Raw genomic sequence first — 118,273 nt, 5'->3', positions numbered from 1 at the left:
CTCTGTCAGTTATATAGGGCACTTCATCTTCCAAAGTGAAAATTAACATTCACCACTTGTTTTTCCGCAGCTGCCCGCAACTTGTTTACATGACGCGTGCAAAGTCATTCAACCAAATCTTTCTGACGCACTTGTGTTGCTTTAACACACAAAGCCTCGTATAGTTTTACGCAAGAAGGTGTGTCAGTTGCACACCACATTATGAATTGGTTCATGTGATTGTGACATCATTAAAGATATTTACAGATCGCGCAACTATTTTGACCAATGGCACGAAAAATGGGTCGGCGAAAACAACAACAAGTACGGACTACTAAACACTGTTGAAACTAAATTTATAAAAAGACGTTTAAAAACGACACTAAAGAATACTATAATTGACAACTCCTTCAAAGGTGTGAGTTCGTGAAAATTTGTACTTTATTCAATGTGTCAGCGATATCTTGTTGGAGAGAAAGGCAATGAGTCAACCGCCGCATTTCAATCGACCGGATCATACCCAACGCAGGGGCAATCATGCGTACAGAGCTGTCTTTACTTTTTTTGCAAGGTTGATCGAGTGCTGAAATTTTGCTTGTGTTAGTCACCAACTCACCAGTCACTTTCCGCGGTGGTCTGCCTTCCGTCAGGAAATAGCTAGGATAGTGCACTCCAACAACCTAATGCAACGCGTTGAAGTTGTGGTGCAAGGCCTGTTCGTGGTGAAGGATTATGATATTTACTCAGTTCGGTTCAAGAACAGAGTAAAGACTATGCTTGTTTTTCAATCATTAGTCTGCAAGTGCAAACCTTGCTCCACAAACTTCATGGGTTGTATAACGAGTGAACAGATTTTGAGTGTCAAGTAAGTCTATGAACGTCAGCAGTATGCATCAACGCAAATAATCAGAGTCTGTTTGTTCAGTTGTTACGTTTCGTTAAGCAGAGGTGTTTAAAACCTAATTCTTTGTGGAACCACACAGCTATGAAGCTTTATAGGTGCTGGGCTATCAATAAAGAACAAGCAAGGTGCTGTGCCTCGTTAACCCTCTATGTTTGTGTTTGAAACAAGATAACGCCTGGTGTGTTTTTGTGGTGAAGTTGTTGATTGATTGATCGCTGGCGGCGTCTACAGAACTTCCTTTGATATGTACACTGACCGAAATGGCGATCAGTAAGTTTTAGGAGACATAATATGATTTTAACAACAAGGCAATCTAGGTATTGTATTTGGTTATGCCCTTTTATACTCGTAAACGCATTCAAGTAACGGAAATGTGCCCAGTCGAGCTGTATAGTTGTAGCTATGAAGATGAAGGATTCGGCTCTGTCACTTATACAAAGGACACCACCGTGTTTTTGTAGTGACAACAATGCCCCTTCGTGAGGTAACAACACTGAACTTAAACTGGTCGTTTGTTCACACAAGTTCGCAAGCAACGCGATGGTCACTAGATATGGTTAAAAGGCGGTCTTCCAGTAAGCGTAAATCACCTAGTTATACAGGGTATATAACTTCCCTCCCGTAACGAGAAAGTATAATCGGGCATTTCCCAGCAAGCTAAACTAGTCGGGCTCAACAGCTTTACGTCTATAGGCTAATATAGTTCTGTCAAATATATGAAAAGTGGCTTTGTCGAAGCGTTTGGTCATGTATGGTTGAACGCAAAAGCTTTTTACTGATTTTAGTGTTTAAATTTGTGGTTATTTTGCTCAACTTTATTCGAACCACCAAATGTATCATTTACAGTTGACAGTGCGTGTTGATATGACCAGAGTAGCATTGGGCAGTTTTTGCGCAGTTCGGACAAATGTGGATCTTTCTGTATTTCAAAAGTGCCGGAAAAGGTGGGCATTGTGCACTTCGTAGTGTTGTTTGTTGGAGGAAATTGAATTGATCGATTGGGCCGCATAAAATTGCTTAAGGCATTGGAACATTTTAAGGGAAACCGTTCGCTACTCAGTTTGCGTGTTAACATTTTCGAAAGCGCTTGCTCAGGTCTAGCATATTTCTTCAAACAGCCGAAAAGCCACAACTGCATTCAAGTATGAGATGTAATGCCAAAAAAATAAAAAAACGAAAAAAAAAATATCTCTGTATACGGAGATTCTATCAATTAGTGCGTGTCCCGTGTAAATGATATGCTGTAACGCTTTTTGAAAAGGTGCGATCTGTAATTTTTGGAAGAATTGGTGAAGTATAGCGCGCTTCCATTTCAAACATGCTATATACTGTATGAACAATCCCTGCGTCATTGGCTTGTGGATAAAGTACTGTAGGGAAAAAACATAATGAAGTTTAAAACTTACTGAAACCGCCAAAAGTTTCAAGCGAATAATCTTGAGCAATAAATGGATCCAATGAGCAATAAATGGCGGATGTAAATAAAAACGTATTAAGATTGTTCTATCATGTTGGCGGTTTGATCAACTTGCCTCGTGTCCCCTATGAACGCGTGTCAATCTAATTAACATGGGACGTGCCCCCTTGTGAACGTATGTCAATCGTCAGCTTTTGTTTTATTGATTAGCTGGGCTTGGATCAGCCATGTTCCTCAACAACCAAGATTTCAATATCGGACATTGGAGAAACGACTGGAAAAAGCAATTAGTTGCCTTTTCTGCGTTACAAACAGCTGTTGAGCGTGAAATGGATTTTTAAGAGCGTAGTTACGGTTTGTTCTTCTCGTCTGTGATTAGGTTTGTATTAGATCAGACAACTTTTTGACCATTATGTAGCGCAATTGTGTGATAACAGTTAACGGTGAAATGAATTCGCGCCGTCCCCATCAAGTATATTCTGCTGCTATACTTTCTATTGCAACCACCTTGCTGACCTGAAACCCTTGCTTACAACAACTTTCATATATTTGTTCGGCAGATTCTGCGCATAGGAAATTAAAAAAAATGCTGTCAGTAGTTCTGATGTTGTTGGCTGTGTTCAGTGACTCGGCATTATCCGTAGTTTCTTACACACAAGTTCCCTGCAACAAGTCGGAGACCAAAGACACCGGTTGTTCGTTCTGCATCGCCGTAACATACAAGCGACGGCCGAGAAGGAGTAAGTAGAATCTAGAAATCATATGCCGACGAATCCGGTTAATGCAGTAACAGATCAACATACAATACTGTGATATTGCCAAAAAGAGTATAATGTAGTTAAATTTGCATTAATTATACAAAAGATGGGCTAACTGACCTGATTGTTTCATGGTTTAATTAACTTTTTTATCATGTTCCCAGTTTTTAATTCAATCTGTGAAAATAATTTAGCAAAATTGTTACCTCAATTCTTCAACATCATTATAGTTTCGCGCGTGTCCAGCAGTCGCGCTTCAAAATCCTTTGTTTGATTTTAGCTCGTCCCTTAAAAACCTACATGGACTCCCTTGAAACGCTGATTAGTGGTGGATCGTACGGTAATTTTTCCTGGACTCTCCCCCCGAAGAGTGGAATGGATCCAAAGAATGTCACGATTACGTTTTTCACCTGGTCGGGAAGTGAATCGTATAAGTATGGCATTTGTTTCTTATTCAACATTATTTGATAAAAATCGCCAGTTTGTCCCTGCGCAATGCATTTGTTGTAATAAAATGTGGCACTTTTTTGTTCTAAATATATTTTCTTCCATCATGTAACGCACTTTTGAATGCAAAATATGAATATGTACAAAAATAATTTCGAACAATTCACCTTTTAATCTAAACGTAATTAAAACATGTTTAAAGTGTCGCCATCAGTTTACACAATAATCCGCATTAGTCTTTTCACACTATACTGCATTTTTCTGGTATAGACACTATTGTCATTACAGAAATCAATAAAATACTGAGCAAAGCTTTCCAAAAACCAAGATTCAGAAAATCTTTTAAATTTTGACTATAGAGGTCCTCCGATCAAGGGATGTTGCGGGATACCCCTTAACAAAGGCAGTTGCCAGGCAACGGAATGCGGCGATGGTGAGGTGTATTTTGGACTTTCTAGTGGGAACACTCAGGATGCAAACAGTTATCCTCTGCTTGATAATAAGAAACCAATAAAACCAACCAAGTGTAAGTTTCGGACAAGGTTTATCTATCACTAAAGTATCGGTTTGCCCTAATTGTGCGGGTATAAATAAGAGAACCGTAATCCTATTTTGTTAGTTTTGTGTTGGTTTACAATACCACTGACGCGGCGATTTTGCAAGCAAGTGAAATAACGGCCATTGAGGATGTCAAATGACAGGCGATTGTACATCCTATCTTGTTAAAAACGAGTCTGGTATACTTGATACTGACAGCTTCCTATTTGGATATCCTGGTCTGGCCAAAAGTTTCTATTACTGCTTCGTCATGGGTATTTTCCAGGTGCTGGCACTACTCCACCGAAAGGAAGATTTGTGTACTCTTGTCCGTCTCACCTTCCACAGTGGATGAGCTCCGCCAACGTCACTTGCTTGCGTTACAACCTCGACACAGGGGCGATCGAGCCCGCCGACAAGACCAAGTTCGAATCTGTGAGTCGGGATCACTATCTGGAAGACAGACGAATTATGATGGCTCAAGAGTTCACGTCCATGTGTTCATTCCTCCTTCCGAAAGGTAAGCTTATTGTCGCGTGTTACACCCGCTGGGTACACATCTATACAATTTACCTGAAGAAATGTAATTGAATAAAACACCTAAACCATGCTAGGTCCATAAAGAAGGCGGGGTGTCGAAGATGACATTTGCAGAACTAAAAAACGGTTTTGCGGTGCCCTGTTGCTTGTTTTACCCTATATGGCGTTTGAATAGCCCAAATAAAAGTTGGCATTTTTTGTTCAAAGATGATTAATAAAATCCAAGCCCCCGGGAAATTTTTACATTTTTTTAGTTTGCCGTTGATTTGTTCGCCAAGGAGAGATCAAACTAAATTAATTAGAAAAACTTTTGAAAGCCAGAGATATTGAACCGAGCATAATGCTGTGTTTATCCATCAGTCGTTGCCAAAGCCAAATGGTTTTTTTTATTCATGACACAAAATCAAATTTTGCGGCCAACACGTACCAGCGGATATAAGGCCAAGCGCACTAAAGTGGCGCCTGTTATATTGTTTTCATTCACCTATTTCGTTCCCCCACGTACATGGTGATTGACAGGTGGTGGTCTTTGCGGGTTATATTTGACATGTCAAAGGCTGATCATGTTGCAGGAACTGACAATAACGTGCAAACCGATGCCGCTGCCATGTTTGCGTGCAACCCACCCCAAAGGGCTTCCTGTTCTGCTGTGGGATCAGGAGATTAAACCTGCCAAACCTACACCTTTGGCTATGACATGCATATTTTTACAACGCTCATATTACATATAACGGGCAAATTTAAGCTGGTCAAATAAATGTGATTTAAACAAAACAAAACAGCAACTGTATTGTGTGGCATACAAAGGACTATAATTATTTCTATAAGACGGCTCTTCTGGCAAAAAAAATAGTTATGGTAAATGGACTTATTAGATTTAACCTTTAAAATTGGCCCAAGAAGCATTTTTTGTAAACTATTGTCACAATATGCAAGAATAACCAACCCATTAATTGGCGCAGATCGTGTGTATCAAGAGAAGAAGCGAACTGTGATGAGTAAAACGTTCAACGACGAAGTTCTCTTTAATCGAGAGGTCCAACAGATGACGTCACTCCAATGGAACGGTCGCCTGGTGTTCGATAGTCAACGAAACCACTCAATCCAATGTTCGATGAAGTTGATAGTGAACTACACAGAAGTGATGAAAATTCGGCACGTCAATCATGACAGGAAGATGTACTTGTGCGTAGTGTTGCTGCCCGTCAGTGCGAACCAACAATCGGGGAATGGCGCCAACTATGTGAAATGCATGCCACAGAACGGTAAGCAAACCTTGCATTAAGCAAGTGTATGGTAGTAAAACGGTGGTTCTCCATTTCAATTCACAACTGATGCTGCCAGGTGTATTATCGACACAAAAAGGCTCTTTTGGCAAAAATATTTATAAATATCAACATTTCTGAAGCTATTTGCCGCAGCCAAGATGTACACTGTACAGTGGCTCTCAAGCTTTTTGCATAATTATTGGCCCTTGCTATTTTTCGGGAAGACTGTTTGCGAACAATTGCCCTAATTGTGACTGAATAAAGGGCATTGTTCGATGACGTTAATACAGTGTCATGATCTGGCATTAATTAAATATAACTGCAGGCACTTTGCGGCCCCGCCGAAAGCTTTTAGGGCACCCTCAGTGACAGCAGATCCACACTTCGAGAACCGCCGTTCTGGATGTTACTACGGTTTTCTGTTACAATCATTTAAAACAAATCCGCTTTCGCATTAAAGACGCGGCCGAAAATTTTTTTTTCCATTTTTAATAATATCTTGACTATAATTAAGCCACATAAATAATCAAACTTACTTCAAACATTCACCATAATGCGCTTCATTTTCAGAAACCACAGCAGATAAAACACCAAAACCACCAGTTACTCCAAACAAAAACTACCTCGTGGTAATCTTGGTCGTCAGCTGTATTGGTGGAATCATACTGGTTTTCCTGGGTGTTTTGTTATGTTTGACGGTAAAACGTAATGTGGGGAAATTTGCGATCAAAACAGAGGTTGTCCCCAAACACTTGGTAAGTTTTATTAGTCTGTTCTGGATTGTTCAGCGTTGTTTTTTACTGCAGAGCAGACTGTAAGGAGCAAAATCTTAATGAATTTTCAGTTAATTTAAAATCCTGTCGGACACATTTTGACAAAAATCGATTAAATTCATTTGGCTTTGTGTATTTAATCACCACGTCCATAAACAAGGCATATGAGCTGTAAAATAGGTAAAATCATTAAGGTTAGCAAGTCAGACGCTTTTGACAGCCCCAAAATGAAATTATTTTACTCACAATTGGTAAGTTTGGTCAAATCGAAAGTTCGAATAGGACAGGCTTTTTCTGTAATCCCAAGTATAACCTTAGATCGGAAGTGGTTTGGGTGTACGATGGGGTTTCAAGAACTTCTATAATGGGTTTACTGGGCAATTGTGCACTGACAAATTATGCATGATTAGCCTACAGTTGCTAAACCACAAAATTTTCCGCAGAATCATTTGATGAAAGATGACGTCGAAGTTTTTGGATCGAAGGAAATGGAGGCCGAAGTGTTTGACGCTTTGTCGCCCGAACCTCCCAGCAGGAGGGCCTCACTGGAAATTTAGTCGCTATGTTGGACTTGGGCGACCTTTTATCTTGTGACACACGCCCTACTTTGCAAGCAAGCATCTCTCAACCCAGATATGTTGATCAGTGTCGAGAGGGATCACCAACAAAACGATTTGTACATAGCATATTGAAACTAAATGTATTGCAGAATAGGAAACAAATCTATGTCTGTTGAAACCAAGATATAGCCTGGAAGACTGTCGATCGCGCACCGTATCTCAAAATTTGCATAGGAATGTTTTTGTCCCACTGTTGCTATGGTGGGGGTCGCTTGCGGGTGTTCGTGCATGTAGTTTTCGAGCGCGGAAGGAAAGAAAGAATTTTTAACGGTACAAAAATACAGCAGGTTTCTCAAAATGTGATCGATTGTCGCGAAAACTTGTGCGGAATCAACATTTGCCCTTTCTGTTTTTTAGGATCTCTTGGTTGATTGGTTTTATTTATTTACATTTGTTTTGTGATTTTTTATGCTTGTAAGACAATGCTTTCTTGTCATTCACGCCATAAAGTTCACTTATTGTTCGGGGATGAAACAAATGCATGAGTCGCAAATAAAGTTTTTTGTAACCTCACAAAGAATAAATTCATCTCAAGTCACAACTGACACAAGGCACAACTCATGCAAGGTCCAAGCGAAACACGTTTTGGAATATCACATCTTCACATAGATCTGCAAGATAAACGTTACCTTGTGTGGTAACATAACATGTATCTCACATACCGCATCATTGGCAAATTGGTCGCATATAGCTCACGACTAATACCTCGACATATAGAATATACACATTCCTGACTTCTACTGTGCCGAAAAATATTTCGTGGAAAATCTGCGTGATGTTTTTTTTTCATGTGGATTTTGCGCAATTTCTTGCCTTTTGTTGACAATTTTATTAAAGGTTTTCCACACATTTTAATGTCGTAAATCAGTGGTTTTCGATCTTTTTAGCGTGCGACGCACTTGGAAAGTTTCCCCGCACTTGCAACTCCCCAGTTATTAATATATCAGCAGGACGATGCTTTTCTATGTTAGCAATTTTCAGTCGCACAAAGCACTCCAATATTTTTGTTTAAATTATTACCCGACACGCAAACTCAAAACGACGCACGGTTTGAGAGCCACGCTTGTAAGAAGAAGGCACTTCAAAATACCGTGTAACATTTTGTCGTCCGAAAGACACTTAAATGTTGTTTTTGCTTCTACTTCAACCTCGTTGCTTTCAACTGCCGATGCATGACGTCATTGTGTCGTTGCACATGTCTTACAAATGATTTCGGTACGATAATAATAAAATTTGGACATGACCAAAGGTTGAATTTAACTGCAACTTAAGGTGGTTGACTGAACAATAATCATTGCGAAGAGACAGGGACAAACGCTTTTACTGTTTGCATGTAATAAAAATGATAAGTGAAAGGAGTGAGTCTTAAAAAAAATGCCAGCATACACATACCCACAAAAATAGTTCGGCCAAACTTATCTTTATAATAATCATAAGTGATAGCATTTCTTTTATAAAAGCTCGTGAACTTTTTTTGTAAGGTTTGAGGTTTTTTCTTCGAGATTTAAGCAAATTCATCATCATGTTATAGGGAAATCCCCACGTACCTGTCAATCATGGGATAAACTTTGTGACGAAAGAAGATCGAAATTGCGTTGCCGTTCGAGTTGCAGAAGGCCACGTATTCTGTTCAGATACTCACATGACGCTTTACTAATGAAAAATAAATGAAAGGAGACCCTATAAAAGCTAGTGTGGTGTATTCCTGTGAAATTCTTCTTGGTTTTCTGGCAGCAAGGCAAAATTAAGTTGTTTATTTTTGAACAGTGTATTTGATGATTTTTAGGTTCTGCAAAACTACATGCAAATGCAATGTTGTGGCGATTTTTATTTTTGTAAAATGAAGCATTTTTATTGTAAAGGTGTTATAAGGAAAAGTAGAAGTAACTTAAATGTATTTGAACATCCGGTCATTTTTGAAAAAAATGTTATTGTTTTAATATTCCTTATGACCAATTTTTTTGCCTTTTGCAGTATCTTAAAATTGTTAAAGTGTGAGAAAGGAAACTTGTACCTTACCTGTTTTTGTCCTATTATCGTCGAACCTCACTCAATATAATGAGTTTGCAGTGGAATTTTGTTGCCGGATTCCTATATGCGGAAATTTTATGCTGCTTGATGCTGTGTGTTCCTTTCATTAGTGCCAAAAGGTAATCCACGTAGGCTACAACTTTAAGATTTTTTAAAAGCATGAATTTAGTTCATTATGTAAAGCTTGAAATAAAGCCAGAAGGTTAATTGATTTGTGAAACATTACTTTTTGCACTTGCAGATGGAACTACATTTACACATCGCGACTCTTTGCTCTGTTCGTTTCTTATGGGAACATGGCTTTTATTATCACAGTGTCCATTTTGGTGTTGCTTTTTGCTGGTAACTTCATGTTTATAGTACACCACACCACATATATACGTTGAAAAATTGTTCAAAACTGCTATTTAGAGTCATTTATGTGATTTATCTTCCAAGACTCATGTAAATTAAGCATGTTTGTGTGCAATGAATGCCAGGTAAAGGTCACTGATATTATGATGGTCTGGTGACATTTTGTTGTCTGTCGGTTGCTTCTCTTGCAAATGTCAAGTGAATAAAGGAGTTTTCATTTAATGAAAAATATGGACCCTGGCTTAAATATACATGTACATATACTGTTTTATTCAATTGAAATGTATGAACAAAATGATGATGTGCCAAACTTTTAGTAATGCGGTGTGTTTAACTATGACTGTGAATAATGAATGTTACATTCAATCATGTTACAGCTTGTGCATACATGTCAAGTTGAATGCAAACATTGATTCATTCACAACATTTAAAATGCTCATGCACATGCACTGACATCTGTGATTCATAATAAGTTATGTTTACAGTCTGAATCCTCCAATGGTTATAGTGTTTTGGTAAAATTAATTGTTTTCTAGATGCGGTGAGAGAGGTTCGAAAATATTCTCTTCCTGATCCCCAACAGGTTAACCTGGCAAATAACCCGAATGCCCAAGATCATATTCTGATGCTGCTATTCAGAGCTCAGAGAAACCTTTACATTTCTGGCTTTGCTCTCTTCTTGTTCATGTAAGTTACATAGTAATGTGTAGTTAGGTAACATAGTTTGTCCTGATAGCTTTATTGAAATAGGTGTTTTCTGTGACAGTTGTATGTATCCAAAAAATTTTTGTGAAAGTATCTTGTCTGCCATTATCAGGTAGGAACAAACAAATTTGCTAAACTGTACACAAAGAACTATGTCTTGTGTTTCACAAAATATTAAAATCTGTGTGTATTATTATCTAATATATATATTCATTTATTTGTCTTTACACAATATTGATATTATATAGCCTGGCCTATCTATGTATACATGTTCAAAGGGTACTTCGCCGATTGATCTTACTTATCTCCGGAACAGCCCGTCTTGAAGCTCAGTCAGATGCTGCACTACGTCAAGCTGAAAGTGCATCTAGAGCAGCACAGGTTTGTCATGTGTTAAACATTAATTACATCTAGCAGATCTTTTCAACATGAAAGTTGCTTGGGTGTGCAATTAAAATGTTTTTTGTACTTAGTCACTCATGGATACTGAGGATAAAGATGACACACAGGCTGTGAAGGATATGAAAGCTGAGATTGAAAAGATGAAGGACAAATTGTCTGAAGCCAGAAAAGGTATTTGACATGTTTGTCTTGGATACTAGCAGCTTTCGGTTTATTTATTTCAATGGGTGCAATTAAGGGCTTTAAGTTGTATCTAATTTATGCCATGTATTTTTATCCCAAAAGTGCTGTTCAATCTTTATTGATAATGTAGGTGTCATTTTTTTTTTATGAAAGGAGTGGGTGGCTGCATTCAAAACAGATGTTATTAATTGCTAAGTGTCAAGGTGGCACTGAAGCATAATAACTTTACCACTGTGAATCATCATGTACCACTTCACTGCTAATTTTGTGGTTGTGAGTTGGATAGTAATGACGCTTATGCTTACAGAAGCAAAAACTGCACAAGCAGATCTCGAGACTATGAAGTCCCAAGCTGTGGCAACCAACAAGGAATACGATCGCTTAATGGGCGAGCACGAGGAACTGCAGAAGCAGCTGTCAGATGAGTCAAGCAAGAAAGATCAATAAAGTAACCACCTGCTTTTACAAGCGCTATAATGCTTTGCAGCCTATTTGTGTGTGAATTTGTGTACTTACTTACTTAGTGTGGACACTGTTCTATGTAATTTCGTATCAATGAGCACCCATTTGGCCAGGTAGCTCCTGACATTAAGAAGGTGGATGTATGGCATTGGTGATATTGCTAAGTGCAGAACTTACATGTATTGGGTATAACCACAGCACGAAGTAGCCCTTTAATTCAATACTTATATTGTAGTGTATATTATCATGTGAAATACGTAGCATAGAGAAACTGTTCTTCTGACCAAGTATTTACGTTGTTTTGTAGAATTAAAAGCCACATACTTAGCTTCATCCCCAAGCTGTTGTGTAAAACCAGTGATTTTGTGTGGTTCGGGTGAATAAATAAGGATACAAATATTTTCTGCTTTTCAGCAAAAGAAATGCAACCTGACTGAAACAGTTGCTGTATATATTTTTCGCTTGCAGTTTTAGTGCCATGTATTGTATATACATCAAAGAGTTGCACGGGTTTGTTTAAAGCTTTAATGGTGTTTTTTGTTCACTGGATCCCAATTGAGAAATCAGCATAATGCCTCTGGTAGCCATAGCGTTTACAGACGGAAAATTCACTTCACAAAGTACCCAGAAACTTGGAAGCGGTTGTGAAAACTATATTTTAATTGTTGCATCGTTGTTGCTTTGTGTAATTTGCAATAAAATAATGGACTTCGTCTATCTTGGGTGTATTTCTCTGTAATATTTTATGTTGGTGCACAGAATTTTTTTTATGTTTCGACTCACTGGGCAAATAATTGACAAGCGTGCCAATGGGTCACGTGATGAAAAGTGAAGAAAAGGTGTTTACACTACAGTTTATAACAAATAAACGTATTTACAACAACTACTCCTCTAAAAAGCGGTAATAGGAAAGCAAGACAAGTACACTAAAACTGCAGTATGAATTGTTTTTTTCCTGCGACACCACAACGTTCAGTGGGCCAGATTAAATCAGCTGGGGTATACACTCTAGAAATTAGTAAATCACTACAAAAGCAAAATTAGTTTTTTTTTAGGCAACTAAAGTTGCAATCAGAAGATTCCTTGGTGCCCTATTTCTGTCATACCACCTATTTGTTACTTTTGACACATCTGGTTTACTCCGATGTTTGTCATGTCAGTAAATACAAATAGCTCGATCTTCTGATGACGCGATTTTTAATCGGATTGCGTGGAACTATTTCACATCACAAGATAACTCAAACACTACGTTGTGCTTGTTTAGAATAATGGCGCGCAGTGTGTATGACCCTGTCGATCCATTTTTAACGGAGAAGATCTCGTCGCGCGTATCACAACACCGCGATTCGAATCCCGGTAGTTCGTCGTGCGAACATCAAACAAACTCCAAAAATTGGAAAGTTACAAAACTTTAAACCGAAACATAACATATCTAGAATGAATTTTGAAATCTCATGAAATCTTGTAAATGATAATATCGGAAATACGTTGCTCGAGGTAGAACATAGGCCTACACATACAGTTGTTAACAAACGGTTCGCTTAGAGATTATTAAATTCCAAGAACATATGTTCGCGCGAACCTACTGGATCCTGCCACTGGTTCTTTCCACCAAGGGGCCGCGCGGCCGCGAAATATGTCATAACTTGGATAGGTCAGTTGGGGGACACAGTTTGCGGAAACGCATCTGTCAAAGTCAAATCTTAGCGATACATCCCAGGGTCGGGTAAAGTTGAATAATTTACATTAAAACAAAGCTCATTGTGGTAAAAATGTCATTACCGGCGAAAAACTGAAAATGATTTGGAACCACTGCTCCAATAACTTATATTTGAACATGCGGTCAGCTATTAAACAACTCAGTGGTTTTGATGCACAAGTTGCACCCCACTACAATGGACTGTCCTTATATTTTTGTTGTCTATGTTCTTCCTGGCCTCGCCGCAAAAAAACACGAAGTTGTCATGGGAAATTATAATTGCACATAGAAAATTTACAAACAAATCTGATGAACAAAGACACACACGAACGCAAGCCGGTAAAAAATCAAAACGAAACCAAGCGGAAGAGAAAAAAACTTTGCAACAAATGTTCCGCTCAAGCCAAGGAATTTTTTGCAAACGCAGCTAAAAAAACCGGCTCTGTGTTATTGACAAGCACCAATTGTACCTTTGTCTAGAAATTTATTACAACAGAAAAGGACAAGTAGAAACAGTGCCCTCAGCCAAAGTGTTTTAAAATAATCCAAGAGTTGTCCTGAATTATTAGTCCGCGAAGAGGGATAAAAACAAACGACCAATGGTAAAAAGACACGTCCGCGTTTTGAAACAGCTGTATGGTGACCACCTTATGAAGTACAACTGAGCAAGCTGTGTTTTTTCCAAACATTTTTCCTCGAGACGGAATTTACATCGACTTTCTCGAGCAAGTGCGGATGTCCGTGGTTGTTTTTCGTGCATTGTTTCAAAAGAAAAGACAGAGTTTAATTTCGTCACATAGCTCGAATTTGACTCTAAAGGCATCAGGTGCCACAGCAGCTCGGCTACAATTGGCATAAACCCCCCAGTTTACCCGATTTCCGCATTTACAACTAGAGGTCAAGACCCACACAAAACACATTCACAAAATTAAATTTTCTCTGCTGACCCCTGTAGTGCATGTATTGAATTCTTCTTTAACCAACGGCAGCAACACTATGCCTTTTGTGTGCGACCAAATCAAGGTCGCACATATTTTTACGTAAGTAGTTGCCGAAAACCACGCACTAAATACAATTTGTACACATGCCAGGTGGGCAGCTGCTGCACACGTCCGAGGAGCGTCGCATACTCCGCTTACATCCTGTGTGGCTTTCCACCACATTTTAAACAGTAAAAAAAAACAAGAAAAGGACAAGTTGCAAGCCATTTAGTTAAAAAAATGGAGAATACTGATTGATGAAAGAAAAAATACTGCTTGAAGACAGTAGTAGACACTGGAAGTGAGATTAGAGAGACTTGCTGGTAGCACAGAATTGTACTAATAGTTTGCAAGCCACTGTTTGAGTGGATCAGGTTGCATCCAAGCAGTTTTGTTTCTCTTTGATAACACATTGTATGACAAACCCCTTTTCCAATTTGCACTGCTCAATGCGAAGTGGGTCGGTGAGCATTTTGCCAGCAAACAACCACATCTGCTGTGGTACAGGGATGTCCTCCTAGAATGAAAAGTAACTGTGACTAGGGTTGCTATTTTGTTTGGTGTTTACAGTTAAACTATGATATGTTGCACATGGTACTGAATTGAATCTTCAATGCCATAAATACACACACATACATTTTTTGCAATAGGATTATTACTTGTGATTTACATGGGAAGGATAAGTCAATTTGTACTCTATGCAGGACAAAATTATTATGATGCAGTTAGCAAAAACACAGAACTAGTTTGAGTCAAAGATTCATCACAACCAAAAGCATTTTTGTTGTACTGTGAATTTTTAGTTGATGAAAATGATAAGTGTTAAATTCTGTCACAATATTTTGTTTCAAATATTACAACAGGGCAGAAAATGCAAATATTTCACAGAAGGTTGGCAGATATTATTGATTTTGGGGAAAGAAAATAGTCTAAATATATCTAGGGACAGCACTCAGCCATCATGTCCCAGGAGACTTTGGTAAATTTAATTCAACGTAATGCCATAAGCGGCTCTTGCCTGCACTGCCAAGCGCCTCTTGGCAACTGATATGTAGTCTTCCCGAAGTACTTTCAATCGAACTTCTCTTTCCGTGCTCAGACGAACTCGAATTGGCAACGCAGACCTGAAATTAAAAATTAAACATGTCCAGCTTACAAAACTGTGTTTAGTTTGTTTAGGTTTGTAAATATTTTATATAACATTGAACTTGTATGGGGGGAGGTTATTTTGTCGTTTTAACTTCCAATGACGCAAATTGAACGCGCTGCTTCAAAAGATCATCAGCATGTGACCTTTTAGTCATTGAATTTAGCACTGCACACAAAGCAAACTCAGACTACTAATCCAAGTGATTAATTGACTGAAAAGATTACCCTAAGCTAATCACATCTTAACCCATAGTTTATTGTATTTGGATGTATACAACATTATGAAACATTACATTTGCTTTCTCCTGCTATTTACTGGACAAACTTAATTTCAAATGTTATAATTCATATTTATATAATACACGTACAGAATAATATATATGCTTGAAAATGATACAGTATTGTGAATATGATAACTTTCATATTTTCACAAAAGGTATCACCATGAATCGCTATTCTCTTGCTAGACATGTCATGAATAATTAATTTTCATGAATATTAGGATTGTGGCTACTTAAAACCATTGGCTGGTTACTGCAAGATTTCTTTAAATTGTTCTGTGACTCACTGTGAAGCAGACAACCACCAACCATAGTATGCCATAAAACTGCATGAAAGGACGTCTATGTTTGTCTGCTACTTCTCTGTAAACTCTACCAACCTGTGCAACATCACTGATCAAGATTTTAGTGACCAAACACAGAGTGTCCATTAACTCTTTAGGTTTGAAGAGTGGAAAGCCATTTGGGTGTGAATGAATAAAATATACAAAAGCGAAAGCAGACACGTGAAATCCTCCCAAATAACAATAAAAATTTTTAAAACAAGTACAGTTACCAGAAAGCTAAGCAATTTTTTAAATTGGAAATTTTGTTTTCTTCACAAAGCATGAATTTAAAGTGACATGAGCGTAACAATCACTGCTTCCATGCATGTCTTAAACAACAATTAAAAAAGAATCAACATTTAATTTACATCACCCAATATTGTCTTTCTGTTACGCTGAGCTGGAAAATACATTGACAAAAAGGACATGGGCCATATTCAATTTTCGTCCCATTGTGTAATGGTGGTATTGTTTTTACTTTTATCAACTTGTATTTAATGTTTGTTAAGGAAGTGAAACTGAAAGGAAAATGTTCATTTTTTACCCTTTGCATGGTGTAATATATCGCACTTCCTAGGCAACAAAAACGACAGAGTACATTGGGATGAACAAGAAGTCGACAACCATTGACATGCAAAGAACTAGCTGCATTATGTTTGCACTAAGCTAAAACATGTTTAGAGCTGCAAAACATAAGTTGGTAGGAATTTTGTTGACCCTTCGATGCACACAAACCATTAGAAAGGTCACTAGATGTTTTTGATTAACTTTGAAAACCTACAGGAACATCAAAGTGACCTTTGAGCTAAACTATTACAAGCCAACTATGAAAGTTTAAAGCCAACTATGAAAGTTTAAAGCCTAAACATATTATTAGCAGATTTGGATACTAAGCAACATGCAGCAAAAACAAGCACTTTTATGGGCACTGTATTTATTTAAGAATAAATTAACAATTTTCTGCAATTTCAACACTCTGTAAGATATGCCTATGGTCAATATTTGAGCCCATGCTGAATTACAAATCTCACTTACGTATCTCCATCTTTTATTTCCTTCATGTCGTCGTCGCTTATCACTGGAAAGGATGTGGGATCTTTCACTAAGTTCAACGGAGAGGACAAGCAGTACACTGGAAGCTGGTAGTGGGCCCCAAGTTCATCATAACAATCCATAAGCGTCCCTGCCAAAAAAACTACCTTAACTTTGCGTGAAAATTGCATATGCTTCACTTTCACTTCATATACTTAGAGTGATATGCACAAAGATTGAACAAAATGAATATAAAAATGAAAATAATTAAATAATGTACCGATCATATTGGCATGTTTGTTACAGAAAACTGTGATATTTGCAGTCTTACCATGGGGTAAAGTAATGTTGGCACCATCAATAATAGCCTGCGCCAAACCAGTGTCACCACCTTCTAAAGCTGATGCCGCAGCTTTCAAGGCATCCCATATTTCCTTGCGACCTGATGATAAAGGTGTTACCACAATCAGATGTGCAAGATTGAAACAATCTCTCCCAAAACAGCTCAATAAAATGGATAGAAGCCATCCACAAAGCTGGTTTGAAATACTTATAACAACAAAAAATTTCAAATTGGAAGGTGTTTTATTTTCAGGGCTAGTTGGCTTCGGTTAGAATCCATAATACTAAAGTTATATTTGCATGTGATTAACATGTGTTCAATTATCTCCCCAAAAAATACCTTCAAAAACAGGTGCTGTGTCCCAAAACTCATCTCGTTTACTTAAAAGCTGGCCTTCTGTCAATGGAATGTCACTTTTCCATTTTGGATGTTCCTTCTTTAATGGCTGGTTTTTGCCCATGGCTAAAAAACAGTTATGAAAACAATTACACCTATGAATAATTAACAAAAAACAGCAAACCTCAGTGCAAAACACCGCATAAGTATTGCAAACAGTAGGCATTCAAATTATTCATTGTGCCATTGTTTCAGGTCAAAAAAGCAATTCAAGTTGGGTGATTTGACATGAAATCACTTGATTCCTAAGTTCTACAAAGTCACAGCTTAGTTTTACTAAATAAAGTTTAGGTAAAAAGTAACGCTTTCAAAAACAATCCTGTATATACAAAGAGTTTGTTCAGGTGCAGTACTACTTGGAAAATTCATAATTTGGGTGAAAAAACATTTGCATTATTCTTTTTAGCCTAATCAGGCAGTGTTTGACCACCAAAGCACATACAAACAACAACAACAACAACAAGTTTAGGGACCTATATTTAACAAAACGTTTAAAAACACCTGGATATCGAGAAGATCCATATCTTGGTTCATCTCTTGATCTTTGACTGCCCAAACAGGAACCCATGCTGAGTAAAAGCAAAGAACTTAATCGTTGAACTGATCATTTAACAGAATAACACCAGTACAGTGAATGCCCATCATGGCCTCATAATGTGCTAAAAACCTGTCAGCAAGAAACTATTATTTAAACACAAAATTACTTCAAAGTAATAGTAGAGCCTAGAAGGTACTAAACGGTTTAATACAAAAAGTTAGACTTAGAAAAGGCCCCAAAAGACAAGACAATCTTCAACTGTAGCCTAAACGACTAAAAACAATAGAAACATTTACAGTGAATTGCAACGGCTAGCTTTTGTAGTATGCGTAACGTGTCTGGTGTTTTTACAGCCATAAACGCCACGTTTCTTTTTGTTCAACAGATAATAGTAAAACGATCCACTGTTTCGGAAAACACACTTCCCGACTTACCCGAAAGAAACAAAAAAACTGTCGTGGTTTTGGCACTTTAACCTAACGTAGAGAGGTTCGTTTTCGTTTTATTCCTCCCTGCAAATTTAGCAGGAGGAAGGCAATCCACTGAATCATATTTTTTTGTGAGGGGTAATCAATATTTCATTCAAATCAATTTTCTGCAAACATAAACACTTTTCAATTCTTTTTAAATTGTAAAATTACTTTCTGTCGCGACAGTGGATTTAATCTTGGTCCCAGATGTCCGTTAATTATTCTCACCGAGCTTTTCTACCAAACAAATGAATTATTGACATAAGTTCTTGCCGAAACGTTTTTCGTACATGAAGCATATACATGAAACTGGTCCATAACGTTAAAAACAGTATGGGCAAGTCTTTTTTTTCTTAATGAGCAAATCTGTTAATAGTGTTTCTAAATCAATTATAATTATTACCAAGCCGCCAGTAATTAAAATATAATGTATGTATCACAAACTTTGCAATCGTAAAAATGTTTCACAGCTTTCTTAAGGTAAAAGAATATTAACACAACTAAATTAGCGCAGTTTAGGTTATAAAATGGTGTTATAAAACCGGTTTTGTTTAAAGTGTGAAACCTATTATCTATACACACCGTCAATTGAATTTCCACCGGAACGGCGTACTGGAAAGAATTATTTAACCGGAACAGCGTTCTACCATACTTTGCTTTCAGCACTATATATTTTACAGACGCATTGAACCTAAATCGGATTATACTAGTAACAATTCTATAGCTCACTCGCGTACCTTCTATTTTTGTGGCGGATGTTCAAAAATCACCAGGTAGTTTCCCAGATTTTTTTGTTGTTTAGAGGAAAGATGTCACAAAGCATTGTGGCGAAACAATTACCTGTACATATTGCTAGTAACCCCACACATACTGGCAGCAATACTACCCAATAGTTTGATGCAGAAAACTATTAGCAACCACAACAATTTGTTCTTTGATTGCATTTCTTTGTTTTTGCTTAGTTGCGAAATCTTGGATAGTGAATAATTGCATTTTTTTTATCAATGCAGAAATATGAAAGTTGCCACCTGAACAAAAATGCCATGGAGTCATCTGGAAGAAGCAAAATCAACAAACATGCTGCAAGCAAGATTGTTATGAATGCTGAACTTGACAATCGTATGAAAGAGGAGCAGCAAATGTGGAAGCAGCACAAGAAGATGCAGCAGAAGGCAGAGAAGAAAAAACGAAAGCCAAGAAAGCGCAAACATTCCCCATCAACTTCTAGTTCTTCTGATCAGTCAAGCAGTGATCATGAAGTGGTGCAAGTCACCACTGTCTCAAACTCCAATCCAGTTAAGCCATGTGAAAGGTGGGGACATTCCGGTTTCATAGAACTTTACCCAGAAGATGCCATATCTGGAAAAATGTTCGAAGAGTCATCACCAGAAAGAAAGAGTGCCAAGAAAACAAAAAAGAAAAAGAAGCACAAACAATCTAAGCATAAGAAAAAGAAGGATAGATAGCTATCAAGCGAATAGCTGTATGTTTTGTTAACCAATAATATTAAACATTGCACTAGCTGTCAATCATTCTCCTAATCTCTGTTTTTTTGCAAACATGAAATATAACACAGTGTTGAACACGTACAGAACAAGGTTCTGTTTTACATTGTCACATGTTTTTATCATTTTTTTTTTTAAATGTGGTAAAACATTTTTTTCTTCATGTGAAAACATTTCTTGAAAACGTTTTGGCTGTTGCGCTTTGTGTCTTAGTTTTTGTGTCATAGTTATATCAATTTAGTCCGGTTCACTAAATAAAAGGACAATAATTTTTAATTTAACTAACCTTCTGAGAAATTCACCTTTGGTATGAGACTGAAAGCAGTTTTCATGAGTATATGATAAAATAAAATGCCACATATGACATACTCCAAGACAACTGGCATCCTTGAAATTTACCAGAATCATTAAAACACAAGTTTTTTTTTCACAATTTTAAAAATATAAAAGTTCCATATATGTCCAAGCACAAAATTTGTGAAAAACATACAATGGGTTATATGATGTGGCAAAGTGAACATAATGCCAATAATAGTTTGTTCCTTGGCTAAAGTCATGTTCCCAAACCCAAACTATGGCAATATACTTTAACAAAGACATTTTACATTTTCCTTAAATAAACTGGTATTACTCGAATTTTGCACTCACACCGAAGTTATTGTTATTTTTTGAATGTGTCTTGAGCTTTTGAGTGTGGTGACAAGAGGTTTGATGATTGGAAAGTGCTGTGTTATTTTAAAATTTAAATTGAATCATCACGCGATTTGTTGTAAACTCATTTGTGTAGATTTTTAAAGCGATTACCGCGGCCACCCTATAGAATCAGTGGCATTATTTGCTAAACTTTGTGTTCTTAGGTGGAAACGGGTGGTATTATACTTTCTGACGATCATAAATTCATGTTCATAATACCTAAAGATGAAAATCAAGGCGTAAAGTAACTGTTAGTAAAATGTTGCTGCACTAAGGAAGGATCTTGACAGTTGGCGCTTCTCACGCATTCCTTAACAGTTCATTGACCACGTGTACGAAGAATCTTACGCCACTACTCATGTTTGGTCCTGAAAGATCGAAAAAAAAAGATTGGTTGTTTGAGGCTAAATGTTCAGTCTCTGTAACCAGTTGAAGCCAGTGGCATTCGACACCGGAAAGTTGCGTTTGCCAAAGGAAGAGATCATATGCGTTTTTCTATCGACGTATAATTCATAAACGTTGTTCTGCTGCTACTGATAGTAAATGAGCTAATCCAAGGGATCTAATTTTGTGGTTGGTCGACGTAGAATGGCTGTTAACATCTTAGAAAAATATACAGCTGGTGTAAATGAACTCTTCTGTGCCGATGGAGTGAAATTGTGTGTTTTGAATAACTTAATTGTGTATTTCGCAGCAAGTTGAAACGTCTAAGATGTTTAGATTTTCCTTACGTTAATAGAACATGCCTAATGTTAACACCTTATTATTAATTTTAGCTGAGATTCCTTAGAATTCCAATTCAATTGTTGGCCGATTAATCCAGGTTGAACACTTGTACTGTTGGTATTATGAATCCAAATCCAAGGGATCAACGCGACGAGGATCCCGACAAAACGTGCGGCGTACAATGTTGTGGTTCTTCAAGGTAGGATAAACACCTATAGTCATACAGAAATTCACATATGCTGTGTCAGACTGTGGACTGTGGTCACCCTAAACAGACTACATTTTTCTAGACACCCGATATCGTTTCTGCAAAGGTTTGCTACACCCACTGGAGCTTTGCTGACGATGGGACTTGGAGTTTTCGCCGGTAGTTTTATCGTGAACGGCCATACTAACTCTGTGATTAGCACCGTCGAAAAAAGGTTTCGCGTTAGTTTTTTTACCGTTTCCACAAAAGTTGTTTTGTCGTCTTATTTTTCCGAAACTTTCAGTCGCGTTCAGACCGTTTCAGAAGGGTTTTTCTTGAGCGATATGCATGGTTTTGCCTTGACGGATATCATTTTTATCAATCTGTTCGTTCTGTTTATTGCGTTTTAGTTTAAAATTCTAACAAGGTTAAAATTCCTGATCATTTTTCACTGCAAAAGCGGCGCAGAAAAACATGTTAAAATTTGTCCCGTTGAAAACAAAAACTTTTTCGGACATATAGACGACTTACAAATGGCACAAAAACCCCGAATAGGTAGTGTTTATAAAACAAAAAGGTACATTTTATCTCCCCCTTTTTCTTGTGTTTTCTTACGTTTTTCTTGCGATTTTGATGTTTATAGACGTGATAACTTGTTGGCAAATAACCCTGGAGAAGTTTCACCGGATGGTAGATGAACCGCCAGTTTTAATATAAATCTCGTAACCTTATGCCAGAATAACAGTTCTTTAAAATTACAATACCTGGCAGCAAAAATAGCATTATAAAAAGGTACATTTTTTATAAAAACCCAATGAGGTTTCTATTCTTTTGTCTCCAGGTTCAAACTGAGCAGCACGGAGTCCGGATTTATTTCCTCCTGTTACGACATAGCGAGTTGCGCCGCGGTCCTCTTTGTGACGTATTTGGGGGGCAGAAGTCACAAACCCCAGTGGTTGGGGTGGGGCACTTTTCTCATGGGGATTGGAAGTGTGACATTCTCACTGCCCCATTTCTTTGCCCCAGCGTACACCTTTACCAACGATTTAAACATCTGTGATTCTTTTCCCGTTGAGACTTCTTGCACCTTCTCCTCAATCAAAAACTTCAGGTAAATTAAACAAAGCTGTTCCTCACCCAACACATACACTAACTGGCAACGTTGTTGAAATCCACAACTAGGGCGGTTTTCTTGTAGTTGCAAGATAAGTTGATAGGAAAAGTGTTAAGAATGTTACTTAGTTCTTTACACCAAAAATTTGGTTGTGCTTGTAGTCAAAAATTAACATTTTTAAATTTTCGTAATGAACAATGATATAATTCAGCCATTGTGCAGTGAATTTGTGCGAAATTCAATCACCCCCAAAAACTTATACTTGATTGCGTTGCATTCGATTTCAAACTTTAACTACAACTCTGTGTATTTTGTAGGTGGATTTTTTATTTTGCTCTTTTTCTGGTCGGGATTGGTGCCACACCATTGTACACGTTGGGGGTCACGTATCTGGACGAAAATGTTGAACAGCGGTTGTCTGCATTTTACAACGGTGAGGAATGCTTACGGGTCTGTGGCGGCCTATATGCGTTCGATATATATTCGATGTGTTTCTCTAAACTTTTAACCACGGCACTTCTAATTATTTACTTTTGGCTTTAGAATTTATGCTCCGAAATTGAGTTGTACTAAGCAAACATCAGCGAATTTAGAGCAAAAATAACGATTAGATTTAAATAACAAAATAATGCAATCGGTAGGTGTGATTTTTTCGAGCAATAAATCAATTTATAACGCCATTAAAATCGTTTTAGATTCAACCTAATATTGGATGCAGGTATTAAGACCCGTCCGAATCCGAACCTTTCCTGTGTTGGCACATTCATAGTTTATCATAAAACAATGTAACTGTACACAAAAAAACGAGTATTGTAAAAACTGGATTAAACTAACCCCGGAAAGACGTTTTTATGGGCGACAAAAAAATTTAATACATAAATTTACACTGCATTTGGCGTTTGTCCCAATCTGCGGTAAGGAGCTTGAATCAGTCACTGACAGATGAAATCTGCATTGGAATTAAAAACTAGTGTTGCGATGTATTCAAAAAGGAACTTAAGGTGTGCAAAAAGGGGTTATGGGAATAAAAATTTGGTCCCAACCGTTTAAACATATTGCAACAGGTTGTTTCATATCATTTTCAATAATCGGTCCCGGAGTTGGATTTCTTGTGGGCTCTGCACTGCTACGGATCTACACCAATCCAACAGAAGAGTAAGTCCAAATGATAGAAATGTATTAAGTCCGGTCTTAAAATTGCGGCGTAAACAATGCCAGAAAGGCGCTATGTTTTTTTAGGGTAGTGGAAAAAATATAAAAACGACGGATTAAGGGCTTTTATTCCTTTACCCTCTTGTCGTAGATTATGGCCAACACAGTCTTGTACTCTGTGTGTATTTAAACTAGCACACCTTATCGCATGATTGCGTTACTGCCCTTGCCTCCCCCTCTTTTTGTTGTTGGCCACTAACACCTTGAGTGCAGTCTCTTTTTTCCCCGACCCTTAAGCGTAATACCACAGCACTTTGGATGTATTTGCGGTTGTCAATGTGCTCTTTGCAGCAGAAAATTTTTTTTTATTGTTTTTGTCGCTTCTGTTACTAAATTTAGGTAACTTTCGGGACTCACCAGACCGCCCGGGCTTACTTTCAGTGCTGATTGCACCCCTTCGCTCAGGGTCTCCATCACGAAATCCGATGACCAGTGGGTAGGAGCGTGGTGGATCGGAGCACTTAGTGTCGGAATCTTCACACTTTTTGTTGCTCTTCCTATTCTATTTCTTCCGAAACAGCTTCCTGGAACAGATGAGCATCGGGAACAAAGAAACTGCTCCATGGATCATCGTGCTGAACAGGATGAGGAGTTTGGGACACGGTATGTAAACAGTAAACAATATGATTAGTGCAAATGCTGAACGGTCAATCCTTCATTTGAATTGTTTATTTATACAAGTAGTTCTCAACCATGTTAACCTGGCGAACTCCTTTTGATGACGTCGGGGTAAACGCAAATTTAGTCAAAACCTGCTTACGCTGCTGTTGAAGTATGGGGTTTCATGACACAATGAATTTTGGTCTTATATCAAGACTATGAAGCTGTAATTAATTGTGTTTTCATCGCAACTCAGAAAATATTTCGATAATGGAGATTAAAAAACGCTTAACAGACATGTTCATGAGTTGCCGAGGAACCCCTAACAACGCCCTAGGTCCCAGGTGTGGTCCGGTGAATCCCCGGTTGAGAACCTCCGACTTGAAATTCACCCAGGCAAAACATGCTCTGAATATACAAAACCATATGCGTTTTTTGTCTCCCAGTGTAACGAAAATATCTTTGTTGGTAGCTTTCGGGACTTTCCCCGTTGCGTCATGACCCTCGTACGTAACTCAACTTTCCTAACAATGGGGATTGGACGTTCGGTCGACGCCTTGTTTATCAACGGACTCGTTACTTTCGCTCCCAAGTACATGGAAACAATCTATGGCCTTGATCCTAGTGAATCTGGGACTTATTTCGGTAAAATACAAAATTAATTTAGAGAAAATGTCACGAAATGACAACAGGAATCAACCTTTGCAGGTCGTTGTGCAGGACGAACCTGCCTTTGTACGTATCAGTATATTCCAGAAACTAAAAATCGAGTAACAAAACGAACAGCATCAGTGTATAGCAATGATTCCCAACCTTTTGTACTTGCGTACCACTAGAGGGTAAAACAATTTCGACGCGAACCACCTGGTTGAGTGTTACAAAGTAACCTAGAGGATGAAGTAACAAACATTTTGAAGTTGGGAATCACTGGTGTAGAGTATGATCACATACAGTATGACCAACATGTACTGACGCTGATTGTTTTGTTTACTTTCTTTTGAGTTCCGGAACTATCAAAAATTCGATATATTTCTTTGTGAAATGTTTCTTCTTTTTTTGTAGGACTTGTTGCCATTTTAGGTGGAGCTGGAGGTCAGTTCGTTGGAGGGGCGTTTCTGAGTAGGTTCGACGTTGCCGTAAAGTCTATGCTTCATATCAGTTACATCACTCCACTTCTTGCCATGTTATTCTCGTTGGCCTTTCTTATTCATTGCGAAGACCCTGGTAAGCGTGGGCCGCACGATGGCGTTGTTGCACCGATGTGTTTGAATACATTTTTATACTGGCAGCATTGGTCAAGCGCCCGACCCGTATACCAAGAAGAAAACCTGATCGGGATTCGTGCCCTAACCTGTATTCAAATCCCGTTTTGTGAAAAAAATACTCACCAACCTGTCTGTGGGACTAATAGTTGTATCGGCATTGGCAACGCTTGACTCAACTTATTTTACGGACAACGAACTTTTGAAATATTCAGACGCATTAGCAAAAATAGTTTAGTTAAAAATAAGTAAAATAGTGTTCATGTTATATAGTTGATGTACGTGAAATTATGTTTTATTACGTAGCCTTCGCTGGAGTAAACGTTCCCTACAACATGACCGCCGACCCTACACTACAATTAAATGATGTCTGTAACTTGAACTGCACCTGTAATAGTGATGTGTACAGTCCCGTGTGTGGTTCGGATAAAGTAACCTACTACTCACCGTGTTTCGCTGGTTGCTTGGACAAAATTGTGAGTTGCTTCTATTGATTTGTCTTTAATGAATCCAACTGTGTTTAAGAACCCTAAACCTAGTGACTTTTTTGCTGTAATTACATCAATTATGTATACTGAGATATTTATTGTTCTCATAAGAGCTGCTTACACCAACACATTGAACACATATTTTGCACATTATCATTTACTTTCGGTTATTTACAATGCTGTGAAGAAAGTTTACAATTTAGCCCCAAATCGTCAAAAAGTCCTGCAGAATGAAAGAAACTCATTGTCGTCTTCCCAACCTCCCAACATTTTGGGAGAAAATAATTACGAACGTCACAGTTTCTGAAATAACATTTTTAGAAATAAAGCGCATACAATGTGACAATTATCTTCTTCATTTTCCTCTAGGATGTCTTATTCTCAAATTGTTCCTGCATCCCCGGAGGTGGCGAAGCAACAACGGGAAAGTGCACGGAAACGGGATGCGGGAGCGGAGGACTCTTCATCCTGTTCTGCATTCTGATCTTCCTATATTTCTTCTTTACCTTCGTCAACGAAGCATCCACTTTGCAGATAACCCTACGCTGCGTCGCATTTAACCAAAGAAGCTTCGCAATCGGGCTCCAGGTTCGTGAACTTTAAAATTCAAGAACTTTACAGGACTAAGGAAATATGTCATTTATGCGTAAAAAAAACATTGTTCAAAAACAGCATTGGCAGCCTATACAGATACTATGATCTCAGTTCCGCAATATATTATTGGAAAAAACTGGATTTTGAGCGCATACGCCAAACTATTTTCAAAAGAAATGTGTATGAAGTAATTAAAGATTGACCAGATCTGTTAAAATACAAAATAAAAACACAAAAAAGATTAAAATTCCATTCTAGGCTAACGTTTATCCTAGACTAAAGACTAAACAACTGCCTATTTTCTATCAGCAATATGTAGTGTCTATTCTTCGTCATATAAACTGTTACCTGTTTGGAAAGCAAAGCAACCAAAACTAACAGGTTTGTTCTAACTTGTTGCAACCATTTTTACAGTGGTTCATTATTCGTATAGTTGGAATGATACCGGGACCAATTGCAGTGGGTGCAATCATCGACAGGGCCTGTACACATTGGAGCATGGAATGTGGAGAAAGGGGTTCTTGTTTGTCGTACAACAACAAAAATTTGTCACTTTACTTCGTTCTGTTTGCCGCTATCAATAAGGTATAAACGAAAACGCCGCGACTGACAAAAATGCGCCAAGGAACGTAACGTTTTATAATTGGGAAAATTTATTTGAGAGGTACAACATATTGAGTAACTTTCCATTCTATTAAACCAGGTCTAATGTTCGCATATCAATAATATTTTGTTGTCATGATCATTTGATCACTATACAATGTTCAAACTATCGGTAGCACTGCATTGGTGTGGCAGTTGCATTCAACACTTTTCTATCAGACCTCATCCTATACACTGTAACATAAGTTTTTGCTTTGCTCTGATCTACGCGACAACAATATCTTTAAAAAAAATCATCAGTCATAGGAACATCACTTTAATCGTGATTTTTTGCCGCTCTGACTGGTGACGAAACTGTGTTTTTACCTACAAATGTTTGTAGGTAATCGATTCTGGGATATTCTTCGTGGGAATGATGTTGTACAAACCGAAAGAACAAAACCAAGCCGGGTCACCAACCAACGTCAATAACGGGACAGGATACGAAGTCACTCCCGACGAAAGTTCCTCGACGAAAATAACCCGCAATAGCCAAATAAGCAACCAAGAAACCGAATTCGGAAGAAAAGTTGCCGCAAAAAGTGTACCCGGTGAGAATGCACCGGGCGGTGGTTTTGACAACCAAGGGTTCGAAAACCACGTGGAGTGAATCAAAGTTTCAGCACTACCTGTAATAATGAACATAGTTGTGATATATTCAGGCTACCCGTGGTCAGTTTGATGACCGGCTGTATAGTAAGCAAGGATTGGTGTGCCGCTAAAGTTCAACCGTTGTGGTCGCTGTAGAGAGTGTTATTGGCGCAATAAAAGAGCAAAATGTTGTTTGTCACCACTTGAGAAGTTTGGATTGCGCACATGTGCTTCAGGTTACTGCAACGAATTCATAAAAACTCATTTTCTACCAATTGTTATCTTTTCTCATTTGTTGCATTGAGCAAGGTAGAAAATTGTGACAGATTGTTCTGATGTATTTTTATTGCAGTTTTCTTTACGAACGCCCGAAGTCATAGATTTGAAACACGAAAATTTATACTTGATTTGTTTAAGAAAAAAACCAAAGGTCATGTATAAACAAACAATACAAAACGATTTAAATAAGAAACTGGTGATGTCAACAATACGCAAGCGAAATCGATATTTCTAGACCAGTAAATCAGCAGACATCAATCAGAGGCTCTTAGCCTGGCTCTTGGTCAACCATCAAAAACTGACCAATTATGTTTGTCAATAAGACAACAATTTAACAAAATTTTTATCAGTTTTCCATTGGCAGGTATTGTAAATTTAAAAAAATAAATTGTTTTTTATCTATTTAATATATAGCAAAGCTTTTAAAGCGCGATTTTCGATTGCTGATTCATACATTATATGAACGAAGTTATACCAATTACCACGAAAAGCAAACAAAACGGTTTAATAATTTTTTGAAGTAAGGTATTTTTTATCACTTATTATTTGGCTTCAAGTATGACTTCGCATTTTATCGGTTCGACGGTAATCGAAAAAATTTCCTTTTCTGTTGGCGGTGGAAGATTTTCCGCAGAACGAATGTGAAAATTCTGAATCAACTTGACGAAAAACACAAAAATCTCGACCCTAGCTAGACTTTCTCCGAGGCAAAAACGACTTCCGACGCCGAAAAGAATGCTCTTCTTGGATTGAACGAACTTGCCGGTTTCATCAATGTGGCGTCTTGGATTAAACAATTCAGGTTGTGGCCAATCCACAGGGTCCATATGGACTCCGTCCAAGTTGGGCATTATCTGTGAAATCCAATCTTAAGAAATGCAATATACTTTGTTCAATAAATTGTAGAGCTTATATTTTCTCCCAGCAAAAGAAAGATGGAATTGATACAATGGCATTTTCGTATCTTTAAAATTCTCAGCTACTATATGTTTTGCTTTACATAAACGCACATTTTTTTAACGTAATCTTTACAATCGTCACTGTAATTCGGTCAATATGAGCGTCCCATCCATGGGCCATGTAGGTAATCACAGCATAAATGGGCCATGTCAAAGTTATGCTGTACCTTTGTTCCTTTCGGTATGATATATCCCATCAATTCAGTTGTTTCTGAAGTCATGTGGGGAACGGCAAATGGGGCAACGGTTCTAATTCTCATAACCTCGTGTATGAAAGCGCAAGTTACCGGCATTATCTCTCTGTGGGACATCATTGGCACACCCGCTGTTCCTGTTTAAAAGTACATGGAAAGTTTCTATCACTAAGCTGAACCAAAAAACTTAATGTCGCAAAATTATTTCGGAAGAAATCTGTTTTAAAGCTATTTTGTTTCAATCAAAATATAGTACAGCAAACCCACCAATACAGTCTTCAATTTCTTTCTCCACCATCTTGTGATATTCGGGGTAGTTGAGAAGAAAGACAAAAAACCATGACAATGTTGAGCTCGTCGTTTCCGCACCCGCAAGAAAAATGTTTTGACAATAAATTCGAAGCTGTGTGTCCTATAAAGAGGAAGTTTTGTTGGGCTTTTTTAAAGCTTTAGCTGTGCAGCAACGTTTACGTTATACCGTAACCCATGGATTAAATATTTTTTTGGCTGGGATCTTAGTAGCCAAAAACAATAACTATAAAATGTCTGTACTGTAAAAGATTCCTTTTGAATTTTTCTGAACTTCTGCTCGTAAATGAAAGCGTCGATGAAATCGTTGATGTTGTTTGGATCAAAATATCGTTTGTGTTCGTCCACGTATTTCTGCATAGTTTCTGGAATAAATTGCATACATATAAATCTTTTGACACTCACAAGTACAATTGAGGCAATCAATAGATTTATCACATTAACCAATCACAAAAATAAGCAACTTTTTAATCGCATAATTATCAACCATTACCAAATTTATTCTTATGTTCATGTTTCTTGAAACACACTTTTAATCATCATGATGGTTTCAGAGCGCTCTATTTTCACACAAAAACTGGACACGTTATAATGAGATACATTCGCATAGGAATCGTGGACGGGAATATTCGCCACGTCGTTTTAAAAAAGTTTCGGTAAATATTTTTTGCCAGACATATAAATAGTTATAAGAAAAGCAAAGTGGAGCCAATAATATGAATTTTTGTGACACGGGGCCTGACGGCACTACTGGTTGAGCTTTGCTTGGCCGTAGTGTTTCCACCTTGTTTTCTCCGTAAGGTTGCACCTATAGTTTGGTGCCCAACGGATGACGGTGATTGTATAGTCACCACAAAGTGGAAGTCTTTGCTTGGCCGTTTGGTCAGCAAAGTCGTCTGAAAATCACACCAGCTGCACTGATGAGACCTTTTAGGTCAAAACAGTGGCCATCTGTCTGCAGCTTACACAATATAAATAGTTGCTGTTCAAACAGTATTTGCCATCTACATGGCAGGTAAAATTACTGTAGGCACAAGTAACTCACCTAGTATGTTGGTGAGACGACCTTCCAAACGATGTACTGCATCGGAGAACACTGGAAAGTGTGAAAGAAAGGGGAACAGATTAATTAAAGCGATCTTCTTTGCATCTCGAGGATTGAAGCTGGAACGAAAAATTAGTTGATAAAGGAGTGTCTTCACTTTTGTTTATTTTATATCTTTTATTTATGAACTAAGTTGCAGTTAAACTGTTACAAATGGCAAGGAGGGTATGCAGAACCGTGTTTGCGTAGTTTTATCAGCCTTTTGTACACATTACAAACAGTTTTATAACTCACAAGCTATTAACGATGTTGAAAAGTTCCAGAAAATCTGGATCCCCATAATCGTGACGTTTCCCCAGCGCAACTTGAGATATGACATTCAACGTCAGCCAGTAGAAGTAATTCTGGAAATGCAATCTTTAATCGAATGCTTCATAACATTTTCAGAGAAAGTAGTTACATCTCCTTTCGGGACGTGGAGTGGATAAATAATGATATCCAATATGCGCCTCTATGTTTGTTTATAGAACAACTAAGCAAACGTTTGGATAAAAAACTTTTACATAACATGCAAAAGTTCACGCCTGAATGGAACGCACGGCAATGGTTTTAGGTTGTAAGATATTGACGATGAAATACGAATATGTGTTCACACGCCACGCTATTATATACTACACCTTTAAATTAACTGGTTTGCCTTTAAACTGACGAAGGAACTTCACGAAGTTGTCCCCTTCCTCATTTACAACTTCTTCTATACGTTTGCCTTTTCTAAAAAAAAAACTGATGTTCAACAACACATTAACAAGGTAGATGCAGTAACGCCACATCTGCTATTCGTTGGTCGTTACCTTTTCACTTGCTGTTCTGTTTAACATAAAAACATAACTGAAAGTTGAGAAACAGCTTTTCAAATTATTAGGCTTTTTAATATATATCATTATGTTAAGATTGGAAAAAATGCTACCTTGCCCAACGCTTCGCTGACTGAGCTACGGGAACTCAGCGGTATTGATGGTCTATTGTGGTTAAGATACGCTGGTGCGCAAGCACACAACTTTACCAGGCAACCCGTGTTTGCATAAAACATTGCTGCGCTGTCATTTTATATATGTGAACAATTGGGGTTTTGTGAAGTCCTGTTATCAATGTGAATATTTTTGCAACTGCGTACAGTTTGTATTGATTGCCAAAAATCCCTATTTGCATACTAATCTCAACAAAATTTTAGGCGATTTCTAAAAAATTTTGTATTACATATAGAGAATAGCTCAGACTGTGCAACCATGCACACACCTTACATTTTGTCCATTTTATGTGTAAAGCGCAAGTTTGTTTTCAATAAAATTCAACTTACTCCCGAAAAAATTTAAGCCCAAAATACTTCTGGACTTTGTAAGAGTCGTCGTATCGCCTGGGCACGATTCCGTGATTTCCATTCATGCGAAACAACCTAATTGGCGGTCGATCCGAATACAAAGCATTCTGTTTGACTAAAGCCTGCAAGCAGCACCGATAAACAAAGTATTTGAATTATGTTGCTGCGAGATTGTTAAACGTTATACAAATTACCGAATTAACTGCATCAAATGTGTTCAAGAAAACCAAATCACTTCTTCCCATTCTCACAGACATCACTGGGCCGTATTTCTCTAAACTCCATTTCTTGATTGTTTTACTTGGATTTGGACCGAGAAAGGGTATGTTGCCAAGCAACGGAATACCTCTAGGCCCCGGTGGAAATCTACTGTGCGGTTTGCGCCACCAGTAAATGCACAGAAGCGTAACAAAAACGCACAAAATATTCCAGAACGTGAAACTGGACAGCAGTTTGCTAAGTACAAATGCTAAGGCCTCTTTAATCATGGTTACTACTTATTTGGGCTGTCAAAAATTTCCTCTCAACATAAGTTTGCGATTGCGTACAGAAGTTTAAAACTCAAACATTAAAATAACACTGCACGACCAAACTGTTCAGGTCACTGAAGTTTTTTGCCTGCGTCAGCTGCTTTTGACTTTGCTTGCATCGCTTCAGTTGGTAGCATTTCAGTTGAAGCCACGCAGCGAACTGAGGATTGCGGTCAGAAAAGTTGAAGCAGCTCGTGTTAATCCCCAAACTGCTTTGAATGTAAAGTGGGAAATAACAAATCCATTTATCCAAAAGGCACTGAATATAATTCTGACTGAAACGTACCACAAAAAATGTACAGATATTGTAAATTGAACTTTTCCGTGAAGCAGTTAACTGACACGCTTCAGTAATCAAGCAAGAGTTGATCAGATAGTTTAACGACGAAAAATTACATTGTATTTACAGGTAATTAATGACAATAGATGTAAGTTGCAAAGCATGTAAGTCGCGAGTTGGTCGTTTTGTTCAGCACAATCAAATAAAACTAACATTTAGGTTGAGTAAGTTTTAAATAAATTATTGTTTGGCTTCAAGTATTACTACGCACTTTGTAGGTTGGACAGTAATTGTAACAATTTCCTGGTCTATTGGAGGTGGAAGACTTTCCGCAGAACGAATGTGAAAATTCTGGATCAACTTGACGAAAAACACAAAAATCTCGACCCTAGCTAGACTTTCTCCAAGGCAGAAACGACTTCCAACACTGAAAGGAATAATCTTCTTGGATTGAACGAACTTGCCGGTTTCATCAATGTGGCGTCTTGGATTAAACACTTCAGGTTGTGGCCAATCCACAGGGTCCATATGGACTCCAGTCAAGTTTGGCATTATCTGTGAAACGTAACCAAGATACAATACATTTTTTTGATATATTTACATTTTATACCAGCACATATCCTCAACTTTACACAATCGCGATTTTTTCCTGCATAACTATTACAATCTCTGAAAAATTATTATTTTAATTTCATTACACAAATAGTTTTGAGCGTTACTCATAACCCCATTGCTACATGGATCTCTGTTTAAAGGACAGACATATATTCTGGATTTACCTTAATTTTTATCCTACACGTCCTCGCAACGTAAATATATGATGCCATAACACCTCAATACCTCTGTTCCTTTAGGTATGATGTATCCCATCAATTCAGTTGTTTCTGAAGTCATATGGGCAAGGCTCAGTGGGGCAAGGGTTCTAATTCTCATTACCTCTTGTATGAAAGCGCAAGTTAAAGGCATTTTCTCTCTGTGGGACATCATTGGCACACCTCCAGCTCCTTTTAAAACGCAAGTGGAAAGTTTGTGACACTTTCATGTACTTCTATTAAGCAAGGTAAGATTTTGATTAAATAAAGTACCGCCCAAACATTATACGTTGATGTTTGCAAAACTTTCGTGCAAAAGTCAATTGTTCTGATACCTACCAATACAGTCTTCAATTTCTTCCTCCACCATCTTGTGATATTCGGGGTAGTTGAGGAGAAAGACAAAAAACCATGACAATGTTGAGCTCGTCGTCTCCGAACCAGCAAAGAAAAAGTTTTGGCAATAAGTCCGAAGCTGTTCGTCCTAAAAAATTCTAAACCTTAATTATGGGATCATTTACTCGAAAGTTCATTTTGATTCAACGCCAACTTCAAAAAATTTTAACTCAATCTATTGTGGGATTGCGACAGTTCTGTGGTAATAAAAACAAATTTTTGGAATCAAATTCGTGGTTGCTCGTTCGAAAAATCTTCTACTGAAATGACAGAAACAATATGTGTTGAACAACAGAAAGGTTGGTTTTTGAGTTTTTAAACAACTTATATAGAGGAATTTAAGCAGTTTTGAAATCAAAACAAAAATATCCCGCGTAAAGTTCGTCACAGAAAGTTCACAACGATTCATGTTTGAAAGTTTCAGGATGATTCTATGTTTTTTATTACATTCAAAGCTGCATCGTTTTGTTCAGAGTGAGGCGGGAGGTGAAACAATCGTCGTGTTTACGGGTTGATAATTTGCACCCTACATGCTAACAAATCGCAGAACTCGGTTTCCTTATTATCCTGTCATTTGGCTGCTAAAGTTCTTTATCATGAATGGTTTAGTATTCAAACAACTACTATACCGTAACCTTTTTTCATTTAGTAAAATGTGTATGTAGTTTCAAACAGCGTTACATTAGTATTCGTGGTAGTCTCTTTCGTAAACAACGGTCTCATTTTTTCGTACTGTAAAAGATTCCTTTTGAATTTTTCTGAACTTCTGCTCGTAAATGAAAGCATCGATAAAATCGTTGATGTTGTTTGGATCAAAATTCCGTTTGTGTTCGTCCACGTATTTCTGCATGGTGTCTGCAATACATATAATCTACTTATATCTGTTGACGCCCAAAATACAATTAAAGAACGAAAGTTCAATCAATTGATCCGACAAAAAAATTGTTGTCAACAAAATTCGAAACTTCGTTCTGAAGCAAATTGTTTGCAATTTTTTTTTTATCGTCAGGTTTTAAATTGATTTCCTTTGTTGATTATGTAGTTATTTTTATTTGTCTAAAAAACAAATAAATTTCACTGAGCTGCACACAGTGCCACTGTTCCTCTCTGCCTATCTGGTGTCAACTGTGCAGGTAGAGAGAGCGGGCAAAAGTGTCGCTAGTCAACGTTTACAGCCCTGATCAGACTTATCCGATGAAAAATAACGGTGTGAAAGCGTTTTAGTTTGACAAAAGCTGGGTGCAATGATATAAAAACAAAGGTATTTTTGCTGAAGATAGCGTGTCGGAAGAATTTACCATTTGGTTTTAAACTTTTTTTAATCCTTTATTTTGCTATTTTCTTTACACAAACCAGGAACTACCAAAATGTTTCACAGCAAACTGAGCAGTTGGGAATAACACGCGATACAACCTATCATGGCCATCCATAAACTTGCTGGCAAAGAACAAGCTTAAAAAAATTTTACCTAGAATTTTGGACAGACGGCCTTCCAAACGACGAATGGCAGCGGAAAACACTGGAAAGTGTGACAGAAAGGGGAACAGACTTATCAGACTGATCTGTTTTGCATCTTGAGGATTGAAGCTGGAACGAATAATAGACTATGGCTCATTGATATCATAGTGTTCATTTCTTGTTTGTTGATGAAATAAATTATAAAGTGGCAGCTTTCTACTTGCAGGGCTATACTTTTTGCACATTTCGACAAACTCTTTTCTAACTTACAAACTGGCCATAACGTTGAAAAGTTCCAGAAAATCGGGATCCCCATAATCGTGACGTTTCCCCAGTGCAACTTGAGATATGACGTTCAATGTGAGCCAATGGAAGTATTTCTGAAAATACAATCTTTTATCGGACGCTATACAGCATTTTGCTAGTGTGAAAACTAAAACAATGGTGTTTGCAAACATTTGCAACCAATTTACAAGGATGAACTTTCCCTAAGGTTTTACTTCGCGTAAGTGGAAAATCGCCGTTTATAATTCACCCGGGTAGATATGTTTAAATACATTATAACAACATGTCTTTAAATACTTTAAATATGGGAAATTGAATACGAATACAATTTTACCATTTTAAATCAATGTACCTTTAAATTAACTGGTTTGCCTTCAAACTGACGAAGGAACTTCACAAAGTTGTCGCCTTCCTCATTTACAACTTCTTCCATTCGTTTTCCACCCATTCCTTTTCTAAAAAAAGTAACGACGGTCTATAAGCAGATAAAGCAGGTAGGTTATTTGATGCAACAACGGCATATTTGTTTATCCTAAGTCTCTAAATATATGCCAAGTTGTTGCTTTTTAACCAGTAGTGTTGTTTCATTGTGAAAATGTATCTTACTGTAAATTTGATTTAACTTTGTAAAAAACAATACTGAACCTTCGATTTCTTTCTTTTTTATAAATGAATAAATAAATACCAATAATTTCAAGGCGAAACTGTGTTGGACATGGGTGATTATGTGTTATGTATTTGCATATTGTTGCTGCATTGTCCTTTTGTTAAGCTATTAAGAAACTATTGTAGTTATTTCTTCATGATAACCAATTCGAACAGGAAGTTTCGAATTAAGCTTAGCCATACAGAGAACGCAAAAAGCAGCAACTGTCATTTACAAATGCAGAAAAAGATAATGTTTGAAACCAGTGACTCACGTGTATTTTGTCTTTGCATACAGAAATTCTATGGAATAAGGCCATGGAGACTTATTCAACAAAACCCTGTTAGGGCAGCATTTAAACAAAAAACAAAGGCTTGTTACTCAACTTACTCCCGTAAAAACCTTAGCCCAAATTGCTTCTGAATTTTGAAAGACTCGTCGTATCGACTTCGCGGGATGCCGTGACTTCCATTCATGCGAAACAACCTATTTGGCGGTCGGTCCGAGTACAAGGCATTCTGTTTGACTAAAGCCTGCAAGCAGCATCGTTAAACAAAGTATTTGAATTATGTTGCTGTGAGATTGTTAAACGTTATACAAATTACCGAATTAACTGCATCAAATGTGTTCAAGAAAACCAAGTCACTTCTTCCCATTCTCACAGACATCACTGGGCCGTATCTCTCTAAACTCCATTTCTTGATTGTTTTACTTGGATTTGGACCGAGAAAGGGTATGTTGCCAAGCAACGGAATGCCTCTAGGCCCCGGTGGAAATCTACTGTGCGGTTTGCGCCACCAGTAAATGCACAGAAGCGTAACAAAAACGCACAAGATATTCCAGAACGTGAAAACAGACAGCAGTTTGTTCAGTACAAATGCTAAGGCCTCTTCAATCATGCTTACTTTTAATTTAGGTTATTGAAATCTCTCCACTATTCTCTGAAGCAAAGCTTGCAGAAGTTGAAAGTCTAAACAATATAAATACTTACGTTAAAAAGCAATAGCACTTCTGCAGCTCACTCTCTTGACAAAGACTCTTGTAAAACGAATATAAACACAGTTTTTCTCAATTAAAAGTAGATCTAAGCGTATTACTTTTGCAGGTCAAGTTGCTTTTGCAATAAAGATCATAAACCTCTATATATTATATTGATCGCCCTTTTTTTGGTCCAACCGCTTCATTATGTTTTGCCTACAGCATCTGCAGCCTATCTTGTATTACTTCCTTAGTTTATAATTTGCCACTTGTCAAACATTATATGGTGATTTGCAAACTGAACCAATTGCAAAATATGGTACAGCTAATTCATATTTCCATTTAGCATTAAACTGTGGGCTGCTTGAATATAAATAAGTGTACCACAGAAAATACACAACCGGTGTAAGCGACTTATAGGTTAACCGCAATACACTTATAGGTTAACCGCAGCCAGCAGACGTGACATGATAACTTGTGTAGGTCGAGTCGTAACACATGAGACGAATGTGCACTGTCCGCAGATTTCGTCAAAACAAATATTTGTCAATTGGTTGGCATTTGCAGACGTCCTCCCTTGCCATGGTAGACCATTTTGCTCTTTAGGCCTTGTGCAAATCGTGCGTTCCCATTACGGTCAGTGAAGAGAATTTGGACTGATATGGGGTTTAAAACTTGTTTTTAAGGTTATCGTCCTATATTACTCATGTAGAGATTGATACACAAACATTAGGCCATCCTGGAAATTAAAGACCGCCATTTATAACCTGTAAACAAAAATATGGTGTATTTCGCTACTCTGGTTTATTCTACCAGTTCTTCTTAATGCAGCTGGTGACTAATGAAAGTCTTGTAAGTCAACAAACGCATTTTACAAGAAGATACACCCTGTTTTTAGTGTTCAAATTTATAGTGGTTCAGTTTCAATTTATCACGTATGATTCTTGATTCTCCGCATTATTTTAAGTCGATTAAGAGGTCAAGCGAAGCATGCAAAACATCCCGCTAATAGTCAACAGCCAGTTCTTAAACGCAAAAAAAACTTAAACATCATAAAACAACTTTTTTCATATTAATCAAGAAAATCTTGTACTGCAACGCACACATTTTTACAGTAATTTACGCAAAGTCTGATAACTGTTAACTTTTTGCCATTTGCGTGAATAAGCATATTTGTATCCTACTATCGTCGTACCAAAGTCACTAACGTTTTTGTGACGCAGACTACACCGACCAGCAAAATTACAATCGAATCGACAGAGGACGTGTTATAAAAATTACATTGTTAATTTGTTGGTTATTGTTTGTCTTCAAGCATTACTTCACACTTTCTAGGTTGGACAATGGTGGCAACAATTTCCTGGTCCATTGGAGGTGGAAGACTTTCCGCAGAACGAATGTGAAAGTTTTGGATCAACTTGACGAAAAATACAAAGATCTCGACCCTAGCCAGACTTTCTCCGAGGCAGAAACGACTTCCAACACTGAAAGGAATAATCTTCTTGGTTGGAACAAACTTGCCGGTTTCATCAATGTGGCGTCTTGGATTAAACACTTCAGGTTGTGGCCAATCCACAGGGTCCATATGGACTCCGGCCAAGTTTGGCATTATCTGCAAAATGTAACCAAAGTTAGACATACAATTCTTTTTATTTTACATCTTGCTTCGTCCACTATCAAATGTAGGTGGAGTTACCACCATGACATTTCTTCAGCTCTACAGCATCGTCCAAATTTGTTTCGTGTTTATTTTATTTAATTACTCCACATGATCGTCGCAGGTTTACAGATGAAAACGATTTTAGGGCTATTATATCCCTCCACTCAGAAATAAGTTTCTGGTTATATAAGTTTTCACAAGTTAACCTTCAATTCAATTTTAAATGTTACTAGAACAACTTTGTGTCCACGCTTCTAGTTTTAGAATGCATGTTTCGCTTTTTATTAAAGCATCAAGAACTGAAGATGCTTCAATAAAAAGCGAAGTATGTATTCTAAAACTAGAAGCGTGGACACAAAGTTTTACGTCAATGCTACATGGACTTACGTTAAAATATAAGGTTGCGGATATACGATTTTTCTTATCCTGCACGTCCTCACAACGTAAATATATGATGCCAAAACACTTTTATACCTTCGTTCCTTTCGGTATGATATATCCCATCAATTCAGTTGTTTCTGAAGTCATGTGGGGAACGGCCATTGGGGCCAGGGTTCTAATTCTCATAACCTCTTGTATGAAAGCACAGGTTACCGGCATTCTTTCCCTGTGTGACATCATTGGCATCCCTGCTGTTCCTGTTAAAAATAGGTGCAAAGTTTTTGCTGCGCTCACGGAGCTCTGTTCAGTTATTTTAGGAAAAACTGTTCCAAATCCTATTTTGTAAAATTTTTCTGTAGTCTTATTATCGCAAAACAAACCTACCAATGCAGTCTTCAATTTCTTCCTCCACAATCTTGTGATATTCGGGGTAGTTGAGGAGAAAGACAAATAACCAAGACAGTGTTGAGCTCGTCGTCTCCGAACCAGCAAAGAAAAAGTTTTGGCAATAAGTCCGAAGCTGTTCGTCCTAAAAATGGAGTCATTATTTCTGAAGTACGTTTTGATGTAACGGGAAATTTAGTATTTTCAATCAAACATCGTTGAGGGTTTGTTGCAGTTTGGAAAAGCTATCAAAAATTGTTTGTAGCCTTCATTGTAGCGTTTATATTTCTTGGGCAAGCAACGGTTTCAAATTTTTCGTACTGTAAAAGATTCCTTTTGAATTTTTCTGAACTTCTGCTCGTAAATGAAAGCGTCGATAAAATCGTTGATGTTGTTTGGATCAAAACTTTGTTTGTGTTCGTCCACGTATTTCTGCATGGCGTCTGCGATATATATAATCCACATATAAATCGTAGGCAGGAGATTAAAATGCAACCAAAGTCCGACGATTCAACCGAATTTTGACGTAAACCGAACACAAAGTGAAACAACAAACAAAAAATCGCAAAAAATAACATCTGCCAACGCAATTTACTATGTGAACATATGTTTCGTTAAAGAAGCATCGACAGTTCCTTGATGAAAGAGTTAAATTTATTTGTTTGTTGAAGATTCATGTAACAAAATTGTATTTGACAATACAGCTAAAGGTGTTAAGCGAGTTGCAGACTTGCCAGTTTTACGACCTGTCATGTTTCATCTGTAAAATTTACGTGCAGGCAATACTACCATTGAATTGTGTATAAGCTGCAGACAGATGGCCACCGTTTCGACCTAAAAGGTCTCATCAGTGCAGCTGGAGTGACTATCAGACGAATTTTGGTGACCAAACGGGCTGACTATAGTCACCACAAGGTGGAAGTCTTTGCTTGGCCGTTTGGTCAGCTAAGTCGTCTGATAGTCACACCAGCTGCACTGATGAGACCTTTTAGGTCGAAACGGTGGCCATCTGTCTGCAGCTTATACACAATTCATATTATTGGCTCCACATTTCATATCAAATATTACCATTGTTTTTCAATGGGCAAAAACTGACCCGAATAGACCCAACGGGGCGAAAGAAGATCATTTAAAAGCGTTGCACTAAATATCCAAAATCTCTTTTGCTAAAGTAAGTGGGTAAGAAGTATTAACAATTTGGTGTAAACCTTTTTAGTTTATATTTTTTGCCAATATGTCTAAACAAGCATATCTGTACCTTATACTACCGTCGTACCAAAACCACGAAAACTAAGTTGTTTAAAAGCAAAAGTATCATTTTGGATTAATACACGATACGACTTTATATGACAGCAGCTTGGAACCTTCGCAATTAACAGGACTAGAGAAGAAAAAAAACAGTTACAGTTTTCCTTACCCAGTATTATGATAAGACGACTTTCCAAACGATGTAGAACACCGGAAAACACTGGAAAGTGTGAAAGAAAGGGGAAGAGATTAATTAAAGCGATCTTCTTTGCATCTCGAGGATTGAAGCTGGAACGAAAAATCGTCAAAGGCTCATTGACATCTGTAGTGTTTATTAATTTTTATTAATTTAATGAATTATATGTGAATGACCAACAACCTCATTTAATATTACACACAATGTGGTATTAAACAATGCTGGATAATGGTTTTGTAACTTGCAAGCCCTATACTTTTTGCACAGTTTGACGAATTTCTAACTTACAAAGTGGCCATAATGTTGAAAAGTTCCAGAAAATCAGGATCCCCATAATCGTGACGTTTTCCCAACGCAACTTGAGATATCACATTCAACGTGAGCCAGTAGAAGTAATTCTAAAATGAAAAAAAAAAATGAAAATGTGAAAATAACAAAACTAAGTTTGAATAATAGTAAAATTGTCACATTTCCATACAATGCACCTTTAAATTAACTGGTTTGCCTTCAAACTGACGAAGGAACTTCACGAAGTTGTCCCCTTCCTCGTTTACAACTTCTTCCATTCGTTTCCCAGCCAATCCTTTTCTAAAAATCAACGACTAACCATTAGCATATTTACAAGGTAGATTTAATATCACTCGCCATTGCTTTTTAGCTTGTAGTTCTGTTTAAGCAATAAGACATATCTTGCTGTATTGGATATTAAATTTATCAAAAAAATACAATTTTTTTAATTTAAATAAGTCAAGTTAAAAAAAATATTATGAATGATGTTTTGACCAAGCTCAGCCGTTTAGATAACTCAGAAAAAACAGTTATTCACTTTCAGAGAATAAGATAAGAGTATTCCAAATTTAGTTCACTAGCATTTTGCCGGGCATATTTAATTTATTAGACTAGGGCATATTTAACGAGACACGGGCAGACAAGATTTAGGTATGGGCAGATTAAATGAAAAAAATTGAACCTACTCCCGTAAAAACTTAAGCCCAAAATGCTTCTGAATTTTGAAAGACTCGTCGTATCGTTTGGGCACGATGCCGTGATTTCCATTCATACGGAGCAGTTCATTTGGAGGTCGGTCCGAATATGAAGCATTCTGTTTGACCAAAGCCTGCAAGCAACAAGGTATGTGAATGATGTAAATGTCAGACTGGTCAACATCTTACTAACTCACTAAATTAACTGCATCAAATGTGTTCAAGAAAACCAAGTCACTTCTTCCCATTCTCACAGACATCACTGGGCCGTATTTCTCTAAACTCCATTTCTTGATTGTTTTACTTGGATTTGGACCAAGAAACGGTATGTTGCCAAGCAACGGAATACCTCTAGGCCCCGGTGGAAATCTACTGTGCGGTTTGCGCCACCAGTAAATGCACAGAAGCGTAACAAAAACGCATAAAATATTCCATAACGTGAAACTGGACAGCAGTTTGTTCAGTGCAAAGAAGGCCTCTTTAATCATGCTTGCTTTTTATTTAGGTTATTGAAAACTTTCCATTATCTTCTTTGTCAAGATAAAGTGTCTAACCTATATAAATAATTGTGTTAAAACCATTGTCACTTTTGCAGCTATAATTCTAAATTTTATGACACTAACCAAATAATATTTCATACAATGGCATGATTGGCAGGATCGCCCCACTGCGCAGGTCCTTGCTTGGCGATCACGGCCAAAGTATCGCTAGACATGTCGGAAAATGAGGCTGATCCGGTTAGGCTGCAATGCCTTGGCTGCCAAGCCTGCAAACTTAATGACTCATATGACACTATTATGGTATTTGTAATGACGATCGCATAAATTGACTACACTGTTTAGTGCATATTTGCTTACGTTCCTGTTGCTTACCTTACAATACTTACGTTAGGGTATTACTTTGCTACTCTGGATTAACTCATGTTACAAAACTCTTTCAAATGCAAAGTATGGTACAAGCAGACCATATTGCGGAAAGTACTGAACTGTAGGCTTCCTGGAAATAGAAAAGTACTATATAGATACAGCCTGCAGCTGTTGTAAGTGAACTCTTCCGCCTCGTTGTAGGTTAATACGCTTCACTGGTTAAACCGCAGCTAGCAGGAAATTGTTCAGAATGTTTGCAGATTGCGAACAGTGTTTGCACTTAGATGCAATTTTCGAGCGTTCGCAACGTGATGCATACATCACACGACATATAGCCATGGTTATGTATGCCAGTTCAAGAGCGTCAGCAAAACAAATATTTGTCAAAGGTTGGTATTTGGAAACGTGATATGTATACGTTATCGACTGGTGCTGAAAAATATTTTCCATTGTAAAGTTTTCACCAACAATGTCGTAAACACAAAACTTCTTGTTTTATTATAAGCCGATGGCTATCAACCGGGTTGGTTTTGAATGTTTTCGAGAGAATTCTGTAATCAGGTCAAGTTTGTTCTGAAAATCACTTAAAATACGACAGGCGCATTTTTACGAATATAACTTTCGTCATTTTGATTATCCTATTTATAACGTTTTTGGTAGATTTAAACACATTATCATTCCCATACTTCTTAAAGTTTACATGGGGAGTTTAAAAATAACACGAAAAATATCATGTTCATAATAAACGACCTGTTCTGAGCAGAAAGAAAACTTTAATTTGGCATTGAAATATCATAACAATACAACAAAACATGCATAAAATTTTAAATCGGCAATGTACACATTTTTTCCTTTTTTGTTGTTTTCCTTTTTTTTATCTGTTTACACAAAGTCTGAGTGCATTTACGACATAAAAGCAATTTAAACGCCTGAATAGTTTAGATTTAATGGTGATAAATGATGTATAGCTTTTAAACATATTAGGATTTCAGAATACAGTGAAAGTTAAACATATGCTGGCAAATGATGTAAACGAAGTTTAAAATTTAGGAAGTTACATCAAATTGATGCAATGTTGCGTTAAAACAATACAAGTTTTTAAAAGTTTTCTGTCACACTTTCTACTGCTAATAGTAAAATCTACATGCTACCATAGCGACGAATCTGTAAGTGTTCTTTGCATTGTTGATGGCAATAGTACATGCTATAACACGTGACTTGATTTGCAACGCTCGATTAGTTCCTCTTTTCAGGCGATCACGATCGTCCAATCTTTTGCAAAGTGTTTTCTTGTTCCGCATTATAAAAACCTCCACAAACCTCAGTTTCTTCTTTGTTTTCACCAAACAGTCCAATCACCTCTAATACCCTGATTTCAAACACCAGTTGCGGCTTTCAAAATTACCACCCAATCTCAGTCTCATTGCAAAATCGCCAGTCACTTCAACGCGCCGTGCAGTCAGCTCTTGCATTATCGATAAAACTTGTACGCCTTATCGATCCTGCTTCGGCAAATCGGGCAAACCCTCAAACCAACTGCGCACTCCGTGCAACAACAGACGTGCCCGCAATTTTGCAGGACGCAATTAGTATCTCGATCCAAACAAACTTTGCATCTTTTCTCTTGTTGTATGGATTTTATTTCTTCCTCGCACGCCTTAGCATCGACTACAAGCGACACATTGGGGATTTCTGAAAGTTGTCGATTCCTAGAAATAGCCTCTGCGTATTCCACAGAACTAGTGGGTGATGGAATATGTTCCTCATCATCTGGTGCTCCGTATAAGTCTTCATTGTCGGACATATGAGAACCTAGCTGTAAGGAATCAGCACGCACTTCCGGGTGACGTTGTGCTACTTGGTGGTTAGTACTGATGGAAGATCGACATGTCAAGAAATTATTTGAAGTTGTAGGAGGTGGACTTTGTTGTCTGGACGTGGAAGGTATTAATTCCGGTCTAATAAGGTCGGGATATTTCATAGAAACTTTAGATACGTATTCTATTCCTTTGCTTCTTAGGAGAAACTCACAACTGCAAAAGGAAAAAGGCAGATGAACATTTTTCTCTCATCGTATATATTTGCAACAAATGCAAAACGTTTAACACGAACTATTTCCGTGTTTTCATACTTTTAATGTTGCGATATTAAGGATACATATTTAATGCATTTGAACCCAAAATGGACCAAAAGCTATAGTTTGAAACTTTTGGTTTGTTCGTGGTAATACTTACTTAGGGTACCATTTAGCGTGCTCCAGCCAGGGGTCATCACCCCCTCTCCAATTCTGCAAACCACCGTTGCAGTAATAACACTTCACTTTGTCCCCCACGGCTATGCTGAAGAAGCCAGCCTTTGCAATTTCGTACGGTTTTACCAAAGCTGCAATGGGCCACACGTGCAGAAAAGTGACAAGCCGGTCTCGGAAGGACGATTTGTCCGGGTGACGGGGGCTGTTGCATGGAAACAGTTGTTGCAGAATGCTGCAAATGACAGAAGTAGAAATTTTAGTTTTTTTCGAAGCGGTCTCAGCGCAACAGGAATTGGCAAAAACGTTAGTTACGAACATACTTTTGAATATAGCGTATTTATGCATTTGCCGTTCGATTACACAATTATTCACAAAATTCGTACAAAACCTTATTCTGAGTGTTGCAAGCAAACAATTATTCATAATGCAGACCACATTGACGTTGTGCAAATACTGTGTACGTGACATCCGCCATTGCCAGTACGGCCGACGCTGCACTGCGCAGTATAAACAAAGCACAACATACAGCCAGTATAACTCACTTGTCAGATGCGTTTGAGGAGCTTGTCATCTTGCCAGGTCTTGACCAACTTTTCAAACCTATTGAAAACCTATAACAAAAGAAATAGTCAGAAAACAATCATTGCAAGTTCAGCTAAAAATCCAAAATTTGCCAGCTCCATGTCTGTACCTGTCCTGCATTACGCTAATGACTCCTGTGAATTTGCTAAAATACTGCAAAAATAGACTATATTTTCTGCCCGCTACAACAAACTTTTGAGATAAAATAAGCTTTTGAAATGCTACAAAAGACTAATGCAATCAGAAACTTACGACTCACAAATTAAAATACAAAGTTAATTGTAGAATTGTTGAAATTATCGAGCTTTTCGTTGCTTTATTTTGTTTAAAAACGTGCAGGAGAGGTGTGATTTTGCCAGCTTTTATTTCAACTGCTGTATTGTTGCTTTTCACCAGCTAGCGCGTACTTATATACTGTCCTATTCGGGCATTGTAAGCCATTGAGATTCACCAGGTGTTTCCCCTTCAAACACATCTCGGGGAATAACCCTATGGTTCTTGTTGAATTTCAGACCTAACGACGTGGGGTAAACAATCGCTCTCGGAAACGCAAACAAAGATGTAAAGCTTGTAGTTTAATACAAAAAATCATTGTTTTAAATTCCAGTGTTTTGTTGCACCATATATTGCACTACTGGGCGGATCAAATTCGGTAAACCACACACAGTTGTGTTTTCACAGGGTTTCGGATCAAAGGGCATTATCTACACAAAGGTTTATGTCAATACGCTTTTGTGATACGGGACAAAGTGAAAATGCTTTTGTTGGTTTATTGTCGGGTGTTATGTGTATTTTACGACAGACGAACAAATATGGATGATTTATTACGTTGCATTTCGACAACAAAGCAAATAGGACACATCGACAGTTACAGATTATTAACATTTTCCCCATTTGAACAAAACTGCAATGCTTACCCTTGCAAAGTTACGCTGCAAAGTCATCTGATTTTCACGTAATGTCTTCACCAAGAGCTCATTGGACTAAAAAAGCTCTAACCTTTCTCATTACTCGTAGGCTATAACGATTACGATAATATACTGGCTGGGATTACGTCATTCCATCTGCTTCAGTGATAACGGTCTAGCGAAAAAGAGGAACTCGCATTGCGCCACTCTGACGAGTCATGTGTTTACAAAATTTCTATTGGAGGAAGTCGTTGGTTCTTGTTTCTGCTTTTAAATATAGCATCAGGGCATTTCAAATGTTTGTTGAAATTCCATTCATATTTGCGTCCAAAGATTGTAAAAAACTGTTTCGGTTTCGTGTGCTATCATGTTATGGGTGTTTTGCAATTTAAAGGGCCGCAAGATTTCCCTCATAGTTTTTTCCCACTACGATATTTTGAAAGAAAGTTTGTTGGTCTTATGCCTTTACATCCACCCTTACGCGTGTGTTAATTAACTATGTGCTTCCTTGGGTGATCCGAGTGTAGATGGGTAGATTGCAACTTGTGGCGCTTCTTTCAACTCAGTTGCCACATTGCCTTGCTGCAATAGAGTTACCGCGCGTTTCTACAAATAGCGAATGACGTGTTCTTATTGCAAACTACAGTAAGAGAGCAATATGTTTACATCAAGAAAACAAAGGATATTACTGACATGGTTTAATCATTGATACTTTTGAACAAAATGCTGCAAACACAAAGTTCCGAAACCGCTTTTCCGCAGAGGTTTACTTCCAAATTAGCTTTTTCGTATATAATGCGAAGAATCATATGTCATAATTCCTTGCTGTATTTTGCGGTTTAATTATTTAAATTAGTCGAACTATTCAAGTGGACAGCAGATGAGGGCTCAGTTGATTGATTTCAACCTGATGCACAAAAATATACTTTTCCAGCATGTCTGTCAAATCCACTCACGCGCATCTGTGTTATATTCATACAAACATGTTGTTGGAAAGTTCGACGCACTTAAGAATGGAGTGCTGTTCACGAAATAATATACTTAAAATGTTATCGTTTTCAACTTGCTTCACCTCTCATTGCTTTGGAATGTGCGTACACAACGCGGTAGTAACATATATACCAACAATTACATTTTAAGAACCTGTAAAATCACCAGAATTCCAATATCGGATCTTCAAAATATTTCAATGAAACACACATTTTATTTCTGCGTCATAAGCTTTTATAAACTGTTTTGTGACAAAACAATCTCAGGAAAAAGTCATTACTTTGTGTCAGTTTATTCAATAAGGTTCATAAATAAGTAATGGAAAAGATGGACAACAGAACAGAACTTATAAAACACGCGAACGAAATTTGAAATCGAAACGATGAACATGTGCCGGCCTCTGATATCGCAACAGTTCCTGCAAAATATATTTACATAGCATGTGACGAAGGGTACAACAGAAATTATGCCAAAATTGATTCGACAATTACATTTAATGGAAATTTTGCATCCAGACAATTTGATCGACCAAGTCCATTCAAAGTTTAACCAAAGCAAACTAAACCACTATCTATTACATGAATGTGCTCAATTAAAGCTAAACAAATGTCTGTTGTAGTAATTAATTAGTGCAAGGCTTAGCGTTGGCAATTAAGGGTTAATCTTACGCTGAATCCAAGTTGAAAACGACGAAACATCTGTGAACACTGAAGGAAAAACTGAACTCTCGCACGGCAAGGGATTGGAAATAATACCGACTTGATACCACGTCATCTCATCAATCAACATAACTAGCGGGCCGCCCGAATCACCCTGCGATCACATGCAAATAAAAAATGTAACATTATAACTGTAATGTTATATTGTAAGTTTTGTTTCGGTGCAAACCAATTGCACTTTGAATCAACACTTTACACAAGCAAGATTGACCTAATTTTTTGTAACCTATTAGCCCAGTGTTTCCCAACCGCTGGTACGCGTACCACTACTGCATGGTATATAACACGACGGTATTCCAGGTGGTACGTAAGCACCTTTCAGTAATTTTCGGGTATAGTTTGAATTTAAAAAATCATAAGTGATCTCAAAATGTTTGGTATTCATCCCCTATCTTACTTTGTAACACTTAACTGGGGTGGTACGTGTCGAAATTGTTTTACCTGCAAGTGGTGCGAAACCACAAAAAGGTTGGGAATAACTGTATTTGCCTTTGGGGCGGGCGGCGCGTATAGGAGGTGTTTTATTTCATGTGAAGATTACTTCACAATATGTATGGTGTATGAATTTGGGACAAACCATATGTTAAAGGAACAGTTACGTAAGTTAATCACGGTCACAGCTCGTGTGGCGCACCAACAGGGCCCATAATAGCAAAATAGGACCGCGATCACCACTGTTTGCATTAAATCATGGCTATTTCTATCGTAAAACCTGGACCACATATATAATTTCAAGTGATCTCCCAAAAATGTCCTCGCACCGGCACATTTGTTTCTCAAGGGCCCAGACAGCAGATGGTGCAAGCGTACTAATTTCATGCTTTGTTACTGTGAATGCCACGGTCCATTGATCTTGTGACCACGAATTCTAAATTTAGACGGTAACTTTGGAGACTTTTTCTAGCACGAGTGACTTCGAATCGTATCAAGTTACACCCAGGGTATTGAAGGAAATACGCTTTGTCGAGAAATAAAATTAGTGCACGTCGACAATTTCAAATGTACCCGACTTCATGTTTGGCAGTGAATCGCTATGGTTCACAATGCCCGAAGAGGACAGTATATAAATACGTGCCAACGGGTGAAAAGCAACAATACAGCAGTTGAAATAAATTTAAGGTCTGTTCCAACAACGGAGCGTGATGTTGCTCCGCAAGCAGTTGCAACTTTCCTCGATAAACAACGTGAATATTAAACTTGCAACTTAGTTTTGAAATCGCACAAATTATCATTAATGAGGATAGCCTTATTTATTACGTCAATGCTGCTGGCACATGATTATTCACACTACAGCAAAAGCCCATAAAATTCCTTGCACTGGGAGAAAAGCAAATTGCAAAAGTGTCAACGGACGCTTTTTAATTGCTTGAGGCAAGGATCCTCTAATAGTTGAAAAAAACTTAATGCTTTTTTAGACGTTTTATGATGCGTATATATATGACTATAACACTGGTAAACGGATAATCAACATAGTCTGTTTGTTTTGATTACAATCGGACCACAAGGTCTGGGTTAGTTTACCTGACAGACTCCAGCGCTTCGGTCGTCTGCATTTCCGGCACATAGCTGTGTGACGTCAAGATTAGAATACGTAATCAGACACGTGGTACGGTTGAGCAATCGTAAACGGATCTGCTGCAAAGGAGGAGGCTTTGATATGCCCCTGGCTGAAACAGAATACCGAATGTTGATGGAAACAGGAGATCAGTTTGATAATTTTGTTAAAGAAGAATTGTTTGAGGTCGAATTTAGCATGAAGATACGATAAGACGCTAAGAAATGGTCATGTATAATGTAAGTACCTAGTCTCCCGAATCCACTGGCGATTGCGTAGTGTCGAAGGTCGACAGTCGAATTAGGGGAAGGAAGACACACGGGACGAACAGTGGTTGTAAAATTAAGAGAGGTTTCCAGCTTGAGGAGTGCAATATCCGAAAGGTATGAGGAACTGCAAAAAACAAGTTGCAAGATTGTATTTGAACGTGGAGAAGAAGCACATTATGGTGTAAGTAGAGAGGTGTTATTTAAGAATACGCTATTTGGTTTAATCTATGATGTACGTATTAGAGGTGTTACGACAAGTGTGTGTTGTTTTATAGTTATTATATATATCGACTGTGATCAATAAGTTGGTAATGCAATGCTTGTTTGTTTCTTTTTCTTTTTTTGCAAATAGTTTCTAACACAATCATCATCTTGTTGTTTAAAACATATTGATAGATTTAAAAATCCCCAACCAGACCTGAAACAAAACAGTTTAATGTAAATGTGCAAAGTTTGCCAAAATTTGCCTCTAAGTATAAATTTGGGCACACCTTATGAAATTTGCTGCACCCAGTTGCTACATAAAGAGAGTATACCTCACAAAGAGGCGCCACTCAAGATTCTTATTGCCACCTTTAGTTATTTTCGTACGTACGAGAAAAGGGGAAGATTGGGGCGTGGATGAGTGACAAATACATCTGGCCATACTTGAACAAAGGATAAAGTTCACTCATGACTGGCGCATTGACAAAAGCAAACCGCTTCATATTGCATCACGAGGTCATTTATAGAAAGCATATTTGCCAAACATCGGTAAATCATTAAACAGCTACAGATTAACGATTTGTCGTAAGTCTGTTGCTTGTAAGGTCGCAGATGTTCCGACAAATATGACATCATGTAACCTGCGTGGGAGGTGGCGTGTATGATGTTGTAAAAATTGCGCTATCGCCCACATGTAGTTTGTAAATAGCAAGGTACTTTCTTCCCTACGCTTTTAAAGCTGTTGTGATGATATAATGATGGTGGGCGTGAGGGAACAGACTACTATATGTGGGAGAGATTGCGCAATAACCAAAATATTGTATTTGTGTATCGAAGCCACGAATTTCAACATGCGATGCTTACATACTCCTTCAACTGAATAAATATTACCGCAACACTTTTTGGACAACTAAAACTTATGCAGGTTTAGTGGTCCAGCGTAAATATATGCATTAATACGTAAAATCAGCAATTCCTCGACACCGACGAACATATATGTTTGGGTCGTAATATACGGTTTATAACCAGTCACGATGGTGTATGTTTTTTTGTATCGAACACGCCATAGTTTGAACTGTAAACGGCAAAAAGACTTACCCATCAAACGACGGGTGTTGGTGGATTTCTTGCACTGCAGAATGTTGTTGCCCTGGATCGAAAACGCCGCTTTTTCCCGCATCAACTCGCAGTAACGAAAAATTTCTGCAAACCCAAAAAGTACAAACTTTTGAAGAAAACAGCGTAAATGAAATATACTATTTTAACACATATATCTGTGATTTCCAACCTTTATGTGGTTGCGTACCACTTGCACGGCATACCAGCCCAGTTGAGTGTTACAAAGTAAGCTAGGGGATGACGTAACAAACATTTTGAGATCGCTTACGATTTTTTAAATCGAACTATACCCGAAAATTACTGAAAGGTGCTCACGTAGCACCTGGAATGCCGTCGCGTACCAGAAGTGGTACGCGTACCACCGGTTGGAAAACACTGACATATATTGACCACAAATTATCATATTCTGCTTTTGAGTCTAATCCTATCAATTTCTTCCATTCGAACGTATTTTCTACTATCGTTGAAATGAAACAAGTAATGCACGCATACAACATGTTGGGAGTAGCAACCTATAGCTCCAAAACCGAAGTTCCGAAACAAACAGTAGAGGAATCATTATATTAGTCATTAACTTAACACAGTAAATATATGTTCTCATGAACGAGTGAAGCTCCTATTCCTATTCGACAACATTAGGAATTTAATAATTCAATGTCTTCATATAAATAAATTACAAACCTTAGAACTTACCCATAATTACGAACGCAGTATGCAGATGTTAAAATCCAACTTTTCGATATAATGGATCCACCACAGAAAGGGAAAAGGTCGGTCGAGTTTGACAGAGAAACGTGCCAAGGCCACGATCCTGCATTAGAAGCGCTGCCACCTGCCACCCTCGGTGACTGCAAAGAAATAATATAGGAGCAGAGTTCAAACGTCACCGGGAGTTTAATTTTTTAGATCTCGCTTGTCAGGAGAAAGCGACTGGTGACCTGCGAAGTCTGTAAACCTAATGGTCTTCATACGAGAGCTGTGGTCGCCGATAGAAGTGAGGACCTGCGCAGTGGGGCGATCCTGCCAACCGTGCCATTACATGAAACATTATTGCGTTATAGGAGCATATATACCTTGTAGTGAACCCAACTGCAGTCAAAAACAAATATTATCTCCCGTCGCCAGAATTTTAACTTACCCAGGTAAAGCTCGGAGCAGTTTGAACTTTTCCACATTCTTTACTTTGTGAAGGTGGTTTTTCTGCAACAAAATACAGAACAATGAATCGAAACTATAACTTAGAAACATTTCCTGCACAGAGCAAAAATTCAAACAGTTTTTTAGGGCGAGCATCATAAGAACAAAAGCTGAAATCTAAAAATTTAATCATAAGCACAAAAGCATGATGCAAAAAAAATTAAAGGTGTCCAAGACTGATGTGCTTCCGCCATATAAGTCACCGCCATAACTATTAGCAAAACTTGCCAAAAAGTCTCACCAAGTTGTCGCATTGCAATCTACACCGAAACAACACCTTACCACATTCAATCTCGTCGCTGTCATCATCGCAATCCCTCACACCATCGCAGTGTTGATCTCGGGGAATGCATAATCCGTTCCAACAAGTGTACTCGCTCGACTCGCACCGATCTTTACGCAACATAAAAGTTGTCTGCGTCGCTGGATGTTCCAGTGTAGATTATTTTTATGTAGGTTTTTTCAAACTTTGTTCCTCCTAAGTGACGACAGTTACCATAACTCATTACAGTTCATTCGAAAAGCTCGTTATTTTACGACACGTTTTATTGCGCTTGATAATTTGTATTTAAATCGCTCCAGATTCAGTCGGATACTTAAGTTTATTTACGCGGGGACTTCCAACCGATATTATACCTGTTGTTCTGTAAGAAATGTTAAAACCCCTCTTTTCATGTACGTCGTCGGTGTGGAATATTATCGTCACATTAACACTGGCAGCTGCGAAGTCCCGGGGTCGATCCTCGCCGCATAATCGTCTGCCGGTGTACTACAAGAAAAGAGCATTCTCCATGGTGACAACGAAGTAATATAAAACAATATTTATTTCACTCCAGCGGTTTCAATAAACCAATCAACCAATATAAACAATCATTTACCTGCCCTTAAACTGAAAGTTATAAAATTTAAAAATAATCCGAATCAGGGAACGGTGTTTACCTACCATTGTTTGACCGTCGTATATTTCCACGTAATCGAACCGACACAAATTGTCCGACTCCAAGTCGAAGTCGTTAAACGAAATTTCTACGACCTGAATGTGAGAAATATAGAATAGTAATTGTTGATTTAAAAAAAAGGTGATTAAGTCCATTGAGGCCCAATAAATGTTGCAACTTAAAGGCTCACACCGATTAACTCCAAAACCATGTGGTAATAATAAATTACGACCCGCTGTAATAATTCCAGATCCGACTAAAAGTTGCGCATCACATATAGCGGCAATCGAACTGTAACGTTATCTGATAAAACTACCTTTACTGTTGGGGTGGAAAACGTTTTGTGAAGATTGTTAAACACGACAAAAACACAAAAAAACTGTTGACCTTATTAGCAGTGGATTGAATCGTCCACCGGCAGTCAATCGACTTTGGATAAGGTGATGGGTAATTGGGAGAAGTAATAATAGCCGCTTCGAATGACGTCACCACATTTACGTCGCAAGAAACAACTGCATGAGAAAACAGGCTTAAAACCTTAATTTACAAAGTTTTTATTAAAAAATATTTCAGTCTATAGAAGTTGATCAGAGAATGACCTTTCAATGAAAGTATCGTTTGGTCCAAAAAATCTACAGCACATATACGTCTTTCAATTTGGCAAGGCACGCACAAACAATTATGCCGCGGTAATGTGCTACATGTTGTACTGTGCGATGCAATTTAGATTTAGAAGCTGTAATCGCAACATGCCTGGCAGTGTGGTTGTACTTGATGCTGAAGTTGTGGTCGGTTCAGTTGAAGCAGTGGTAGTTGTGAATGGTTCCACAGTTGATGTCGTCGTTGTTGTTACAGGAGCCGTTGTTGAACCGTCGTAAATCACTAAACAAATCCAAGAGCATACACTTGAAACACTATACGGGTGAATACAGCACAAGAAGAAGGTGCGCAATACATCACCGCTACTGCACGTTTTCTTGCAATATTGATTGAGAATTGAGTCTGCTGCCTTAAGTTTTGATTTACATGAAAACAAAACTGGTAATGTAATTTATTGTGCCAATTTAGATTCGTTGGGTTGTTTTTTGACATCACTTTGATTTATTTAATTTTGTTAGACAAAATATAAGCAATTTTTGGTATGGAAATAAAAACAACACTCTTCATAAAAATGCTGCAAGACTTTCGACCACCTTCAGATATCCACTGGTGCAGCGGAGCCACTTTGGTGAAAACGTTCGGATATCCAGGCTGACCACAGGAACTGTACGATGCGACCCCCATCACAAACCACGTGGTTTCACCAACCAGACAGGACAATGGCCCTCCGTAGTCACCCTGCGACGGAACAATGTATTTTACGGTGATCGTGTCAAGGTTTAGTTTCTTAGGGTGATGATAAATTTGTCAAATGAAGATAAAAACACGCAGATGAAGAAGTTTAAGCTGATCTTAGGCGTATTTACTTGTTGATATTTTATCTATTGAACAATTGGACGTGTTTAGAGGGGCGGAACCAGTAGAGGGCAAATGGGCGATCGCCCTCCAGTGGCAGACAAAAAAGTTGCCCTAGATTCATTTTCGTTCAGTATTGGCGTCCTTTGTCTGGTGCATTAATGGCAATTTTGGTCTACTCGTCCGTCAACCCAAATCGCCATTAATCAGTTACAATAACTACCTTCCCTTGGAGTATATTTCTGGATTCGCCCCTGCGTGTTTACCAATTCGCGAATGTAAACCAACGGAAAGTAACACCAAACTTTGTTCACAGAACTGGTTTAAAATGCTTGATAAAAAGCAACGAAGTTAACAGGTTAAGCACTGGAGGAAAAGAGTTGTATTACCTGGCAGACACCAATTCCACCTTTGTCAAAGTCGCCAGCGCAAAGATGCGAATTCGTGAAGTTTGTTCCGTAAACGTTTGAGCAAATGGTTGGATCGAGCACGGGCATACGCACCTGTCTTAAGTTAACGGCGTTGAATGGGTGCTCAGGTCCTAAAACGGTATTTTGTACAGCATTACTTGAAAATTACTATATGCTTGCTTGTGCACTGCTTTTATAAGAGACTGACTGTTAAACAACTTTATTCGCACGAGCTTTCGCGAGATTGATCTCGCTTCATCAGGTGCAGCAAATAACGTGTCAAATAAAATGCGGTAACAGCGCTAAAAACAAGGAAGAAAAAAAGGAAAAACGCACGAAGAGGTGATAATTGTTGGTCACTGAGTGCCCGTGGCATCTTGGTGCGTATAATGACTCAGAAAGCCCCAGTCTCTATTGAGACCGTGGTTGATAGAGTCAAATTTAGTGCACAAGCAAGCATATAGTCATAGATCAGAGACTGACACGACAAACTGAAGAAATTGAAAATTAGTGGAGTTAATAACTGTGAATAAAAAAAGCCAAAGCTAAGATGCTGTTAATCATTTTCAGTAAACGTTTCGAACCTATACTTGGTTCATCATCAGTACTGCTAGGTTCGAAACGTTTACTGAAAATGATTAACAGCATCTTAGCTTTGGCTTTTTTTTATTCAAAATTACTTAAAAAAAAAACTTCAAAACTATTCCGAAATATTGTTCTGATGTGTAAGGTTGGGGTAGAATGCTTTTCCGATTTAACATATACATGAAACCCACTAGTTGCACGAGTTTAATAGTTGTAAAGTTGGTAGTTGCGTTACAACGACAGCCACTAATATGACGTGTATTTAGCGTGGGAGTGATGTGAAAAAAATAAAAACGAGGCAAAGAGAAGTTTGTTGCAAAATAATTGAAATGAAAACTCGACGTAGAAATTGAAAATACAAGTAAAAAGTTTTTACAACCCCATCCTGTAGCGACGCATTGTGTCCCGGGTTCAACGTCAGCAGTATTTGTTGGCAAACAGATGGGGCGGACGTTGCTGGCATAAACCAGTTCAGTTTGTAGCTTGAGCAATGCGATGTCAAGGGATTTCGTTGCGCTGCAAAAATTAAATTATTTGTCCATTTCTCTTCAGAAAGTCGAGGGCAAATAAAAATATTATAAACAATGAAGTTGATTTATAGCTGTTTGGATACATATCAGCTTCTATTGGGAATTTTTTTCAATACCTGTCATAACCAGGATTTACTACTATTTCTTGAAGAAGAGATCCTTGCGCCTCCTCTGTTCCGAAAAGAGCTTGTCTTCCGACGTATACACGCAGGTTGTCAATGCTAAACAGGTAAGGTAACTGTTACAGTACAGTTGACAACAGCGCATCAAAACAAAAAATAATCAATTGAAAATGCTCCCCAGCTTCAAGTTCGAATCGGGCACCAACATATAAGTACATCTATAGATCATAAGTTCAACTAATTTGCGAGCTTTGGGTTATGGTGAAATTACTGGCAAAAGTCGCTTGAATAAATGTATAATTTATCCTTAATACAAGTTCGGCTATTCACATTCAACCTGTTCTTGTTAGTCTGGTCAAAGAGTTAACTTAATCTATCACCTACAAAGAGCCAACAGTGTTGCCAGACCATGAACGCCGACAACCTTACATAAATTATGCATCTCATTTTATAACTTGTTAAATTTAAAATCTCAAAACCAGGTCGGTGATGGAGTTGGCTTAGATCTTGTAGAATCACGGTTACAACGACAAACTAAATATAAGCTTCTCTATATATAACGCAGTAATACTTCATGCAACCGCATCATTGCCCCACTGCGCAGGTCCTTACTTTGCGATCACATTTATCGTATATCCATATCATTATAGGCCTAGCTGTTTTGCAATGCCTGGGCTGCGAAGTCTGAAACTCTAATGATCTCTATATATCATCTATATTATTGCTTACGTGTTTGTCCCAATGCAATAGGCCGAAGTCATGATCCACTGAGTGTTTAAAACTGATGCACCACATAATAAACTATCATCTGATTCTACGACAAGAGCTTGCCATGGCCAGGAACCGCGTGCAGCTTCATTATCCCCAACTATCCTTAAATCCTAGTCAACAAGCTCTCGATTATTTCGATTAAGACATGATGTGTTTCAACAATGCTTACCCATACAAAATGCGGTGCAACCTCGTTTTTTCCGCATGCAGAACTGCTCAGTGAAACTTGTGCTGAACAGAAAAAAAAACCCTTAATGCCGCTTTAACAGTAGTTCCGTAAACAAAATACATGTTAACTTTTGGATATTTTGTGGAAGTTGTTTAAGTAATCGAAGCTTAACGCAGCAACGCGTGTCTTACAGCATTCTATTTCGTCACTGTCATCAACACAATTTCGAACTCCATCGCAGTGTTGAGATTCTGGAATACAAGCTCCATTCCAACAAGAAAACTCGCTCGATGCGCATCTATCTGCAAACAGAAGAAGTTAGTATCAGAAGTAAAAACTTTACGTCATGACTTATGTAAGTCGTACCTTTAAGAACTAACCTTCCGGCGCAAACAATTAACGTAAATGGCATAATATGAAGTAATACAATATGCTTTCTCATAGCAAAGCGGGATCGCCCCACTGCGCAGGCCCTATATATTTGGAGATCTCAGATTTCGTATTTTGATCAACGAAAAGAATTTCTAAGGCTTCGCAGCAGCCTGTTGCATAATATACTATGCGTTTTCTTGCCACCTGAGTTATTCCCGCCAGTCTCGTCACGTGACAGACAAAACATTGGTTGAATAGAATCTATGGTATTAATTTGTGATAGAAGATCAGTTCGGAAAAGGTTGTATTATGCCTGGCTCAATAACTAGTACTGTTTTGTGCAACTCTTAGTATCTACTGCAAGTTTTTTTTCCAACACAGCATTTAGTAAATTCATTCACATATAGTAAAAAAACAGCTTTTTTATGCGAAATCCCAATCTTTTTTTTTTCTGTAACTTCAAACGTTCCGGTACATTTTATTTATTTTTATTTCTGCTCATACATTATTTGGTTTATGTTGTTTACCTGTTGTTTCCCAATACAAGAGAAACCCCGTTTCTGTCAAACGATTGTCAGTTTCGAAAACGACCGAAACATTGTCACTTTCCGCTGTGAAATTTCTTGGAGAAAGAGTGCCGCAAAACTCTGTGTTGTAGAACTGAAGCAGATAATAACTTGCTTGTTATTTCTAGGGTTTAACAAATAACTGCAAATATATGTAAGCCTGCAGTACCTTCACACTTCCGTCATAAATTTGCAAATAATCAAAAGCACACAGATGACTCTGCTCCAATTGGAAGTCCAAAACATACAAATGTGTTACCTAAAATATCGTGCTTTTGATGACACACACAACACAAGTAATTCTTGAATCTGTGTTTTTTATTTTGACCTGCAAGTTACCTTGTCTGCGGGAACTACGATGTCTATGTTACAATTCAGGTTATTTCCGTAATTGCTTGGATAGTTGGGTGATATTAAAAATCCACTGAGATCCGATACCACTGTTTGACTGCAAACATCTATAGCTAAAAGAAAAACAAAAAGTTTGCTTCTCTTGCGGCCAGTCATACTTTTCACGTCTTATTGTCAGATGGGCAGTAGACCTACATACTACACAGCTTACCGTTTTCCAAATTTAAGGTTTGCGCCAAAGTATGTGGAACAAGTGTCAAAAAAGCAATAAACATGCACAAACTCATGCCACACAATTTTGTCAGACCTACGCCTTCTCGCCAAAATAATATTAATACGGTTTTATCCAATCTATGTGCTACATGGAATCTGTATTTTCCACAATGGTAGCAACGAGCTGTGCTTTTCTTCGCATCCAAACTGTTTCCAAAATACTGACGAAACGAGGTATACGTCGGTACGCCCTATGCTTTATGTAAGTATGTTATGGGTGTCACTTCACACCTTACGTGTTAAAACATTGCTCACAACAAAAGCTCGGAGGATTCAGTTACAACAGACGGGCTTCTGTTGAAATGTTATCGCGCACACAATTGCGACATATCGGAAACTATTTAATCGACGGACATGTTACACTACCTGTACACTATAAACAAGTAATATAAACGCCGGAAAATGTTCTATTTACAAAGCCTGCCATCTGATCGTAGTGAAATCTATTAAACGTTTGGTGGAAGCGCTTGAAACGCACGGGTTATTGCTTATCCTGTCTACACCTTCCTATTTCTATAGGACCTATATGGGTATCAAATTGGAGAAATCCTATTTTCAAGGCCCTCAGCTGTAATGCATCTAGCGACTGTTCCGCTTGTTTCCCAATGACCGTTGATGGGTTTTGTGACATACATAGGGACCTAAAATTATTCAAAGTTGATAAAAAACATTTGCTCCTGGATGAGACTGTACAGAGCAAGGACTTGTTGGGCCTCCTGGAAGATCATGTGATCAACCGGGGGGTATAAACAGCCCTGGGGGAAAAGCTTTGACACTTTTTCAGCAACTAAATTTGATGCCATTGCATAGAGAAGAGTTGGAACTTACAAAAAAATGCAAATGAGTGGGTAGTTGAACGATTCATTTTTCTGCAAAATCCAGTGCCAATTTTTGTTGCTTTTTTTGTCAAAATATTGACTAACCAGGGGGGCAAATGCTCCCAGGGGGTGGCTAAACCATTTTTCTAGTGACTAATTTCGATCAAAATTTGTAGTTATGAGATGGATCTTTCATAAAATCAAGAACTTAAACGATTTATTTTTCCACAAATACAGCCTGAATTTTGTGCTCCATTTTCATCATAATTTTCAGCAGCACCCACCAGCAAGTAACTACCAGATTGAAATAGCCCAAAACCCCACTAAAACTGACCCAAACACCCTAAAATTTGCCATGACAACAGCACGCACATGTGCGCTCAATCAACCACAAATTTAACTTAAATGCATCGCTGCTTTGCTTAGTGATGCATGAATTTCTATTGTGACACAGGTCTACACGCTGGGCATTTCCCAGCACCAAAACTTATTTTCATAGAAATACCAATATGCGTCCTTTATTTTCACCTGCATTTTTGCGACCTTTTAAAACAAAACCACGTTGACTTACAATATTCCCCCAATCCCGTCTATTTAGGTGTCAAACTGGACAGAACACCATCATATAAGGAACACATTGGAGCAAATCAACAGACCTTAAATCAGTTGGCAATGGCTCTGCAAGTCACTGAGTATTGCGCACCAGTATGTTCACAATCACGCCACACAAAAGTTATCGACCCAGGCTAGAACCAGGAATGTAGAACAATAATCCTACAACCAACTCCCAACGCATATCTAAACTGCCTTACCTCCTTGAACCCCCATGAAAAGACGTTGCCACAAAAACAGTTGTGACCCACGCCATCCGCTTCCTGGTCACAAACCCCGTAATACGAGACTTGAATCCTGTAAGAGCTTTGCCAGGATTCCGCAGTCTCACCCTTGGTAGTGAGGATTGGTGCTGCTATAACACAGCTCGCTGTAAGTTTGGCCAAATGAGCGATAATCTCCACAATTGAAACTGGCAGGAGCGCCAATGTGCGAAAGTAAAAAAGTAATCCAAAACGATGGAACGCACTTGGTTCCTTTGCCCCCTTGGCCCAATGTATGACAAAAAGATATAACCGGCAAAGTTCTTGCCTGGTTCCTTCACTGGAGTGATAAGATGAAACGATGATGACTGCTCAGTGACGTCACAACTACATACAACCTTCATGTTGATTCTTTTGCCTCTGCCACGAGATCCGACAAGCGGTGTCAATGTGTACTTTTTTGCCCGTGATGGCGGACGAAACGTCGTAAAAATATTGCACGTATATTTATGCCTGAAGAGCAGTACATTTTTTTTCATGAATATCTTGTTTTAGTATAAAAACTTTTGGCTGTAGCAAGCATGTAGGCGTTTCACATTGGAGGCTTTTGTGCCTTGAGCGGATTTCAGCAAGGCCAAGCTAAGGTTATTTTTATGCACACAAATACAACAGCATATGGTACACTTTGGCATACGTTGGTGTACACATTTGCAACTGGAATAATTATGAGTACACTATAGTTCATTAGTCCTGTTAAACCTAATATATTTTAAACTTATTGTATTAACTACCAAAAGCGCTTGTGAACAGATAAAACCGGAAACCATACGACGCAGTAACTCGCCCATCTCGCTATCATCCAGCGCAGTACAAATTGTGAACAATTGTTGACAAGTCATTTCCGAAACGCGCTATACAGCCAACACAAAATACAATTGATAATTGTGGTTGGCAAACGTTGAAGTCCTGTCTGATAGACCTTGTGTGGCGCTGTGAGTTATTTGCTTTCAGCCACCGAAGGTAGTAGATAGGGCATACTTTTTGTGGGTTTGTGTTTATCCACATTGTGCTGTGAGTTGTTGGATGTATATTGTTGCTGTGAGTTGTTGGATGGAAGTAGTATTAGTGGCTTACTGGTAGATCTTGCAACTGTTTAGTGCCTCGCTACACGTCACTGATTGAAAGATAAACAAAACCTTACCGACACGATCGAATTTACAGAAAAAAATAGACCATTGTGTTTTCGTAAACTTGGTTGGGTTTCCTGAATAAGTGAACATATTTACTGAATTTAAGTTTTCACAACTATTTTGGACACACCAGCCGTTAAATTCTTACCGGGAAGGCGTTCCTGACCTTTCGGACTTACTGGAGGCACTGCTGTCTTGCTGATTGGTTTGTGGTCTGGAGGGCAACGGATACACTCTATTCAGGTAAATTGTGGTTGGTAAACATGCGACGTTTAAACAGGCGGCCGTAAAACATAAAAACCGTACCTCGGTTTGATTTAACCGCTGCAGAGGGAATTTGTGCTTACTGACAAAGATAGGCGAAAAGGGAGTGTGATAGGCTGCGTTGTTTTGCTTCAGTCCGCGTACAAAGGAAGGTTTTTGGTCGGTTGAAATTCAATAGCCTGGCAAGCAGCGATTACTTCAGGCGCCTTCCTGGAATCGCGACAATAAGCTTGTCAGCATGAATTGAGACAGTTATCAGCTAGCGAATCGGGACGAAATAGAACTGTTTTGCAAGCTAGTCCCGTTGTAGACGTGTTTCGAGGTGTTGGATGCGACAACTTACTGCGCACATGAAAAATTGACACAGGCGAGTAATAATTAACCTGAGTAAGCAAACATTACCAGCCGTACAATGGTTGCAGTCACTCATTTGACACATTCGTTGAAGAAATTTACTGTTATAGACGTTTGCACAAGTTAATGACCCAGAAAGGAAGATATTAATACACCAGAACACAGAGTTTTCGGTAAACTTGGTCTGTGTAAATTAGAAATTTGTACGAATAATAACGATTGGGTGTGAACAAAGTAACCTCATGTTAAATTTTGTTATGTATTTGGGTTGAAATACTGCAGTCAATTAAAACGGTAATATTCGCACAGATTTCTATGTTACATAAGCTTATAAGTGGATCAAGTTTATCAAAAACTTTGGGTCCTTGTGTATCAATATTTTCCACTGAGAAATGCACAATTTTGAACTGGGCACTCGCAAACAGTGCTAGTCCACACTACAGTATAGGACAGTATATTTTATGACTAACAAAATGCATATAACTGTGGATGACAAATATTACCGGAAACTACCGAGACTAAATATGTAACTGGCTATGTTTACATCTGTCAGCTTGTTTCGATTCATACTAGATATGTTTGAAGAAGTATCTAGGGCTTAATGGATATAGGGCTAAATGGTGCCTCTTCAAGTTATGAGATTTTATCCCGTACGTATTAGGCTACATTATCGGCATAATTGTGCAATAGTCTGGCAAAATAATTATGCTCTGCGAATCATAGCAGTGTATAATGTATACGTTTACCAACCGAACCCTTGCATTTAGGGATAAAATGTTTAATCTTATCGATAGGATTGTATTCGTTAGATCGATATTTACAATTGCTGTGGCTGCTTGCTGTTCTTTCAATGTTCAATCAGTGATTTTTTGAAATATGATTTATTTGATTAAATGGATAATAGGTTATTGTTTCTTTCCAATGTAGACATTGTTGTTCATAACAGGCATTATTTGTGTACAAAAAAGAATTTTATGTAACAACCGTGGCTGTTTTATCCAAAAAACGAACTAAATCGAAAAATAATCGACTTTCTTGTAGACATAAAGAGTAATGGATCTACACGATGACATCAGCGAAAGACGACATCTGAAGAAATGCGCCGAGCGGGGCTTCTTGACCCTTATACTTCAGTTTACCCTGTGTTTTACACTCTATTACTACAAAAAGGAGGCGGGCATAGCGATGACTGTGTACTTTATAATCATTTTTGTACTGACTCTACTTCTACATTTTCTGGATAAACTGCACCAGAACTTTCCTGAAAGATTTCTACACACATCCACTCTGTTTGGCGGCGCGCCAATTACCGCCGCATTTTCGGTCACCACGTCATGTATTGGTCGTAAGCGAGAAGACAGGACCTACACCAAGGACTTTATTCGAAGCGGCAATCACTGTATTTCCTGGTTAGGCGGCGCAGTTGTTTTACTGAATCTGTTACTTGCTGTTGATACAGTTTATCAAGTTGTGTGTTTTCGGCTGGGATAAGACAAACCGTGAATATGAGATTAACGATTGGAAGCGACGCATCGATGCAACATGCCAATAATTGACGGTCGAAGATACAGAAATGATTTTTTTTGGGCTTTTGGAGTTAAGACTGCGGTATCGTGTTTGTCTAAAAGCAGGAATCCAACTACTTGCTATCTTTATCATTGGTTAGATGACGATGAGGCATTGCATTGCCGTAAACAATAAATAACTTTCGACAACTGAAAAGACTTTAATGGCAGATGTTACAAAATATAGATGTAAACATAACATTCATGTGCGTAAACTTTGCTTGAAAACTCATGCGACAAGGCTATGGGAATACTCAAAACGGGAAAACAAATCAATCATTTAACGTTTTTTCAAAGAAAAACAGATAATTTGTTGATGTAGATTTTGAAAATAAGGAACACAGTATGCGAAAAAATTGTTACAACAAAACCTTCATTTCCATTGTGCCGGAAAGCAGTTACATGCAATCAACACCAAACCAAATATAAGCATTCTATTTTATATAATTTAAAAAAAAACGGGTTCAACGCTGACACAGGCGGTGGCTTTAAGAGTTCTTGAACTCTACGAACACGTCTCTACTTTGCAAAATAATAGTTACAAGACACAAACGGCATTTTTGTAACGGTAGCTGGGATTTTTTTCTTCCTGACGTTCACCAGCACTGTGCTACCGGATTTAACGTGTTTCCTTGTTACGTACGCCATCGCAATGTTAGCGGACAGGGTGGGTGATGGACATCCGCTAGTCACGTGACCAATGTTGTTGCCTTTTTCATCCTCAATCGTCGCACCATCTGACAGAGGCATTAACTGATATTACAACTTGTTTCTTTTGTTAATAGTAATGTTTTATGAAATGGCATGATTGGCAGGATCGCCCCACTGCACAGGTCCTTACTTGGCGATCACAGCTATCGTATTGACGCCATTAGGTTCACAGACTTCGCAGCCAAGGCATTGCAGCCTAGCTGGATCAGCCACTTTTCCTGACAAGTTGGAGCGAGATTTCAAAATCAAACTCCCGTTGAGGTTTGAACCTGGGCTAACCAGGCCCAATCAGGTTCTTTTGTTATATTTAGCCAAAATAAATAATGCCAAATCCTGGCCAATTAAATGTTGGTACATGTTGCAAAAGAGTGCATTGTTTTGCCCTTGGCGGCTTCGAGTTTTCGTATATGGCGTAAATTATTTATAAATACAAGATAAAAAATGTTGCAAAATTATCGATCTATATTGGAAAGATACAGTCAAAAAGCCTAGCTTTTGTGGTTTAGTTATACAGTTGAGAAAATAGAATGCATAAATATTTGCCACAACTAGAAATTGTGTGCAACGTTTGTTGAAATTTAGCCAAACACATCACCATAGACTTTGTATTTGCTAAAAACCAACATCTTGCATAACATTTTAAAAACTTACGCCGTGCTATTGATGAAGACATGGTCAAACCAACTCTACGGATTTGGGGTTTTTCTTTGATTTGTTTCAAAATGATTTCGGCTCCTGGGAAATTAGCCTCTGTCCGCCTTCTTTTGCCTGTTGTCATTCACATGTTTGTTTTAAACGAAAAATGCATACCCGTTGCTATACAAAGTTAGTTTCACAATACTATCCCTAATACTTGAATGCAAACTAAACGATTTAAACAATTTATAATCACTTGATAGCACTTTTGCAAAAAAGCTTGCATATTGTCAAAATTTAACATTTCAATGTTCTAAACTGCCATTGTTTTAGTGTACTTTATGTGACAGACTAATTTTTATTAGTAGTATGAGCTTTAATACGGCCTACTGCAGATTTTAAATATTATTTTCAGTATGTGATTAGGCCAAAACTTACCAATACACCAGGTAAGTGAGGCTTCTACTGGTGTTGTGGTTTCGTCAATATCATTTCCATACAAGCAAAGTCCGGCCTCCAATCGCAGACTGTCTCGTGCTCCCAGTCCCGCCAACTCGACAAGGGGACTTTCAAGAATAGCTTCTGCCATGGAAACAGTTTTGTCTTTGGGAATTGAAATCTGCAAACAAAGAACATCCCTACGAGATTTTCTGGCAGAAAAAAAACATTTCTGGAATAAAAAAAACAATGTCTTGACATATTTTAAAGGTTTTATTAGAATTTTAAGTTCAGTTGAAAATTTTGTTCATTTTTACAAATAAAGGTTATTTGTCTACAACGCTGCTTGGAAAATGTAACACACTTTTCACATTTCAATTGGTAATAGTCACACACCTCAACACCGTCCTCTCCAGTGTATCCACAACGAGTCACCCGGCAGCCTGGAATCCCAAATACATCGCACTGTGTGTTTGTCATAAAGGGAAGCTCGGAAAGGTTTTTTCCCATTCCCTTCTGCAGGACATCAACCATTGAAGGGCCTAGGAAAATACACCAACATTTTCTTATTTTTTGCAAAATGTACAGCCAAGACAACTGATGTACATAGTTTAGATACATGATTATTGATCTTTGTATACTTGCGAATGTGAAATATTGAAAAACACAAATGGCGCGTTGATATCACAAAATTTAAAATGAAATGCAATGAACAAAACTGGTTAAAAAACGAATGTTTAACAAGGCAAAATAATTCCATTTAATGAGAAATTTACTGCTGTCTTCTTAATATAATACTAAAGTGTCTGAAAAGGAAGAAATAAGTATTGGGAGGGAGGGTGGTAAAACATGATCTATCAGACAAATTGGATTGCTCAGTAAATAAAAAGTGCAAGCTTTTAAATTTATTTATTTTGTACAACTGTAATTTATGGTCGTGGTTTTATCGGTGCCCACGCCATTTTATTTCCTATGTATATTGTTCATAAACGTTGTTGCATTTTTGCACAAAATACACATGGTTTGATTTGGTAATCAGGCAAATTAGTATAATGCCTTTATACCAGTTCATAATTTTGGTACCTTGTAATGCCAAGAGTCCATTGTCAAGATGTTCGATTGAAACCTCGCCACCTTGACTTCTAAACATCTCTGCTCTTTCCTGATAAACATCAAAGTTCCAACATCAAGCAATTAACACTTACAAAACAATAGCAAGGTACAAGTGTAAACGTTTAACTACTGCAGCTGCAGTATAGTGCAGTGGGAAATTCCTAATAGCCAGGAAATAAAACACATACTAATCAAATTTAGACAACATGGACACAAATATATTAATTTTGAAGTATGGCAAATGACAATTATTGTCCATCACTTACCTTGAGGTGTGCCTGAATTTTATCACTGCAACCTGCATTTGAAACAACATAAAGAAATCCTTCTTGCGTTTTGTTCACTATCAGGTCATCGAGGATGCCCCCATTTTGGTTTGTATAAAGACTTAGCGTTCCACAGTTGTCCCCAAGTCCTTTAACATCTCCAACTACCAGGCTTTCGATAAACGTCTCTCTGTCCTTCCCATGGATCTTAAACAGGGGCATAACTATTTGTAAAGCAAATTAAAAAAATCAACCATGCTTGAGACAAATGTCAGATTTCTGTGAATTGACTTTCAGTGGATTTAATGCAAAAATGTTTTCATTATTTACTACTAATGTAATAAACCCTAAACCTCTTATTGACAAGAAAACTACGCATTCCAAGAAGGGGATTGTTATCATTAAGCTAGTCAGTTTATTTTTTTCCGGAATCAAATCATTAAATCACATAATTTTCTGGTGTATATTTTTATGATTTAAGTAACCCAAGTTGTTGATATATTTCCTTCCCATTATTGGCAGCATAAAAATATTAATAGTGAAGAAGGGACTTCAACACTTTTGTGGAAACATTTGTTTGTTTAACAAAAAGCTTACATTTGTTTGCAACATGTGTGAAACATCAAACAAAGATGCTTTCTGTCGTGTGTGATGATGGGAAGCCACAATTCCCAGATTTTTATACTGGACTGGCATCATCCAACCTGCAAAATCAACCATTTTCCCTCCATTTTCCTTATGGAAGTCATGAAGTACTGTTGTTTTGGAGACATCCTGAATTTGAAATGTTTTAGATGAGCTTATTTTATATGTTACAGCATACATATGTTTTGTGTGCTTACGTCTTTTTGAGTCTACTCTACCTTTAAATACTGGATTGCACAATGTCACCAGGGGAAATGTTTACCCGAGATCAGATGTTGGCAATTTAATTAGTATGCCTGGCAGCAAAAATAGCAGTATATAGTTGGCAATCTTATTTATTTAGTAATCTACTCCATTTAGTGATACAGGTTTTATTACCAAAAAAAAGTATATTTTATTTGAGTCAATACTAGTGCCTATAATTGACAACATTGAACGTTCAATGTACTGTGATTATGTGGCATTGGCACCTGATACAAGATTTTTCCACTTGAAATGCTTCTGCTCAATCTTTCACAAACAATTTTACAAGCATTTCTGGACAAAAGGTGCATTCTTGTAAGCAATACAACAAACTTAAGCTGAAAATATATTGCATTTTTTAGTTGCCTTACGCACAATTTATTGTTGGAAAATACGTTTAGCTTATACGTTTTCGGACGTATAATGAAGTAAATTGTTGGTTTAACGGTAACAAAGTAATAAATATAGTTGGGTGCAAAAAACAAAAAAATGTACACACATCTTCACAATAGGGATCTTCCCCTGGGAATTCCATGCTTGCTCAAGTGTGAATTTTAGTTTGGTATATTTTTTTGCTGGGAATTTATTCTTTTTTCAATTTTATGTATTCTGTCAAGCATTTGTTCAATGTAAACTATTCAAAAAAACATATATATTGCCGTTTTTAATATTCGTTTTACGAGGAGGTGAAAACGTGCAATTTCGGTTTAAAGTAGGCTAGTTACCAAATCTCTATTTACAATTCACAAAATATGTTTAAAACCCTTGTGTTTTTGACTATTTAAAAAACTTGTTTTCAGTTTTACAAGCTTTCAGGTCAAAGCTTTCAGTAACTTAAAACAGCACTTCTGAATTTTTACTCGTCATGTACGCGCTTTTGAATTTTTACTCGTCAGCAGTTAAATAAAGAAGCGTATACAAAAGGGTAAAAAAATATGCCACATTTTAACCTGGTTGGTCGATACGCTATCGGGGCGTTGTATATTTCAATGGAGTTACTTTGCAGCCGAATTTTTTCCTTCTAAATCGGAATTGGAGGGTGCAAAAGAAAACAAACACTTAAAACCCCATGATCCATCATGCTCCAGTGCGATTTGGGAACACCTTATAGCCATCATCCTCAGCCAACTATAAAATTGACGTTCATACACCCTATAATTGCTGGATCAACGATCGAAGGGCAAATTCATGTTTTTTTTTATACAATATTTGTCTTTTTAAACGACTTGACAGCGTACTTTGGCAGGGAGCAGCTTTAAACCGACTGTCGGTGCACGAATATGATACACGCTCTTATATAAACCTTAATCACACAAGGATAAAATTTGTATTCTTGTGCCGACGAAATCATTTGCTAATTTGCAATAATTATTATCAGACAAACATATAAATAACCGAAAAGCAAAAAAATACTATGAATTTTGATGTAAAATATTTCAAGCGCCAAACAATAAAAAAAAGTAATCGCATGCAAATTTTGTCATTTCGCTATGTTATAGGACGATAGTTATCAGACAAACAACACGTTTGAAATAAAATAATTACTAACATTTCAATCGCCAAATTGTAGTAATAATATTTATGCAATAGAATGCAATTGTAGTATAAGACACGTTGATATTATAAAATTAATACTATGTATGCATATCATTAACTTTTTCTCAACATGCAAATTTTGCATTTTTGTTCCAAACGTTTCTACAAAGTTATCAAAGACCCGATGTAACGTTCAAACAAATATTACACTCTTTGATAAAACAGAATTCGTTCGTAGTCAATGCTGCAGGCATGTCGTCTGTCCTCCTTTGAAACATCGACTTGATCCTACAAGATTAACACAGGTTAAACGCTTAATAGAAAAAAAAATATTCTAACTGGAGCGTGAATTTCTGAACTATAGATAAACTTGTGTCTTTGAAATTAATCAAGTTTTTCAAGTTGCTTCGAAAGAACTTTTTATGAATAAATTCAACATTGTGTTTAAATTCCATATAAAGTTTTGTAATAGATGACGCCTACACTACTTTGAAGTACAGGCTTTCTATCGTTTAAATATGCAAGCCGTTTTGGGAAAAAGTGGGAAGAGCTGATTAACGTAAAGAATATAAAACAAATTATTGGATATTATTACGTCACTGCTTACCTCTTTAACAAGTGTGCATTTTCCTTTAAGTCTGTTCATCGTTTTAAGAACCGAATCTTTATATTCTACGTCAGATCCCGGATTTTTGTAGTTACTCACATTAATTGCTAGAATCCCTTCCGACATCAACATGTCAACCAACATCTGTTAGAGATAAAAATATATTTCTCTAATCGTAAATTTGCATCAAACATTCTGATAACAAACAAACTGGTTCCGATGAAAACGTTGGAGTGTTTTTTGTATTAAATTGATGGTGGCATATATAAGTTTTTGTAGCACGTATATTTTATGCCAGAAGAGCAGTACATTTTAAATTGCAATATGCCTGGCAGCAACAGGAGTTTCATTTTTGCAGAACTGTTTTACATAAATAAAACACGTCGGTATTTCAGCACTATGGGCCAGTCTGTTTAATCTTTATTATAACAGCATGTTTAGTTAGTATATCCTTTGTTGGTGTTCCTAAGTTTGCGGCAGATATTTCATACAAAAACACACAAGTCAAAATCATTGCGCTGCGGCAACGTACGCTGTTCGACCTAAGATCTCATAAAGGTAGCTGGTGACTGCGACTATGGACCATCTGGTAAATGAATCATAGACACAAATTCCACTTAGTGGTACTTTGCAGTCAAATAAAAGCCACAGTTACCAGCTGCTTTGATGGTACCTCACATACGTCGAAGTGTGCACTGTCTGAAGCCCACTGAACATTTGCAATAAACGTATGATAGCATTCAGAAAACATGTATTATTTTCTACAATTTTACACGTGTATTGTTCCTGTCGTAGTTTATGCCAGTGGTTTACAACCTTTTTAGACTTAGGTTGACCGGAAATTCAAAGAAACCTCAGTTTCAGGTAAAGCTACGCGTAATAGATCAAAGTAAAATCTCATGTTAGTGGAATAAGGGAATTTGTTTCTATGCGTGTTTAGGATACTTAAAAGATCTATGGTGGCGTGTTCATGCCAGACGCCCACAGATATGTAACATATTGTCTTACCTCGAGGCATTCGTGAGGTAAATGACCGAAGCTGAGTCCACCTGTACTTGTTATTAAATCGTAATGGGATTTGTCTGTTGAAATCGGAGTGTCTGCAGTGATTTGTTGACAGTGAAGCGTCCTGTTATAACAATTTTTGTCACGAAATTCCTCCTGATTTAAGCAGCTTTGACACCAATCGTCGTGGTACAACTAACAAATGTATTTGCTACACGGTTTTAGTGATAGTTATTCTACGTAATTATGCGCTATATGCAAAAAAAGCAGGATGGCCTCACTGTGATAGATAATTGCTTCTGTCCTAGCTACATCGATCATTACATGGCGGTGGCATTCCCTTGCAATTCTTCTTACCTGTAAACGTTTTTGCGTAGCGCCACATTCAGTAGTTCCTGGCACCCGTCGACGCCATCAATTGATCCTAACCACCCGGCTCGACGTAGGGCTTCCCCGCATAAACCGCTGCCTGCATTGAGAAGCATGCAGTTTACCGTGTGACGTAGGGCGACAAGGCACGGACGCATAATTATTTCCTAGACATACGGGCGCACACCCACACAGACAAATTCATCCTTGAGTTACTGATACTTCTTTAGTGGTATGTTGGCGATGCGTATATGGTATGACAAATGGCATAAAACAGGAAAACCTCGGGAAAGCTTGCTTTGTAACTATTTGGCATATTAGATTCACCCAACAAACGCCAACATACCGGGAAAGATCAGTTCAGAAACTGATGTAGCTATATTTCTGTTACGTATTTTTACGTTACATAGCAACGTTTGCATTCATGGAAATAGGAACTATATTGTCACATAACAGCCAGTTTCGTCACCAACGTCCGGAATCTCTTTCCATGGGTTTTTTGTGTTAAGGCATTCTATAGGTAGCGTCTTGTCCAGCATCTCATTTCAAAATGTATAGCAACGGTTGCTTTCTCACGTGATTTGATCTCGTTACTAGTTTCTACGCAACAGCTGTGTTTTCATGTGATTTTATTGGCCAGCTTAATTGTGTCGCCTTAGAGAAGTCTCCCATTGTTTTTGTTTAAGTGTCCGTCTTTTGTTAACTGTTCGCTCACCGTTAGTCCTTCTTTTCAAAATCCTTCGTTCGCTTTGTTTCTCTCCGGTTTAAAATACTGTGACGTTCCGTGTGCGTTTAGCTGAGGCGGAGCGGGGCAGCGCAGCTGTACTGTGCTCTCCTCAGTTCGTAAATTCACTTAGTTTGGCGTTGGTATAATTGCGCATGTTAATTTCGTATCCAAAATTGTTCATGGTATATACATATTGTTGGAATGTTTGCATCAACTTTCAATTAAAGTCAGGTTAGGAAAACACAACAATTAGAACTCACGTGCGATCCTATGTCAAATGCGTTGATCAAATAGGATTTCCCATCAATCATAAATAATTGTTAAGACCCGGATTGAGACTCATATTTGGCATATAGGTCGCAACAATTTCTGTATAGACTAAACCAACCTGCACATACGTCCAGGACACAAAGGTCTTTCGTGCTTTTTCCAGCAAAGTATTGTTCTACCATCTCTGACAGTTTGTTTGTGGAAATGGAGCCAACTTCCATAAAACCATTGTCATACTGAGCTGCAACCTCCTTATAAACTGCTTGGTTCACCTGGGCTGATTCGGTTAATTTCCCGTACATTTGGCATATGACCGGCTTGCTGTGATTATCCATTGTTTTCTATGTTTAACTGCCTGAAGAACAAACATGTTAGTCCACGTGTATTGCTTCTCACATAACACCGGATGCGGTGGGCTGATGTTGGTTAGATCATGTACGCGTCTAAATGTATATGCTGCGCAAAGTCGACAATGCAAACTTGCAGTTCAAAATAAATCTTCTGTAACCAATATTTTTTTCAAGCTTTGAGGGCTGGCTTGTCTGTCTTACTTATATCTACCGGCAGCTACAACATGCTTCAATGTGCCTTGTTAACACCTTATGACTTTTACCCCAAGTCAACCATAAAATTGATGTTCGCACATACTATATTAAATTTGCGCCGTATTACGTATGTACGAGGGGGGATTACCTTGTAACGAACCTTACCCCAACAACAATACATATTAAGTCTGTGGTGGTTACATGTAGTTTGTATTTCTATCTTAATAAGTACGTGTCGTTGGGATTTATCAAGACAATGTCTGATTTAAGGATATATTCTGAAAAATTTTGGTCATATATCAGGTCTTCACCAATTGAGACAACATCTGCTCATGGCTTTTTCCAATCGAAAATGAACGAAATACAAAAGACCTGCAAAATGTGTGAGTTAATCTCAGCGATCTTTTAATCCGAAAATCAACGGCTGAAAGTCAATTTTGTTTTTTTCAAACATTTGTCATTTGTCTTTATGAACGACTCAACAAAGGTCGTGTGTTTATGAGTATTTTGGTCAATAGTCCTGTAATCATTTAGATAGAAAACAAATCAGAACATCAACAACACCTTCCAGTGCAACTGGCTGCAATTCTACGCAGATGGTTATTCTCCGTGAAGTAATAACCTTCACATGGGCGCCAGACTCCATAACCCTTATGGTTTTATCGGTGCCCATGCCATTTTTCGAATCAAGTTTATTGTTCATGTGAGTATATTAATTGCGTGCAAAATAAAAGTAATTTGATTTAATTTTTGCTACGTTAGTTTTTGAAACTTTAGCATAATGTAAATTGGGTGAACATTATGCGTTGCGGATTCAGCACCAAATTGTTGTGTATAATTCGCCATCGTGATTCCCACAACACTTCCCAGCAAGAAGTGTAACAGTTGTTTTTCGTAAGGCTTTTAGGACCTGCTTTAAACCAGTTGTGTGCATGCCTTTATGCGAAACAAGTATATAAGCACCTACACAACCAGTGCTTCGCGTTACTGCCACGCATAACATTCTCTCGCTCGATCGCATCCAACTGTCATAAAAATCGTGCGTGACCGTTTGAGGCGATAAAGTGTTATAACGATAAAAATTATAAAAAATATGAAAAAACCTGAAGCTGTCTAATTTGGCGGGGAGCAGGTTTAATCCTCAATATACGACACTTCAAAGTTGGGGGCAAGTTACGACATCATTTCAAAAATTACGCCACGTTGTGGAGTTACGAAGTTTGCGCGAGCATTGATGCCGAACGGCACAACAGCAACGAAATAAAACATTACATATTTTGCATGATTTAATTCAAACTGAGTATAAACTGTTTAAAGGGGTATGTGTTTGCAAACATATCTATCTGGCTGCATCTTTTCAGATTGTCGTAGGAATTTTGAATTCCTCAACAATTTTCGACACGGTGTAATTAAGGCGTATTTGCTTAGCGCATTCAGGCATGTAAACCTTGTCTCGTGTTTTGTCAGCTTGCAATCAATTTTAAGGTGTTTTTTTTTGTTTGCGATTCATTCGGCTATTTGGTTTTTGGTAATGCTTGGATAAATTTAGACAACATGAACAGGGTGGATTCGTGAAGGAAATTAGTTTTCAATCGCTATTTTTCTAGTTTATTTATGTTCGATAGTATACAGAATGGAATCGAATGGAAAAGTTGGTGTTGAAACCAGTGGCTTTCAACATTCATTGCATAGTGGACCATGGGAAACGATAAGCATGGCTTTGCAGATTTAAGCATAGCAAACTTAGAGTTGGTACAGCAAGTATAACAGGAGAGGAAATTTCGGGCTGGTAGTTGTTAATATAATCTGTGCTTAGAAATTCTTTGCCCCAAAACAAAGATATATATCCCGCGGTTTGATCTACATTACATTAGTGTAATTTCCTTTGTTTCTGTTGCATATATGCGAGAAACAAACGTATGTCAAGTGCTTTCGATGCAATCGTTATCACAAAAGTGCGACAGTAATACTTGTTGTTTATTGCTTGTGATATCAATACAACTCAAAGCCTCACTTGAGAAAGATATATTATATTTAGTTAATAAGACTTTTCCCAAATGGAAAGTCAACTAGCGCAACCGATGAACAGACGGGAGAAAAGGAATGTGAAGCTTAAGTTCGGGTTGTTTATGGTTGGCGTTGCTCTAACCATGGGTTCGTTCACCTCGGTGTTAACTTTGCAGTCAAGCGTGAACATCGTCAATGGCGTTGGTAGGTTTAACGTGGCAACATAGAAAGCCAGAAATAAACGCAATGCGACGAAAAACTTAAATGTACGTTCGTGCGTTTATCGAACAAAAACCGATAGATAATAAAGAACAGCTGTGCGTAAACTTTAAATAAAAAAATGGCTAAATACGTAAATTCGGAAGCTCAGCACAAGCGTCAAAGATGGGATTACGTCTCCTTTTTGTTTAGGTGTGATATCAGCTACGGCATTATACTCCGCCACTGCTCTATTTATCGCTGTTGGCACACCATTCGTTTTCCATTTCGTTGGTGTCAAACGTTCACTTACAACTGCATACTGCATCAACTTACTCTATATCTGCTCAAACTACTACCCAAGTAAGTTTGTTTACTAGAAAAAAAACGGAATTATCAAACTTATTCGAGAGTTTGAATACTTTAAGTTTGTTGGCCTTATTGCTGGTGTCACGTGACTTCACAGACTTTAACCTATGTTTTAGATATCCATTTAACCTATGTTTTAGATATCCATTTTTCCATATAGAGTAAGCAGAAAAGCAAATTCTTAGATCTGGCATTCTGTCGACGCGACGTTAAATACGCTCCAAGTATTTTCCATTAGTTTTTGATCGTCTATTACTGATCGGAGCTGATCGTCTTATCGGAATTTAGGAATGCATAATTTGTAAATAGGCAGATCCATCGATCTGCACAGTAGGGCTGACTCCTGTAGACTTTCTTAAAATTTTCTCTGGCAATAAAGCAGTATTTTTTTTATTAATGAAATAATACACCACACTAAAACATGTGCCAGAATGCAGGGCTACATGACCACAGACGTATGTTACAGACATCAGCTCCCCAAAAAATCACTTTAACTATAAACAATTCAGATATCGTCATGTTGACGGTCTGTGGGGTTCTTTTGGGAATAGCGAAAGCTATAAGTTGGCCTTCCTTTTTGATATACTGCGTTCATTTTGGACGAAAATACGCTATGTTTGGAAACAAGAAGAAGGACTTCTACAATTCCCAGTTCCTTGGCTACTTTTCATGCAACCTTAATATGTCGTTTGTAAGTATACTAAGGTTTGAAGTCAAATGGGCGGAAAAAAAAGTAACGTGCCATTGTAGGTGTTGAACTATCTTGTGACCTACTGTATTCTCTATGTTGGCGGAACCACCAAACGATCCCCTGCAGACAAAAACAACCCCAACAACGAAACACAACACCGAGATTTTTCGCTATGCGGAGCCAACGACTGCCAAGACCCGAATGTGACTCAACAAAACCTGGTGCAGTATGTTCCCCCCCAAACCACACTTTACATCATGTTCGGTGTTTTTATGGGTCTTGTTTTAATCGCTATAACCATTCAAGGATTCTTCATTGAAAATCCAGAGTTAAGTATGTATTTAAGACCTAACAACAATACAGTTGGTCTATGAAAAATTTAATCAATGGCATTTGCAAGGTGATACGTCATCGGAAACGTCTCCGAACATTCCTCGCAGTGGCAATGTGTCCAAAAGAGAATCGCCAGATATTCAACATGAACTTCCCGGTACCAAATCTATCAGGAAACAAACCAATAATGTCACTGTTCAAAAAAATGGAATAAAAGTAAGTTATCATTTTGCATTGACCCCCGAATTTGATTTCAACGACAAATTACCTGGATTAGACGAAGTTTCGGATAATCCGAGGACGTCATATAGTTGTGTATAACAGAATATCGGTCAAAGTCAAACTATACCGGTGTGGTCAGAACGCATAAACGCGCCGAATAACCAGGCCCAACGCTGTACTAACTGCAGTTCATGAGCTACAGGAGCTCAGCGGTACGGCGGTGTATATTGTTGTTAAGATGCACTGGTGCACAAACTTGTCAGCAGGCAACATTTGTATGTATGTAGGGAGTCCCTATTACCATAATCAGTCGTTTCAGAGGTGTTTCACGCTATCGCAAGACACCCCACTGCGCAGGTATTTAGTTTGCGTATCACAGCAATTTTGTCGAGTTTATTAGGGTTCGCCAACATCGCAGCCAAGATGTTGCAGCCCAGCTGGATCAATCACAATTTCACAGCAAGCTGGAAAATCAATCTCCCGGTGAGATTTGAACTCACGACCTTAGGATCACCACACCCAAAGCACACCAACTAACCTACGGAAGCGATACTTGACCACAATATATTGCGTTCACCGATGAGATGCAAAACCAAAAAAAGCAATTTAACTCGGTGACTCACCCCAATAATAAAGTCCAGTGAGTCAAGTAATAAAGAATTAGCAAAATGAAGACAAAACGCCGCAGTAAGGCAAGTGTAACAAAAGAAAAATAAGATTTTTTGAAGTGAATAAAAATTAAAATTAAAAAAAAAGTATGTTGTGCACGGTTTGAAAAGTTATTTTTGACTGATCCCGGAGTAACCGAGGTTTATTATCATACCAACCCTTTGTTAAGCAGAGGATTTTTGAGTTTTTAGGGCTCTACATTCACTGCAAATCACCCAGCTTTACATTCACTGCAAAGCACGTTTCGTCAGATGCTGAAAACCAAACAACTTCTTATAATCCCCACATCCTTCTGCCTTGGTTTGGTTCAGTCGTTTAGCTTTGTCGAAATGCCGCGAGCCTTTACATCATGCATTCTTGGTGTTGACCAGGTATTACTACCACTCATAACATACGTTGATGTACTCATAGATGCTTTTATTTTATTTTTATATGTACTAATTTTAACACGTCTTTGCCGCTAGTTTTTTTTTATCAAGTTGATACTGCTCATGTAACACATTTTACTTTAAGGTACCATTGTGCATGATCACCTTTAGTGCCGTAAGTGCTTTTGTTTCAATTAACGTTGGGAAAGTTACGAGAAAATATGGAAGGCAGTCAACCCTCCTATTTTGTACATTGCTGGAAATTGGGACTTTTTTGTCTATGTTGTTTTTGACCCCGACTGAATCCTCCCAGTGGATTGTTTACTGCTTGTTCTGTGCAATGGGAATTACAAACGGAATAAGATCTCCTGTTAGTACAGGTATATAACTAAACTTAAAATTCAAGTTCGTTTTGACAAAACTAATGTCCAAGATGAAGTAGATGACCTTTACTATGATTCAGCTCTGCTTTTATCCACCTATCATCTATAAATAATTAGATTTCTTATTCTATTTGTATTTTGCAAATGACCTTTTGCACTTTAGACCTTAACTTAACTAATGTCTTTACCGTCTTCCATTTTAATAGCAGTCCATGCATCCTTCTTTCCTGAAAACGAAGAAACTGCTATGGTGGTTTGGTCAATTTGGTATGCTGGTGGTTATGCATTTCAATCTGGTTGGAGTACTGCAGTGTGCGTGAGGTACAAGATCTACTTTCAGCTCGTTCTGTTGGTGATCAGCATGGCAGCATTTAGTAAGTGTTGGGATTTAGGGCATTTGCATACTTGTAAAGTACAGTCACACGTTTTCATTTCCGCAGGTTTTGCGGAGTTCAAGGAAAGAAAAGCGAACAAACAACTTTCCAAATGCAGAGATTTGCCAGAACCTTGAAATGTTGTCCATTTTTACATTTAGATTGATAATGCCTACTCTATTCTATATATTAACAAATATTAACAAAATGCTATAGCATGGAATAAATACGCTTGTTGGGTATCTGGGTGGGTAGACACGCACTCTAACACATTCTGGAATAAAACAATTTAAATGCAAGGTTTGCATTGATGTTTCTGCTCAAAAAAATGAATTTAACCAGACGCATTCGAATTCATACTGGAGAAAACCCCTTCCTATGAAACCTTCAAGTGCAACGTGTGCGAGAATGAATTTTCGTTTAACTTTGACAAAACAAATGAATACCCACTTCGTAAATGAGAAGCGACACCAGTGTTTGGAATGCAAAAAAAATATTCATCAACAGGGAAAGTTGAAGGGTCGCCATGGGCGAAGACCCGACATCAAGCTTCTGACACCATGTTGGCAGCAGGTCCCGACACCGATGGTCTGTTCTCGGTCTGAGACCAAAACAGAGATCTGAGACCGGACACGTGATCTGAGAGATCACATTGGGATCTGTTAGACCGAAAACCATCATCTGTGAGATCGAAAATCATTATCTAGGAGACCGAAAAATATGATCAGTTAATTTGTGGAAAGAGTCGCAAATACATAGGGCGATATCAAAGATGACGCAGAAACAAAGAGATAATTGCTGCGATTACGCGACAAGAAGATTTAGAAGAAGTAGCGCTAGTTGAAAGACGTAACGCAAGTGAGATAACTAGAGATGGCGCCAGAAAGACGGGTTTAAATGCAAAAGAGTAGAAAGACCAAGTTTAAAACAAAATATCAATAAATAAAACTTGTGTGGAATAGGCGTATTCATCGTCGCAAAACTGCTTTGAAACGGTTGAAGTATAACTGGAGAAGGCAAAATTACACGAAAGAGTAAACCGTGCATTAGGATTACAAAAAATGAAAGGTGGTAATATTAGGCTAGGTTGGCTATACGCATGTCGGTAAACAAACTTGCCAAATCAAAAAAAAAACCTACACGGAATATATCAAGAGCACAACTCTTGGCGTCTACAGCCCGTTGACCTTAGCTGTGTCAACTGGTCAATCCCTAACTAAAAATGGAGCAAGGACTTTGATCCCGATAAGCCAAAAATATGTAAAAAATGCAGGCAGTAAAGAGGTGGTCTTGCCACAATCGCACCGTTTAACGACAGGCCTCTTGTGTCGTGCTTCTCGCGTTCGGAAGGCTTTCTAATGCATACCCATCGCGGCACTTTGGTCCGCTTGGTTAAGGCATGTAGACTTACCTGACATAAAACTATGTAAGGAAATATAACACGCAGTAAAAAAAATAAAAAAATACTGTTTCGGCGACATGCGTTAACAAACCTAAACCTTAAAGTTACCTAGAAGGGATAAATAGTAAAGTTAAGAAACACGTTTCGAGACGAAAAGAAGGAAAATATAGTAATTTAACATTACAAAAGAAACTTCACAGCAGCTTGAATGTCATTGACCCCAGCATCAGAGGGCGTTGCGCTTGATTTGATCCGACTCCAGCATCAGAAGGCGTTGTGTTCGAGATCACAGAGGTCAACACCAGAAATGAATGATTGGCATGGGCGACGACCCGACACCAAGCTTTTGACACCATGTTGGCAGCAGGTCACGACACCGATGGTCTGTTCTCGGTCTGAGACCAAAACAGAGATCTGAGACCGGACACGTTAACTAGCGATGGCGTCCGAAAAACGGGTGTAAATGTAAAAGAGTAGAAAGACCAAGTTTAAAACAAAATATCAATAAATATTCGAATTACGACAAGCCAAAATCCCTACAAGGCCTTCGCCAGCACGAAATAATCCATTCAACAGATAAACCTTACAAATGTCACCTGTGCGAAAAAGCCTTCAAAGCAAAAAATGCGCACCCGACAAAAGTACATAACAAGTCATGTAACTTACATAACACAATAGTGTGCAAATCGGGTGTTTGCCTGATAAGCTTTAAACATAAATCCTGGCATCGTCTGCAACATATTGTGGTCCAATTGACAGGAAATCGTTGGTAGAAATAGACTGTTGGCGCTCGAGCTTGCTTGCAGCCCGTTTATCGGCACCATGTAATTAGCGGCAATGAAGTTACCCGACGTTTTAAAGCTGTGTAGAGTTGAACAGTGATGGAAAATGTTCCTATCCTTTTATGCCCAGTGTAAGCGCTCGATAAACGCTTAGTTTCGTGTCTTTAAAGTGATGCTTCTACTTTTGACGACCGCATTTGCAAACGTTATAATTAGGATAGCTGGCCAAAAAAATTTTACCATTTCTGATGCTCATAATGAAATTTAACCGTGGAAAAATGATTTAACCAAAATTTATTTGATAAAAATGGGAGTTGTGCCGAATATTTGGATTTGATCGAATAGTAGGTCAAGAATCGTCCCTTTCGGAACACATACATCGAGTAAATCCTTGTGATTCATTTCTTTATAAAATCCGCTTCAATAGTTTGTTACTTTTTCAACCTGAGTTTCATTCGGTCGAGTATTGGCTGCAGATATTCGATTTTGAACAAATCAAAATTGTATTGGCACAACCCTACAAAAGAGTACCGAGACACTTAACGTTAATTCATGATTTTTATATAAGTGGCAATCAACATGCCAACGTATTCCTCAGGAGGTTATGCACAAATGCACACAAGTAATTCCCGTGAGACGCAAATCAGTACCTTGACCTTTCTCTTTCGAGTGCACACGGTATTTCGAATTACTAAGCGCAAATCTATGCAGGCAGTTATTGTTATTTTGCCCGTTTGTGCTGCAAATCAACTGTTCTTACCCCCTGTCCACACACAAAAGCCATAAGGGTGGGTCGACCAGTGTTCCTCATTGTCGATCGTTGCATATTCATTTATGCTGTTTAAAAATGTGTACATTGTTTTTAACGCTTTCTTCAGGTCACTTTCGGCACATGGGTGAGCTTCAAACTAATTGCATAGAAATTTCCCAAAGTTGTGCACTAGAACATAAACAACCTTATATAACAAGCACTCTTTGCTGGTCACGAAAATTGCGGTCATGCTGACAACGATGTGCGACGTCCTTCTTGTTCGTGCTGCGCCGACAGCAGTGTATCAGTGCATTACGCGCAGGAAGTAATGTGTAGTTGCTGAAGTTGCCGTGTATGAATGGGTTTTGGAAAATAAGGTTATTAAAGCACAGTACTGCCAACAACATTGAACACTTTGACACGGGAACTGCTGGAAACAGGTTATGCTAAATAGAAACTTCATCAAAGTAGCACAGACTTAATTAAGTGCAATTTGATGAAAATGCGTGCACATGCAGTATTAAAGTTTGGCCCATTTCTGATGCGCTTAAATGAATAACTTTGTAAATATTTATCATTTCATTGCCACAAAGAATATATCTATTGTCTCTTTCAGACAAAGATTTAGTGCCCATTTTAATTTACCACTTGAAAGGCGAAGCTTTGCAACCGGTGGTATTTGCCAAGCCCAAACCCAGGCTTTCCGATCGTTTGAATGCTGGTGATTATATGTACGACGTGCAAGCCCGTAAAGCTTGAAAAAAATATTGGTTACAAAAGATTTATTTCGAACTGCAAGTTTTCAGTGTCGACTTTGCGCAGCACACACATTCAGACGCGTATATGATCTAACCAACATTAGCAGAGGTTTGCAAGGCCACTTTTATGCCTGGTTGGCCTAGAAAATTACAACTCGCACGCGACCCATCATCCGCAACAAATCAGTTCCAATCGAGTGATTAGTCTGCTTTGGTAGCCAGGCGGGAAATCGTTGGTAGAAATATACTGTTGGCGACCGAGCTTCCTTGCAGCCCGTTATCGGCACGATGGAACCCAACGTATTCCTCAGGAGGTTATACACAAATGCACATAAGTAATTCCCGTGAGAAGGTATTTCGAATTACTAAACGCAAATCTATGTAGGCAGTTATTGTTATTTTACCCGTTTGTGCAGCAAATCAACTGTTCTTACCCCCTGTCCACACACAAAATCCATAAGAGTGGGTTGATCAGTGTTCCTCATTGTCGATCGTTGCATATTCAAAGTTATGCATTAGGACATGAACAAACTTATAATAACAAGCAATCTTTGCTGGTCACGAAAATTGCTGTCATTCTGACAACGATGTGCGACGTCCTTCTTGTCCGTGGCGCCGATAGCAGTATAACAGTGCTATTATTATGCGCAGGAAGTAATGTACAGATGCTGAAGTTGCCATGTATGAATGGGTTTTCGAATAAAATGTTATCAAAACACAGTACTGCCAACATCATTGAACACTTTGTCACGGCAACGGTTTTTTCGCACGACGGGATTTGCTGGAAACAGGTTATGCTAAATGGAAACTTCATTAAAGTAGCACAGACTTAATAAAGTGCAATTTGATAAATCAGGAAAATACGTGCACATGCAGTACTGAAGTTTGGTCCATTTCTGATGCGTTTAAATGAATAACTGCGTAATTTTAATTTTTTTAATTTTTTGCTATTTCTTTGCCACAAAGAATATATCTGTTGTCTCATTCAGACAAAGGTTTAGTGCCCATTTCAGTTTACCACTTGAAAGGCGAAGCTTTGCAACTGCTGGTATATTTCGTTTTGGATGTTGGTCGTTTTGGATGTTGGCTTGAAAAAAATATTGGTTACAAAAGATTTATTTCGCAATTTGTCGACTTTGCGCAGCACTTACATTCAGACGCGTACATGATCTAACCAACATTAGCAGAGGTTTGTAAGGCCACTTTTATGCCTGGTTGGCCTCAAAAATTACAACTCGCTCGCGGCCCATTTGTCGAGGTCGAAGTGAGTGAGTAAGTAAAATGCCCCGAAGCATCGGGTGTTATGTAAGAGGCAATACGTGGACTAACCTGTTCCATTCTTCAGGCACTTAAACATAGAGAACAATGGACAATCACAGTAAGCCGGTCATATGCCAAATGTACGGGAAATTAACCGAATCAGCCCAGGTGAACCAAGCAGTTTATAATGAGGTTGCAGCTCAGTATGACAATGGTTTTATGGAAGTTGGCTCCATTTCCACAAACAAACTGTCAGAGATGGTAGAGGAATACTATGCTGGAAAAAGCACGAAAGACCTTTGTGCCCTGGACGTATGTGCAGGTTGGTTTTGTCTAAACAGAAATATAGCTACATCAGTTTCTGAACTGATCTTTCCCGGTATGTTGGCGTTTGTTGGGTAAATCTAATATGCCAAGTAGTTACAAAGCAAGCTTTCTCGAGGTTCTCCTGTTTTGTGCCATTTGTCATACCACATACGCATCGCCAACATACCGCAAAGGAACGGAAGGAAGAAACACAGTGTGTGTGCGCGCAAGTAGGCTATGCCTGTATGCTGCGGAAATCATTGAGTGTCCGACCCTTGTCTATAATGTTTTTACTATGCGTCACACGGTAAACTCCTTCTCAATGCAGGCAGCGGTTTATGCGGGGAAGCCCTACGTCGAGCTGGGTGGTTAGGAGCAATTGATGGCGTTGACGGGTGCCAGGAACTACTGAATGTGGCGTCACGCAAAAACGTTTACAGGTAAGAAGAATTGCAAGGGAATGCCACCGCCATGTAATGATCGATGTAGCTAGGACAATAGTAGCAATTAAAACATAGTTAGCAATAATACATTCACTATGTGGCCATTCTGCTTTTTAGCATAGCGCATAATTACGTAGAATAACTATTAGCAAAACCGTGTAGAAAATTCCTTTTTTTAGTTGTACCACGACTATTAGTGTCAAAGCTGTTTAAATCAGGAGGAATTTCGTGACAAAAATTTTAAAAACAGAACGCTTCACTGTCAACTAATCACTGAAGACGATCCGATTTCAACGGACAAGTCCCATTACGATTTAATAACATGTACAGGTGGACTCAGCTTCGGTCATTTACCTCACGAATGCCTCGAGGTAAGACAATATGTTACATTTCTGTGGGCGTCTGGCATGAACACGCTAACATAGCCCTTTGCACGCATTGAAACAAATTCCCTTGTTCCGCTAACACGAGATTTTACTTTGATATATTACGCGTAGCTTTACCCGAAACTGAAGTTTCTTTGAATTTCCGGTCAACCTAAGTATAAAAAGGTTGTGAACCACTGGCATAAACTACAACAGGAACAATACATGTGTAAAGTTTATGTGTGTTTGTCGTTGTGAGTGGTTATAAACTGATGTACGTTTCTGGAATGCTATTTTTACTTCTGTGTTTTTGTATGAAATGTCTGCTGCAAACTTACGAACACTAATAATGGATTTACTGATAATTCTGATAATAAACCGAATGGCCCACAGTGCTCAAAACATTGGCATGTTTTATTTATTTAAACTTTTCTGCAAAAAGCTATGCCATCATCATAAATAAAACATGTCAACGTTTTCAACGGGACCAGTTTGTTTGTTATCAGAATATTTGTTGCAATTTTGAAATATATTAGGAAAATATATTTTTATTTCCAACAGATGTTGGTTAACATGTTGGTGTCAGACGGGATTCTAGCAATTAATGTGAGTAACTACAAAAATCCGGGATCTGACGTAGAATACAAATTTTTTTTTTTTTTTGCTATTTCTTTGCCACAAAGAATATATCTGTTGTCTCATTCAGACAAAGGTTTAGTGCCCATTTCAGTTTACCACTTGAAAGGCGAAGCTTTGCAACTGCTGGTATATTTCGTTTTGGATGTTGGTCGTTTTGGATGTTGGCTTGAAAAAAATATTGGTTACAAAAGATTTATTTCGCAATTTGTCGACTTTGCGCAGCACTTACATTCAGACGCGTACATGATCTAACCAACATTAGCAGAGGTTTGTAAGGCCACTTTTATGCCTGGTTGGCCTCAAAAATTACAACTCGCTCGCGGCCCATTTGTCGAGGTCGAAGTGAGTGAGTAAGTAAAATGCCCCGAAGCATCGGGTGTTATGTAAGAGGCAATACGTGGACTAACCTGTTCCATTCTTCAGGCACTTAAACATAGAGAACAATGGACAATCACAGTAAGCCGGTCATATGCCAAATGTACGGGAAATTAACCGAATCAGCCCAGGTGAACCAAGCAGTTTATAATGAGGTTGCAGCTCAGTATGACAATGGTTTTATGGAAGTTGGCTCCATTTCCACAAACAAACTGTCAGAGATGGTAGAGGAATACTATGCTGGAAAAAGCACGAAAGACCTTTGTGCCCTGGACGTATGTGCAGGTTGGTTTTGTCTAAACAGAAATATAGCTACATCAGTTTCTGAACTGATCTTTCCCGGTATGTTGGCGTTTGTTGGGTAAATCTAATATGCCAAGTAGTTACAAAGCAAGCTTTCTCGAGGTTCTCCTGTTTTGTGCCATTTGTCATACCACATACGCATCGCCAACATACCGCAAAGGAACGGAAGGAAGAAACACAGTGTGTGTGCGCGCAAGTAGGCTATGCCTGTATGCTGCGGAAATCATTGAGTGTCCGACCCTTGTCTATAATGTTTTTACTATGCGTCACACGGTAAACTCCTTCTCAATGCAGGCAGCGGTTTATGCGGGGAAGCCCTACGTCGAGCTGGGTGGTTAGGAGCAATTGATGGCGTTGACGGGTGCCAGGAACTACTGAATGTGGCGTCACGCAAAAACGTTTACAGGTAAGAAGAATTGCAAGGGAATGCCACCGCCATGTAATGATCGATGTAGCTAGGACAATAGTAGCAATTAAAACATAGTTAGCAATAATACATTCACTATGTGGCCATTCTGCTTTTTAGCATAGCGCATAATTACGTAGAATAACTATTAGCAAAACCGTGTAGAAAATTCCTTTTTTTAGTTGTACCACGACTATTAGTGTCAAAGCTGTTTAAATCAGGAGGAATTTCGTGACAAAAATTTTAAAAACAGAACGCTTCACTGTCAACTAATCACTGAAGACGATCCGATTTCAACGGACAAGTCCCATTACGATTTAATAACATGTACAGGTGGACTCAGCTTCGGTCATTTACCTCACGAATGCCTCGAGGTAAGACAATATGTTACATTTCTGTGGGCGTCTGGCATGAACACGCTAACATAGCCCTTTGCACGCATTGAAACAAATTCCCTTGTTCCGCTAACACGAGATTTTACTTTGATATATTACGCGTAGCTTTACCCGAAACTGAAGTTTCTTTGAATTTCCGGTCAACCTAAGTATAAAAAGGTTGTGAACCACTGGCATAAACTACAACAGGAACAATACATGTGTAAAGTTTATGTGTGTTTGTCGTTGTGAGTGGTTATAAACTGATGTACGTTTCTGGAATGCTATTTTTACTTCTGTGTTTTTGTATGAAATGTCTGCTGCAAACTTACGAACACTAATAATGGATTTACTGATAATTCTGATAATAAACCGAATGGCCCACAGTGCTCAAAACATTGGCATGTTTTATTTATTTAAACTTTTCTGCAAAAAGCTATGCCATCATCATAAATAAAACATGTCAACGTTTTCAACGGGACCAGTTTGTTTGTTATCAGAATATTTGTTGCAATTTTGAAATATATTAGGAAAATATATTTTTATTTCCAACAGATGTTGGTTAACATGTTGGTGTCAGACGGGATTCTAGCAATTAATGTGAGTAACTACAAAAATCCGGGATCTGACGTAGAATACAAATTTTTTTTTTTTTTTGCTATTTCTTTGCCACAAAGAATATATCTGTTGTCTCATTCAGACAAAGGTTTAGTGCCCATTTCAGTTTACCACTTGAAAGGCGAAGCTTTGCAACTGCTGGTATATTTCGTTTTGGATGTTGGTCGTTTTGGATGTTGGCTTGAAAAAAATATTGGTTACAAAAGATTTATTTCGCAATTTGTCGACTTTGCGCAGCACTTACATTCAGACGCGTACATGATCTAACCAACATTAGCAGAGGTTTGTAAGGCCACTTTTATGCCTGGTTGGCCTCAAAAATTACAACTCGCTCGCGGCCCATTTGTCGAGGTCGAAGTGAGTGAGTAAGTAAAATGCCCCGAAGCATCGGGTGTTATGTAAGAGGCAATACGTGGACTAACCTGTTCCATTCTTCAGGCACTTAAACATAGAGAACAATGGACAATCACAGTAAGCCGGTCATATGCCAAATGTACGGGAAATTAACCGAATCAGCCCAGGTGAACCAAGCAGTTTATAATGAGGTTGCAGCTCAGTATGACAATGGTTTTATGGAAGTTGGCTCCATTTCCACAAACAAACTGTCAGAGATGGTAGAGGAATACTATGCTGGAAAAAGCACGAAAGACCTTTGTGCCCTGGACGTATGTGCAGGTTGGTTTTGTCTAAACAGAAATATAGCTACATCAGTTTCTGAACTGATCTTTCCCGGTATGTTGGCGTTTGTTGGGTAAATCTAATATGCCAAGTAGTTACAAAGCAAGCTTTCTCGAGGTTCTCCTGTTTTGTGCCATTTGTCATACCACATACGCATCGCCAACATACCGCAAAGGAACGGAAGGAAGAAACACAGTGTGTGTGCGCGCAAGTAGGCTATGCCTGTATGCTGCGGAAATCATTGAGTGTCCGACCCTTGTCTATAATGTTTTTACTATGCGTCACACGGTAAACTCCTTCTCAATGCAGGCAGCGGTTTATGCGGGGAAGCCCTACGTCGAGCTGGGTGGTTAGGAGCAATTGATGGCGTTGACGGGTGCCAGGAACTACTGAATGTGGCGTCACGCAAAAACGTTTACAGGTAAGAAGAATTGCAAGGGAATGCCACCGCCATGTAATGATCGATGTAGCTAGGACAATAGTAGCAATTAAAACATAGTTAGCAATAATACATTCACTATGTGGCCATTCTGCTTTTTAGCATAGCGCATAATTACGTAGAATAACTATTAGCAAAACCGTGTAGAAAATTCCTTTTTTTAGTTGTACCACGACTATTAGTGTCAAAGCTGTTTAAATCAGGAGGAATTTCGTGACAAAAATTTTAAAAACAGAACGCTTCACTGTCAACTAATCACTGAAGACGATCCGATTTCAACGGACAAGTCCCATTACGATTTAATAACATGTACAGGTGGACTCAGCTTCGGTCATTTACCTCACGAATGCCTCGAGGTAAGACAATATGTTACATTTCTGTGGGCGTCTGGCATGAACACGCTAACATAGCCCTTTGCACGCATTGAAACAAATTCCCTTGTTCCGCTAACACGAGATTTTACTTTGATATATTACGCGTAGCTTTACCCGAAACTGAAGTTTCTTTGAATTTCCGGTCAACCTAAGTATAAAAAGGTTGTGAACCACTGGCATAAACTACAACAGGAACAATACATGTGTAAAGTTTATGTGTGTTTGTCGTTGTGAGTGGTTATAAACTGATGTACGTTTCTGGAATGCTATTTTTACTTCTGTGTTTTTGTATGAAATGTCTGCTGCAAACTTACGAACACTAATAATGGATTTACTGATAATTCTGATAATAAACCGAATGGCCCACAGTGCTCAAAACATTGGCATGTTTTATTTATTTAAACTTTTCTGCAAAAAGCTATGCCATCATCATAAATAAAACATGTCAACGTTTTCAACGGGACCAGTTTGTTTGTTATCAGAATATTTGTTGCAATTTTGAAATATATTAGGAAAATATATTTTTATTTCCAACAGATGTTGGTTAACATGTTGGTGTCAGACGGGATTCTAGCAATTAATGTGAGTAACTACAAAAATCCGGGATCTGACGTAGAATACAAATTTTTTTTTTTTTTTGCTATTTCTTTGCCACAAAGAATATATCTGTTGTCTCATTCAGACAAAGGTTTAGTGCCCATTTCAGTTTACCACTTGAAAGGCGAAGCTTTGCAACTGCTGGTATATTTCGTTTTGGATGTTGGTCGTTTTGGATGTTGGCTTGAAAAAAATATTGGTTACAAAAGATTTATTTCGCAATTTGTCGACTTTGCGCAGCACTTACATTCAGACGCGTACATGATCTAACCAACATTAGCAGAGGTTTGTAAGGCCACTTTTATGCCTGGTTGGCCTCAAAAATTACAACTCGCTCGCGGCCCATTTGTCGAGGTCGAAGTGAGTGAGTAAGTAAAATGCCCCGAAGCATCGGGTGTTATGTAAGAGGCAATACGTGGACTAACCTGTTCCATTCTTCAGGCACTTAAACATAGAGAACAATGGACAATCACAGTAAGCCGGTCATATGCCAAATGTACGGGAAATTAACCGAATCAGCCCAGGTGAACCAAGCAGTTTATAATGAGGTTGCAGCTCAGTATGACAATGGTTTTATGGAAGTTGGCTCCATTTCCACAAACAAACTGTCAGAGATGGTAGAGGAATACTATGCTGGAAAAAGCACGAAAGACCTTTGTGCCCTGGACGTATGTGCAGGTTGGTTTTGTCTAAACAGAAATATAGCTACATCAGTTTCTGAACTGATCTTTCCCGGTATGTTGGCGTTTGTTGGGTAAATCTAATATGCCAAGTAGTTACAAAGCAAGCTTTCTCGAGGTTCTCCTGTTTTGTGCCATTTGTCATACCACATACGCATCGCCAACATACCGCAAAGGAACGGAAGGAAGAAACACAGTGTGTGTGCGCGCAAGTAGGCTATGCCTGTATGCTGCGGAAATCATTGAGTGTCCGACCCTTGTCTATAATGTTTTTACTATGCGTCACACGGTAAACTCCTTCTCAATGCAGGCAGCGGTTTATGCGGGGAAGCCCTACGTCGAGCTGGGTGGTTAGGAGCAATTGATGGCGTTGACGGGTGCCAGGAACTACTGAATGTGGCGTCACGCAAAAACGTTTACAGGTAAGAAGAATTGCAAGGGAATGCCACCGCCATGTAATGATCGATGTAGCTAGGACAATAGTAGCAATTAAAACATAGTTAGCAATAATACATTCACTATGTGGCCATTCTGCTTTTTAGCATAGCGCATAATTACGTAGAATAACTATTAGCAAAACCGTGTAGAAAATTCCTTTTTTTAGTTGTACCACGACTATTAGTGTCAAAGCTGTTTAAATCAGGAGGAATTTCGTGACAAAAATTTTAAAAACAGAACGCTTCACTGTCAACTAATCACTGAAGACGATCCGATTTCAACGGACAAGTCCCATTACGATTTAATAACATGTACAGGTGGACTCAGCTTCGGTCATTTACCTCACGAATGCCTCGAGGTAAGACAATATGTTACATTTCTGTGGGCGTCTGGCATGAACACGCTAACATAGCCCTTTGCACGCATTGAAACAAATTCCCTTGTTCCGCTAACACGAGATTTTACTTTGATATATTACGCGTAGCTTTACCCGAAACTGAAGTTTCTTTGAATTTCCGGTCAACCTAAGTATAAAAAGGTTGTGAACCACTGGCATAAACTACAACAGGAACAATACATGTGTAAAGTTTATGTGTGTTTGTCGTTGTGAGTGGTTATAAACTGATGTACGTTTCTGGAATGCTATTTTTACTTCTGTGTTTTTGTATGAAATGTCTGCTGCAAACTTACGAACACTAATAATGGATTTACTGATAATTCTGATAATAAACCGAATGGCCCACAGTGCTCAAAACATTGGCATGTTTTATTTATTTAAACTTTTCTGCAAAAAGCTATGCCATCATCATAAATAAAACATGTCAACGTTTTCAACGGGACCAGTTTGTTTGTTATCAGAATATTTGTTGCAATTTTGAAATATATTAGGAAAATATATTTTTATTTCCAACAGATGTTGGTTAACATGTTGGTGTCAGACGGGATTCTAGCAATTAATGTGAGTAACTACAAAAATCCGGGATCTGACGTAGAATACAAAGATTCGGTTCTTAAAACGATGAACAGACTTAAAGGAAAATGCACACTTGTTAAAGAGGTAGGCAGTGACGTAATAATACCTAATAATCTGCGTTATATTCTTTACGTTAATCTGCTCTGCCATACTTTTGCCCAATAAGCTTGCATTTTTAAATGATAGAAATCCTGTACTTCAAAGTACAACCATGTGTAGACGTCATCTATTACATAACTTTATCTGGAATTTAAACACAATGTTGAATTTTTAAATTAGTGAAAAGCAACTCTTTGAAACTTGGTTCATTTCAAAGACACAAGTTTTTTTAAACTTTAGTTTAGAAATTCAATCTGCAGTTCGAAAAAAAAATTTTCTGTTAAGCATTAAGTCGGTGTTATTCTTGTAGGATCAAGTCGATGTTTCAAAGGAGGACGGACGACATGCCTGTAGCATTGACTACGAACGAGTTCTGTTTTATCAAAGAGTTTAATGTTTGTCTGAAATAATTTACATTACAATTGATAGTATTTTTTCGCTTTTCGCTAGGTCATTTATTTATTTGTCTGATAATAATTATTGCAAATTAGTAAATGATTTCGTCGACACAAGAATATGAATTTTATCTTTTGTGTGAGTAAGGTTTATATAGGAGCTTGTATCATGTTCGACAGTCGGTTTAAAATTTCACAAGTTTCAAAATTAGTTAAGCGGTGGATTAACAAGCCTGTGAATCGGAATCGACTCTCTCGTGATTCAAAGTTGTCTACAAGTTCATTTGGTTTTAGAGTGAATAAATTCTAAAAAACAGACGCTGTTGTTAACAGTAAATCAATAAAACTATAGAATAAAAATCGGGTTTCTTTCAGAACCACCCATCTGCTATTCATTACCTCGTTCTTTTCGGTGCAAATGTTCAGCGACGTCTAAAAAAAGCTGCAATGCGTCAAGGATCTTTTGAATTAATCATGCTCGGTATAACGTACAGTAAGCAACCATGCTGATCACCATTACAGCGATTTGGAAGTAGATCTTATACTTGCGCTCCAACTAAATTGAAATGCACGGCCACATAAATTCCAGAAAGACTACACACCATAGTCTGCTCTTTGGGAAAGAGAGCAACATGAGCATCTGATCGTAACAAACGTACACTATGATACGCAAATATTTAATAAGGCCGTAAAAGGTTTGAAGAGTAAATTCTTTGCAGGCGTGGCATTTTGTAACACTTTGATCATCTGCATATCATGAAGTAAATTATATTAAATAGAAAACCAGTGTGCTTGCAATATTACCGCTACAACGCGAATGAAGAGGTAGAAGTAGCTTATAAATTGTGCGTTGTAATTCTCAATCGGCCTGTTTACACAAAATGAACGCGATATATCGTAAATGAATCGTAAATGAATGAAAACCGACAACCACACCGAACCAGACGCTTGTGCGTGAAATTGTAGAACTTGGCACCTCGCCTGTTTTTGAGCTGTCATGCCTCAACGGCAAAAATTCAATCAAGCGTAACCATAAAAACACCACTCAAAACTTTTTACACTATTACGCAACTGTCCGTGTAATTTCTGAAATTGATGCCCGACCAAAATCAAATTACTGTGGTCTTTAAGAAAAAGAGTTTATTTTGCGATATTATTAAGTGTTTGGAAACTTTCACAGCAGCCTCAACTGCACAAGCAATCAAAACAATACGTAATGCTTTATTTCACGCAAAGCATCCCTAAAGCATCTTTATTCGAATCGCACGACGAATTTTAGGTATCGCAAACAGTTCACTATTAGTCACACAAAATACAACATTTAACTGTCATGTTTAAAACCTTTTGCCCCTAAACGCGATGGATGGTCATTATGCATGCCTGAGAAGTTTTTTAGTCGTTTCATTCGAATTGCTGTTCACTAAATGTCTAATAATAAGACGAAATGCGCAGATTTACAGCTTGAGTAAATTAGGGCCCAGTAATTTCTGCTCATAAAACAAAATGTTTCCACATCTACAATCGTTAATGATTAGGGAGATGAACTTTGAGCACCTTAAACATCTCATTATTGGAATAAGTGTACGCACAGTGAAGTTTGCTTCAGTGCATTGCAAACTTGCAAGTAGTAGAGATAGATTTAGATCAAGTGGATAGCGTTTGTATAGTTTGTGTATTAACGAGGAACCCTTTATTTTCACAACTGGAAATCGCGTTTAAGTTGTTAATTATGTGAAAATAATGGACGTAAATAGATAACTAATGTGGAAAAACGCCTTCCCGCTTTGCTGTGAGTGTGGTACGTGTTACACAATCTTGTAAGACAGTCAAACAATATGTCAAACATTTTCACATAAAAGTCGTAGTCACGTTTGCAATGGTTTTGACACTTAATGCCGACACTCTGTCGAGTACTGTGACAATATTTGTGACGCAACACCCATGCACTGCGGTTGGGTTTAAACAAGTACAAAGCTCCTAAAGTTTACGGAACGCCCAATGAAACGCTTTGTGCTTTATTGGTTTTATTACTTTTATTCCATGGTTGTGTGGCACCTTCTCAGCAATAAATGAATGCAAGTATTTAACATTGTAGCAAAACGTGACTTTGCTAAGTGGTTTGCAGATTAGCTTATAGGTGCGCTGCAGGGTAAAGGCTGTTTTTAATTTCACGTAAACAGCAGGAACAACATTGAAAACAACATTTCGGCAATAATGGCAAAATCAAGAAGCAACTATTTTACTTATGTCGTTCCTTTGTTGACCGAATTCACGTCTCAATTCATGGTAACGTTTTGGGGAAGTATGGCGATGAAGCCTTACGGCGATGGTTCCAATGCGAAAGATGGAAACGCAACGTAAGTACTAACACTTTGTGCTTGCTTTTTTATGAACACTCAGATGGATGTTTCAAACCACTTGCAACAAGCACATATGGGCACAAACAAAGCGTCGAAATTTATCAAAATGTAGCACAACATTTTGAAAGAATTATCAGTTTGTAGAGTTGCCTTCCACAAACCACATTTTATCTTTACTCTTCACGAGAAGATAGGAAACTTTGCCTATCTATGATTTTGAAACAGTTGTATTCCTCAAGGCTCGTGGGACCTGCTTCAAACCAATAGGGTGGATGCCTTTATTAAAACCGTAAAAACGATAAAATGTTAGAGCTTCACACAGCAAGTCCTTCTCGTTACTATATACGCATTCATTCACTTGACCACACCCAAGAGCTATCATAAATATCACACGTAACAGATAATGATATATGAAAATATGACGACAAAATATATGTAAAAATTTTACATTTTTCTTAGTTCAACATCCATTGCCCACGTCTCCTCCGCAGATGATGACTATCTTCTTCAAATCTTTATGCCAGCCTTTCAAGCTGGCTTGTCAGTGTGGGTATCAATTGCCGTGTTCTTTAAAATAAGGTAAGACAAACAAAAAAAATACGAAAAATGTTCTAAACTTTCCTGTATTGTGGAACACTTTTTGCGGAAAATATAAATGTTTGTATGCAATGTGGAATCATTAATATGAATTGTGTATAAGCTGCAGACAGATGGCCACTGTTTCGACCTAAAAGGTCTCATCAGTGCAGCTAGTGTGACTATAAGACGAACTTTGCAGACCAAACGGCCAAGCAAAGACTTCCACTTTGTGGTGACTATACAATCACTGTCATCCGTTGGGCACCAAACTAGGTGCAACCAAAACGGAGAAAACATGGTGGAAACACTATGGCCAAGCAAAGCTCAACCAATAGTGCCGTCAGTGGCCATCTGTCTGCAGCTTATACACAATTCATATTATTGGCTCCACATTGCTTATCATATGATTATTGTGACACGGGGCCTGACGGCACTATTGGTTGAGCTTTGCTTGGCCATAGTGTTTCCACCTTGTTTTCTCCGTTTTGGTTGCACCTAGTTTGGTGCCCAACGGATGACAGTGATTGTATAGTCACCACAAAGGTGGCCGTTTGGTCAGGAAAGTTCGTCTTATAGTCACACCAGCTGCACTGATGAGACCTTTTAGGTCGAAACAGTGGCCATCTGTCTGCAGCTTATACACAATAAATGTTTGTAATTACAGTGGGGCGCACATCAATCCCGCTGCATCCTTGGGCTTGATGGTGGCTGGCGTTCTTAAACCGATCATGTTTATACCATACGTGATATGTCAATGTCTCGGTTCCATTGTTGCAGCAGCAACGGCCAAGGTATCAGATATATATTTATTTTTGATGGTATTAGAAAGGTTAATTTTATAAGGCACACAACATAGTTTTATTACGTTTTCTAATGCTTTGGTAAACCAAAGAATTTTAAGTTTTTCAATAAACTTTCCATCATCGACAATGCGTTTCAGACGATACTTGGACAAAACCCGGCCATTATCGCGATACCACAACACGTTAGCACGGGAACCGTTTTTCTCAACGAGTTTATTGCCACGGCACTCCTATTGTTTTGCATACTGACAACTTGTACTAACCCGGATTATCAGCAACAGACGGGTATTCTTGCAATTGGAATGTCGGTTTTTCAAAGTTGTTTGTCTGCGTGAGTTACTTTCTCTAAAGCAGTGATTCCCAACCTTTTTGTGGTTGCGTACCACTTGCAGGTAAAACAATTTCCCAGTTGAGTGTTACAAAGTAAGCTAAGGGATGAAGTAACAAATATTTTAAGGTCACTTACGATTTTTCAATTCGAATTGTATGCGCAAATCAAGGAAAGCTCGCGTACCACTAGTGGTACGCGTACCACCGGTTGGGAAACACCTGCCCTAAAGTGATAATTGTTGGTCGTAGAGTTTTGAAACATGTTTGGCATTCGTTTGTTTACGAACAGCATGCAATTCTATTTTATGTTTTTCGAATAAAATTCTAATGTTAACTCTTAATCGCAGAAAGTGGGTTGGAGTTGTTGGTATCAGTCCATCCCGAGTTATTGGACCGGCCGTTGTTGTCGGTGGGCCGGCATGGAATGGTCACTGGGTCTTTTGGTTGGCTGATCTCAGTGGAGCGGCCTTCGCTGCTGTTTATTACATGCAAGTAGCATTTAAGAAACACTAGTGTTTTATTAATGCTTTCAGCTGTATGGACAAGTCTTGATTGTCAAAAGTCAAATAATTTATACGAAACTATAACCTCTCTTATACCTAAGATAACCTCTCTTTATACCTAAGATAGATTATGTGAATATGAACGTTTACAAATGAATTTCACATCAGCGATGTGGGCGCTATAATGTTTGTACTAAAGATTTGCAATGCCGTGAGTTGTGTTCCATAGTTATATGAAATACTTATAAATATACTGAGCTCACATCGCTGCGACTTAAGTAAAACAGGATACATTACTGCTATTGTCGTCGAATTTATTGCCGCGCAGTGTAATTAGTATGTTTTACATTCTCCTCAGGTTCTTATTCGCTCCTCCAGATCAGTGTTGGTTGAACCGATTTATGTTGAAAAAAGACAATCACGAGAAGATTAGCGAGAGCCACGAACTTGGCTCCATCATTGATAGCAAGGATGAAATAAATTTATAACAGCCTAACCGATGGTAGACGACGGGCAATGAGATGCCTTTATTGCTTGACAGCAAAATTTCTGCAATGCTTTGTAAGGTCACACGTTTCTGGACAATTTTGTGGCGGAATAATATGATTCAATCAAATCAAATCGTACACGTAAACCCCCTTCATAAAATTATAAACAGATTTTCAAAATACTCTGAGGTTTTATCTTGTGAGCTGCAGTGACTTGAAAAAATGTGTGGAGTGTTTCGTTTATTACACTCAAAATGCCTGGAAATTTATTTAATCTAGCAAACATATTTGCGTAATTATTTTCCCTGTTTTAGGGTCACTCTCAAATGTATATACGTTACATGGGGTCAACAAACGACAAAACTAGTGCTCAGTAGGATCAATAGGCGTAGGCCTATAGTCCCCTCAGGAGTTCGAAATAGAAAAATGGGGGATTCCAATTGACAACTAACAGTCGGTTATTACTTTTCGGTCTCCGTTCACGGTCGAGTGGTTACGTCACATGATGACAACAACAACAAAAGCCTGGCTTTGCCAGCAATGTCAGCGCTCATTCAAGTTTTTGGAATATTTTAAGTTAGCAGTTGGAGAGAAAAAAAGGGACCAAGCATTTAGGTGTTCATGTTAAGCGTGGCGATTGCTCTGCGGTGGCTATTCCCCCTGGTTGGTTGTACTTCTACACTACAGGATAGGCCAAACCCAATCGTCATCGCACATGCCGTGGTGCCGATATCCTGTGAGCCGAGAGGAAATAAAATACAATAATTATGAACTCCTATGTCAAATTCAAAATATTTGCTTCATCATTATTGCTAAAACTTTTTGAGCTGTCCATCTTGATATTATATTTACTATAGATTTGCAATGATTTGCGATTTTCAGTAAAATTTTTGACCTTTGCTTCTTTGACCACCAGGACAAGGATACCAGTGAGAAGTAGGTTATATTGAATATTACTTGGATGTCATCTGACATGCAGCAAGATGTTGACCAACTGGGAGAAGATGACTTCTGTGACATTGGGCAATTTTATCAAGATATTCCTGACACAAATCTAAATGAAGCAACACAACCACTGGTGTTTCGACCTGTTGCTTATTCTGAAGACTCTCTAAAGCAAGATCTGCAAAAGGTAAAAATTTCAAAAACGTTTACAGTTAAATTTATAGCATTCAATTGCCATAGTAATAAAATCTGTATATATATATGTATATATCTGCAGACTGCCTTAATTGCTTATATGTTCCCTTTGTACAACATTTAGCATTAAGTCATCATTTTGTATAGTAGATATAACAGTCAACAGAAGTAGTATCTTTTATGTTAAGTTGGTTTCTATCCTGTAGGAAATGATGTCACCATATACATGTGATCTGTGTTGCAGACTTTGTTTTGTAACATGCAGCTTGTGGTTGTGTGCTGTTGTTTTGCGCATTTATTAATTTTAAATAAGACTATTATTAGTGATGCCAGTGAAATGTATTTTGCATGCGAACAGTTCTGTAAAAATGATGTTAAATGTGAGTTTTTTTTTCATAAATTTAGTTTAATGTGTATATATATACACATATATGTCTGAAATATTATGTGAAATTTAAGTTAGAAAGTAACAAAGTTTTATGTGTCAAGAATTGTTGACACTTGTAGGCCTGCTTTATGCATACTGCTAAAAGTAATATTTGATGCAATTATTAAAAAAACAAAATACCTTTTTATTTCATTTACCAGGTTGATCACTTGAGATCAGATGAGGTTCGTTGGTTTTACCTCAGCAGCAAAACAAAGAAATGGAAGGCTTTTCTGGGCAATGATTCTCTGCAGTTGGAAAAGGCTTGGCGTTTAAGTGGAAATGCAATTCCCTGCAGCAGAGTCTGTGTCCGTGGTGGTATGTTTGAGGTACAAGTCAAAATATATCGGTTTTAAAATTCTGAAACTACCAACATCATTGATGTAATTTGGGTAAATTTGTCTCACTTGCAACCACCCATAGCCTTACACTAACATGTTCAAATATGGATATGTGTCACTTTAAGCCATAATAAACCAATGTATGTCAGTGGTGCTACACAAAGATCAACTCCTACCGACCTAGCATATATCAAACACAATATGCCATATCTAAAAGTTGCAGACATCTTAAAAGTTTGTAAATTTTGTTATACCCTGTGTTGTATCTAAAAACTTTCATATTAGGTGGATGTGGTGGAAATGAAATGCTATCCAGTTTACTGGTCAAGTGTGAATGAAAATAACAAGCAAAACCAGCCTTCAGCTGCCAGTGTACTTCGTGGAACTTGGTTCTTTGAAGTCAATTGGCAGCCACTTGAGGAACAAGTCGCTACCCAGCTTGAACGAGAGCATCTTGCAAGATTTATGGGTTATGACATTAATCATATTAAGGTTAGGAGTGCTGAAGTATATCATGCAAACCGTTTTACAGTAAACATATGACAAGGCAGTATCGCCCCACTGCACATGCCCTTTATACTTAGCGATTTCAGCCCTCGTATTTCAGTCATGAGGTTTACTGGCAACACAGCTAAGTTGAATCAGCCATGTTTCCTTGTCCGGAAATGTGGCTGAACGTACTTGGCTGTAATGCCAATGAACCTTACAAAAGTTAGGGGTGAATAAATATCAAAACAGTATTTTTTTTTGTGTCTAATCTATTCTGGTACGCATCAGCTGCTGCATAAATGCAATAATCCACATTGGGCACACTTTTGATTTGCTTGTAAAATTTCATTTCTTTTATGAGTAAGATATTTGGCTTTGCTTAAAGTGATTTTTAGTGCATTTTGAGTTTGTTAGTTATTTTACTTAAAAGTAATGCTGAATTAATACTCACACTATTGGTAGAATATGTACTTCATTATTTCAACTATGTGTACATTATTACATTTGTGTGACAGGAGTTGATGGGAAACAGAGTCATGCATTCTGTTCAACTGGATGGATGCCATGTGGAATGGAACAGTGTCACTGACATTTTGTTTTACAAAGATGCAACTGCACATCGAGCATTGAGAAACATTGTTCAAAAGTTTGGAGTTTCTAAGGTAAATTTAATTGGTAGTGAAAACGGCTAATTAAGATTACAGAGATTGGAAAGTTGTTAATTTAATGATGTAATTTTTTTGTAATCATTGAAAAGGGTTCACAGGGTCCATGATTGCCTTGGTAAATATTAAGGGAAGTGTTTCATTACTCTGAGCTCACAAGGGCCGTGCAGTTGCCTGAGTAATTAGAAAAACAAGCATTTTCAATGCTGCTTTGACATCACTATGCTAATGGATTTAAAATATTTAAATGTATCCAAAGCTGCAATGTAAAGCATTGACTGTCTACAAAACAAAACAAAAAATATTTGTGTTTGATAAACTGTCCTCATGTAAGCTTCAGGGTATTTATGCTTGATAATGTTTTGTTTATGGTCAGTAAATTAGAAAATACATTGAGAATTACTGCTCCAAAACAATCCTTCCCACTAGATACCCCTTTTTCTTGTTTTTTATACCGCACTGTGTTTTTTTTGTAACCTGCCTATCATTTCTATTCAGGTGCCTGCTAAAATTTTCCTACGTAATGCATTAATGTTGAATTTTGTAACAGGCAACATCTAGCGGTTACCGCTTGCACCGAGGTTACAAAGAAGATGCAATGATAGATGACGTTCACTCTCCTGTCACCAACCTTGTGTTGGTGATACATGGAATTGGTTCCAAATCTGACAGGTCTGTCCCGTCTATGTCATGTAAAAATAAATAGGGAACAATATTACAATCAGATTTGTGTCTCTTTACACATTTTAATCAATCAGATTTGTGTCACAAAGCTGTAAATACTGCATCTGTTCACATGTGCATAAAAATGTGTGGCTAAACCTTCGACCAATATATTGCTAGCATGATTAAAATGTGTAAAGAGACAAATGTTAAACACCAAGCCTAGCTGGATAGCAAGCGAAACGTCGGTGAATACAAGTTACGTTTTAATGTGCCAGAAGAACAGACTATTCAAGTAAAAATACTAAAACTGCAGCTCGATTTTTAGGCATATGTATTTACTGTGGAAGTAAACCCATAAAGGTAGAAAACAATGCCCTGCTGTTCAGTGGTTTACAAGACTGTTGTATTGAGTAATATTGTTGGTGTAAGACAGGTGTAAAATCGTGCGTAACACGGGAAGTTTCCGCGCCACCTGTCGTCGCTTGGAGCAAAAACACTTCCAGGGCAGAACCGAATTTTTGCCGATCGAATGGAGATCCGAACTGAAACTGGACGGGGATTTGGTCGAGAGCATCACTCCAAAGAAGGTGTTTTAGGAATTGTTTTCTTGTTCATTAAGCTTTTACCATTTGGCAATCAAGTATTTGGTGCAGACCGAGTGTAAAATTTATTGACAAATAGTCGAATGAACCTCCTTTTATCATTTTAATCTGATTTTTGTCTTGCTTACTATTAAATTAACAGCACAGCACCAAAAGAGGCAAAGGATCTTTGTGTCTATTGACCTGCACCTATTCATGTTCAAAAGCCAGCTTTGATTTTTTCTTGTATAACGTCAATACAAAACGTGTGTTTTTTTCACTAGATGCTAAATGCAGACCTACACAACAGCCATGGTGTAATATAACCTTCCCAATGTACTACAGGGTCAAGGGATGCGACGGTTCATCAACAACACAGCAATGGACATAATGTACTACACCAGTCCACTCTTTCGTCATGAAATCATAAGTGGACTGAGGGCCCAACTCAACCGTCTCTATGCAATGTTCATTCAACGCAACCCATCCTTTACTGGCAAGGTGTGAAGCTATTCCTAACCGATTAACATGTTGCGCTGTTGTGTGAGATACCGTAAGCCTTAATGCTATTATGCTACCGCCATGTCCTCATTCAACTTTCACAGACATGTGTTACTGACGCATTATCCCTGGTCAGTTCAATATGATTCAACTTGTTTGTTTTAGGGCTATACTATACATACTGTTCCTGATGTTGTGTTTTAGCGTCCATCTTTGTACAACAGGTTGTGGTCTTTTCTCATTCCCTTGGCTCCGTTCTGTTCTTTGACGTCCTCACCAATTACCTTCCACTTGGCCACGGGGTGTCGCATCCTTCTATGGAAAATCACGTAAGTTGGATCCATCAGTGAAACGATATTGAGAATGATTCTTTTCTGTTTTGTACGATATATACCTTGATGCCTCCAAAGGGGAATAGATATACTTGTATATAAAGGCTTTTAAGCGCAATGCCAACCTCGTGCGTTTTTTTTGAAATGTTAGACGTGCCTGCGTTTTACTACAGCTAAATTCCTGTATTAAATATGATTACATCTGCAGCAGTTAATTCAGAACAGTGCTGAATAAGGTAGTTGCATGACGATAATAATCCCATTGGTTTGCATTATGCAGGGAGACTTAACGCAAGGCCTCGACTTCAAACCCGATATGTTGTTTTGCGTCGGTTCCCCGTTGGGTTTATTTCTCTGTTTGCGAGGTTACCACCCCAGAAACTTCGCCGAGGGTCAGAAAGATATTGTGGATACGAATTTGTGCAGGTATTATGTTCGTTCATATATAATCACCTATGATCCTAACACGCCAATGCTCCGTTTTTTCGTGATGTTTTTTAGTATGTTGAGTAGATAATAAACCAGTGGTCCATGAACGTTTTCACGTGCGAAGCGCATGGATATATTTGCGGCCCTGCGACGCAAACTCAGAAATCTTTCAGGACGAATTGTGCCAATGTTCCAACACAATAAAATTTTAGGTCGCAGAAGGCTGAAATGAACATGTTTTTTGCCTCCATTTTTTCCTAAAACTCCCAATTGTTACATGACTCCCTTGGAAACTCAAAACGACGCATCAGAGCGTCGCGACTCACAGTTTGCCAACCTCGGCATTAGATAATAGAGTATGGCGTGACCAGTATACGTATCATAAACAGCTTTTACATTTTAAGTCTGCCGACCTTATATATCTTTGCCTTCGAAAAATATCGTAGACTTACATTTTATGCCTGCTTTGTTAAAGATAATATGTCAGAATCGTGTTGGAAAAACGTTTTTTAAATGTTTTTCTATGCAGGAAAGTGTACAACATCTACCACCCGGCCGACCCTGTTGCGTATCGCCTCGAACCAATTCTCGACGAAACCTACGCTGAGTTTTTGCCTCTGCAGGTAATATCCTTCTCTATACACTTCCAATGCACATCAAATATTTAGCTTGCGTTTTCATATATTTACGTGTATAGTTTATTTCACATATAATAGTGTGTGGTTCAAAATAGTTTGTAGTCATTCAAAAAAACAAAATACTGATCTCCACAGATCTGTGCGGCACAAATGTTAGATTTAGGGCCACCTAAATACCAGTTAACTAAAAGCGCGAATCCGCCGTAGATTGCAATCGCACAATTTAAACACCTTCTACGAGTGCTTTGTCTTAATTCTGAGAATAAACAGACTGACCCACTACTGAAAACACTTACATGTTTTTTAGTTAAAACGTTTTCGGCAAAAACTTCTGGCATCATCAGTTTTAAGTAGCGTGGTTGGACCATTCTCTTCATTCTCAGAATTATGAGTAAATCCGTTATTGATGTTCCTATGTTTTGTCTTATAGATCAGCACATACGCGTCAGTCGTTTCGCCTCCTCAAACCGCCACCAGTTCGCCGACCACAGAACGCAAACCTCCAAATGAAAACACAGAACAGCCACCGGAAGAGGGCGCTGCCGAGGAGGGTGCTGAAACCACGGACGAGATGCATCGATCCCCTTCCTACTTAAGGTAATCCGACGTTTAAATGAGTTGGGTTTGGAAAAAAGTTTGTTTAAAAAGTGTCGGTAATGATATACATGGCCTGTTCCCAAAAAACGATACAGTTATACATTTGATATGCTGCGGCGAGCAAAGGATAACCTTTAGGTCTTACTTAGTCCCAAAACAAGTTAATCTAAAGAACAGCCCAAACTATTACAGTTATTTCTCATCTTTCAACGTTTCAGTTATGATTCGAAACATTTTAATTTTCCCAGTTCACGCTGTTTTTTATGTCTTGTAAGATTTGGTAGGCCTGTATTTTTTTCTGTATGTTTCCGTCTCATTTTAACTCAAAACTACACATATTCTGGTCATCACATGTAAGTAACCGCGATGCTGACCAAAAATAAAAAGAATTAACCAATTCTGGTAAGCTGTCTATCTCGAACTGTATTCTTATGATAAGTACCTCTTTATATGTTGTTTTTACACAACTATCTGTCTTCTATAAAAAAACAACGTCTACAGAGCTATCTACTATGATCGCTGTGTAATCTTTTGATAAGAATACTGTAATGGTCACCACCTATATACATACGATGCGTAGATCTGTATCAAACGCCGTGACCGGTGGAGCAGCACGTCTCGGCCGGGGGCTTTGGAGCCGAGCGCGGGGCAACAGCGCCCCACAAACCCCCCCTGACGATCTGGAAACGACAGACAACGATGGCCCGGTGGCACCGGAGGAACCGCCCCCCGAAATCGACCTCGAGGATCGGATCGACTGCGAACTGCCCGAAGGTTTTACGGAGCGAAAACTAGGCTACGCATCATTTACCTCGCATACTTCTTACTGGAATAACCAGGACCTGGGAATGTTTCTTTTAACCAAGCTGCACGAGGAGTGACGTCACGATGCCTTATTTTAAACTGATCTGATTGCTGGTGTTTAGAATTTTCTTCGAGGCAAATTGTAGTGGAACGGAGTGTTTTAATGCAAATATCTTGCCCCTAATTTATTTGCGTAGGTTTGTATTTGAGTGACCAGATAATGTGCCAAGCGAGTGAAAATGGGTTTCAGGACTGATGTCTCGCAGTTGCTATCACGTTTCATGAAAACCAGACAAATAGCGTGTGAATCATAGCAAAATGTCAAAATTTACTCGTTTGACATGAAAACCAAAATTGGACGAACATACGTGGCTTAGCAGAGTGAATGTGGACGCCGAAATCTTGACATTGCTGTTATACCGCACTGTGCTCGCATTACTTAGAACACAAATTTTCTGGAGTTTTTCTGTATTCTTCTCACTGTTGCAATGTTATGTTCGTACTGTAAGCTACATTATCTTTTCAAGTTTGTTGTTTTTTCCGACAGAATGAAAACCGAGATGGGATTTTTGTGTCATAATTTTTGTTGGCTATCCGCACTTGTGGGTTTAACAATACTACCAGTCAGTGATCATAGTGTTAACATCTTCCGTTTAGTTTGGCTGCTGAGTTTTGAGCTTGATTGAGCAGGAAGGGTGACCATATGTTGAGATAATTTTGGCACTGGCATATTGTGCGCAGCAATTATAAGGAGTGTATAATGCGTATACCATGGCTTGGTAATTCCAAAAATGTGACTTTATGTTTGCCAAAATGTGGCCTGGAGGTGTTTTTTGCCAGAACATTATTGGCAATTAAATGTATGGTCCCATTTTATTCGCCTTGTTTCAAAAGATTAAATTCAAAAGAAGGCGCTACAAAGGGGAAGTTTTAGACGTGCTCCTTAGCGAAAGACCATCGTAGTCAACGCAAGAGAACTAATACGTCAGCTCTTTTATTGGCCCGATTGATTGGCACAGGTTAAACCTTCCAACTACGTTACGAGGCCTATCTTTATGAATAGTCTGAGGTTACTTTGTCGAAACATACAACATTTCTCTTCTTCTTCAGCTAAAGCAGAGTTAAATGTCACAAAATGTAGACTGGAAACCCTGTAATCCTTGAAATTGCTACTAAGACACTTCCAGATTGTGTACAGATAGATATGTTTCCTCATTCCAACGACTGCGAATATCTCGCAGAGTGTCCGGCATTGTACGCGTCGCGTTTTAATCCAAAAATTATTGAAACACATCAGAAGGAAGTCGATGACAAGTAGCTGGAAGATGGCGCTAGAGAGGAATATACACTGCAGTGTCGTACGTGCCTCAAACTACCCAGAGAAACTCAGCTGTTAATTGGTTTGAAGTTTAAACCCCGGATGGGAAATCTTCAGTTCACGGAAAATGTTTTTAGAATTATACTGCTAATACGTATATTGTTCTCAAGGGCTTGTAATACGTACGCACTTTTATCAAAAAGAAAATCACCACTAAGCACTCGTATGCAAAATGTGGATCTTGATCATAGACCGCAGATGTTGACCTTACCGTTTTTTTCGTAAAAACACCCACACAAAGCACTAGCTAAATGACAACACTTTGTCACAAGGTCCCAAATGGTATCGGGTTGATCCTATTTTAAAGCTAGCGCTCTGTTTGTCACCGACAACACAATACACGACACAGTATTCACCGAAAGCTCTTTAATTTCACACAACGGAAAACGACAAAAAACAAGTGCGAAGAAATCAGGTGAGCGTTGCTTCAAACGTACCCGAACAAGACGATATATTCTACTGTACAAGTATTTGGGTCTTGGTGGGGCCCAACAAATATTTTTTGCAGTTCGAAAGACAAACTATACTTCTTCAATAAAGCTTTCCTAATACTACGTGTTTGGAGCGATAAATAATTTCTTAAAACCGCAAGAATTTCGCACGTGAAGGATTTTCCAAGAAAAGGTGAACGACAAGCAAGTGATTGACGTTCTGAACAAAAGTAACTCATATTTTTGGTACGAAAATTAAATTAACCCGCAAGCTTAACATGGCAAGAATGGTTCGACCTTTAGGGCTACGGTGTGGTTAATGTGATGAAATCAGAAACATGAAAACGGTTGCTTCCAAATACAAAAAGCAACAGCTCTAGGGTCACCGAGCATCCTGCGTTTTTTACATTATTCAGATAAAAGTTAACGGCAATATCCCGGTGCCATAATCACTCCTTCCTGCGTTTTTTACAAATCAATCCTTGCTTATGGGAAATTACTATGTTGGTGCAGTTTTTGCACAGCAGCGTTTGTGGTTTTGAAAGTCAAGTTGTCACGGTCTTTTTTCACAACAATAAAAGCAATAATTTTGCTGACGGCAAAGCGGCAGTTACATGATAAACTGATTTTGTAATTGTATACTCCTATCCAGTACTTAAAAATGCCACTGGTGCGGAAGTCGACTATACGCAAGGTACCATACCCAATGAGTGAAACGAATAAGGTACAACCACGAAAATTACGGAGATGCTTCAACTAAGAACCCCGAGCTTTCAGCACCAGGTAAAGAAGGGTTTTCGGTTGTGAAAGTGCTGCGTAAAGTGGTCGGTCATAGTTCGCAGGCGACCGCCAAGCGACAATTCCTTGGTTTTCTCGATAACCACAGGTGGTAGGTTGACGAGCTTCTCCGGCGAATAGTTTTTCTGCATGGCCTGGCACAGGTTCAAGATCTGACCTCGCATTACCGACATCTGGCGTTCAAATAAAGTCCGGTCGAAGCCTTTGTCTTGCTGCGTACAAAAATATCTGTATGAGTTTCGAGTATGGCGCGCAATACACAACAATATCTTCACCAAAATAACAGTAAAAGAGTGGCTGACGATCAGTGTATTCTTTTATTTAAAAATTATTTAAAATTTTCAAACCAAAAATGATATTTACTTTTGATATCTTATTTATATATTTATTAGCACCCATATTTTGATAGTTTTCAATTTTCATTGTAACAATCATTTGTATTATTTCTCTAGTATTATAATGTACTAATTTAAAAATAAAATCGACGTAGGTTTATTGTTAAAAGTTATAATATGGTGCCTCTGTAGCTGCCAGGCACATTGTATTTTAAATAATCAGGGCAGAACATTAACCTGATGAAGCTTGGTTGAAAATCAATTATCCATGCCAACAATTGTCAATCAAATATTATCAGAAGGCTAACTGGACAGGGACAACTATTTTAAAGCTAAACTTTGGCGTCACGACGTACCGAAAATAATTCGTGCAACTGGCTGGCTAATGACTCGACGAACTGCATGTCGGAAAGTTTGTCAAGCACAAGTTGTTTGATCTCAGCAGAGAAAGGGCGCTGAGCTTCCGGCAACCAGGCCCAGTGATACGGGTCTGCAACAAAATCAGCAATGTTGATTAAGATATCAAAAGTGTACGGTTCAAATTATTTTCATCCAGCAGGTTATTCGGCAAACTTAGGCAAAAAAAAACAATTTCAAGGCTTGTGACATTACTAAACAAAATAAACGATACAAAAACAAAAGAGCCATAATATTCATTAAGCTGCAGACAGTTGGATACACACTGTTATATAACGATCGCACTACCGCAATGTGGAACAATTTGTCCCTGTCTAGTTGACAAGCTAGTACAGTGCAACGCCAGCTGCACCGATGAGACCTTATAGGTCGAAACAGTGGTTGACCATCTGTCTGCAGCTCAATAACAAACAATGATTTTCCGTTGCGTCAAAATATTAACTTAAGGATTATTTTAAGCGTAGGACCTAAATTAAATTTGTTGCTTTGCTTTGTACATCAGATCAATTCCACATTTCACAAGTCAGAATATGATATGAGGACATCGGATACAGATATCCTGTTCTTCGGGGAAACATCGTGTTTTACGGTTTTTATGTTTATACATAACATAGAAATACTATAGGTTTGCGCCCCTATTTACGGGTAGATAAAACAGAATTTTAAATATAAAATCCAAATATCTTAATGATGAAATCTAAATCCTAGGAATATATTTACCGGAAAATACAAAATTGTTTGGAAGAAAGCTGCCTACAAAAACGAGTTTTACATGCAAGTATAAATGCGGCCACACAAACCAAACTTTGCACCGAACAAAATGACTATGGCCATAAGGAATTTTCCATTCACAGAAACCAAATAAGGTGATATACACTTACACGCTCGCCAAGAGTCCGGATGCTTGAAGGGAAAAGCCAAGCCGTTGTCGATAGCAGCTATCTGCACAGTAGCCCCTTTTATTACGGACCATTCGCTCTGAGACGCCTCGTCCGCTTCGTCGTCGATATCCGGCTTTTCATATTTAATCAACCAGTTGTCGTTTCCACGATCTGCAAAGACATGCTAAACTTCAGATTGTTCTATGGGAGTACAGAGGTTTACGTAAAGTTGTTGAAACATTTGCCAGTTGTATACGCATGCACGACCTTTCTGCATTATACTTGTGTTGGTCTTAAACTCAACATAAGCAAAAGACACAATAATGTTTTTGGCAAGTTGCGTACAGAGCCACTACTCCAACATAACAGGTCTCATCAGTCAAGTTTTTGTGACTACACCACGAAATTAACTCATTCCGCTGCAGTCAGCACGTTTGCTGTAAGGTTAGTTGTATGGGAAAGAGAATAAATAATACAACAACGTAATATCCAAGTCCGATCTTGTAATTGCCTTGATGTCAAGCAATACCGTTTACTGATTTTTTTATGTTTACTTAATAGAATGTGAGCGCGCGCACCTCCTGTCGCCGGTAACGAAACTGAAATACGCGAATGACGTCATATCGTCACATGATGCCAGCAGTTGGCAAGGCCAGAAGCAGTTCGTGCAAGTCGAACCAACACGTCTCCAAATCCCATTTTGGCAGAGTATTTTAACTTTTCACTGAGTTCAATTACCGTGTAGGTACAAACGTGATGATTTACTGATGAATTGCTTGTATTTTATGAAGGATAAGAAAAAAGTCATGCGTGCGCATGGTCCGTAGTGAAAAATGTCAAAGGCCGTCCACACCAACCTGTGTTCCTTATGATATAATCCAACACGACAAGTTTCTCAAACTGGAAATGGTAATCTCGCAGTGTGTCCTCCTTCAGCGGATCTGATTCGAACTTTCTTAACCAGAATTCGGCGTCACGATAGCCCTCGACAAACGTCTGCATCGACCCTACCTGAAAAGTGAAGACAAAATAACCCCGTGTCAGTTTTACAAGCAATGGAACACTTCCTGCTTGCGAAAAGCTCTGGGTGGAATTGAATGTGCACAAGGGCTGATAAGAGCTTTACGTTGTCATGCAAAGTCACAACAAATATGCTCTGACGATTGTTTGAGGGTTTAAAGTTAGTACAGGTCTATCAGTGAACGTCAAACCGGATTTAAGTGCGTAACGAAATTACTGGACTTTTTTTAGCACCCATTTGCTGCTGATACATGCGCATAAGCAAACATTAACGACCCAGAGGTTACCCTTCTCGCATGTAAATATTACAATAGGCTGACAAATGTAACAGACGGCTTAGAGAAACTGGTGGAGAACCTTGTGTGAGCACTGTGCTTGTTCAACGTACAGTGAAGTGATTACTTCTTGAAATTATATCCACTGCCGCTTTATTGGCCTATCCAATACTTTTTTACATTAAAATCAACTGATTTAATTCCACGATTGCGGAAACTTACTTTCGGGGGCAAACCAATCCGATGGAAACGTTTTCCAACTTTCGGAAAATGTTCAGAAGTATATTTCTTCGTCTTGAATTTGGCCCGGTCAATGGCATTGTAATTGAAAGTTTCACTAACTAAATGCACGACCTGTAAACAAATCGAAGCTTTACGTAAGCAGTTTCACCTTTTTAACACAAATACAACTTACTTGCGTTTTCGGCACAACATCGAGATCTAATGATCGATCAATAAGCGATGCACCCGCTTCTGATAAATAGCCCTGGTTGGGAATGAGACAGTCGCGCCCAAAACAGCACGGACAGCAGGTTTTGTGCATCCACTTCGTCCATTTCGGGTTGAGTTGGCCGTAAGGCTCCTCATTCTTAGGCTTAAACACTGCGATGTTTTTCTGTTCGCAGATAGTCACATATAAGTAGTGTTGGGGAAATATTTTTTCAAAAGCCGGATTAGTATTAAGCAAAAACATATGACATCTTTCACAGGTACCTCCTAAACGTGTATTATTTGAAATAGAAAAAAGAATCAGGCATTTCGAGTTAAACCGTTGTACTATCTTACCCTATCAGAGTCTTTCACAAAGTAACTTCCACTTGATCCCTGTGCAATACGAACGGGGTACACAGCATTTTCTATAGCTGTCTCAGCAGTTCGGACTAAAGTTGCGAAGGCAGGATCATCGGGAAACTCATTGATGAATTCTGAATCCAGACGACTGAAAAACAGATTAAGTACATTAATTTTTATATGGTAGAAGTTTAGAACAAGTGCTTTTGAGAATGAATCAATAACTTTAATTTGGCAATATTGCCATTTCATTTAGGGAAGAAATGTCAGCATCGAGTTTGCTGAAAAATATGTTGTTTTATATGAAACATATAGCATCAATATTTATGAGTTTTAGTCTATTTTGTAAGCATGTACCTGTCAAACCATATAGGCTCAGACATCTGACCAGGCCCTGCCGGTAAATGCATATCCTTGTTTACTGCCATTTTAACCAGCTTCTTAAAATGCTGCACCCTAATTTATATATTCATTACAACTACTACATGCTGCCTGTAAGTCTTACTTTCTCTCTGCAATAATTTGATACTGCTAAATTTTGCCCAAACAACTAAAGACATGATAAAACGCAACAGGAAGTTTGTCATTTCTGGCTTGCATAAAATAAAATATACACAGTGGGTTTTGATCATTGTGCTGGGCCATTATATAATTACCACCTTTGGTTTACAAAGGATAATAACAACTTTATTTCAGTGTTTTCAAATGGAAAATCTTCAAAGTCTCTTTTTCACGATGCTGTATATGCAGCAAACATTTTACGATTGTTTACAGTCCAACTCTGGGGTTTTGCAGTAAAGCCTTGTTAACTAACATACGTTGTTTAATATCTTTTTGGGTAACAACCAAGTATACACCCTCATCAATCAGTGACAAGGCTATACACAAAAAAAATGTCAACAGAATACCATTCTCTATCAAAGTTTTGTCTGGTTGTTATGAACAAACACTACATTTAATTGAAGAACCATTAAAATCTTACACAATAAAGTAAAAAACCAAACTTTCCATGCTCTTAAAACCACTAGAAAAGAGTGCTGCTCACTGCATAGACATGCTAGCCTCACATATCCAGTGCGCTAATGACCGGTGCTTTACTATTCAGCACCGTACCTCACAGTGGCGTACGCGATGCAGGATATCCTGCTGCAGTAGCCTTCAGATTTATACATACATATGTATGCATACTGGTAATCACTTGCCACTAGGGGGAAAATTTGCGGCGACAGTTTAAGATATTTTATTGGTTGTGATAAATGAATATATTTCTTGTCTTGGGATGTATGTGTGTGATTGAATTAATTATTATTTACCGAATGTGTTTTACACTTTCTTGTCACGAAGTTTTTCAAACATAAATGGAAATTTCAATACAAACCAACCTACTTTGACCAGGCTGACAAGGCATGTAAAAGTTTAATCACTACAGCAAGTGTCGATTGGCTTAAATTATTTGAATGAGCATGAATATATAGAAGGCAAGGGCAACTTAGTACAAACTTTATCCTAAAAATGGTCTGTATAGCAAAAACTAATGGAGATTTGCCTCCAAAATCTCCTTTCTAACATTATTTAAAAATTCTCTTCTGTCAGAAATGAAGAAAAAACAACAAGTGTCATGCTATACAGTGGAATCATAACACCAAACCACCAACATTATCGTGCAGTAAAACATATTCCTTGATACAACAGCTTTAGCAAACTTACCTGGATAGTTTAATGGAGATGGTCTCAATGGCAGTTTCTTCTTGCATGCCACTAAAATGCCTAAAGGTTGAAAACTGAACCTGACTAGCCGTACTACAGCACACTATTGGTGTTCAACATATTTTGGTAGTACCCAGCTTAACTCACTCTAACAGTTTGCAACTAACAACCTCTGCCATGCACCACAGAAACACAAGACAAATTATATGCCAGAGTGATAATGGAAAAAAAGAAAAAGACACAGCGTTCTTGAGAAAACGTATTTGCTTAACAAAGGCATGGCTACAACAGAGGCTAAAGCTCCTTGGTGGTGTTTGCTCAAACAAAATACATATGTGATGGCAAACTAAGGTCACCAACTGTCTTGCTCTGTGTACTTTGACATAGGCTATCAGTAATATTCGCAGAACAACATAGCAAACAGTATTAGATTAAGATTGGTGGTAACATTTTTCTCTGTAATGTAAAATGAATTATTCCCAACCCAAGTACTGGTGTATTTGCTACTTCCACTGCAATTTTATAAAACTTACAAGTTTTACTACACTGAGGAATTGACAAACATATAAATGGATACCAAATCAATAATTGTTCCTTGTTGTAAGGTTATCCAAAGGGATGGTGTTTCATATAGTGTACCTAGGTTGCTAAGAAAAACTGAATTTCCATTGCAAACATGATTTACCAATAACTGAAATTCATGATTTTCAAGCAGATTCAAACATTGTTATACACATAAGCATGGCGCCAAAAACCTTTGAGCTGAATCCAGATGGCCAATCTTTTCACCTTTAAGGTATTATCAGTGCAGCTTGGTTTGACCTGGTCGCTTGGCCAGCCTAACAGTAGTCACACCAAGCGGCACTGTTGAGACCTTCTAGGGTGCAACAGTGGCCACCTGCATGCAGCTCACAGAATTATTTAACACTCACCCCCTTCCAAGAAGTGGTCGGTTTTCTCCTGATGGGGATATTGGGGGTGTTATGGGATGAATTGGAGGTACAATTTGAGGTGGTTTTTTGGGTATATTTATTTTTACTTTTTTATGCTGCATTTCATCTGTATGTTGTTTACTCCTGTTCGGTGATTCTCGTATTTGTTTGGGCACAACATCCTAAAAAAATTAATGTTTAAAGCAAGTTTTTAGTGCACAAAGTTGAACATCTTAAATGTAAAATTCTCAAATCATACTGATGAAGCAGCACTTTTTTGGTGTTAAGTATATTTCTTTTAGTAACGAGTAGTACTGCAACACAAACATCTTAAAAATCTTGAAAAAGTGCAGTTAAGAAACCTTTGCCCAACGTTTAGTTGACAATTCTGCCATCACAAGACTTTTATTCAAACTTACTGGTGGTGTACCCCCGTTGGTTGCATGAACTTCAACCACAGCCTTTTGCTGGTGGCTATACATTCCAGGTTCAATAACCAGGTCAATGTTGTTGCCTTGGACATTTTGTTGCAAGCTTTCCTCCACTCTTTCTATGCCGCCTTGCATGTCCTTTGTTGGGTTGTTAAAATTGTTGTCTTGCATAAGCAGCAAGTCGTTGTTCAAAAACTCTTCCTAAAATTTAATATAAATGAAATTTCCGAACAGAAATGCCTCGTATCATCACAAAAACTGGTTAATTGGAAGCTGGTCATTTTTGACAGTTTTTAATTTATTGTTGCCTATGGTGGTAAAAGATACAAAAATAACCTCCACCTGTATACATCATTATACTTTAAACTACCAAATTTAAAAACAGAGAAACAGCTTCTTAGTTGTGATAGGGTTATAAAACCATTAAAGTTGACTAATAACACTCTCCATTAATAACATGTCAGTACCTTATTCATTGATTTGTATGAATAATGTACACTTAACTATTTCTAAAAGCAACATAATGACTTACTTTAAGCTTGTTGCTATCTGAACCATCACTTTCAGTATGTCCGTTAACTGCACCGGTCATTATCTGCAAAACAAATAAATTTCATCAACTACACTGACTGATCGACAGCGTTGCCATAGGTTTACACTAAAATACAGTTTGTCATATTGAAATCCTATTTTTCAGTCATTATTGCGGTGGTTGTCCCAATGGAAAACCAATTTAAAGCAATATTCATTCCATGTTCTGAAGCCGCAGGGCTGATTATTGATTGTGGTATTGATCTACAACAGCAGCTATAATCCTTGCAGATGATTTTTATATAGCCATGTCTTTCATTATCATTTTTTAAAAGCCTTGTCCATTTTACAAAATGATCATGCCAAAACTATGGTATTTTTCAATAATATTAAGTTGAATTCGTTCAGAACTGTCAAAAGTTTAATTTTTTTACTGTCCAGTGGCCAGTACATAAACAGTGACCTTTAAAAAGCAGAACACAAGTTTGAATAATTCATGACATTTCACAAAATGTAAAGGCAAAATGATAACAGTCTTGGTGACCCAAGCTGATACAAAGAAATAATGTTAAATATAGTTTTTAGGTAATTGCTTTAAATTAAAAGTTTATTTTGAAATTATTGGCAAGACTTTTTTGTTAATTCTGAATGTTGCTTATTAGGCAAGGCCTGACTTACAAGCTCTTTTCATACAAAACAATCAGTTAGGACGGCAAAATTAGTCCACTGCATTTTGATGTTCGATTTATTTCACAAAACTGAGACACTGTGTGGTGCAATTTACATAATGACCTTTCTTGGAATCAAGCGACTAAAAAATTCCAAGTTTGTTCTTTTAACAACATAGCCCACCTAAAAACACAATATCACTACAAAAGAGTACGTTTCGACAAGTAAACTAAGAGCAAATGCAAGTCCAAATTAAGCACTTTTGTATTTGAAAATGAGCATGATACGGTAACCCTGTTTTTAACTAACGAGCAGCCCAGCAACAACAAACCTGGGAAGTGTCTGTATTTCCAAGCAAATCAATTTGCACCAATTGTCCACCTGTGTATACTTTGTTGCCTGGCAAAAGTACTGTGTCTGCAAAACAGAAATGCATATTAACCTGCAACATCATTATAAATTTTAGTTTCACCATATGTAACTCATACACAATGCAACGAATTTATTTCGGCATGAACTTTTCCTGCCATGAATCAACTTTGTGGAAACTGAGGCAGGAAGTTATCAGGGGAAAGATAATAGCTTGTTGAATGCTCGACCAACATTGGCAACTTGATGTAAACAAAAGGATTCAAGTCACGCCCTACAATACCATATGTCAGTTTTAATTTTTAGCCCTTTGCTTCTGGCCTATTCCAAAAACAGAAAGGACTGCTTGTTGTCAAAAATAAAAATAATCCAAATAGTTTGTGTCCCTTGTTACTACCTTGAATGCCTGATTTCTACACCAATGAAGTTAAACAAAAAATTCAATAAAGACAACGTTGCTTCAAATTGCACTAGGTATATGTACAATTTATTTTCGCTAGTTCATCAGCCTACAGATACCATAATTCCCAACATCGCAGCCACTGCATACAACAGCATGTGGATACTCACCACACTCTGGCTGTGTGGAATCAACATAAAAGTCAATCAAGTTTCTGTCGCTGTTAGTTGACGCCATCCATTGATCTTGTATCAATTTCAATATATACAGTCAGTGGTTATGATTTTTTCCATGTAATTTAAATACACATTTATATATATAATTTTCTTCTACAAACAGACGATAAATGATTACACAGCACCTCATAATATCATATGCACAATCGTTTGTTACAATTGTTACTTAACAAATAATCAAATTGAATTCAGTAAACATACTTTTAGTACTGGCAAGTAACCTTTTGGGTAATATAGGGTAACAATACGACATTTCAAGCAAGACCTGTGTTAAAGGATGTGTGTATAAAATACAATTGGGCTACCCTAGGCCAGTAAAGCATAAATTAACATGTGCACTATTGCGAAAATTTACTGTTGATTAGTGCAAAGAACTATTAGCTAATGTATTACCAAAAGAAAATTCATTTTCTGGTCTGTGAAATCAAGTTGATTACAAATCAACTGTGTTGCTAAAAGAATCCTGTGCAAATAACATGCTTTTTCAATATGATGCACATGCATTTACTTAAACACTTCCTTTAATTCTTTAATATTATTACTACTAACAACACAAAACATTTAAGTTCCATCACACTTTGTTTGACAAAGTTGGCAAGTTGCCAACCCAACACAAGAGCTAAGCAACATACAATCTTATGAGACTCAATGTGATACTATTGCGAATAAAGTTGGCTTGTTTTTAAGTGAAGTGTTTGACCAATAAACGATGGAGACAAAAACGACAACTAAAATTTTTTATCCCATGCATAGCCTACATAACGAGCTTAAACGCTGTTTTTTTGAAAAATATGACAACACGGAATATATTCATTAATACAACGTATGACACCGGATTAATATTTGGACACAACAAGTTTTCCAACGTTACACGTTTAATTACATTTAATTTAAAACATTTCAACAGCGAAACAAAAGTAAAGTCACGGGATGAACAAAAACAAATATTTTTTTCACTCATCCGACCGGTCGGTCGGTTTCGTAACGCTTGAATAACTACC

At 38.1% G+C, this 118,273-nt stretch overlaps 16 protein-coding genes across 31 annotated transcripts; 8 read left to right on the top strand and 8 right to left on the bottom strand.

Moving 5' to 3' along the window:
- Positions 1-2,864: 2,864 nt before the first annotated feature.
- LOC145901240 (uncharacterized) lies at positions 2,865-8,485 on the top strand. The gene is made up of 7 exons (XM_082988919.1): positions 2,865-3,040; positions 3,339-3,492; positions 3,865-4,031; positions 4,329-4,562; positions 5,545-5,847; positions 6,421-6,605; positions 7,067-8,485. Exons 1-7 carry the CDS (start codon positions 2,887-2,889, stop codon positions 7,178-7,180), a joined length of 1,311 nt encoding a protein of 436 aa, XP_082845045.1. The 5' UTR covers positions 2,865-2,886; the 3' UTR covers positions 7,181-8,485.
- A 736-nt stretch (positions 8,486-9,221) lies between these two features.
- On the top strand, positions 9,222-12,097 carry LOC145902366 (B-cell receptor-associated protein 31-like). Of its 2 annotated transcripts, XM_082990315.1 has the most exons (7): positions 9,222-9,393; positions 9,516-9,616; positions 10,165-10,315; positions 10,612-10,714; positions 10,807-10,906; positions 11,226-11,366; positions 11,795-12,097. In XM_082990315.1, the coding sequence occupies exons 1-6, from the start codon at positions 9,302-9,304 to the stop codon at positions 11,363-11,365; spliced, it is 687 nt and encodes a 228-aa protein (XP_082846441.1). In that variant the 5' UTR covers positions 9,222-9,301; the 3' UTR covers position 11,366; positions 11,795-12,097. The 2 variants fall into 2 exon arrangements, with proteins under 2 accessions (XP_082846441.1, XP_082846432.1); XM_082990306.1 differs by having other exon boundaries at positions 11,226-12,097.
- A 1,253-nt stretch (positions 12,098-13,350) lies between these two features.
- LOC145897887 (ubiquitin domain-containing protein 1-like) lies at positions 13,351-18,251 on the bottom strand. The gene is made up of 6 exons (XM_082986346.1): positions 18,088-18,251; positions 17,530-17,652; positions 17,179-17,289; positions 16,851-16,998; positions 15,078-15,183; positions 13,351-14,576 (listed from the first exon to the last, which is right to left on the bottom strand). The coding sequence occupies exons 1-6, from the start codon at positions 18,152-18,154 to the stop codon at positions 14,430-14,432; spliced, it is 702 nt and encodes a 233-aa protein (XP_082842472.1). The 5' UTR covers positions 18,155-18,251; the 3' UTR covers positions 13,351-14,429.
- Positions 18,252-19,506: 1,255 nt separating this feature from the next.
- Positions 19,507-20,380, top strand: LOC145910893 (uncharacterized). Its single transcript, XM_082998111.1, has one exon. It carries the CDS (start codon positions 19,599-19,601, stop codon positions 20,058-20,060), a length of 462 nt encoding a protein of 153 aa, XP_082854237.1. The 5' UTR covers positions 19,507-19,598; the 3' UTR covers positions 20,061-20,380.
- A 1,000-nt stretch (positions 20,381-21,380) lies between these two features.
- On the top strand, positions 21,381-28,227 carry LOC145899017 (solute carrier organic anion transporter family member 4A1-like). Its single transcript, XM_082987762.1, has 13 exons — positions 21,381-21,451; positions 21,616-21,717; positions 21,809-21,940; positions 22,547-22,816; positions 23,137-23,252; positions 23,884-23,974; positions 24,437-24,634; positions 25,104-25,276; positions 25,694-25,855; positions 26,200-26,369; positions 26,751-26,969; positions 27,390-27,560; positions 27,961-28,227. Exons 1-13 carry the CDS (start codon positions 21,381-21,383, stop codon positions 28,225-28,227), a joined length of 2,142 nt encoding a protein of 713 aa, XP_082843888.1.
- A 355-nt stretch (positions 28,228-28,582) lies between these two features.
- Positions 28,583-32,873, bottom strand: LOC145908908 (cytochrome P450 2B5-like). Of its 2 annotated transcripts, none has more exons than XM_082996230.1 (9): positions 32,567-32,873; positions 32,352-32,494; positions 31,672-31,765; positions 31,289-31,398; positions 30,995-31,113; positions 30,193-30,314; positions 29,908-30,052; positions 29,614-29,777; positions 28,583-29,341 (listed from the first exon to the last, which is right to left on the bottom strand). In XM_082996230.1, exons 1-9 carry the CDS (start codon positions 32,858-32,860, stop codon positions 29,030-29,032), a joined length of 1,503 nt encoding a protein of 500 aa, XP_082852356.1. In that variant the 5' UTR covers positions 32,861-32,873; the 3' UTR covers positions 28,583-29,029. The 2 variants fall into 2 exon arrangements, with proteins under 2 accessions (XP_082852356.1, XP_082852363.1); XM_082996237.1 differs by having other exon boundaries at positions 29,247-29,355.
- Positions 32,874-33,313: 440 nt separating this feature from the next.
- Positions 33,314-37,565, bottom strand: LOC145907960 (cytochrome P450 2D27-like). The gene is made up of 9 exons (XM_082995111.1): positions 37,385-37,565; positions 37,170-37,312; positions 36,486-36,588; positions 36,119-36,228; positions 35,859-35,977; positions 35,124-35,245; positions 34,334-34,478; positions 34,023-34,186; positions 33,314-33,737 (listed from the first exon to the last, which is right to left on the bottom strand). Exons 1-9 carry the CDS (start codon positions 37,445-37,447, stop codon positions 33,423-33,425), a joined length of 1,284 nt encoding a protein of 427 aa, XP_082851237.1. The 5' UTR covers positions 37,448-37,565; the 3' UTR covers positions 33,314-33,422.
- Positions 37,566-39,054: 1,489 nt separating this feature from the next.
- Positions 39,055-43,097, bottom strand: LOC145898935 (cytochrome P450 2B19-like). The gene is made up of 9 exons (XM_082987652.1): positions 42,807-43,097; positions 42,601-42,743; positions 42,112-42,214; positions 41,915-42,024; positions 41,600-41,718; positions 40,504-40,625; positions 40,183-40,327; positions 39,892-40,055; positions 39,055-39,369 (listed from the first exon to the last, which is right to left on the bottom strand). Exons 1-9 carry the CDS (start codon positions 43,095-43,097, stop codon positions 39,055-39,057), a joined length of 1,512 nt encoding a protein of 503 aa, XP_082843778.1.
- A 1,094-nt stretch (positions 43,098-44,191) lies between these two features.
- Positions 44,192-46,600, bottom strand: LOC145906132 (baculoviral IAP repeat-containing protein 8-like). Its single transcript, XM_082993546.1, has 3 exons — positions 46,269-46,600; positions 45,710-45,958; positions 44,192-45,508 (listed from the first exon to the last, which is right to left on the bottom strand). The coding sequence occupies exons 1-3, from the start codon at positions 46,295-46,297 to the stop codon at positions 44,947-44,949; spliced, it is 840 nt and encodes a 279-aa protein (XP_082849672.1). The 5' UTR covers positions 46,298-46,600; the 3' UTR covers positions 44,192-44,946.
- Positions 46,601-48,446: 1,846 nt separating this feature from the next.
- LOC145906738 (ovochymase-2-like) lies at positions 48,447-59,945 on the bottom strand. The gene is made up of 23 exons (XM_082994196.1): positions 59,750-59,945; positions 59,527-59,651; positions 59,357-59,446; positions 59,149-59,281; positions 58,441-58,551; positions 58,250-58,311; positions 58,039-58,190; positions 57,304-57,408; positions 57,037-57,173; positions 56,052-56,203; positions 55,401-55,545; positions 54,961-55,089; positions 54,595-54,719; positions 54,213-54,302; positions 53,906-54,038; positions 53,552-53,662; positions 53,211-53,272; positions 52,766-52,920; positions 52,052-52,156; positions 50,728-50,873; positions 50,447-50,592; positions 48,875-49,019; positions 48,447-48,624 (listed from the first exon to the last, which is right to left on the bottom strand). Exons 1-23 carry the CDS (start codon positions 59,823-59,825, stop codon positions 48,512-48,514), a joined length of 2,748 nt encoding a protein of 915 aa, XP_082850322.1. The 5' UTR covers positions 59,826-59,945; the 3' UTR covers positions 48,447-48,511.
- A 5,389-nt stretch (positions 59,946-65,334) lies between these two features.
- Positions 65,335-69,203, bottom strand: LOC145898860 (aminomethyltransferase, mitochondrial-like). Its single transcript, XM_082987503.1, has 8 exons — positions 69,097-69,203; positions 68,579-68,755; positions 67,982-68,188; positions 67,686-67,764; positions 66,999-67,144; positions 66,603-66,783; positions 66,180-66,296; positions 65,335-65,554 (listed from the first exon to the last, which is right to left on the bottom strand). Exons 1-8 carry the CDS (start codon positions 69,178-69,180, stop codon positions 65,337-65,339), a joined length of 1,209 nt encoding a protein of 402 aa, XP_082843629.1. The 5' UTR covers positions 69,181-69,203; the 3' UTR covers positions 65,335-65,336.
- Positions 69,204-83,925: 14,722 nt separating this feature from the next.
- LOC145908235 (uncharacterized) lies at positions 83,926-88,895 on the top strand. 10 transcript variants are annotated; one of them, XM_082995486.1, is made up of 6 exons: positions 85,532-85,615; positions 86,171-86,215; positions 86,672-86,908; positions 87,221-87,332; positions 87,586-87,706; positions 88,262-88,606. In XM_082995486.1, the coding sequence occupies exons 3-6, from the start codon at positions 86,692-86,694 to the stop codon at positions 88,589-88,591; spliced, it is 780 nt and encodes a 259-aa protein (XP_082851612.1). In that variant the 5' UTR covers positions 85,532-85,615; positions 86,171-86,215; positions 86,672-86,691; the 3' UTR covers positions 88,592-88,606. The 10 variants fall into 10 exon arrangements, 8 of the variants coding, with proteins under 8 accessions (XP_082851636.1, XP_082851643.1, XP_082851628.1 ...); XM_082995510.1 differs by lacking the exons at positions 87,221-87,332; positions 87,586-87,706; positions 88,262-88,606 and adding exons at positions 83,926-84,026; positions 84,581-84,817; positions 85,130-85,241 and having other exon boundaries at positions 85,495-85,615; positions 86,171-86,694; XR_014402974.1 differs by lacking the exons at positions 87,221-87,332; positions 87,586-87,706; positions 88,262-88,606 and adding exons at positions 84,207-84,817; positions 85,130-85,241 and having other exon boundaries at positions 85,495-85,615; positions 86,171-86,598; positions 86,672-86,804.
- On the top strand, positions 88,631-93,122 carry LOC145908291 (uncharacterized). Of its 5 annotated transcripts, XM_082995546.1 has the most exons (7): positions 89,714-89,797; positions 90,353-90,397; positions 90,854-91,090; positions 91,403-91,514; positions 91,768-91,888; positions 92,444-92,587; positions 92,913-93,122. In XM_082995546.1, exons 3-7 carry the CDS (start codon positions 90,874-90,876, stop codon positions 92,994-92,996), a joined length of 678 nt encoding a protein of 225 aa, XP_082851672.1. In that variant the 5' UTR covers positions 89,714-89,797; positions 90,353-90,397; positions 90,854-90,873; the 3' UTR covers positions 92,997-93,122. The 5 variants fall into 5 exon arrangements, 4 of the variants coding, with proteins under 4 accessions (XP_082851688.1, XP_082851696.1, XP_082851672.1 ...); XM_082995554.1 differs by lacking the exons at positions 89,714-89,797; positions 90,353-90,397 and adding an exon at positions 90,641-90,780; XR_014402979.1 differs by lacking the exons at positions 91,403-91,514; positions 91,768-91,888; positions 92,444-92,587; positions 92,913-93,122 and adding exons at positions 88,631-88,999; positions 89,312-89,423 and having other exon boundaries at positions 89,677-89,797; positions 90,353-90,780; positions 90,854-90,986.
- A 2,089-nt stretch (positions 93,123-95,211) lies between these two features.
- Positions 95,212-98,060, top strand: LOC145898849 (uncharacterized). The gene is made up of 6 exons (XM_082987525.1): positions 95,212-95,354; positions 95,817-95,936; positions 96,601-96,727; positions 96,877-97,070; positions 97,417-97,557; positions 97,931-98,060. Exons 1-6 carry the CDS (start codon positions 95,212-95,214, stop codon positions 98,058-98,060), a joined length of 855 nt encoding a protein of 284 aa, XP_082843651.1.
- Positions 98,061-98,979: 919 nt separating this feature from the next.
- LOC145901507 (phospholipase DDHD1-like) lies at positions 98,980-106,224 on the top strand. Its single transcript, XM_082989210.1, has 12 exons — positions 98,980-99,192; positions 99,789-99,956; positions 100,254-100,460; positions 100,973-101,119; positions 101,673-101,794; positions 102,222-102,375; positions 102,715-102,870; positions 103,095-103,199; positions 103,483-103,628; positions 104,161-104,254; positions 104,700-104,866; positions 105,447-106,224. The coding sequence occupies exons 1-12, from the start codon at positions 99,022-99,024 to the stop codon at positions 105,745-105,747; spliced, it is 1,938 nt and encodes a 645-aa protein (XP_082845336.1). The 5' UTR covers positions 98,980-99,021; the 3' UTR covers positions 105,748-106,224.
- Positions 106,225-107,406: 1,182 nt separating this feature from the next.
- LOC145917844 (phosphatidylinositol 4-kinase type 2-alpha-like) lies at positions 107,407-117,361 on the bottom strand. Its single transcript, XM_083003140.1, has 12 exons — positions 117,207-117,361; positions 116,599-116,684; positions 115,600-115,662; positions 115,056-115,268; positions 114,637-114,818; positions 111,992-112,145; positions 111,621-111,821; positions 111,428-111,559; positions 110,768-110,921; positions 109,911-110,081; positions 108,969-109,102; positions 107,407-108,489 (listed from the first exon to the last, which is right to left on the bottom strand). Exons 1-12 carry the CDS (start codon positions 117,271-117,273, stop codon positions 108,253-108,255), a joined length of 1,794 nt encoding a protein of 597 aa, XP_082859266.1. The 5' UTR covers positions 117,274-117,361; the 3' UTR covers positions 107,407-108,252.
- Positions 117,362-118,273: the final 912 nt, after the last annotated feature.

The sequence above is a fragment of the Ascidia mentula genome, chromosome 1 (genome assembly GCF_947561715.1).
Source record: "Ascidia mentula chromosome 1, kaAscMent1.1, whole genome shotgun sequence".
Taxonomy (NCBI): Eukaryota; Metazoa; Chordata; class Ascidiacea; order Phlebobranchia; family Ascidiidae; genus Ascidia; species Ascidia mentula.
Note: the sequence above shows the minus strand (reverse complement) of the source record. Positions and strands in the feature narration are given on the sequence as shown.

Coding starts and splice junctions, on each gene's coding strand:
- LOC145901240 (XM_082988919.1), top strand. CDS start 2,887: ATGCTGTCAGTAGTTCTGATGTTGTTGGCTGTGTTCAGTGACTCGGCA. Junction 3,041..3,338: donor CAAGCGACGGCCGAGAAGGA/GTAAGTAGAATC, acceptor GTTTGATTTTAG/CTCGTCCCTTAAAAACCTAC. Junction 4,563..5,544: donor TTCATTCCTCCTTCCGAAAG/GTAAGCTTATTG, acceptor TAATTGGCGCAG/ATCGTGTGTATCAAGAGAAG.
- LOC145902366 (XM_082990315.1), top strand. CDS start 9,302: ATGAGTTTGCAGTGGAATTTTGTTGCCGGATTCCTATATGCGGAAATT. Junction 9,394..9,515: donor CCTTTCATTAGTGCCAAAAG/GTAATCCACGTA, acceptor TTGCACTTGCAG/ATGGAACTACATTTACACAT. Junction 10,907..11,225: donor ATTGTCTGAAGCCAGAAAAG/GTATTTGACATG, acceptor TTATGCTTACAG/AAGCAAAAACTGCACAAGCA.
- LOC145897887 (XM_082986346.1), bottom strand. CDS start 18,154: ATGGGTTCCTGTTTGGGCAGTCAAAGATCAAGAGATGAACCAAGATAT. Junction 17,653..18,087: donor TGGATCTTCTCGATATCCAG/GTGTTTTTAAAC, acceptor ACTGTTTTTTAG/CCATGGGCAAAAACCAGCCA. Junction 14,577..15,077: donor AGAGGCGCTTGGCAGTGCAG/GCAAGAGCCGCT, acceptor TTTTCATTCTAG/GAGGACATCCCTGTACCACA.
- LOC145910893 (XM_082998111.1), top strand. CDS start 19,599: ATGCAGAAATATGAAAGTTGCCACCTGAACAAAAATGCCATGGAGTCA.
- LOC145899017 (XM_082987762.1), top strand. CDS start 21,381: ATGGCTGTTAACATCTTAGAAAAATATACAGCTGGTGTAAATGAACTC. Junction 21,452..21,615: donor TGTGCCGATGGAGTGAAATT/GTGTGTTTTGAA, acceptor CGATTAATCCAG/GTTGAACACTTGTACTGTTG. Junction 26,370..26,750: donor CTGGTTGCTTGGACAAAATT/GTGAGTTGCTTC, acceptor ATTTTCCTCTAG/GATGTCTTATTCTCAAATTG.
- LOC145908908 (XM_082996230.1), bottom strand. CDS start 32,860: ATGATTAAAGAGGCCTTAGCATTTGTACTTAGCAAACTGCTGTCCAGT. Junction 31,399..31,671: donor GCAAACCAGTTAATTTAAAG/GTGTAGTATATA, acceptor TTGCATTTCCAG/AATTACTTCTACTGGCTGAC. Junction 30,315..30,994: donor TCGTCTCACCAACATACTAG/GTGAGTTACTTG, acceptor AATTTATTCCAG/AAACTATGCAGAAATACGTG.
- LOC145907960 (XM_082995111.1), bottom strand. CDS start 37,447: ATGTCTGTGAGAATGGGAAGAAGTGACTTGGTTTTCTTGAACACATTT. Junction 37,313..37,384: donor CATTTGATGCAGTTAATTCG/GTAATTTGTATA, acceptor TGCTGCTTGCAG/GCTTTAGTCAAACAGAATGC. Junction 36,229..36,485: donor GCAAACCAGTTAATTTAAAG/GTACATTGATTT, acceptor TTGTATTTTCAG/AAATACTTCCATTGGCTCAC.
- LOC145898935 (XM_082987652.1), bottom strand. CDS start 43,097: ATGATTAAAGAGGCCTTCTTTGCACTGAACAAACTGCTGTCCAGTTTC. Junction 40,626..41,599: donor TCGTCTTATCATAATACTGG/GTAAGGAAAACT, acceptor TATATATCGCAG/ACGCCATGCAGAAATACGTG. Junction 40,056..40,182: donor AGAAATTGAAGACTGCATTG/GTAGGTTTGTTT, acceptor TATTTTTAACAG/GAACAGCAGGGATGCCAATG.
- LOC145906132 (XM_082993546.1), bottom strand. CDS start 46,297: ATGACAAGCTCCTCAAACGCATCTGACAA. Junction 45,959..46,268: donor TCCTCAAACGCATCTGACAA/GTGAGTTATACT, acceptor TGTCATTTGCAG/CATTCTGCAACAACTGTTTC. Junction 45,509..45,709: donor CACGCTAAATGGTACCCTAA/GTAAGTATTACC, acceptor TTCCTTTTGCAG/TTGTGAGTTTCTCCTAAGAA.
- LOC145906738 (XM_082994196.1), bottom strand. CDS start 59,825: ATGAGTTTGTGCATGTTTATTGCTTTTTTGACACTTGTTCCACATACT. Junction 59,447..59,526: donor TCGTAGTTCCCGCAGACAAG/GTAACTTGCAGG, acceptor ACGATATTTTAG/GTAACACATTTGTATGTTTT. Junction 54,720..54,960: donor AAGTACAACCACACTGCCAG/GCATGTTGCGAT, acceptor TTTCTCATGCAG/TTGTTTCTTGCGACGTAAAT.
- LOC145898860 (XM_082987503.1), bottom strand. CDS start 69,180: ATGCACCTTTTGTCCAGAAATGCTTGTAAAATTGTTTGTGAAAGATTG. Junction 68,756..69,096: donor GTGGAAAAATCTTGTATCAG/GTGCCAATGCCA, acceptor TTTCAAATTCAG/GATGTCTCCAAAACAACAGT. Junction 66,784..66,998: donor CTGGAGAGGACGGTGTTGAG/GTGTGTGACTAT, acceptor CTTTGTTTGCAG/ATTTCAATTCCCAAAGACAA.
- LOC145908235 (XM_082995486.1), top strand. CDS start 86,692: ATGGACAATCACAGTAAGCCGGTCATATGCCAAATGTACGGGAAATTA. Junction 87,333..87,585: donor TCACGCAAAAACGTTTACAG/GTAAGAAGAATT, acceptor TTTTAAAAACAG/AACGCTTCACTGTCAACTAA. Junction 87,707..88,261: donor TACCTCACGAATGCCTCGAG/GTAAGACAATAT, acceptor TATTTCCAACAG/ATGTTGGTTAACATGTTGGT.
- LOC145908291 (XM_082995546.1), top strand. CDS start 90,874: ATGGACAATCACAGTAAGCCGGTCATATGCCAAATGTACGGGAAATTA. Junction 91,091..91,402: donor TGCCCTGGACGTATGTGCAG/GTTGGTTTTGTC, acceptor TTCTCAATGCAG/GCAGCGGTTTATGCGGGGAA. Junction 91,889..92,443: donor TACCTCACGAATGCCTCGAG/GTAAGACAATAT, acceptor TATTTCCAACAG/ATGTTGGTTAACATGTTGGT.
- LOC145898849 (XM_082987525.1), top strand. CDS start 95,212: ATGGCAAAATCAAGAAGCAACTATTTTACTTATGTCGTTCCTTTGTTG. Junction 95,355..95,816: donor GCGAAAGATGGAAACGCAAC/GTAAGTACTAAC, acceptor CATTTTTCTTAG/TTCAACATCCATTGCCCACG. Junction 95,937..96,600: donor GCCGTGTTCTTTAAAATAAG/GTAAGACAAACA, acceptor TTGTAATTACAG/TGGGGCGCACATCAATCCCG.
- LOC145901507 (XM_082989210.1), top strand. CDS start 99,022: ATGTCATCTGACATGCAGCAAGATGTTGACCAACTGGGAGAAGATGAC. Junction 99,957..100,253: donor TCCGTGGTGGTATGTTTGAG/GTACAAGTCAAA, acceptor CTTTCATATTAG/GTGGATGTGGTGGAAATGAA. Junction 103,629..104,160: donor GTGGATACGAATTTGTGCAG/GTATTATGTTCG, acceptor TTTTCTATGCAG/GAAAGTGTACAACATCTACC.
- LOC145917844 (XM_083003140.1), bottom strand. CDS start 117,273: ATGGCGTCAACTAACAGCGACAGAAACTTGATTGACTTTTATGTTGAT. Junction 116,685..117,206: donor TTCCACACAGCCAGAGTGTG/GTGAGTATCCAC, acceptor TCTGTTTTGCAG/ACACAGTACTTTTGCCAGGC. Junction 112,146..114,636: donor CGACCACTTCTTGGAAGGGG/GTGAGTGTTAAA, acceptor TCTGTTTTTCAG/TCGTCTGGATTCAGAATTCA.